Genomic DNA, 143,167 nt, shown 5'->3' with positions numbered 1-143,167 from the left:
AATACTTGATAGGCCCCATGGCTGTCTCTGGAGGCTTCCAGGAGAGCAAGAAACGGTTCTTCTCTTCACACCGAGGAGTGCAGGACACTCAGTAATAGCTTTTCACTCCAGTTATGACCACATAAATGGATCTGAACCCTAATACAACATCTTCCCAAGGCAGAAGTGTGGGAGAACATCTTATTATTGTCATAGGGCAGCCACAATTCCCTATTATGAATAAAAACATACAGAACTTGTCTGGCCAGCGGTGCTGAGCTGGCAGAGTGCTGACTAGAGCATGGCAAAATCAGCCGGAGGGCCTCCGGGGATGCTCATTCACTTGCCGGCCTCCATAAAATCTCAGGACTGAAGGAACCCTCCTGTGCTGTTGCCATCTCGTCCCTGCACTGCTCGAGGACTTGTGGCTGGACTGATGAGTCCTTAGTCATGTCCCCACAAAGAACACAGAACTTCCTTTATTTTATTTATGTTTTTGTTGTCATTGTCATAACTCTTCCCTTGAGTTCCCACCCCTCCTACTCCATATGGCATCTCACAAGGGAACAATAGAGAGCTCTTCAGGGGTTTGTACTATAACTCTTCAGAAGCAATGTAGTCTCTAAGGAGCTGGTTGAATTTTTCATCCCAATTATTTCAATATTTCTCCTGAATTTCAAAACTAAACACATTCACAGAGAATCGGCAGTGTCAGAGGGAATATTTTTCATTTTTGCTTTCGACCAACTGCGGAGCTAACCAGAACATTTTGAAATTTGACTCCCTCACCAATGCCTGCTTGAAAGAAGGGAAATTTGGGAAGGGCGGTGGCAGAAACGTTTGCCAATTTCCTTATTTCTTCTCTTTTCATTCCGGGGCCCAACCCCAAACCCAGTGAGCCACATCCTCAGGCCAGAGGAATAAAAGTGTTAATGAGAAAGCAAACGGAGTTTAAAGTTTCAATTCTTACAGTCATGGATAAAAGCAGGAACAGCCACAATTTTTTGAGGCCAGATTAGTACGTCTTTCTTTGCCAAGTTAATATTGTTTGCATGCCTCCTTGAAGGAGCGCTAGGTTCTTCCGTACTCCACTGGTGCCCCTTTAAACAAACACCTCGTAACACTACAGCTATAAATAGCACCGAGGTGGAAATGGCTGGATGTGTTTCTATGCCCTCCTTTGTATTCGCATTTTTCAAACGTACAAACCTTCTCCCCTTCTCTCCCCACCCGACTCCTCCACAATGTGTGGTTATATATAGAATATTTATAATAGTCCTATTTCTAAGCAATTTTCACCACCGCCACGCAGCAGGGAGAAATTGAGAAATTGCTGGTTGGTTGTTTATTTATTTATTTCTCCGTGAAAATATGCATTTAATCCTGCACAATATGGGAATACGTACTCTATATATGTGTGGTATGAATTGAAACACACACAGTGTATATATAGATAGAGAGATGCATGTTTGTGTGTGTGCTTTAAATGCAGACCATATTGATTGCAATGTGGAACTTATAAAGATGGGAGATATTCTTATCTCTGCAGGAAATAAAGTGTTTTGGGTGATATTTATGGGCAAGATGGTGACCAGCTTATACACCCCATCATTCACAAAGCTTCTTATTTAAGTTAGAGGAGGCACACTGGGGGCTAACAGTTTGCTTAGTACGAAAGGAAATTACATTCCCAGTGCAGAGATCCCACCCCTGTCCCAAAGTTTCTGCAGATCGCTTGAAACTGGAGGAGCACATTAGAGGAAGGGCACCATCCTCTCCTCTCCCACACTTCGCTGGGCATCTGCTGTTGGCGATTGTTAATGGGATATCAGGCTTAATGGCTAATTGCCGCATAGCCTTATTAGCAATGCTTCCTCCGTGTCAAAGGAGAGGGGAAGAGGTTTGAGGGGATCACGGCTCATGCCATGGCAAGGATTTTCATGGTCTGGGTTTGATGGGGAGCCAGACACCACTTGGATGGCATCAGGGCATAAGGCAGATAGGGATGATACTGCTCAGCGTACCTGGGCTCCTTGCAGTGTGTTTGAAAGATATGGCCCATGTGAAAGGGAAATGAAATTCCTGTCATTGAGCTTGGCTTATGTAGCGCAAAGGTGCGTTTACTTAAGGCTTGCTTCCCATTCAGAACCCACCCTGCACCCCCCACAAAAAAAGAGAGGATTCAGGGGGTTCCATTTTTGAGATCAAGTTCAGTGCCATAGAAAAAGGGGAGGAGAAAGGGGAAGAGCGAAGCTGCAGTCAGTGGTTAAGGCAATTCTGGGTGCTGGATTTGTTGCAGGCCTGGTGTCCTCTGAACCTTTGTGAGAGCTGTGTGAAAAACTTTATGTGTTTTAGCACAGCATAGTGCTTGTACAGAGTTTGCTGTAAAATCAGCTGTGTTGTGCTTGGTTCAAGGTCCTTCTCAGCCACCTTCCAGCTTCTGGCAGAGTCAGTAGCTGATGCTCAGAATTGAAGAATGCCAACAGCAATGCCTTCGCAGATTCCCAGAATGTGTTATTAACTTCTGGCGACCTATAGCTTTTGTGTTTGCTGGCTCACGTGGGCTTTTCTTCTGAGTGTACATGCACCTGAAATCCCTTTCTATCAATAGACTTCATAACATCTTGTGCCAATGAGCTCCCTGAATCATTGTGTGCTGTGTGAGAACCAGGTGTGGCTTTCATAAGATTTTTCTAGTTCAAAGTGGGAATTTCTTAGGACCACAACTTCCCTGCAAGAACATGAAATATGTAGTAGGATAGCAGCAGGTTTTTGAGCTATTTTTTCTTGATTGCATTTGACAAGTCCTGTCTATCAACTTAGGGGGAATGAAAAAGAGCAAGCATCTATCTCAGCCCTTTTTTCATCGGTATCAGGCAGCACTATTATTTGAAAGGATTAGACCCTGAAGAATGTGCATGGGACATGAGAAGTATTGAAGCACAGTGGGTGATACCAGGAGCATCTGTGATCTAAGAAGCCCTCAGAAAGGCGAGAAAGAATGTGTGGCTCTTGCAATGGGTTCCCTGGAATGTCAAATGAACATGTGGGTGCCACCGGGTGCTGCCGAGAATGCAAAACTGTCTAGGTGGGCGCCAAGATATGCACTAAACAATATGAAACACGCCACGCGAAGCTGCTGCGACAAAGGAGAGGGCTGGGGGTGGGGAGCAGGGTGCTGGAATTAAAACATAGATTAAGCTCCCAGTATGTTTTGCTCTCACTTCTGAAGTATCCGTCTCATGCTGTTCTCCTCTTAATCTGTCAGTTACAGTTAATAGCTGATCAGAGCAGTACTTTAATGAGTCAGCCAGATTGTTTGCATAAACAGTTGCTAGGCTGATGTAACCAACAGCAGTTTGATACTGAATCCTCCCGGTATGACTTACACCTGCACTCTCCCCTCTCTCCCACCCTCTGGGTTGTTTTCTGCCAGAAGGGCACCTGAACAGGCACGGATGAGCAGTAGGTTGGTTTTGAAAGTGTGTTTACATCCATGCAGCATCCTTTTCCTTATCTATTTCCTCCTTTCCCACCGCCAAGATGAGCTTTTGTGGCTAACCCACTCCAGGATTTGACTTCAGGTGTAATAATTCACAACTAGAGCTTTGCCTGAGTACTGCTTCTCACCTCAGAGTGCCTTTATCAAGATTATAATAATAAAAGCGGTACAAGAAGAGCTAAGTGCAGAGCACAACTCAGGAGATTAAATTCAAACGCTTTTCAGTGTGCTTTGACATATTTACAACTGAAATATTTCGCTTTGAAGTGATTTCAGGCATTTAGTAGCAAGGTAATAGTTCTGTCTGAAAAAACAAATCTTTGCAGTCTCATTCATTAATTACAATTATGAGAGATTCGAGTAACCCAACGCTTACAGTTATGCAGGTTCTGATCCAAGTCTGATTCCTTTGGCCTCATCTCAGCACTATTAAAAATGGCTTCCTGTTTACTCTGCGACACTCTGAAAGCACTTGATAAAAATTAATTAACCCATAACGCAAATCTGTCAAAACTGGAGAAAGAACCCCCGACTTTTAAAAATGCATTGCTTTGCATGAGTATCTGGGCAGAATGACTCTCAGGGTGAAGCTTCTGGTAATGCTACCATGCTTCAAAATGTACCGTTTAACACAATCTTGACGTAATGCTGTGTGGGCAAAATGAGCATTCAATATTATTCTCTTCCACAGATGGAGAAAACAGTCACCAAGTGACTAAATAATTTGCTGGTAGTCACAGAGGAGAAGAACACAGTGTTCCTCGTTTGAGCCACGTGCCCGACTTATTCCCTCCTGCACACTCAATATGGTATGGGGAATCTAAAGGTTTAGATCCCTGTATTTTGCAGAAGGTATAAGGTAAAGTTCTGGACCTCTTTTGAGAGCTCACGGTCTGTTTCACCACATCGTGCTTGTACTCTGGCCAGATTTGACAAGTTACTTTTGGTTTTCCTAAGATTATGCTTTTGTTGTGGCATTTCTTCCTGCTAGACTCAAGCTGACCTTAAATATTGTGCATTTTAAGAGGCTATAGCATTCCAACTTTGAACTTCTTGCTTTGCAAAAGTTAAGATTTCCCTTTTAAATCACAGGGGAGAGAGACTTTGAGATCCTCCAGAAGACATGGAGCCATGGAAATGCTATCAAGTTACCGGTACTAATGAAGAGAAAGGATTTCTTGCAGTTCCTTTTGGGACATTTGGACGTTGCTTAAGAACACCTGAAGTGTCAAGACCTGGTGAGGTCACTGTACGTGGCTGCCTGTCCGAGAACATTGGCACAAAGACATTGGCACCATTTTGATAGAAAGTAGACCAGGATTCACTTGACTTGAGCAGAGGCGATAATGTGATCAATACCATGCGTAATTTACTTTCAGAGAATGATGCATAAAGAATATAATATAATGAACCTATAGAAATGTATTATTTAAGTGTTGCTTTTAAATAGGAAATCCCTTACAGACCAGCTAGCAGTGTTTTAGCATGACGCTAATTCATGTTCCTTTTGTATTTTTGACTGTGTTATTCAGCACGATGACAGTTAGGCTTTTTGTGGTTGAAATGTCAGGCACATGTGGACATGTGCTTGTCTTCAAAAGTTCTCTCAGCAATGCCGCTTCTGTTTGCAGTTTGGGATCTCCCCAGACCTGTCTCTTAGAGATGCTGTGGCTTTAAAGCGGCATTGAAAGGACTCAAGCTGTTTCAACTACTGCAATCCACAGCTGATGGGTATGTTTGGGTGTGGTGATGTTTCAAGGTTGTAAAACCAAAAGGAAATTTCAATAAACAAAAACAAGTCCTGAGCATCTACTGTAGTTCTCCTGGTCTTTTTCTTTCAGCCAGTATAGAGGTACTGGAAAATCCTAGAAGTTAACTCTTTGATTAGAATTATCTTTCCAAGCGAGAACAAGTTCGCAGTGTTTATTGGATGATAATGAGTGCTCGCCTTGAAGAGCTCCTTCAGGTCAGCTGGAGCTTGGGAGGTGGGTGTGGTGCTGCAGGGGGCAGACCATGGGGAGACTTAAGCCGAGGAGACAGCCAGGTTGGTTTGGCTCCTGCTAGAGGACACCTTCAGCCCCTCTGCCCTGAGACGGCATCCTCCGTGCACCAGGGTAAGACATTCGGGCTTCTTCTAAGGGGATTTTGGTGGCTTTAAGTGTCAAGTGTGTTTAAATCAATGTCCTGGTACTTGATTCGCAAAGTGGACCTGTGGACTTGTGTGGTTTTGTGTTTTCAGAGGCCTAATTAAAGCTCCTTGATTTTCAGAGGTCAGACTTGATTACCCCAAAACAGCTTCAGGGAGAGGTGGGGGCACTTGGAAGCAGTACCAATCAAGCCAGTGGTTATTTGTTTCAACTCTGTAAGTCTGGATTGCAGCAGAACCTCTTTGTTAAGGTTTATGACAGTAGTCCCTAGGGAGATGGTTGGAATGGGCTTCCCATGCTTTTGTTGCTTCCAATTTCTTCTCTTTCTTGGATGCAGTGAAGTCTTTCCACTTTCCGGGCCCCTCCTTAGTTCACAGGTGGCCAACCAGCCTATATTGCCACAGTGCTTTTACTACTTGTTGGAACAGTGGTGGGTCTGGTCCAGCAGAATTGCAGGGCTCTGAGTTCCAGCACTGCCTCTGTGTGGATTTACTGATGTTAAAATTAAGAATGAGCTGAGTCTTTCTCTTGGTGGTGGCACCCATAGCGGTGCTTGCCTTTATCTTGTCCCTATATTATTGAATTTTGTATGGAATTCAGGAACTTTCAGGCCTTCACTGTGTGTTCTTGGTTTGTTTGAAATTAGAAAGTTTAAACTTGGGTGGTGGTAGGAGAATGCAGACTGCAAGAAACCAGCATGTATCGTCTTGTTGAGAAACCGAGCTGAAAAAAAAGCTGCTTTTTCACTATTTGTGCTATGATTGCTTTAGAGATGGGATCTGTAAAGAGCGTTTTGCTTTTGGTTTTAATCGTTGTTATGAAAAAGGTGTAAAATGATAAATAACTGAAATACACTCTCTGTCTTGGCCATGTCAATGTTGTTATTGTTGGTACTGATAATGTATCTTTACCAGCTGCATGTGCAAGAGCATATTCAAAACTTATGGTTCCTTCCAGAGAGTCTTTTTTTTTTTCCCCTAATTGAAGTCACAGTAAAACACCAGTTACTTGCATAAATATAAGCTGAAATAGCATTTTGCTGGATTATTTTTGGTGTAGGAATTACTAGCCCAAAGGCATCAGCTAAGACCGTGCTCTTCTACCTCTCCAGCTATATTCTTGATAAATACATGAGGGGAGGAAAGGGGAGATGGTCCCTGCTGGAGTTTTTATAGCCTGAATAAACAAAGTACAGGAGGGGAAACAAAGCAAGGTGACACAAGCAGAATTAGTGCCTGAGCTCAAAGGTCAATAGGAATCTTATGATGCTTTAGGCAGTGCTGCAACCTCTGGTCCAGGCTGCCTTTCCTCTAGGTGCCCTACAGGTATTTCCTCCCCTTCATCTGCCCACAGTCACCCCTCGCTCGTCTTGTCTCCTTCACACACTCCTTTCTAATAAAATATTCACTGGGAGTGTGAAAGCAGCTGCTCTTGTAAATAAACAACCTTGCATGTTATTAAGAAAGCATTCCCAGCATGACGTTGTGAGGAGCCACTGATTTTTTACAGTCAAAATCACCCAAAGGAACTCTGTATCCGGGCATGTTCATAGCCCTGTTGTGGGATGGAGGCAGTGTGTGAAGGGTTAAAGATTAATGGGGCTGGATATGACAGGCTGATGTGCTTTCCAGGTAATCAGGATAAACTGAGGCTCATTATAAAAGGATGAGCTTGAGCCCTCTGTAAAATGCAAGTACCTTAGAGGAGGGTGGGGCTGCTTTCTTGGAGCAGAGGCAGGAGGAAAGCAGGAGGGTTTATTCCTCCCAGTCGATAAGTCTGAGGATGGCTGCTTGCTCACTTATTAATTCTTCAGCGAGGCTATCCTGGATAATCGATATGCTGCAGAGGCGGGTTTGCTGGTGTTCATACATCCTGGGTGTGGTACATGGGCTAATCTGAAAGCGCTGCTCCGACACTGCGGTGATTTTCTTGCTAAGCTGCCAAGACAGACAGATCGCTATAAGTGGCTGGGGGTTTATTTTTCTTCCTTCTCTTTTATTCCCGAGGCAGAGAATGGGAAATGGCTGCCTTGCCGAAAGAGCTTCGGTGAAGCTTTGTGCTTGGCATCTCTCATGATGATTATCTGCATCCAGCCCATTCAGAAGGGCCGGATTCTAGACATAGGCATCGTATGTGAAGCAGAGAGGCTGAGCCTCTCTCCCCCATATAGGAAGGCTCTGGACTTCTGCTCTATGTCTAAGCATATCTGCCCTGCAAAGCACTGGGCTCCCCAGCCCTTCCTCGCTATGTCAAGTTTAAACCTTTGAAACACATTATTTTCATGCTTTGCAGGGACTTCTACAAGAGGATTAAGATACTTCTCTAGTGTATTATAGGGAAAGAAACATAATTCCCTTTAAAATAAAAGTATTGGAGAAAAAAATGCTTACAAGTGCACTACGGCTAAGTACCATGTTTCCTAGCATAGTATAAGTGCTCTTGCAGGCAGGCTCCTGCTCTTTATGGTGCTCTTGAACCTGTGCTAAGCCCTGCTGAATTCGATTGGAATTGGATATTCAGCAGAAGATAGGGTCCAGCTGATGAGACATCTTCCAGTTTGGCGGATTTACTGCAAAACTGCTGCAAAAAGGGTGAACTTTGGTCTCCTTTCTACATTCCCTGAAAGGGTTCTCAGGCACTGGACCAGCCTCTCAGGGATGCAGTTGAGTCCCCATCCCCTGAGGTATTTAAAAGAAGAGTAGCTGGGGTGCTCAGCGATGTGGTTTAGCAGTGGACAAGTACAATTGGACTTGATGGCCTCAAAGGTCTTTTCCAACCAAATGAGGCTATGATTCTCATCTTCTGAAAATCCACGTGGGGAATATAGAAGTATAGCAGAGGTCACTACACTTTTGATGTGCTGGGTGCACCCCTGGGATCACAGCTCTAATGGTCCTTCCGTATCTTTCTAAACTCTTTTCTACAGTAAGGTCTTCCGAAATTAAGTCATGATTGCCCAGACCTATGGAGATATCTCTGGTCTTGCTCATCACTGAGGTGACCTTGTCCTGTGCCTCAGTGTTCCAGGCAGGGTATGGCAGAAAGAAGGTTGCTAGTGCTCTCCAAGGGGCTCAGAGACCGGGTGAATACAGAGCAAGGTTTATTATTACAGTATATTTGGTCTTTACAAACCTGTAAAGCAGGGTGGGGAGTTCAGCTTGATAGAAAACTTCCCATAGTCGAAATAGAATTAGCAATGACTTAGATTTTTCTTTCTAAAAAAGAAAATTCCCTATGAAATAGGATCTCTAAATGATTTCCAGTGCCTAGAATCCATTCGCTCCAGTAGGTGCCTGACTGTAGGCTGTACAGTGTAAGTGTGTCCAAAATATCTCTGCTGTTAGAACTATAGATCACTTAGCTAATGTTGGCTTTCTTTTGCCTTTTCCATTACTTCCAGATACTTGCATGAAGAAAATGCTGCTTTCTGTTTTAGAAACTCAAATATTAGGAATGTCACACACTTGAGAAAAATAAAGCAAAATCCCTTCAACATTTCCTCTTAGGGTTTCCAACCTTTTGGCCACCTATCCTCTTTCTCCTTGCTTGACTTTGTCCTAGTTAATATTCCAACAGGTGTTTCCTTTTTCAGTGGAATTTTTTAGGCCGATGTCTCAAGAGGCCTTCTGCATAATAATGCTGTATTCATTATGTGGCAGTTACTGGGAGAGGACTGTATTTTCTTAACCCCACCATTTCCCCTTCATTCACAGAGTTGGGGGAGGTGTGGAGTGGAGGAGGGAGCCAGTGGTGGCTTTCAGCATCTTCTGCTACTCCGTCTTTTGAGACCACTGCTCGCTACCATTTCAGATAAGCCCTGCCAGGAGAGTGATGAGATTTAGAGAAGGGAGAATCGAGGTGGAAAGAGTCTTTTCTTCCACAGTTTGTAAAGCATCTCTGCTTCGGATATCTGTTCTGCTTTCTCGTTGAGAGACTATTGGAAGTGACAGAGTTAAAAATAATGAAATTACAGCTTGTAGGCAGAAGGGATTTATCCTTTGGTGCTCTCTGGTCCGTTCTGATATTGCTAGAAATTTACTGCAGTGACGTTTTGGTTTGAGGGTTAACAGGAGCTGCTTGTTAATCCCTACAGCAATTGGAAAGATGCGTTGAGGTGACTTCTCTGCCTCTTGTGAAGTTCACCCCTTTCTACCTTTGGATGATGCTGAGCCGTCATTGCCGGGGTGTGATGATGTTATACGTGAAGATAAAGCTAAAAAGCAACTATTTTGTTTCAAGGTCTCACTAAGTTTGATAGCTTTCTAAAAGAAGGATGGAGGGATTTATGATGTGCGTGCCGAAGCTTCCCCTTGCTCAGGTTTCACTGTGTGCAAAACGCTGGCCTGGACTCTTTGCACACTCTGTGCTGGTAACTACGAGTTTAGTTCATTTCCAACAGAAAACCCAGCAGGGAAGAACAGTAACAATGCAACCGTGTACGATCCTCACATTATTCAAGGACTAGCAGATTATGATTTGTCCCACACTGACCCAAGTAATTAGTATTCCCCCCAAGCTAAATCAGTGACTTCAATTGCAATGCGCCATCACCAAAGCTGAAGGTTTAGATGGTTTCAAGAGCAAGTATGGCATTTGGAGGAATATACTGAGATGCAACAGTAAATGAGCTTCTATGCACACATTTGGAGGCTGATGCATATCTTCACACTACAGGATGTGAATTTGACTTCGGAGGTTGCCAAGTGGTTTATTTCATAATTGTATTGGGAACGGATGGGTCAGCCTGTAGAGCTTCATGTCCAGAATAAGCAGGATGAGTAATGAATTCTCTCAGCCCTGTAGATTTTGGTTTTACATGTGTATATCAAATAAATACTTGTGGTACAATAGTAGCATGCTGTGCCTATTGAGAACATTAGAAAAGGGAGAAGTCTTGTTAATTAAAGTTTCAGCTTTTTTGTTTAGGTTCAAACCACCTCACTTGCCCCGGGTTTGATTCTATCACCCACTCCATTTTGAGATCCCTGAAGGCACGTCACTTGCCTTGCTTTGTTGTCTCTGCTATCTATCCGTAAGACAGAGTGAACAGCCTTCATTTTTCTCTTCCTTCATTGACACTCTGGTAGTAAGTTCTCTGGGACTGATGCTGAATATCCACCAGAAGAGAACACTACTCTTCTACCTATGTCTGTGGTACCAAAGATATGATGCTCCACTATCATCAGCTGCTCTGCAAGCTGCTGATGGATGGGTTGCACAAAGGCAGGGTGAGTTTCTTCTCCTTTTGTAGCATTGATTCCCCCTCTTTTGTGAAACTAGAGGATGTCCTCATTAGTTAAGTGCCCTCAATTCACGACAATTGTCTTGCTAGAGATGTGAGGATGTTCTTTTGTTGTTCTAGATATTCTAGGTGTTGGGCATTGATTAGTGGAAAAAGAAGCTTGGATACATCTTCCAACGCCAGTCCCTAAATCAGGACCATACGTGACAATACTTCCTTTTATACCATAGATGCACAGTATCACTTAATTGTATCTTATGTATGGCAGAGAGGGTAAGAAAAGAGGGATGCGAGCACTGAAGCAATGTAGATTATGAATAGTTTAGGTTCTTCTGTTATAATTCCATTAAAAATTGAGTGCACTGTAGTGTTGTGCTATTCTTAGTACAGTTAACTTTTAAAAAGGTTAAGACTAATAAGTTTGCTTGCCGTTTCAAAGCTCCTCGTTCTAGCGTGGAATGGAGTAGGTGACCTCAATAAGATGCTACAAATTATTGGAAATAAGACAATTGCAGTTTTTGGAACCTTTGATATTGATTGCATAAGTAAATCATCTGTTAAATGGCGCTCTAATTTGGAAGGTATACATTGAACTGAATTCATAAGTGAACTGATCAGATTCAGATGTTTAAAAAAACCACAGCACTGCTCAGTTGCATTGATTGGGTGCTTATAAACAACTGTGGAAGTGGAAGATGAGATTACCATGTGTGTTTAGGGCCTTTTCCTCCTATACTGTGCTATCCAGGCATTAAAGACAGGGTCTTCTGAGAGACTATAGGAATTATTCGATATTGGGGAAAAAAATATTTTCCAGTAAGGGTGGGGAGGCCCTGGCCCAGGGTGCCCAGAGTCGTCGTGGCTGCCTCATCCCTGGAGGAGTTCCAGGCCAGGTTGGATGGGGCTTGGAGCCCCTGATCCAGTGGGAGGTGTCCCTGCCCATGGCAGGGGGTGGGACTGGATGGGCTTTGAGGTCCCTTCCAACCCAAACCATTCTATGATTATATGATTCTGCTGTGATATAAAAGACCAAGAAACAGAGGGGAAGACTGTCACCCTTATAGGCTCTCCAAACCTTAGAAGTTAGTGCCTTACTTGTTTACTTGAACAATGGAAGATATCATTTATGTTCTTGTCAAGCTCATCAAGAATTCGTAGCATAATGATACATTATTTTGGTCTTTGGATCTCTGGCTCTTTGGAAAGATGCTTGTTGCTTGGTCATCCTTGTAAATATGCCTATGAAAATCTTGATAGATGTGAATAGGCCTTTTGAATTCAAAGGGTCCACTGAAGTACATATCAGAGCTAAACTGTAGACTGTGGGATACTCAAAATCCAGACTGACGCTTATTGTATTTGATATTTATAAGTACTTCATGTGTTTGCACGGCTCATACATCCAGTACCATTAAAGAAATCTATTGCAAGTATCGATGTTTTAATGGTTAAAATTATTGATGATGTAAAATGTCCCTGTATCATGAAATCTTCATTTAGAGAGTAATAAGTTCATATTTCTTTAAGGTGGGCTTTGAGTTATGCAGGTATTACAAATGTTTTGCAGTATTTTGAATTATGGATAAATATCATTACTTGCTGATGCCAGCATTTGTTTATATTGCATAATTACTAGCAGCTCTTGATGCTTCATAATAATTGACTTCATATTGATAAATAGATTAGCTAATACAGTAAATTATTTTTTCCCCAGTAAATGAATCACTATGCTTTTGACTTCAAGTGCCATTAACAATAAAGGCAGTTTTTTGGGATTGCTTATGCATTTTACTCTCAGCAACCCCTGAATAAACACCCAGAAAGCAGAGACCAGTGCCCAAGGCTGTTCCTCCTTCCCTGTTGCATGCGTGAACCACTTGTTCTGCTCCACCTGAACTTGCTCTTGTGTTCCTTGCTTCCTATACTGCTGCTGTATCCGCAGCATGGATGGGCTTGCCTTGAAGACTCTGAAGTTGTTTATCCTTTTTTAATGCTCTGTACAGAGCAGAATTAACTTCTCTATCCACTGCATCACTGTGTAAAATGCAGGTGTCGCTGCCCCCCTCTCCAACAGCATCTTTTTTCCCCCTAAACAGAGCAGTTATAACTACTTTTCTTTTGAACAGCCCAGGTGATTACTGTAGGATTAATATAGTTCAAGCACATCCAGGGACATTAGTGTTGATTCATCTGTTTCTGGATCCTCCAACAGACCTTGAGCTTATGGGACCTATTCTGGATCCTGGCTCACTGCAGAATTCAGTTGCAGGAACTTTTGGATAGAAAAAGGGGATTACCCTTTCCTGGTAAGAGCTGGCTACTGATAAAGGCAATTTTGGACCCTTGTTAGAGGCTTTGGTACCTGAAGACCCCTTAAGTCTTTTCTGGGTCTGACCCAATCTGCTGAAGGAGTTGACAGCCAAAATGATTTATGGGAGTTAAGTCTAGACCATATGTTGAGTGAAATCTTGGCTCCATTGAAGTGAATTGTGGGGGAGGTGGGGACACCGGCCTGGATTTCGTGACATCAGTTTTACAGCTGCTGTCTGCATGTGGGAAGGGCAATGGGATACAGAACAAATAACTTCTCTTGCTGGCAGGGAGAATGGAGTGATCTCTGTGCCTTAATTCCACCTCTCATTAAGTCAATAGTAAAATCATAGTTTTAAAGGAATTGAGGACTGAACCTATTAATGACAATATGATTTCTTGTGTCTGTCACATGATCTAGGTTTATTTTAGTCATTTCAAGTTCCGACGCTCTCCTTTCTTTCCTCTTTTGCAGTCACTTTATTAACCGTAATGCTGTCTGGATGATATATGGAACCTCAAATATCAACGTGCATTATATCATACACAAACATGCGAGCTCGGCCTCATTACAGCACCAGTATTAGAAAACAAAAAAGAAAAAAAAAGGTAAATTAATGCAGCAAAATTGGAACCAGCCCTTAAGTGGATAGGAATTGCAACCTGATGTTACAGTTCTATAGCATCGCATCCAATTTGCTGGGTGCCTGCAGTTGCTTTATATAAGGGTCCCAAATCCTGGAAAGGTTTATTGTGTGCTTAACTTTAAGTAATATAAATCATTCCCATGGCTACTCTTCCTGGCCTGTGACTCTCCTAGGGTGAATCTGTAGCTGAACTTAGAATTCCCTAATCTTGTGCTGCTTTGTGATGTGTTTCAACTCTTCCAGCTCCTAAAATTATCATTTTACGCATACACCCAATATTAAAGATCCTTACTGGTACTGTGGGGAGAGAGTCCTCTGCTCAGCTTCAGAGGACAGAAAGCCTTGTCATGATTCTTCAAAGGATGAGTTATTTCATGGATCAAGTACAGAGCTACAGTACTGAATCTCGAGGTTTCTGACCTCAGTGTTGGACATTTTTCCCTTGGTAGAAATGTGGTACCTGTGAGTCAAGTAACTTATAAAGGCATTATAGGACTTTACATGCCAAGAATGAATTTCACTTGATGCTGACATTTGAAAATTCTCATTAAAAAATATTTTTGCTAGCTAGTAATTTTTTTTTTTAATTTAAGCAGGCTGATAATCACTTTCTCTAAAGCAAATCATAGAATAGTTTGGGTTGGAAGGGACCTTGAAGATCATCCAGTTCCACCCCCTGCCATGGGCAGGGACACCTCCCACTGGATTAGGGGCTCCAAGCCCCATCCAACCTGGCCTTGAAGACCTCCAGGGATGGGGCAGCCACCACTGCTCTGGGAACCCTGGGCCAGGGCCTCCCCACGCTCATAGTGGAAATTCCTCCTTATGTCTAGTCCAAATCTGCCCCTCTCCAGTTTATACCCATTGCCCCAAATCTTATCACTACAAGCCTTTGTAAACAGGTGTTAAGTTGTATTTTTAGTTGTATTTTTTCTTAAAACACTGATTTTACCCCCTTTTTTCTCCATTTTTTTTTTTTTCTCTTGGTGGTTTAATTTTCTTCATGCTTTGGATCAGCCACCTCTTCCAATATTCGGTATTGATAAGTCAAAGAAAAATGAGGTCTTGGTATGATATCACAATATTCTAATTCAGCTCTTGTCCTTTGTGTTTTTTCTCTGCATGCTTAAGCAAAAATGCAATAAAAGGTGATTTTGAGTATGAAAGATGAATGCAAATTTGAATGGCAGTGAAGCAGACAGATGTTGACGGTAGAGCAGCCTGGAAGGAGCACAGCAGACTGTCACCCGCTTTGCAGCACAACACTGGCTATCACTGAGAATATTGAGCCTCTGTGTCTGTGGCAGCCTATTAAGTTCACCTTGGTGATTAGATTTGAGATACTTGGGAGTACATTGGACCACAGGAACCTGGTTATGGCCAGGTGAAGGATAGTAGAAAGTAGGATGGCTGCAGAAAGTTTTGGATATTGGAATAGAGAACTGGCCTGCACGGACAGACCTTGGAACCAGTCTGTCCTCCAAAGGTGAATTTACTGCATATGCTAATTTACCCCAGCTTTGTGAGGGATCATTTTTTGAAGCACAGCGTGAGAGTGTGAAGCAATCCAGGATGGGCAGATGGTATGGAGGAAATAGTTGCCTACAGCTGCTGGGAGCAGCAAATAACAAAGCAATAGCAGCCAAAACATAGGCCCATCCAACTATGGGGCAGGGAAAGCAGAGACATGGAGTTTGGGTGAAAGAGAGAGGTGGGAACTAGTTCAATTTTCAACATTTGGTCAATGATGGGTCTGTGTGGGAGCTTGAACAGCACCTTGTTGATTTTTTTTTTTTTACGATCTCTCTGCACTGCATCTCTTAGAAAATGAGTAATGAATTAGCAACCATGAGCTGTGATGTTCTGAATTTTGACAGAACAAGTTGACTTAGAACTTATTTCTCTAACCAGCTAAACAAGATTGATTCCTAAGAAGTGTTTCTGTGACTCCAGGATTTAGTATGAGCTGTTGACTCTTCTCCAGAGGAGAACAACTCCATTCTTCTCTATCAACAGAGCTGTTGTCAAGAAAGATTTAGGAACAAATGAGCTTGAACCTTAATCTCTTCACAGAGGTACAGTAGAAAGCATGCGTGCTCACATTTCTCCAGAGCCCACCTATTGTGGAGTCCTCGATCAAATTAACCTTTGAGAAAACAAGGCCTGTGGTTATGATATTATCAATGTTTTCTGTGTGCAGAGACACATGAAATGGAGACCCCTATGGAACAATCCCATGAAACTTAACAATAATAAAGCCAGTAATGGAAGAAATCTTTGGTGAACCTAGAGTAGTTACTGGATGATAAGGTTATTTTCTTGGCTTTTTTTTAGCTATCTTCCAGAAATCTATAGCAAGACTTCACATTAAATTACATGGAGCATGTAGATTTGTAGACAGGTGGTCATTCCTAGTGAAGACAGGAACTTGTCTAAAATTTGGAGGAAAAGGGAAGAGCGATAGAATTCCCATTTATAAATGATGTTCAAAAGGTTTCTTATTTGTGTTTGTAAAGATGAAAAGCTCACCATGTGGGAAAACTCGCTTAATTAACACACAGGTCAGATACATTTTTCATTACAATACTGCGCTGAACCCTGACTTGGTGGTAATTTAGAATTCATAATACTTTGGTCTACCAAGCAGGCGTAGTTAAACTTAGTCATTGGTAATAAAAACTCGTATATGATGTCTTTCTAAGGAAGCAGTGTCTAGTTTGCAAACTGAAACAAAATCTGTTAGGGTTTGGTTTGGGGGCGGGGGGGTGGGGGTGTTACACAATGAACTGCAAGTTATGAGCCAAAGCCTTGTGAAATCCAGCTTCAGAACTCCTTCCAAGGGCTGGATCCCCTTCTCACCTGTAAAAAGTGATGGACATTTGAATATCCTTGTCTTGCTGTAATCTTTATCTGAGGAAGAAGTTATTTGTTTTTCCTCAAAAGTATTGAGTGCTTTTGGAAAAGTGGTGGCCTTGTACAGCTATCGTCAGCTCCAGCAGATGTGAAACACCTCCATTCTAAATTCACGTGGGTTCTGTTTTCTCATTTATCCTGGGGTTGGTGTCCTGTTTTTCTCAGTTTGGATTTGGAGGTGGGCATTTGTTGTCTTATTTAGGTATACTTATTTTTTATGAGAGTATCCTTTGTGGTGGGATTGTGAAAATGCCTTACCTTACGTGGATGACTTTGAATCTGTCAGAGCTTAAGAACTGAAATCATATAAGCGGGTTACTTCTTTCTTTACAGCTGATAGAGAGGAACTGATGGGAGTTAGATGCCTATAACAATCAGAAAATCCCATGCTTTCCCCATTACATTGTGTTTTTCTCTTCATCAGTTGTTCCAGATAACGCCATGGTCCCACATGTGGTCTCAAGACAGTTCATGTCATACAAGAAGTTTAGGGCTCGGCTTGAAGAGAGATTTGATGCTCTTAGATCAAAGAGCAGGATTTTCAATACAGAACTATCCCTTCTTTGAGTCCTTAAAAAATCATGTTTTGCAATCAGTAAGAAGTGGATTTATGATGTGAGAGACTAAACAATCTGTACCTCTCCTTTATCACTGGAATCACACCCCTGCATTCCTCCTGTGCTCCTCTCACTGTGATGGTTCTGGCTGCTCCTGGCCGGAGCACACATGCTGTACCATGGGGGCAATGTGACCCGTCGGGCAGTACACCTGGCAACTGTGCTGGCTTTGCTTCCACTGCAACTCCACAGACCATTAAGAGGCAAAACGATTAATCAAAAGAATAATTTGTTGCTTTGATAAGATTCATTTGACTTGTGGCTAAATTCAGGAAGGATTCTGAAACCCAGTCTTTGAGATAATGAACATCCTGCAAAACATTCCTTCTTTGCTTTACAAGGTTTTGGGCGGGGAGAACTCTCTCCTATAAGAAACAGTAGAACGATATATTTTATTGGTCAAGTCTCTGCATATATTAATTCTGTGGTATGGGATTTTGGTAGTTTCAGGATTATAGAATCCTAGAATGGTTTGGGTTGGAAAGGACCTTAAAGCCCATCCAGTTCCAACCCCCCTGCCATGGACAGGGACACCTCCCACTGGATCTCCTAACTAATCTGAAGCAATTACAGGCTTTTGGTGGCCTCTGTAGCATTGATGGGTAGTAGTTGGGCTACCAAATGATACAAAAGACCTATTCTCTTAAAACAGAATTAATACTATCAGAGAATGGAATTTGGGGATCATCCTTGCTGCTGTTATTCCTTTTCTCTTCTCATAAGCCACCTATTGAAAGCCGCCTTTTATGAGACCATTTTTTGGACAATATAGCAACATTATCAACACCTGGGTTTTGAGTTTCTAGGATACATTGGTGCCAGGTGAGGATAGAGTGGGAGATTGAGTCCTTGCAACAACCTTTGCAACTGATCTCTACGGCAAGCAAGGGAGACAGCAAAAAGAGTCAACATTATTTCAGCACAGTGGGGAAGAAGGGATGAAAGCTCTGCAAATGAATTCATTGTGACAACCTTTGTGAGGAATCTGAGTGTTTGATCTTTTAAAAGATTTAATAATTCTTTTGATAGATTAAAGAATAAACTGGGTGGGAGGAGGAGAGGAAGTTAACTTTCTTTCCCTGATTCTGTCAAAACAGTAAATAAAAAGAGCAAATCTCTAAATTTAGTAAGCTGCTCCCCACACTGCCTCTTGTTTGGGTGTTGGGTGCATGTCATGTTATAGTCAGTGTTAGATGAACACTTGGAAATATGATCCTTTAGATAAGGATTGTGGACAATGATCTAATGAGCTTATAGCCAATGGAAATCGATCTAAAAAGCAAAGTAGTTGAATGCACGGGAAGTATTTCCACTGTGTAACAATTGATGAAGTTGTAGGCATCTCCAAAACACCAGACACAGCATATTTGTTGTGTGTGGGTTTGTTTTTCTCCTTGCTTTACTCATGTAGTCTATCACTTGCTGAGGCCTTTGGGTACCTCAGTGACGCAAGATTTTCCCTGGCAGTTATCTTCAAATGGCCTCTACCTGGTGAAGCCAAGCTCTGAAGGTCTTTGCAGTGATGATAAACTATATCTTGGAATAATTTTTGGTTTCTTAGCTTGAAAAACTTTCCGTATCAGACTCTTCTTAACGCGAACTCGGATTCACAATGCTGGGATGCGAAAAGTAAACTTGAGTTAAATATTTTTGCTGTATTGCTTAAAAACCCCTGACAACAAAACACAACCCCCCAGGCATTAAAATGGGTAGATTATTCTGTTGGAGGACCTGTTACTATTCCTTTCAAAATAAGGAAATTATCTTTGCTACAGAAAAAGATGTTTTGAGGGAATCAAACATCTCATTTGAAGAAATACTTAGTCCTAAAAATGAACAGAGGATTTTTGGTTTAGTCTGGCCATTAGGCTACCTTTAGCTAACAAACAAATGAGATAGTTGTGACTGGTAACAGCTGTCATGTCTGAGTAGAAAAGAATGAGAAGACTGTATAATCATTTCCTCATCAAACACTGAACAGCCTTCCGTATGACAAGACCCCAGGGTCCTACTGAGTGAGCCAGAAACTCATCTGGACCAGAGCTAAACAGGAAGGGCACTCAATATAGGCATCTATTTCAAAAGACTCCACATAATGAAGATTAATTAGACCTTCCTTACCTATCAGAAGTTAAATACACATATCCAAGGCCTCAGGCTTCTTCACATTACCAAAGAGTTTCCATGGAAAGGCAAGGAAATTAAAAAGTGGTAGGCAGGAGAAAGAGGATCAATTCCTGTGTGAAGTTAATTTAATAATATACCAAGACTGGCTTTGCATGTTCACACACAGGTATAAAATGTAGTTTCAGCACAAACCAATGTAGGACTAAGATTACACCTTTATTTGCACTAATGCAGCTGGCTTCTCCAACCACATTTATGGATATTCTTCTTTTCAGTGGCTGAGGGCACCCCTTCTCCTTTATTTCAAGTACACCATCTTCTGATACATGCAATATTATTTTCTTTCCTAGCAAAAGGGAGATTCCTATGCCTGTATCTTAGTTTTTTCAACACGAGCCTATGCTGTAGGCCAGGCTTCCATTTGACTTCAGAGTTTTGCAACAGTAGCTTTTCTTTCTGATCTGTTTTCCTCGAAGGCATCACTTGGTCTACAGCTCAAATGCAGTCTGGAACAATCTTGTTGTTTGGTCCTGTAGTTTCAAGCCTAGGATCTGAACTAATCTCCTTTCAAATGGCACCAAACTGAGGATGGTGGAAGTGGATGGGAATGGCTTGCTTGTATTTTTCCAGATGAATGATGTGTTTGAATAGTTTGCAGAATTAAGGGCTACGTCCAATACAGTTGGAAGCACAGGCAGAGTAGGGGTTTGACCTTATAAAATCTATATTAGGTACTGGCTGTCCTCATTTGCTACTTTAGAAACAATGGGCAGTTGTTAATCACACAGAGAAAACTTTGGCTATGAGTGGAAAGGGAGCTGAGCCCTGGCTCCTCAGAGATTGTCCCCCGCACCTTTGGGCACGCAAAATCCTTGTAGTGTCTTACTGTCAAGGCTGCTGACTGCTCTCATTAACTTCAAGTGGGATCGAGTGCTCAGCACAATAGAAAAACAAGCCCTTCACTTCTTTAAAGTGATCTTTTGGGTTTCATATTTATTTGCAAAACAGGGTAATGTATCCTGAGGAAAACGTTTTTCTCCTGGCAGAAAGTTTTAGGTAGAGCCATCTAGGAAACGCGTGTTCTGCCAGCACAATAGCAACTTATGAATAAGATCATACTTGTATTTGCATTAACACGGCTGGCTTCTCCAACCAGTTTTACATAATCTCCTTTTCAATGGGTAAGGGTGTCATTTCCCCTTCATTTCATACAACCGTGCTTTGAAAATGTAGGGAGGAAGTATTTAAAGAAAGTCCGCATTTTATGAAAGGGAAAATTGTCGGCGTTCCTTTGTGTGTCTCAGTAGGATTTGGGTAGATTACTCATACTTAAAAAGGAAGGGAGCTTTTGCTTTCTCTTCTCCTTCTTTAAAAACTTGCATTTACATGATGTATTGACATATTACAAAATCCAAAGAACGCTGGAGAGCAAATCAACCCCGACTTTGTGCACAAGTTGCAACAAATTCTTAAAATGTCACCTTTTGAAATAAAATTGTCATATTTTGCCTACTTTTACAAGGTCTGAAGCTTCACCTTTTAGGAACAACAGTGCTCTTACTTTCTCTTTCTTTCTCCTTAAAAACTTATTATCTGTTTTCCTTTCTTCCTTTTGATCCAAAAAGCTTGGTATAAATGCAGCACATTTTAACAATTTTCATAAATCAAGCAACTGGAATAGATTTTAATACCGAATTGTATTACTGCAAGAATGCAAGGCATGCAGGCTCTAAGCACTAACATTTCTATTAGTTGAATGGAAGCCAATGTTTGAGCTGTAAGCATGTTAAAGGAAAATAATTCTCTGCTACGTTTTTTGGGGTCTCTGCTGTCAAAAATCCTCCCTGTAAGTAAGTTGCAACTTTTTTGAAGTTGTCCTTGTGTCCTGGGTGTTATCCTGGGTCAATCACAGTTTGGAGAGTATGTTTTATTCTTCACTGTTGGATGAGAGAGTCTGAGCCTATTGTTCTCTCTCTGAAATTCTTTTATTAAAAAGGTCTTGTAGCAGTAGAATATCGAGCTCCGTTGCTGTAAGGAGCTGTGAGTTTAGTGATACCTTTCCATAAAGGTTTTCTATACTTTATAGGATGTTTATATTTGCTGATCACTGTTTGTTAATTTGGCACTTGCTAATCAATCACTGATGATAATTATCTTGCAAAGGACACCTCATCCTATGAGGTCATAAAGGCATTTTATACACCTAAATGCACTGTGTGCATGTATGTATGAAACTCTGGACATATGTTTATATTTACAAAACATCTTTATGCTAACACTACTTTTGCTATAGTCTCCGTTTCTCTTATTTGTTGGGATCTTTTTGCATCCATCCAATGCTGCTCATTGGTACATCATTAACAATTTCAGAGGTAGAGGTGATTTTGCTGCTTAAAACTGAGGTGGGGAGAAATGCATGAGAATTTTAAAGGTGAAAAAATGTTGACAAACAGTTGCCCATCTTTCTCATGTTGTTTCTTGAAGTGCTTTATGTGAAATTGGCTGATGGCATTTTAATCTAAATCCCTTTATTATCTTGCATTTAAAAGGCACTTTCAGCTCAACAGGGCTCTCTACCTTCACCAAGATTTCCAGGTGTCATTAAATCAAGCCTCCTAACTTAAGAATGGACGAAAGTTAATACTACTTGCTACTTTTCCCCTGAGAAAAGAAGGCAAGTAAGATAAGGCACTGGATACTGAAGCAGTTGGCCACAAAGCAAATTCGAAGTTGTTTTAGTTCAAACTTTGGCACTGACTTTTATTTCTTGATATTCCACAGGTTTTTGATGTCTTAGACCAGCCATAGTCTACATTTCTGAACATTAATGAGACTTTAAATAGCCTTTCGGGGCACCACTGTGGACACTACTTGACCATCTGAATACCTGAATTTGTAATTTTGGTTCCCAGCATTAGACTTTCTATTTCAGAAACCAAAGGACTTGAAAAATGTAATTTCTATTTGCATGTAGCATTCTTTGGAGAAGAGAGTCCTCTTCTAAATATAGCAACCCGTATCTGTTGTCACAGGGCAAAAAGATAGCTTGGGTGTCGCAGATTGCTTTTCTGCTGGAGGGGAATACTGGTACAATCTCAGTTGAATTGCCCTATTTAGACTGGTGTACCGGTCTTGGAGCAAGAGTGGTCAAATAATATGCAGGATAATCCCTTCTTATAGGAATCTCGACCTAACCTCAGTGACTGGTACCTAGAGACTGATTCTGGCTCAAGAACTGACCTCAATCAGAGAGCGGGGCAAACGAAGAAAGCAAATTATCTCCCTGCTTCCACAGTTTGTTCCCGAAGGACCACAGAACCTTGCATAAACAAAACTAATTATAATACAAATTTTTTTTCTTCTTAAAACCAAACCTTTGCTTGCAGGCTACCAAAAAAGAACCTGGAAGAGTGTGTGTCACAGTGCCATCTACTGACGCCAGGCACAACAGTGAACCAAGAACAGCCAATTACAGCAATGAAATAAATAAATAAGGCTGGGAGACTTGGAAGGATTGTAGCCTCGTGTTTAAAGGAAGGCGATGACTGCTAATTAATCTGACAAAAGCGAAAATCTCACCTACTGACAGGTTAGTCATCCCACAAATGTGAGGGTTCTATTCAGTGCAATGCATCAGTTCGGGTAGTTCTTGGAAAGAGATTGTTGTACTAGAGGAACGGCTGACCATAACTTATAGTGCCAGGTCCCATCCTTCTGTTTTGTCATGAGGAACACTTTATATTATAGGAGAATTACAGCCTACTATGGGGAGCAATTTGAAAACACAAAGGTATTCCATAAAGGAATGCAATTGCTGAATAAAATATCTCCAGTCTACTGTGCGATAACTCTATCTGACATAGAAAATGAGCAGTAACTTGGTGGCAGGTAGGAGCAACGTGTAATCCAGTTGACATAAATGAGAAGATGATACCAGCATAAAATTGGGTTGCATATGAATATAAAGGCTGTTGAGTAACAGAGAACGGAAAATGACAAGCTTAGCAGTGGTGAAGTAAAGATGAAAGAGGTTCAGAAAACATTTGTACGGGGAAAAGCCAAGTGCAAATCAATATAAAGATTCAAGTTCATTGCTCCTAGAAGCAGAATTGAATGCTGAAGCCTTGCAGTGTTAAGGGTTGCCAAATGGTAAAGTGTCAAAACAATTAGAGTTTATTATTTGGTTGCTAACGTGCAAACTAAAGTGGTGGCTGAGAAGCTTAGCAAAAACATTACTAAGCAAGATGATGTATCATCTTCTGTATCACTTTCAGTAATTCCGAGGTCAGAATAACATAGAGAACAAGAAGAGAGTGATTGGGAAGTGAGAGGCAGACAGGAAAAAAAAAAAGTCGAGGTGAGAAGACTGCAGAATACTGATGGAAAAAAAAAAATGTATGTATTCTTAAGTCTTATGTCAAGTAGGAGACTTCAGAAGGAGGGTAAAAGTGAGCACCTGAACTATACTGGCTAAGATTCATTCTGATGTGATGTGGCAGATGGGGCTGACATCCCAAGAGAGGCTAAGAGGTAGGAGTAATAATGAACCATCTTCACAAAATAAAAGCACAAGAAATATTAGAGCTGTTACAAGAGAGCAAGCAGGAGTTGTTTAGATTTATGAATTCTTTTGGATAGCAGCCATGATTTGTCTTTATTCCCTAGTAACTGGCTCTCGGTTTGAGCTTCACCAGGTCATCAGGTTAGTGCCATCTGCTCCAGAAGGTTTTTAGTCCTTTCTTTGGATCATCTAGCAGGCAAGGAACTAACATGTAGAGTGCAAACAAGATATGCTTTTAGGAGAGCTGCCTTGGTATGGGAAAGCAGTGGAAAGAAGCAAGAATAGAGAGGGGATTTTATTATGGCACCATCTGTCTCCTTGCTGTTAATATTTTTCTAAACTCTTTGCAATGATTTTGGAACTTGGGTTTAAGGATGGGGCATTAGAGTTCAGAACATTGCTGCTGCTATCAAGGAATGGTTTCACAAAGGAGACCTAAGCCCTGATAATTGCTGTCCATTCACTACAGCGGAAAGCAGATGTTTCGATGAAGCCAACTGGATGACATTGATCTTCAAAGTAACACAACTGAGTCTTTGCCTGGATCAGGGCCAATAAGCGAATTCCAATTTATTGCTCTTCCTGGGTCTTGGCATGAGCCTCATACAAGACATTTCTCCTGATACTGTTATTCTTCATTCTCTTCTTCCTTGAATTACTTCATTTGAAGTCAGTTAATGACAGTACAGACTTGAACAATCTACAGTTACACAACACCTAGCCCCATGGAGCGGTCAGTCGGGACAAACACCTGCTGACTCCTGGCAATGGCTTCGCTATCACATTACGGGGTGTATGGGGTGCTTTTCTGCTGACCCAGAAATTTCAAATAGCAGTTTCATTTTTTCCTTCTTAATTTAGTTGAAGAAAGTAAAGGAAGCTTCTGATTTTTACTGGTGCATCCTGATGAGGACTGAAACAGTTTAAACTCAGCCGACCTTAATCATGCAGGTCACCCTTCTAGAACTTTTGTTTACCTCCTGTTGAGCTGCTGAAGGGGGGTGGGGGTGGGGGGGCTGGAAAGCAGCTTTCAGTTACTAAACCGCCTCGTGGTATTGAATTCTAACCAAGTACATCCAGCCCTGCCAGCCAGAAATGCCAAAAGCTGCTGAATCAAAAGAAAATCGGGATTGGGAGGGTGGTAGGGAATATGAAAGTAGCACTAGGTGAATTTATTTGATGGACTTATTGCTGTTTAGTATTTGCAGATCATTTGGGAGTAGACCTTTTTTGGGGTAGTTTATTATTGCTGATTTTTGTTCCTAAATAATTTAGCAAATGTTTTATGAGAGCACCTTCCAGCATATAGATTAGTTATCACCAGCTATTTGCTGTTCTTGAATAAGTTTTTGCTGTTTTGAGCTGGACTCGTAAGATGCCAGAAGCTTTTGAGATGCCTGAGCTGTGGTCTGAGTAAATGGGAGTTCATGGTGCACTGCGCCTCTTGGGTTCAAATCCTGTTCGCATGGTGTGGAGTGGCCACTTAAATCACGTGGTTTTCTTTCTGTTACCTGACTGAGTGACTCTCAAGGGCCTTTTAAATCGCTCACATGAACGCTCCCAGCCACAAGCACTCGGGCAGATAGAGTAGGCCTGGCGCTTTCTCCATGTCTGCAATCCCAGTTGTGCAGCCTCATGGTCCGGCAGCATGTGGTGTGGCAGTGGGAGATATGATGGACAAGGTGTAGCCGATAACCAGGCTCCTGCAGCAGAAGGCCACAACCTCTGGTCTCTCTCCCCTGAACTGTGGCGCGTCCTCCCTGTGGGTCTGCAATGCAGATCCTCTGTGCTTTCCTCACACAGGCGCTGGCACTGAACATGGGAACAATTGGGAAAGGAAGTGCTGCCTTTAATACCAGTGTTCTGCTTCCCTGCCCAGGTAGAGTGGTCCTGGATAGACAGGATGGACAGGATGATAGTGGTCCTGATAGACAGGATGGCTCTACTTTTGGAGTCATTGTATGCTATGATGAAGCATCTCCTCACTGTGTGGTGATGGCAGCATCATATGATGCATTTCACATGCAGTCATTTCTCTAATTTTTCAAGCAGAGATGATCTCTGACCCAAGTGTAAGCATCTTCTGGTGTGTGGTGTTGGTGGTAACTCCAAGTGGGTGCTCATTTTGTTAGGAATGTTGATATCATGTTAATGGTTGAACTGGATGATCTTACAGGTCTTTTGCAACCTTAACACTATGATTCCAAGAGTTCACTGTAGACTTTATTGTTATCCTTTGGAGTACCAACCCAAACCTAGTTTAGCTGCATCTTTGACTTTGAGATAATGAACAGCCCCTGTGATGTTCTCGGCTTCTTTCTAATGCTGTCAGTCTGCTCCCTGTGAGAAGTCAGGTGGCATTATTAGGAAATCTAGGAGATCTGCCACACTGGCCCCGTGCAGGGATATGTCTTTGAGTGTGGTTTGCTACAGTCTGCTGTGTGGTCATCAGCTAATTAATGCTGATTTGTTTAGAAATACAGTCTAGCCATGACTGTCTGCTCTTCCAAAAGATCCTGTGGATGTGCTTTCTCTACCACATTCGATGGAGAATGTTTGCTGAAGTTGCTGTTGTGTACACTTAAGCAATGAAATATTTACATCTGTTTCTGAAGTTGTTGCAGTAGGCAACTTCCCCCCCTAATTTCACCATTGTAGATGGGATTTCATGAGGTATGAAGGCATGCAGTCATACCTTGTACTATCCCTGATCCTGCTTTTAACAACTGTTTAAGGAAAAACGCATTTGGAATGAGAAAGGGATATTTCAGGGAAGATGGCCAGGAAGCTGGATGTAACGCTTGTGCTGCTCCACATCCAGCCATGCGATGACTTCTGCTCTTGCTCTGCATTGTTATATTGATTGTACCTACCAATTCCTGAAGTTTAATCTGCCAGTCCGCTTGAAACCATTTTAAAGAGCATGTTATCCTTAAAATATGCTGCACTGCGGAATGAAGAGTCGTGATTTCTTAGGTGATACAACTGCACTGACACAAACAGTGGAAGGGCCATTCTTCCGGTGAAAGGTGCAAACAAGCTCTTATCTACCAATGCCTCTCAGAGTAAACAGAATTCTGTGTACTTGTCACCTAACGGTTTGGAGATTGTTTCCCCAAATTTCACTTTTCCCATTATATGGGTATTTCTCCTTTGCTATGCCCTTCAAACCCATCATTTAGGTGTGTATCTAGGACCATGTACCGTTACGGAGTTGCTGGCTTGCACCCAAGAGGAGTATGATATGCTAGGGTGCTTTTTGCTCCCTCCTACCGAAGGATACAGAGACTTTAAGATACCTGTGGGACCCTACAGGAAGAATCTGGCTATAAAAATATAACAATAATGATTTCTTTCTAGCATCTTCACCTACAGAATCTGTAAGCACGTTTCAAATATCAAGGAGCCAGAAACCTGTTGCTTATAGGTGGCAAAGAGGGGCCCTAAGAGGTAGAAAGAATTGCACAAGGCTAAAGCTGAAATGAGTAGTAGATCTGGAGATGAACTCAAATCTGTCCCATGGGTCTGAACCTGGCTGCAGGAGTTGTCCTCATCTTGCCTTCTTTGTATTATTTTTTAATTATACAACAAACACAATGTCTGGTAAATACTTTGATGCGTCTTTATCGCAGAAAGAAGGCTTCTTTTCCATTTAGAAAAGCTGAAACGATGCCTACACACCTATAAACCACAATATAACAAACTACCAGACTATAAGAAATTACAGAATGCTCTGCTCCATCCTATCAGTCACAGGGCTGTATCTCTACTTGACTCTCCTGTAAATATTAAGACGTGATGGGTCAAAGCAGAGAAGGTCTGGAATTATTATTTTTGTATTCCAAAAGAACGAGCCTTTGTTATTTCTCACAGTTCTGTATTTGCCCGAGTTTATGGGGTAGATAAGGCTTGAATTTTGAAGAACGACGTCATGAATTGCTTTTCTTATTGATCTAGCTTTTAATGTGCCAACAATGAAACCAATAAAACTTGCATTTAAAACCAAACATCTCTAGCACAGGAGCTACATTAAAATGACACAAATTGCTTTTGTGGGCTGAATTTAACAGAACACCCATGAGGTTCCACTTAAAAACAACAAGCCAACAAAAATCAAATTGCATTGTTTTACTAGCAAACAAAATGGTGAACATGCCTTGGGCTACGTTTTCAGCATGTTTTCTTGGAAGATCAAAGCTTAAATCCCATTAACTCTTCAAATGTCAGCCTACTGAATTCATTTCTTTACCTTTGGGCTTCTCATACTCCCTTTAACACAAACCAAACTCTTTGCCTACATCTGATCCTTTTCCTCCTCCTCCTCCCAATGCAGTCAGTGCTTTGCTTGTCTCCCCCACCGGCATCTCTACGGAAGCGCCATCTTGTAAGTGGGTAGAGTTCAAACAGACGGTTATCCATCCCACATTGGTTTCCCATTTTACTACCTTGGAGACCTGGATAGAAGCCAGAACTAAAATAATTCTTGTTTTTACCGTTCACTGTGGCATTGCGTACCCCGCTGGCAAATAGCTGAGTAAGACTCCTTTTGTTGGCCAGCAGACTGATTTTTTTAGAGCAAGTTGAGGTCTCTGTTTGACCCTTGCCTGGTGATAATCTCCTCCTGGACATCTGACAGTTGGTTGGTCATAATGGAGGAAAGCTGAATTGTGTTGTTTGTCACAGTTTGAACAACCACTGGGCATCTTGTGTGCCTGCTGTTCACATGAGTAAGCACACACAAGATCATAGAATCATAGAATGATTAAGGTTGGAAAAGATCTCTAAGATCACCAAGTCCGATTATCAGCCCACCACCACTGTGCTGACTAAACCATGTCCCGAAGTGCCACGTCCACGTGCTTTTTGAACCCCTCCAGTGATGGAGACTCCACCACTGCCCTGGGCAGCCTCTGCCAGGGCTTCACCACTCTATCAGTAAAGAAATCTTTTCTAATATTAAATCTAAACCTCCCCTGGGGCAATTTGAGATGCCTCCTCCTGAGGGTTAGCTGCTTGCTGCGGGACAATAAACAAATACCTTTGCACAAGCACATCTTTTTGGATGTGGCGGGCCAGACCCTAATCTGACTTTACCCCTATTTCACTGCTCTGCTGGGACCCTGTTTCATGTGTAGATACAGAGTTCTCGAAATAGTTATTAATTGCAAATATCTGTGTGTCTGTGTACGTTGTGTAATGTTAGGAAGATGAGGAAGATGGAACAGATGTGCCCTTCTGGTATTGGTTTGTGTGGAAAGATTTAGATGCTCTGAAGAGCAGCAACGTTCTCCCCCTGAGTGTTTGGGAAGTTGTAAGCTTAGGCACCCCAGCAAGGGACGAGGCCAATAGTCCATTCGGATCCTCAGCGCATTTGCAAACTTGCCAGAAAGCAGAGGTCAAAAGGAGGAATTCTTTTTTGTCTGTCTAGAATAAAATTTCTTAAAAATCAAACCGACAAACAAAAGAAGAGGGGGGTGGGGGTTTGGGGAAGGAGAGGCAGCCTGCATGAATTTAATGCACAGCTCTGCATTCGTTAACTGGAGCTGTGCGGGAAGGTGAATGTGTCCCGGCTCATACAGAAGCAAACTGTACTTTCCGGCTGTGCTACCCTTCCTGGGCCTCCCGTTGACATGCCAGAGTTCACTCTTAAAATGCTTCAGTTACAGTACCAGCCCCACAGCTGTCTACAGCTGTGTGCCTCCCAGCTCTGCACAACCGGCTTTTCACACAGAAATGGCCCCTTTTAAAAGGGTTCACTCCAACAGATTGCTGTAGTCTAACAACGTGTAAAACATGGTACTTCAGACAGGCTTTCCTTTTTTATTGTGTGGTCTTTTTTTGTAGTCTTTTATACCCCCAGATGAGAAGAGCTATTGCCAAATAACTCGGCAGCGTGGGTTGTTTTTTTTTTTCACCTGAGTGCTTCTGTCTCCCTCGCTGCCCCCTTCCCCTTTAGAAATGCACCGTCCAAGCGTCCATTCTGTCAGAGAAAAAAATGAAAACTCACCCCAGCATCCTTTCTTTTTTTGACCAGTTGCGATGTAAAGCCCTGAAAGGCCAAATATCCAAACCATATTATAGCCCCAAAGGCTGTCTCCTCCTAAGCACCTGCAGGGAAACTCTCCTGTGGGATGTTGAAGCGCTTGTTTGTCACAGTACGACATGGGGAGCAGTCATGACCAAGTACTGAGGATAATAATTGACGGCAGTTATTGTTTTATTTTAAGGAACACCTGAAGTCTGCCTGATGCTGCACAGTCTGTGGTTAAGGGAGAGAGTTTCTTGCTTGGGAGCACTCATAGTCAGAACAAAAGGTGCAGAAGTTTGTTGTCTTCCATCTTAATTTTGCTCAACTATCAATCTGCGAGGGGGAAAACTGTGTTTGGGAAAATACATTTTTCTGTGTCTTTATTTCTATTGGTTTGGGGATATCTAGGGATGATAGGGGTTGTTATTTGACAGAGGAAGGCTGTTATTTCTTCCCCTTCAGTACAAACTAGGCTGTGTGTCTCCTTGATTTCCCACTTTTCTACCAGATTGAGGAAATGAAGAGAAAGGGGGGGGGGGGAACCCAACCCATCCCAAAAGCAGCACTTTGTTTTCCTTTGTCTGCCACTGAAAACTTGTACGTGTATTTTGGGGAAGAGAGAAGGGGAAATTAAAAATTATCTCTAGATGGTTGATTACCCCTTATGAGACATCGCTTGAGAGGAGCCATGAAACGAATTGCCTTCGCCACCCTCTGCCAATAGTCTTCCCTCTCTAGTTCTGCAGGTCTTGCTGAGACTCGTTTCGAGCCTTGCGCATACCATGGCAATAGCTACCAGGAGGCTGCGCTTTCTGTTGTGCTGCAATCTTTCTGGGGATTTCATGGACATGGGGAGTTACGAGTAATGCTGTGTTGGAAACCCAGATTCCAGGGAGAATTTCCCTACGCAATAGCTTGCATTTAAAGAGCCTGGTGCCAAACAGAGTGCGGTGGTCGAGTCCAGTTTCCAGTGTGAAGCGAGGTGTGATTTTTAATTTAGTTTTTATGAATTCTTCCCCCCCCAATCCCATAGTCATTATTCTATTCTAGGGCCTTTGCTAAATACTGGTGTTTGGTATGGATTGGAAGTACTGCTCGCTCTCATATTTCATGCCAGCTTGCATGAAATAAAGACTGACCTGGCTACTGGGTAACTATGGCCAGAGCTGGTGGTACAATGAAAAGGCTTTCACTGGTTGCTAGACAGTTGAAATCCTCTCTCTCCTGAATCCGACCACTTTTTGATTGGATGGAAATCCACCCATTTTATGCTAGCTGTAGAGATGATGGATGGAGTTTCCACAGTGGAACATTTAGATGACTTTAGTTTCCACCTGAGGGTAATGGGGTTGCTGGTGTGATGTAGCTCAGCAGTCTCCTCTCTTTATCAGGTGTTGGCAGAGTCATCAGAAAGGGGATGTGGGCTTTCCACCCCACCCCTCGGGTGCTCTCATGAGGTCAGGGCTGAAGCACGCTGGACTCTCCTCCCTGCCATATGGCAACTGGAGACGCTGAGGTTGGTCAAGCTGAAACTTTTCACCAGCCGTTTTTGTAAAAGAAAGCTAATATCTTGGCTCTTTCCTTTGGGAAGTGTTGGGGGATACCCAGGAAGCAACGGCATCAAATGAGCAGGACCTTCTGGGATCAGAAGGCATCCTGGAGGCATTAGATATGGATGGTATTTGATACAAGAACTGAGGTTTTTATGTTTTATTGATTTAACCTACTTGTGGTTGTGCACGCACAATGGGCTGCATTGTAAGTGCCATGTGGATCTGTGCTCCTGCCAATAAACCCAGAACCCCCCTATGAGTGAGCTGGAGGGCAAATGTTTCCCACTCAAGCGCTCGTTCCTGTAAGGGTGTGTGAGAGGGAGATACTGCTCCCCAGAACCTCTGCAGCAGAAAGTACAGGGGGGCACATTTCTGCCTATTGGTTTGTGTTTGGTCTGACGGTAGCAGCAGCAGCAAAGTCCCTTCCTGTACAGTTTGCTCACATTCCCAGCAGAAATAGTGCTTGCAGGCTGCAGGGGAGCCATAGGAGAACGGCTGCTGTCAGCTGGACTGTGAACCATGGAGAGGGGCCTGTAGCATGAACACATCTGTGCTTTAGGAACCTTTTTTTTGCAGCATATCAGAATAGTTTACTGGTTGTTCTTGTGTTGATGCATCTTTGATAAAACCTCTTTTTGGCCAAGTTTTTAAAAAGGGATGTTTGGCTTTAGACTAGCACCCAGAAAGGGCACACGCTGAAGGGAAGCCGGTGGGTAGAGGATCTGAAAGACAAGCTCTCGGTGTCTCAAGTTGAGCCCCACAGAGGCGAAGCTCAAGGATCAAGAGAGATTTTACTCAAAATCGGCAAGGGCTGCTGTAAGTTATAGTTGTCTTCCCTAGGGCTCAGTGGTGGGACCAGTTCTGCTTAATATCTTTATGAATGATCTGAGTGAGAGGATCAAATGCACCCCCAATGAGTTGTGCATGTATGTTGATCTGCTTGATGGAAGGAAGGCTCCACAGAAGGATCTGGACAGGCTGGTTGATGGACCAAGGCCCATTGTATCAGGTTCAACAAGGCTGAGTGTCAAGTCATACACTGAGGCTGCAACCACCCCATGCAGTGCTCCAGGCTTGGGGAAGAACGTCGGGGAAGAACGTCTAGAAAGCTGCCTGGCAGAAAAAGCCTGAGGGTGCTGGTCAACAGTGGCTGAACAAGAGCCAGCAGAAGAGACCTTGTCACTCTCTGTAGCTCCCATAAAGGAGATTGTGGTGAGTTGAGTATTGGTGTCTTCTCCCATATAACAGGCAGTAGGATGGGAGCAAATGGCCTCAAGTTGTACCAGGGGAGTTTTAGATGGGGTATTAGAAAAAATTTTCTTTACTGAAGGAGTGGTAAAGCACTGGTAAGAGACTACCTAGAGAAGTGGTGGGGTCGTTACCCTTGGGGGTATTTAGAAAACATGGAGATGTGGCGCTTAGGGCCATGGTTCAGTGGTGGACTTGGCAGTGTCAGGTTTATGGTTGGACTCAGTGTTCTTAAATATCTTTTCCAGCCTGGACAATTCTGTGGTTCTGTTATGCAGCTTCTTTCCATGCGTAGCTCTCTTCTGCGCAAATCTTGACTTGCCCAGGCATAATCCAGTTGAAGACACATTTCAGGAAAACAAGAGAACTGTAAAAAATCCAGGCACTACATGTGTTGGTCATTCTCTACCTAAATGACGGACAACCTGGGGATGCCAGGGTGATAACAGGCATTTGACTTGGGAAAGCACCACAGTGGCTACATGAATAGTTGTTTCCTTGGGTGCTAGAGGGAGACGTCTTGGACAAGAGGCGAAGCTTAGGATGTGCTCTGCTCGAATGGAGGCTCGTGTTCTGCTCAGACAGCAACGTAGTGTCAGAAATGGGATTGTGTTCTCCTTCACCCTGTGCGGAAGTAGAAAAGTGAACACATGGTGTCTCAATGTTAAGTGGCTTAAATGTCTATGACAGGACATTTTCCATTTAAGATGTTACCTTCCTGACAAAAGCCTTTGTTTTGAAAAAAATAGTTATTTGTTCTGTTTCAAATCAAGATGAAGCATTCCAGTGAGGCCGACGTGCTTCCCATCCTCTTCACAATTAAACACTTCAGTTTTCCATTTGGAAATGACTTTTTATTTCCTTTTTTTTGTATAATACAAATGCTTCTTAAAAAGTCAAAATTGAAATGAGGCACTTTGGGTTTCACTTAAGTGAAACCAATTTGAGCCGTGGAGGGAATATTTAGTGCTAGGAGCAGAGGATCTTTAGGCATTTGCAATATTAGGGTCGTCCATCTGATTTTTAAAGAACACTAACATCCAAAACTGTGGAAAAATCAGAATTGCCCACAGAAGAGTTTCCAGGTTACAAGCAGCCCTATAAGCGGTTCAGTGTAAGGACGAGCTGGATATGCTCTCGCACAGCACGTACCAGAATATTTTACGGTTGGGACTGAAAGTCTGTATTTAAGTAGCAATAACTCACAAAGAATTGACAGATTGGAATGCACCTGGTTCAAGCTGTTTGTTACTTGCATTATTCCAAGTTTTCTCTGGTGAAAGCCAGCTAGGGCGCTTTACGGGTACATAAAGTCATACCTAGAGCTCCTGAACTTGAATATGCCCTCAAATTAGGCTCGCGCTGTGGGCTCCCAGGGCTAAAATCTCAGACGAGACAGATGAATTTGAGAGGCTGCTGATAGGAAGGGAGCTGTGTGAGGCAAAGGGCTCCATATCTCACATCCGGGCGTATGAAAGTGTGCACCAAACTGGTCCCTTTAAGGAGACTTCAAGTAGGATCCAGAAAATCGGAACCACCCTGACTCACTAGTTGCTTTTTGAAAATTGAGGCCAAGCTACTTAGCTGCACTGCTGGCAATATTGTTTAAAAACAATGGGGCTCAATTAGATGAGAATTATTTTAACACTTCGGAAGGCTGCCAAGTCATTTCCTTCGCCTTTATTGATTTTTTCCGTTGCCAGTAAATATATATGCGGCAGAGGAATGAAAGGAGTAGCATTAGAGAGGGGGTAAAAGTTAAGTGTTAAAAAGGAGACTGTAACAAGATCTGTCCCTTGAACCTCTGGGAAGGAGGACATTTTAAGACAGAAGGAAGCAAGGGATTCATGGAGGTATTTCTCAGGGTTAGATGTGGTAGCAGACACCCCCAATATTATTTTCCTTCCAGTGCTTGCCTGATCCTTTACTTAGATTGGTTCCTGTTTCTTCACCTTATTGTGTAGTCCCTGCGTGAGTTGGTCTCTATGTAAAGATATTCCACCTACATTCCTTTGCCACCGGGTGAGAGAAGGGGGGAGCGCAATTATGTGGGCTAGTGAGGCACAAAAGGCTCTGCTCCAGAGCTAAAGCTAATAAACTTGGGTTAACTTTTTTCCCTAAGAAAATTAAAATAAATTGTAAAAAATAAGAAAAAAAAAAACCAAAAAAACCAAAAAAAAAATTAAGTAGTACGGTTGATGAGAAGGGTCCAATTTCCTCCTGCCCTTGCTTACCAGCCTGAGTGAAGGCTTTTGAGCTCTAACTCACCTACAAATATTGTACTGCCCAGCACTCTGTCGATGGCCACAGAATAAATGCTTTTTCATTTTTTGGCAATGTCGGTGTTTCTCTCCGTCTTTTTTCTTCTCCATACTTACGGAGAAGATGGGAACAAATCTAAACAGCCCTTGGATAAAAGCGGTCATAGCTGATTAATTCTTCAGGGATACTCATGTCGTACGTCTGTTGGGGTCTAATGGGGCCATTACAGCATCTCTCCTGGTTTCCAGGCTTCAGGTGTGACCAATGCTTAAAGTGCCCTGTAGGGAAAGATGGGGGAAAACTTTTTAGTAAGACCTTTAATGACAGGACAAGGAGGAATAGTTTTAAACTAAGGGAGGGAAGATTTAGACTGGATATGAGGAAGAAATTCTTTACAATGGGGGTGGTGAAACGCTGGCACAGGTGTCTAAGGGAGGTGGTAGAGGTTCCATCCCTGGAAGCATTTAATGTCAGCTTGGATGGGGCTCCGAGCAACCTGATCCAGTGGGAGGTGTCCCCCCTCCTGCAGAGGGAGTAGAACTGGATGATCTGTAAAGGTCCCTTCCAACCCAAAGCATTCTACAATTCTGTTCTATGACCCTGCCTTTCCACATCTTCACCAGCATCCTCAAGAGTCACATCACTCTGCTGGTTTTAAATGCTAGTCATATTCCACTATACACAGCACTGGAAGGAGACTGGCTCTATTAGAGATGGCAGAAGTTGGCTATAAAAGCACTGTGAGATGCAAAAAGTCAGAGTTGATCAAATCCTTCAGCTGCATAAGCTGGACCATGGAATAAATTGTTTAGAAGTTCCCATAAAATGGACCTTTTCCAGGTGAACGTCTTCAAGGATGTTATCAGGGTTATTACACTTCTCAGCAGTGAACTTCATTAGCTATGCTTTTTTCCATGTGCAGTGCTTTCTAAATGTTACTGTCCTGCTTACCATATTGATTTCTGTGCCCCTGCACTCTTTCTTTCCATTTTGTCTAATAAGCAAATTTCATTACCCGACTTCACAATTTTTCCTCTGGGCCATTAGAATTGCTTGACTGTATTCCTGGCAGAGCCCTTAATTAGAGATGCATCAGAACTGATGCCATTAAAGTGATCCATTAACCACACTCTTCCTGTGACTCCAAAGGCCGGTGGTTCAGATAAAACGCAACCTGGATCCAAATCACCACTGAATTTCATTGTACAAAGCCCCAAACCTCCTTAGGTTGCCAAAGATGAAGAGTAAAAGTTAAATGAAGTCAGTCACCCCCATGGACCTTTCACAGATTCTGCCTAAGTGGTCCTGACACAGGAAACATCTCTGGTTTTATTCTGCAACCAAAGCATTTCTGATACATAAAATGATTTCATTTCTTCTTATTGCACCTTTTGGCAGGCTAGGTCCTTACTTCGGCAAAATGAAAATGTTATAGTTTTCCTCTAGTCGCATGAAAATCTTCTGAGACACCAACTTTCTTCTTTTAGCACAGACACTAAGAGGGAACATGCATCCCCTGAGCTGTGGATTCTTCCCACATCTCCAGCTGTCTCTGAGTAAGGGTCAGGCGCTGTGCATGCTCTGGCACAATGCTTAGAAGAAAATAGGCAAGCTGAGCCTGGCAGGACTGAGCAGTCCCGCTGTGTTACAGTTCCAACCCAGCATCCCAGCCTTTCTGAGCCCCCAGTTGCCTGGACATGTTAACCTCTAATTCCTTCTGACTCCAGGGACTGTGGTTTCTGAGGTAGTAGAGCATGAAACCAGGGAGCCAGGTTCGGTACATGGAATTTCCTAACTATATTCGCTCTGCTTTTAATAAAGTACCCGCAAGAGCTCTCTGAAAGATAGCCCAATTTTTAAATCTCCCTATAAAACCCAACTAGATTGGAATTTGTAGGCGAAAATAGATCTTTTGGCTCTCTGTAGCCTCATCAGGTGCTGCTTCCTCCAGCAACCTGTAGCACTTGCTTAAAGAAATTGTTTCCTTCAAGATGTGCTTTCCTCTGTTTCTCTGTGTGTTTCCTTTGGGTTTCAAACACCTCCATGGCTGAGACAGTCAGTGTCTTGTAGAAGCCTCTTGTGTTGATGGCTGGTGGTCTCTTTTAAGAGGTAGTCACGGCTAGAAGCAGACACAGAGAAGCCAAATGTGATGATCTCAAGAGAGATGCTCCGAGTTAAGCAGGAGGTTGCTGTGCTGCGAGAGTGCTGTGCTCTCCAACGAAAGATACAGCATTGAGCCCTGATACAGACTGGGGTTTTCCCAGCAAAAGAGCTTACAAAGACATATTCCTCACTGGCTATGGTTGTAAAAACAACTTGAAGTCACCTAGGATTTCATCTCTTGCAGCATCGACATTTACCTCCCCACGAGCAAACCAAGCAAACCCCAAACCCATACCTTCCCCAAAACACTTCTGCATGCAGATTTGAACTCTGTTTTGTTCTGGTTCTACTTATTGATGAACAATAAAAATAATATTTGATTCTCTCCTTCCTTCCCTGGAATGGCTGTCCCAGGGTTCCTCCAAGGATGGCTCAGCACATATCTCACATTATCCATCTTCCCGGAAAGTTACTCCCACCTCTTCTCCAGCCGCAGAGGGTTAACTTGGCCTTTCCCTGCTGCTCGCAGGGGCAGCACCTGCTAGCAGGGCGGGCTGTTTCCTCACACAGCTGGTCAGAGGCAGATTATTATTATTATTATTTTGTAAAATAACATGTTTCTTTGTCTGAGTCCTACCCCACAAACCGCAATAGTGTGTCGCTTGTCTCGCACCCCTCGCTACCAATTATGCCGCTTTCCCCGTCTGCAGAAACCTTAACGTTCTGTTTGCACTGACCTGCAGCATAAACTATTTGAGAAGGGCGAGAGGGTGCACAAAAATGGGAGGCTTCCCCCAGTCCTCCCTCTCATCCCCCCAAAAAAGAAGTGTAATTCGCCTTTAAAGGCTCTTAAACAGCAAACATATTCTGTCTGATCCTCCTTAATAAAGTATCCCAGCAGTGCTACAGTGCCTTATTTGAGGTCTGTGCAGTCTCATTAAATCTGATGTGTCACAGAGGGCTTGGACATGTGAAAAGGGAGGCTGCAGGAACCGGGATTGAAGTTTGCCAGATTTGCGAAGGAAAAATGATTCATTACGGCTTCTCAAAATGGACGCCCTTCAGGCTTCCTGCTCCATTGATTGTGTGTGCGCGGATGAGGGAGAGACGGGCACAGGGGCCATCGCAGCCTGCAGATTTAACCCTTATTAATAGCTGGTTAAATTAAGGATTCGGTTTGATCTCTTAAGATGTGTGATTGTACTTCTGGGCTCTGAGTAAAGAAAAGAAAGGTTATTAAAGATTTAAGGGCTGGAGGTTTCAGCTGAAAACTTGAGGCTTGCTTTTCCTGCCACCATGCTGCTGTAGGGCAGGGAGGAGAGCAGCAGCTCCAGTATCTGCAAAGTCCTCCATGACCCTCACCTGCAGCCAGAGCAGCCTCCGAGCTGTTCCAGCCTGTGTCCTGCTTCCCCAGTGACTTGGGATGGGGAGAGTAGGTGTCTAGAAGCATGTTTGGGTCATCGCTTTGATGTAGCCTCAATGCCGTAGTTTGAGACCTAAACATGACAGCACTGCAGAGCTGTAAGGGCTGTTGCCCAAGGAGCATTTTGGTGCAACTGCTCTGGGTGTTGAGGAGATGTATGAAAGCAAATGAAGCCATTTGCTCTGTTCACTCTGGAGAAGAGAAGATGGAGGGAAGACCACATTGTGGTCTGCAGCTTCCTCGCAAGGGGAGGAAAACGAGGAGGAGAAGATCTTGATATTTTTTCTCTCTGGTGACCAACAGCAGGGTTTGAAGGAATGGCAGGAAGATGTGCCAGGGGAAGGTCAGGTTGGACATCAGGTGAAGGCTCTTCCCCCAGAAGGGTGGTGGAGCACTGGAACAGCTCGCAGGGAAGCAGTCATGGTTCCAAGCCTGACAATATTCCAGAAGCATTTGGCCAACGTCCTCAGCCCCACGGTGTGAACGTTGGGGTTGTCCTGCACAGGAACAGGAGTTGGACTGGATGATCCTTGTGGGTCCCTTCCAACTCAGGACATTCTACGATTCTATGAAGATTGTGTGGGGATCTAGTTTCACGGACTGCTGCCTTGTTAGGGGGAGTTAGATGGTAAATAACTGCCACGTTTGCTGTGCTCTGGGGCAAAAGACACTGTTGATGCGTTAGTTTCTGTGTGTTGGAGCTTAAATCCTGGTTGGTTCTTGAACCGGTGCAGTTGAGTGGCTTGGTCCTGAAAAAAACAAACCTTGGACATTTGCCCCTTGCCTTGCTGGAAGCAGAGCCAGTAGAGCCTCACTGGGTGTGTGCGGGGGTTTCTTTCTGCGATTGTTTACGCTGTGCTAGTGGTGGGTGATGAGGAAGAAGGTGGCTTGGAAAGGTGTCGTAGGAATGGTACTGGAGCAGAGCAGTGCTCTTCCCGTGCTAGACTGCAGCTCCTCAGAGATATAAGCAGAGGCAGGTTAAGCTGGACACCAAAAAGTGATGAGTCCAGAGCAAGTGGGTGGATCTGGAGACAGTGTCCTGAGTTAACGTCTCCAGGCAGCAGCAGGACTCAGTGAAGTAAGAGATGTCCCGCACTGTTAGCCTGTGCTGCCACCGTATGTGATACACCGAGACACAGCCAGGTTTATGGGTATGAAAAGGTGTTAATCCTGGGCAAGAGGCTGCAGTCAGTACCGTGCTGATGGGCAGTGGGCTCGCACATTGCCCTTCTTTTCACCCCTTTCTCTCTCTCTCTGTCTGTGAGCCGACAGCGTAAGGTTCACAATACAGCTAAATTTCAACCCAAGACACCAGGGGGAAAAACATCAAGAAAACTGATCCAGGGGATCTCTGCCCATTTCCTTGGATAGCAACAAAGATGGGAGAAAACCAGCCAAGGGGATTTCCTGATGCTGCAAAGATTTCCTCCTGATTTGTGGCATCTGAGGTAGGGGGCCGAAAAGAAAAACATTTATGCTTTTAAAAAGGTTGTAAATCATGCTCTGAATGCTCACCATTTACATTTTAAGTGAAATAGGATGTCAAACCATTTTGCTTTATGCTTAGTTCCAAATACTGTCCGCTTTCCCTAGTGCCTGTGCCATTTAAATCATATTGTATACGGTCAAGGATGCAGGGAATATAAATCTCCCATGGTGTATGTATACACCAATTATTCTTGGGAAACACTGCCAGCCAACTAGAATTTGCAGTACCTGAGGAACATGCATATGGTGGGCGATGCTGTTTCTGCAAAGCTCCGGGTGTGATTCCTGCCCAGTATAGACTTAAAAGTAAATCCACTGAGTTCAGTGGCACGGCACAGGTATAAAATGTGTGTAAATGCAATCTTTTTTAATCTTAGAGATCAAATCCTAGCTGTAGACACATACAGATGCTGGGTGATAAATATGGTCTCTCAACTGCGTATTTAAACAAAGCATTAAAGCGTTCACGCTTCCTGTTGGAGAAGTATTTTATTTCTTTCTCTTTATTTATACAGAATGGTAGAAAGTGCAGAAATAAATTTAATCGGCTTCTTACTGCCTCATCACCAGCAGCGAGAGACAGGAACAAGATGAAACATTGTTCAAATAACATGTAAATTTAACTTGCGTGCCTTGTCCAGTAAAACGCTGTGAGACTTGGCGAGGAATAACCCAGGGCAATATGGAGAGCTAGACGGGGCCACGGGAGGGATGGCCCTGGTTGTGGTCCAGAAGTAAATGAACTGAAGTAGCGGGGGTATCAGTATCCAGGCTTTGGGCTCAGCTCCATCCCTAACGCCCATGCTGGAAGCATGTGTATCCAGTCCCTGAGTCCTGGTGCTAATGAGGTTTGGTTTCTGTTGGAGTTGTGCCTTGTTTTTGCTTCACTCGGTCTTTAAGAAGGTGAGTTCCCACTGAAGATTTTGCAGTGGTGGTGCTGTTTGTCTCTGCTGTAGGTTCTCTGGCTTTTCACAGTGTGTAGCTTTTCAGCTCTCTCAAACCAGCAGCTTTGCCTCTGCTCTGACCTGCCTACAGCGATGACTCTCATGGGGATGTAATTCCTGTTGAGACAGCTCTGCCTTGGGAGAAATCGTCTAGCAGGTGACAAAGGAGTTGGGGACGGAGACGTGGTCAGCGTGACTGCCTGAGCCTCTGTGCTGCAGGAACCTTTGCCAAACCCAGCAACGCTGATGATGCTGATAGGGCAGGATCTGTGCCAACTTTGTGCTTTCTGGACAGAGGAACTCGGTGTGTTCTCAGGAAAAATATTTCTTTACGAAGCAGCGTAATGAGAGGTTTGGATTGCCTGGCCTTGAAAATAAAGGCGGTTTTCCTCTGCCTTGAACCAGTGCTGCTTCCCTGGCCTCACTGAAACCTCACACATTTCCATCATGTGAGCGTCGGGTGGTAGAGAGAGCAGAGCAAGGTGCCCTCGTTCCAGGGCACCCCAAGAGAAAGTGGGCCAGGATGAGGGGCAGTGCCCACACCTGCAAAGCTACACCTGTGCTGGAGCCATCCCAGCTACTGTACGAGCCCAGTTAAATCCCAGGAGAGGAATCCGAGCCATCAGGAATTTGATTCGCAATTACTGCTCTAGCTTAATTTGTATACATTTTTCTCACAATGAGACTGGTAACTCAGCTAAGAGACAGTGCTAGATCTTCCCTGAGCTGCCCTCCTGGTTAATTAAAAGATATTCTCCCCTATAGCTTCTAGCACAAATTCCATTTATCAGGCTTTCTCATGGGCAAAGAAAGGCTGAAATTCAAGCTATAAGGCTAAATAGATCCACATTGTGCTGTGAGAATAAAAAAAAACCAACCCACATCACAATTCAGTTAGCTGCTTAAAAAGCTGCCTCTCTTATTGCCATTGTTATAAAACCTAATAAATCATGAGATTACTTTCTCAGGGTCCTAGAAGCTATCCTGCTGGTGGAGAGATTTAGATAGCAGATGAAATGTGAATGTTGGCTCAGCACACGTCTGAATCGGTGGGCGCGCGTGAGCCATCCCACCCCAAGCCTCGAGTGGTGTGGTTTGCACACAGGGGGTGTGCAAGGCTGGGGTTGCTGGTGGCAAGGCAGGCGTGCAAAGTCTCTGAAGCATTTAGGGATCTTGCAGGGCTCTGCCGCTTTGTATCTTTTAGCTTGCATCTCCTTTGCTTTGCAGTCACCCGGATCCCATAATACATTACATTTGGACACAGGCACCCTGTACTGCATTCTGCCTTGTATTTAGAGTTACAGAATAATAGAATTGAGGCTGTGCCTCAGCTTTTTAGTATCAATAGGCATGGAGCCCTCAGGACTGAAACTGGTGTAGAAAAGGTTGTTATCCTCTTTTTGTATTGGACTCTGTATGTCCATTGTACTTCCAAATTCTCTGTGACTGAGGAGCTACTACTTAACCAACGTACAGGTGCACACACCTAAAGAAGTTGGGGGTATAGTTCCATCCAAATTTGTACGTGTATTAGAAACAATGTTTTGGTAAACAGCTGACAGTCTGAAATGGAAAAGTATGTATGCATGCTAGGATAATTAATGAAGCCTCTATTAAAAAAATCTCATTCTTCATGTAAACAATTAGTTCTTGTTACAGTAATTGTAAGAATCCTCTTATCTGTTACGTTCTGCAGGCAATGAATTTGACCAAATGTCTATGTTTTCTCTACAGACAATAAACTAGTTTATTAACCACAGCTCAACCTGCCCTTACCTAGCAGTGAAATGCAGTTGTCAGTGCAGATTTCTACTGGAGAGAACACAGTGCAGTGGATGGGACATTGGCAGGAGAGTCTGAAAGTGCAGGAGTTCTCCCCAGCTCTGTCATTGACCTGTTGGGTGCTGGGGCGAGTCTTTTGATCTTTCTCTTTGCTTTCATCTATTTAGACGGCAAAGGCTTTGAGGATGAAACGGGCTGTGTGTGCATGTACATTCAGTGCTGAGCACAACAGGGTCCTGCTCCACGCTGGGACCAATGTACTCAGCCCCACTGTAATAGGAATGAACTCAGAATGAATTCACACCACTCTGTTTCTGTCTCCGCACCAGCTGACACCAGCCGAGCACCTGGTCCTAAATTTAACTTAAGACCTGACACACTCTTTGAGTCAAACTGGGACACTCCTGCTCCTGGGCGAGCAGATAGGAGCAATTCAGAGCGATAACATATTCCAAGTCTTTCTCATTACAATTCTCCTCATGCAAAATTATCTTTGATTTTTCCATAGCTCCTCCACACAGGCAGCCAGAGGCTTTGTTTAAAACACATCCATCATTATCACTGTAATGTATTATTATTATTATAACTTATTCATTCATATAGCATTTTTTCCCACAACAACCTTGGAATCAAAGTGGTTTATGCTTTTCAGCCTGAAAGCAATCTGAAAGAAGAGATCGGGAAAGGGGGAAGAGAGGTTAAAAATACATTAAAAAAACCAAACCCAAAACTGGGGAGGGGCTGTCTCACATCTGCATCACACCAGTCGAAGACACCCCGAAAGAGTCTGTAGTGAGATCTTGATTTTAGATCTATCCAGACTAGAGAACCCTGCAACCTTCGATAATTTGTTGCTTTCTCCTCTTAATTTCCTTCCCTGCTATGAACATGCACTGTGCTGTGTATTTCATGCTCAAGGTTTTGCTGAAGGTGATTCTGTTTGTGCAGCTTTTAGATGCAGCCTCTTTCCTTTTTCATTTTAATGCAGCGTTTTGAGGATGCCTCCTGAAAACCTTGATGTCTGCTTTGTGGAGCATCAGGAAGGCATGAAAAGATATGACTAAGGAAGATTATGATATCATTCTGGTTAAGTGCAAATGCACTTTATAAAGTGCTTTGGCTTCTTACCAAGAGGAAGTGACAGATCGCCTTTGGCAGTTTTATTAATGCATCTTTTCTGTATTGTTCTATATACCCCCATTATTGAACAGACGAGGGCCAGCATTATTTTCCTAAATGTTTCCTGTCTACTCTTAAAGAATCTTGTATGGATTTGGAAAATTAGATCCCAGATCCAAACACTGTTTTCCCTTTATGGATATATCTGAAATCCTTATTGGAATATCTGCCCACTGGTTATTTTATATTATAATTTGCATACTTCAACTTCAACCTGGTTCCTCTGTGAGATTAAAGTTTCACAGCCACTCTCTTGGTGTGCATTAACAGGATTATTGCCTGCCTAGGAGTTCACCTAGACATCTTCTGAGAGCTGCCACTAGAAAATAAGGAAGAGTCATGTTCATGGACACTTCCCTAACCAATGTTTGTGACAACTGAGAATGAGCTTCTCTGTCACCATCACCTCCTTGATGCATTCACCAGGAGGCAGTTTATCCCATGTAAGCCTGGTGTGGAGGGTACATCAATAAAACACGATGTCCACCAGTCCAGCAATGCCGAATGAACGAAAGTGTCCTTATGTTCTGAAGGCCATGTGGTGTTTCTGCCACAGGAATAGTCACAGGACTAATTACAGTATCAGGGAAGCGCTGAGAGACAAGTCAAATACAAAATACTCAATTCATTTAATATTCCTGATGAATAGGCAAATTACTCTAATCACATTAGTTATTCTATTCATTTATTAGCTAAGAGTGATTAGTAGTGAATAGCTGTAAGAGGATCTTCCAGGTGCAAAAATTAGGCATCTATAGTTTCATGATGTTTATTTTCAGCTGAAGATAATTGTCTCTTTAGTTCATCTCAGACATACATACACACTGCTGCACTCAGATACGCTCTCTTTTGTCCGCGAGTGGGAGGGAAAAAAGGTAGATGAAAATGGGGCTGGCACACAGGTGTGGAGAGATAAGGACAATTCACTGCCAAAATTAACAGGATTTATTTAAAAACAGTTGGGAAGAGATTTCTCAAAGATTATGCCAATTGAATGCAAAAGGATTTGGCTCTGTGGTTCCCACAGAGAGTGCTGATAATGCCGTTTTAAGCACTGGGCTCTACTGCATTCATGCTTGATTTGATCATGCGAGCGCGTTGTAGCTCGGCTTTATCCATAGCACAAATATGACACAGGTCCCTTGCGTGACAGTGGCACTGCCACGCTGCTCTGTTTTCACCCATCCTCACTTGTTGCCAGATATGCTCTTGAATTGTTCTTCCTGGGCTAAACCCTCATGTGCTGCCTGCGTGCAAAATTGTGGTGACTAATATATAAATAAGACACAAGTCTGAAACTTTTCCTTTATTAGCAACTATAATGGTGTGTGTAGATGAGGACAAGAAACTAAAATGGCTGGAAATCTGCCTGAAACAAATTTATACAAATCCAACAAATTAATAAGAAAACCCCACCCCTGTGCTCACCCAGCTCTTCCTGGGACGCACAAGTAAGCACTAACAGACACATCCAGTGGGAGACAGGTCATGGGATAGCTGAGAAAAGCAGTGGGATTGGCTGTAGGTGGTGTGAGAGGTGGGTAAAAGGGAATTTCTGCATAAAAATTTGCCTCTCATTCTGGCATCATTGCCTTGGGACTCATCTTTCAGCTCTTACCTTGTGGCTTGATGGATTTTACCAGGGCTCAGCACCAGTTTGTCTCCAGACATTAAACTGCAAGATCAGAGTCAGGATTGCAAGCAAGGCATTTCACTTATTTCACCAAGTAGAAAATCGATGGGCAATAGCATTTGGACAGTAAATTGACAATAGCGTTTGCTTCCATACTGCAGGCAGCACTACCAGGTTGTGTTAATTTCATGTTCTCATGCACTTTCAGGATGTTATGCTAAGCAAAGGCTGAGCTGTCATTACATTTTTATGAAGTCAATGCAGTTTCTAACAGCTTAGAAAAAAAGAATTTTAAAAAATTGATCAAATATCTCATTTTTCTAAGAGAATCTGTTCCTCTGGATTTCCCTGAGCTGTCAGCTTTCATTGATATGATCTGATTGATGCTGTTTGCCACATTAAGAGACGTCGGCAGCTAATCTGTTTTAATCCCATTCTCTGTTTTTAATATAATACTCTTGAAGGGAACTGAAGATTATTACTTACTTTAAATAGCTTAAATATTTGTGTCAAAACATTGTCCTGAAAGGTTCAAAAACAGCCTTTGCCATAAGGCTGGGGAGAAAAAAAAAAAGCAAACCCCTGAACCACCAATGTTGAGACCATTTGGAATGATCTAATCCATGCTTCAAATCCCTTTGTTCTCCTGTTCCTTTGCAGTGTTGGAGAGTTTGAGCTGAATGCTATTTATTAGATTGTTCGAGGGTGTGCTGGCTGCTGAGTCTCCTTGCAAAGATTTCCTTCCCTAGGTTGTTTTGGGAGGCTGCATTTTTCAAACTCATTATTTGCTCCCAGTTTGGATGAGCGCTGCCGTATCACAAGTCATTTTCTATGGAGAGGACTAAGAATCCATCACTGTGCTGCAGGGAAGGCTCCGTTATATTAAGTTGGTACCTTTATTTCTTGTCTCAGTTTTCTGGGGCTTTAAAACCAGTATTTGGGAGGACTGGAAATAAAAAGTCCTTGGGTAATAAGAGTTGTACATTATCTTAGAGGAATCATTTATCTCCGTGCCAGTTGTTTAGCCGGGTTTGCCAAGCCTGAAAATTTAGATTTATTGGTACGAGAAAAAGGAATGGAAACATTTAATGGGCTTATGCTCTGTGGAGGTGATGAGGAAAAGCAAAGGAAATTTAAGTGTGACTAGAATTGTGCATCAATGGCTTTTTAAAGAATAAATTCTGATTGCCAAAAGAAAAGGTGATTTTTAGGAACATGTAAGATGTAAGATGCTGGAAATGCTATAGGAAAAATGGGTCGGAGTTCAATCATTTTGTCAGAGAAATGTTGTCATGTCTCTAAATTCCTGACAAAAGATCACATTTTGACTTTAAAGTCATACCCTTCCCTATCTGACCTTTTGTGTAGCAGTTTGCTGTGGCCACTCAGCCTGAATCCAGTACTTAAAGTTGGCCTTCTTCCACTTAAAGGGGGTTCCAGGAAATCTGGGGAGGGGCTCTTGATCAGGGAGTGCAGGAAAAGGACGGGGGAAACGGTTTTCAGCTGAAAGAGAGGAGATTGAGATGAGATCTTGGGGAGAAAGGTTTTGCTGGGAAGAAAGCCCTGGCCCAGGTTGCCCAGAGCAGTGGTGGCTGCCCCATCCCTGGAGGGGTTCAAGGCCAGGTTGGATGGGGCTTGGAGCCCCTGATCCAGTGGGAGGTGTCCCTGCCAATGGCAGGGGTGGGACTGGATGGGCTTTGAGGTCCCTTCCAACCCAACCATTCTATGATTCTATTGATTGAGACAGTCCAAACCCTGCATATTATAAAGCACAGCTTTGATGTTCCTCTAGTCACCAGGGAACATGTCCTGCCTCCACCTCTGCTGCAGTGCACCCAGGGAATAACCAGCGCTGTTCTCCTGAGGAACTGGTCCTGCATGGGCACCAAAACGCTGTGTTTCCTCACTCAGGGAACAGGCAAGGGCTGGGGGCATCCACCATGGCACAGAAAACAGCCCTCCTGCCACGCACCAAGGTCAGGCAGGGAGACAACCTCTGCAGCAGGCTTGGCTAGCAGAGAAGGGACACAGCTCCAACCCACGTGTGAGTGAGGGCCAGGTGTTGTGTGCGAGCAGGGTCTCAACAACTAGTGCCTTTGTCAGGGCTGAGTTCATTTTGCCCGCCTCTGTAAACTTCACCTGCAGAACTGCTCCACAGCCTGGCACAGGAGGCGTTTTCTTTTCCCGGGCTGTTGCCAGACATGGTCCCTCTCTGTTTCCAAAGGCGCTGGGCTCAAGATGGGCCCCACAGCATATGCACGTCTGCTTGTGCTTGTGTTTCACTAGTGATGCTGTTGTTTACACTACATGCTAAAACAGGGCTTGCACTGGCTTCGCAGGAGCAGATGTGAAGAATAATCTTGGATGCTTTCCCAGCCCTTGCTCAGAGCGTCCAAGTGCTCAGTATTTCCTGCACGAAGCAAGTCTAGTCTGACACAATGCCAGCTGCACTAAATGTGCTCTCGGAGTGAATGCTCAGTGTCTGGGTGGCTGATGGCTCTTATACAAATGCAGCGTTTTCAGTCGGTCCCATTTCTAGCTCACTTGCTTCCCGCACAGTCCAACCTTAAGCATTGTGATGCTGCGTTTGCCACCTTGCCCAGTGTCGGTGTTGCTCCTGCATGGAGTATCTCCGAGCAGGATCATTATGTAGGAGGCAGTGGTGGTGAAAACACACCCCTTGTGCTTGATGCATCCCCTACACACCTGCAGCTGCTGCTGCACCCACTGAAGCTGCTGCCACTGCTTTCCCAGACCCATGGTTGTCCAGCATGAGCTATCAGGTTGTGCCTGACTCCAGACCCACCGTGGTCCAGCACGACCCATCATGTTGTGCCTGACTCTGGCTTTCTGGGGCGAGCTGTCCTCGTGGAGACACAAACTGTGATCCAAAGAAGGGGGTTTTCTCCCACCCCGCCACCTGCTTTTCATTGTCTTGAGATTTAGAGCTAACAAATACATGAGCATTTATGGTTTATGTAGATCAAGCAAAGCAGCGAACATTTAGTTCCTTCCTGCCAAGTTTTTCACTCGCTGTGGTACATAGTCCACTTAAGAGCTACAATCTGGTTGCTTCATTTGCTTTCAAATTCAGTTCCCATTTGTTCCTCTAAGACATTTGTGTAAGTGGCAGCATCTGTCTTGTGTTTGTGTTATTCACACTGAATTTCCAAATGGACATTTCAAATGGGTGCAAGATGCTACTCTGGCTTGAAAATCAGACTTCTCCAGGCTGTGCTTGACTTATTAGATGTTAAATAGGCTCAATTTTGAGGTGGGGCTAGATGGAAGCCCTCCAGAGGAGCACAGGAGCCGCTGCGGAGGGCTTCTCCTGCTGAATCTCTGTCAGCGCCGCGGCAGTGAGGGCGCAGCCAGGGCTGGAGCACAGCGGGGTCCCCCGCGATGGCACTGGGCTGGAAGGGCCGGGGCCGACCCCCGGGGCTCTGTGCTGGCTGGAAGGTCACCTGTCTGCATCTGCAAAGGAAAAAAAAACCCACTAAGGGCGTTTAACCCCGGCCCCTCGGCCCGGCCCGCGGCTGGTGTCGTTCCGCCGGCCCAGGGGCCCTCTAGTGGCTTTTCCCTCCTGGATGAGTTTCTTCTCGCCCAGTGCCGCGGGTGGGATGACGGCCAGGCACAAACCACCCCGCGGGTGGGATGCCCGACATCCCCCTGCATCCTCCCCGAGCAGCAGAACCCCGAGTGCAGTGTGAACAAGGCTGAAAACGCAGCAGGATTCTCCGGAGACCACTGGCTGTGGCTGATTTTGGGGGGTGGAGCAGCACCCCCCCCTGCGCCCCCCACAGCCCCTCTTTGCCAAAGGATTTACCCCTCTCTGTAGCTGAGGGAGCTGAACTGCTCGTGTCTCTGCTTTATGGCTTCATCCTGCGGCAGCATTCCTTATGGCAGTGTTTTCCTGGGAGGAGGTAGCCGTGGTCTTCACCCGTACTGCAGTGGGGTTTTTGCTCAGGGTGCAGGAGTTGAGCCCCGCAGGGAGCAGTGAGGGTGTCAGGAGGAGCTTTCTTTGTCTGCAAGGCGCTGGGACAGCCCCAGCCTCCCCAGGCCTTTGTGTGCCAGGTGAACCATCCACATTTGGCACTATCTTAGCCACCAGGATGCTATGGTACCGATTTTGCCGGCTCGATGGGACTGGAGAGAGATTTGAGGGACAGAGAGGTGGCTCTTTTCTATTTAATTTTTTCCTGTTGCTTCTAATATGACTTTCCTTGTCCTAACCTGCTGGTGGGAATGTATGTAAGCAAAGGAAATATCTCTGCAGTTTCATAATACTATAAACACCTGGGCTTCCCTGGGTAGGTTCTGTTCTTCACTTAATTAATTCTACAGTGTTCCCATGATTTCCCTTTTTTTTTTTCATTGTTCAGATTTTCTCCATCAGCACTTTCTCCAGCTTCTAGGGCCCCTTTTTCAGTCTGTCTGCAAATAAATTTGCTGCCGTCCATCTCCTTTTTCCTTAGACAATCAATTTTTTTTGAAGCCATTGGAGAAATCATTCAGATGTTCCCCCCAGCAAATAGACGCTTTAAGTTGTTGCTTGACATTTTTACTTCTTATCCCTTTCATTTGCAGTGGGGGGAAATAGAGATAATTGCAGATCCTGTACATCTCAAACTGTTTGTGGTGATAGTTACAATTATCTGAAATAATTGGCAGAAAGGTTTGTGGACTTAATGTGCTGGGCAAGTTAATACTTCACATGCTAGCATTTTAACAGCCTGTGTTTCTGACATTGCCTGTGCTGGATCTTCTAAAATGGGTTAAATTGGCTATACTGGACATAAGGAGGCGTAAAATGGTTTTTCATGTCATTTTAGATGGAGGTTCAGGAGACTTAGATTAGACACTAGGAAGAAATTTTTCACAATGAAGGTGAGGAGGCCCTGGCCCAGGTTGCCCAGAGCAGCGGTGGCTGCCCCATCCCTGGAGGGGCTCCAGGCCAGGTTGGATGGGGCTTGGAGCCCCTGATCCTGTGGGAGGTGTCCCTGCCCATGGCAGGGGTGGAACTGGATGGGCTTTAAGGTCCCTTCCAACTCAAACCTTTTTATGATTATATGAACAGCTACTAGGAAAAGAGGGAGGAACTTTTTTTGCATGTATAGGAATCTACTTTCTTCTCAAGGTAGCTGTGTCTCCCTCATCCATCAAAGACTTTAAATTGAGGCGAAATCTTCATCTGCAAAACTAGGCATGGGCTTTCCAGCCCGTGCTACGCAGAGTCAGTCTTCATCAGTGTTTCTTATCTGGTTTGTATGTAAAATCCTCTTCTGGGCTCTTCTGTCTCTGTGAGAGGCCACTGCACCACGTACCAAGCAGCAGAATCTAATTTCTGCAAATCAAAGGGAGAGGAAAACATCTGTGATTAGTGGGTACATGTTCACTTTCCCCAGAGGAGCAGAGCTGCCCAAAATGTTCCTCAAACCTGACCTCAGCAGACCAGAATGAGAATTTTTAGAACTACTGAGTTTGCGATCAGATTCAGCCAGGGCTAAGTACTTCAGAAAATCTTACACTTTTAAGGGTAGGCTTGGCCACTCTCTGGATGAAGCCAGTCAAAACCTCTAGGGAATGCCCTCAAGTAGTACTATGTGAGGTTTAGACTGGATATTGGGAAAAATTTTTTCACTGAAAGGGTTCTCAGGCACTGGAATGGCTGCCCAGGGCGGTGGTGGAGTCACCATCCCTGGAGACATTTAGAAGACTTATGGATGTGGTGCTTAGGGACATGGTTTAGTGGTGGACTTGGCAGCATTAGGTTTACAGTTGGACACAATGATCTTAAAGGTCTTTTCCAACTTTATTTATTCCATGATTCTATGAAAGGGATGGAGGGTGCGTACATTGCTTTGCGTACAGCCATGCAGACAGCTCTGCAAAGAGAACCAGAGCTCTGGCTTTTGCCAAGAGACCTCACTCCCCCACCAGCCAGACTGTGGGGAGAAAGACATTGGGAGTGAAGGGCTGACAGAGACTGACAGAAGCTTAGCACCCTGCTGGATCCAGCATTTTAAAATCTGAAATGAAAGATAAAATACTCTGCACTGAGATGGCAGCAAAGTCGTTGGTGCAGCCCTTTGTCTAAAAGATGCCAGCGAAGAACGTGCCAAGGTGCTTTTCCCTGACCATCTGCCTGATGAGCCCACATGCCAGGGTTGATGCAATCCAAAGCCTGATAGCACACAGGCCTGCTGGTTTATGAGAATCCATTTTGCAATTAAAACAAATATTTAGGATTTCTTCTAAATGAAATAGCCAAGTCCTTGGAAGGAAGGTCTGGCGGATCTGAAGAGGACAAAGAGGCTTCCTTTGCGCTCATGACAGACACAAATAGCACTAAGATTCAAGGACTGCAGAAGTCATATATGTCATTAAAAAAACCCACACTGGTCCTAAATTAAAATAAAAAGGGCTATAGAATCTCTAAAATAAACAAGAGAGGAAACACGTGATGAAAAACTCCATCCTGGCTTAGACTGGGTCATTTTTGTGCTTCCACCTGAGCTTTCAAGGGCAGCATCTCTTACAATGAGACTTGATGTTTCCTGAGCTTCCTTCTAGTGCTACCACCATGTTAAACAAATGCATATGCTTCCTGCAGTTCCTTGGCAGTCCTTTGATTATCTCCAACGTGGTAATGATGAGGTCTGGCATGCCACTGTGCAATCCAATGGTCTCACACCCCAACAGAGCTCAGCTGCAGGTCATATGTTCCCCTCTGAACCATATTTTCTGATGAAAACCTTTTTGGCTGCAGCCTCACAACCAGCTTGAGCTAAGTCAACAAGACAGGGGAAACGACTTGGCCAAGGTGAAACGGCAAGTTGGTAGTGGAGCTGGGGCTGGAATGGGATTTCTTGACTCAAGGATGGGTCTTTACCACTATGGTTGATGAGCACAGTATGAATACCAACCTGTCCTATTAATGTCATGCACACCTTCACCTGCTCATTTGTTTCCGACGAACAGAGAGAGGGAAGAGAACTAATTCCCCTATGAATATTGCAAGGTTGCACATTACAGAGATAACCCTTAGGCTCCCCCATGGAAACACCTCCAGGGTGTTGGACTTTCTGTGCAGTCAGGCATCCTTTCTGTATCTGAGGCACGTCAGCAACTGTAAACCTTATCTATTGTTTCACCTTGATCCATAGAGGAAGGACTGGCTTTAAGCGGTGAATGTTCTTGAGACCCCATTACACAATGGGATAAGGTTTTGGCTACAGTCACCTAGTGTTATGTGCTGGTGTTACCTACTGAATAGGGAACACGTGAATTGCTCCGTCTTCCTGTGCTACTCTCCCTTTGTAAGCTGTGCTGTAAAAAGGAGTGTGGGACCTCCTTTTTTTTCTGCTGGCAGGGTTCTGGCTATCATTCACTGAGGATGGTTTCTAGACACACATTCCTTTGTTTAGGAAGACCCTGTATTATGTTGACACAGCAGCATGTGGCACTGGAAAAGGAAATAGAAAAGGCTTTGAACACAAACTGCACTAGCGTTAGAAGAATGCAGGGGTTTGTGGACAGCCCTGCTCTCTTTCAGGAAGAAAGACGGTTGGACTTGATGATCTTAGAGGTCTTTTCCAACCTTAATGATTCTATAAGTCAAAAATTCAAATCTGCATCTCTGCTTTCTGAAGCATGTGGGGCAGGAAGCCCCAGTGATTTATTCCACTTGTAGGGCAGAGTTACCAAGGTGGGCTCTGTGTTAATGTGCTGAGGTTCCTCGAGTAGAGACCAGCAGGGTGCTCTGTGGATATTGTGAGTACGGAGACCAAGCAAACTCTGGGAGGTCTGTGGGTTCTTTGCCTTGTGCTTGCATCATGTCACTGTGGCTCTCTTAAGTCCCACTCCCTAAGCCTCACTTTCTCCTTGGAGAATATTAATCCTTATCAGTAAAATGCTTTCAGGGCTTGTCCATGAATTTTCAAAACACCATAGAATTGCCAAAAAACCCTCTGTGGTTTGGTTCCAAGTCAATAATTTCCCACCCCCTAAGGACCATGTCCTCAATCAAAACACATCTGTTGCAGTCAACGTAGCTCCATCAGTTTGTAGCGCCTATGTCAGAAGTTTATCTAAGCTGTTCCGCCGACCTTTGTTTCACAACTTGTTTCCTAATGGATATTGCATGAAATATGCCTCTCAAATGGTCTGTGCATTCAGAGGGCTTTTTACTGGGATTCCAAGCACAGATTTAATTCCTTATCTTGCTGCAAACTCCCCATAGGTCTGTGCACAAAAACAGTATTTATGCTTTTACTCAGGACTCGAACGCACCGTTTCCATTTTTACAGCTTAAGCGCTGCTGCAACTCGACTGAGGAGCATGGAATGACCATACAGGCTGGTGTGATAACAGGAAGGTTTGATTGTGTGTCTGAGCCATCAGTGAAAGCAGCACGAAGGGATGTTTTACACCATCTTAAAAGCCCTTTTAGGACACCAACATAGGGTAAAATATATGTTGAGCCTTATAGTGCACAACAATTATTTGTAATCGCTCTGTGGCTCAGCTCTGCAATGGTAAAATGGGCATAACTGGTATTTTTTGTGTGGTTCTGTTGGTTCAGGGTAGAAGAACTTTCAGGGTAGGCATCTCTCTCTTGATGCAGGGTGGCCCAGAGAAGATTGCGATACAGGGAAGAGGCACAGGGCTGGGCCAATGCTGTGAGCTGCCCTACAGCCCCCAGGTCTCACTCTCTGTGCTTAGCCTCCCAGTCCTGATTTGTTTATCTCTTGGGGGCCTCTCTGTTTTTAATTCCATTGTTCCTCACCTGGGAATTTCAGGCTATTATTTAATTTCCTTCCAGATTTCAGCCCTTCCCCCTTGCCTCCCAGGTCTCCTGCTCCATCGCCAGCATGGAGAAGGCGTTTTACTTTTCTGCCCCTCTGTGCAAGTCAGTTTTTGTTGGCTCTCGCAGCATCTCCTCTTGTCAAGGCATTATCCGGTGGGGAGCCTGATTATTTAGATTCCTCCAGTTTCCCCTTTTAATATATCTCCTCTGTGTCCTGTAGCCTGACCCCTGCCAAAGGACCTGCCACGAGGGTTGTTTCTCCCAGTCTGAAGCCCTCCCCCAGCTTCCCTTTCATCTGTGTTTTCTAAGAGGTCTGTGCTTCAGGCAGCAAAGTCAGGGAAGGGTTGGGGGCCTCTGAGTCCGATGCTGGATCCCTCCCCCATCACCTGAGAAAAGGCAAAGGCAAAAACCACTTCCAGGGCCAGGCATAGTTGGGGGGTGGGGAATAGTTGAGCTTGACAAGGGAAAGGAAACCATTTAATCCCCTTTCTTTTTTTCATTTGTGACATGGTTTCTAGCGGGCTTTAGGCACTCCGGGACAGATCCTGTGCTGTGCAACTTCCACTTCGGGCTGCAGACCGGTGAGAAGTGAGGAAGGAGTTCCTACACACCAGAAAGCAGATGGTGTTAAAGCTGTGCTGGTCTAGCCTGGGTGCGAGCTGCTGTGCTGGAGGGCGGCACCCAGGAGTGAGCTCTTGGTTGATCCTTGACAGGTCCAGTATGCCCAGTATCCAGAAGGACTAGAATAAAACCTGCTTTGGGGACCTCAGGAGGGCCCTCACTGGGTTCAACATAAGATGCTGTGAGGTGATTTGATTCGCCGCTCCTAGAGATAATATTTAGCACTTCTCAGCTACCGATGTGCAGGGGTGTTGCAAGCATGACATGGGTGGTACCAGTGTAGCACTAAAGTGGAGAGTGAGGTAGGCTATCGAGGGTTGCTGCTGAGGACACGAGCCTGGTGCTTGCAAGTCTCTGCAAACACAGCACCGCAGAGTGTGAATTCACTCCCATGACGTTGGTGTTTCAAGGAGCACAGTGAGGCATCTTTATCAAAGGGTGCACACCTTTCCTGTTCAAGGTGATACAGCTGTGATGGTATGGTGGAGAGTGTATGCACAGCCCAGGATCTAGAGGAAATCACCTCCTGTATGAAGAACATAAACACATTCCTAGCTTTCTGCCAGGGTTTTATTTGTAGAATTGCTAGAGAAAGAGGAGATCGTTGGAGCTGAGGAAGGGCTGTTTTTCAGAGAGTGCAGGGATAGGACAAAGGGGAACAGTTTTCAGCTGAAAGAGGGGAGATTTAGATTAGATGTTAGGAAGAATTTCTTCACAATGAGAGGGTGGGGAGGCTCTGGCCCAGGTTGCCCAGAGCAGTGGTGGCTGCCCCATCCCTGGAGGGGTTCCAGGCCAGGTTGGATGGGGCTTGGAGCCTCTGATCCAGTGGGAGGTGTCCCTGCCCATGGCAGGGGGTGGGACTGGGTGGGCTTTAAGGTCCTTTCCAATCCAAACCATTCTATGATTCTGTGAAAATATTGCCAGAAGATATTTAACAAATTAGTGCTGAACATGGAAAAACAGAAAGGGAACGATATATCTGAGGCTATTGAGGGTTTCCAGCAAGCAGCATAGAACATCTGAATGTTTTGACGGGCGGTTCCCTGTTCCTGGCTCGGGTAATGTGTAAGCCACACATGATCCACCTGTGCTAGTGATTGTACTGAAATCTAGCCCGAACTGTGTCCAAGCTGAAAGGCAGATAGAGGGAAAGGCCGTGTTGCCACACAGCATCACTTGTTGCTCTTGAGATGGGCACATATTCACAAATAAGTGCTCTCAGACTGATGCAACTGGCTCGGTGCCCCATGGTGGTGGTGGATTCTTCTTCAGCTACTTACCTCTGGTGCCCCTCTTTACTGTATCATTCATGAGATGAATAATTCAATCTTAGGAAGTTGTCTGTGGTCAATCAAGCTATAGGAGCCAGAGCAGCTGGGAAAATACATCCCTTCATGTCTGGGTATCATTCTATGATCAGAGCTGATTACAGTAACCTTGCATGGGGATGAAAGTTCAACCTGTGTCCTCCACCAAGACTTGCAGCTTGATGTTAGTGCTAAGAACTACTATAAACAACTCTGACTTGGTTTAGTTTTTCTTAATCCAGCCTTCCAACTACACATAGCAAAACTCTACTCTTGCAGAGAGCTACCTCCTTTGGAATCAGCCAGCATGGATTTAGTAATTGCCGTGACTTGTCATTCCCCATCCCATCTATCACGCAGCACAACATGACACCTCAGGCAGGGAAATTCAAGAAGAAGCAGTTTTCTGTCTGCTTCAATTTACCAATAAAGAGTAAGAAAGGGTTTGAAAATGGCTTTAAATGACTGTATTCTCAATGAAAACCTCTTTTATAAAACATAACGGGACATTTCCCTTGGAGGAGTACTGGGCCAAATACCTTAAAACTATTTCTCCTCTTTCTCTACAATCATCACCCTTCCTGTCCCAGGCCAACAGATTTTTGGCTCTACTGAGTGTCAAGAGAGTCCTGAAACAGCTCTTAATTGATCTTTGCAAGGAGAGGAGTGAGAAGCAGCAGAAGAACACCTTTATCCATAGCTAGGACTGTTGCAACTAAAATTTTATAAATCCAAGTCTTGCACGCCTGGATCTCCCTTTGAATTGCTGAAGTTAGTAACCCCCGGCCGAAGTGAAGGTTTGGGCTGATAATAAGTGTGTTGCAGCTTTATAAGTTCCATGCCTCTGTTAAAATGCATCTGTATTACCCCCAATATGTTACATTTTTAAGCATTTGGTTCCCGGAGTACCACAGCTCTGTCATATGGTTTCAAGTAAGCCCCATGCTTCTCCAGGCCAAAGACCGTAGGCAACCGATATTACAGGAAGTGGGGATTTGACATCTGAATCAAAACGGCAATGCAGTTAAGTTACCTTCAGGTTTAAAAACTCCCCTAACATTAACTTCACCCTTGACAGTTACCATCTTGCCTCTCTCCAACCTGCCTGAACACTACTGTAGAAATAACCTTCTGCATGATTTTTGGCTCCGGAGCCCCTCTATTTTCTTTAAACCTCCATGGTGAGCTCAGCGTGGGAATCCTTATCACCGGGCACACATGCTGGCCCGTCTAGCATCTACCAGCTTATGTCTTAGGAAAAAGGGAAAAATCATTTCTCTGTGTTGCTCTGCTGTGTGCAAGGTGTCTAAGTTCAGATTTGCTTTGTGAAATCTGTGAAGCTGTCTGCATCTTTTTTAATCTTATGTTTGTTTGGTATATAGTGAAGTAAGAGAGAGCCCTCAAGCAAGATGATTCAGCAAAGGGGGAGGGTGGGAGTGAGTGAGAAGACAGGCTGAAGCCTCTACTGCTGTAAAATGAACAAGGCATCCTTGGTTTGGGGAGAAATCTATCAAGTTGAGAATCTGGCTCAGTGGAGAGCACGGCACTGGTTATTTTCTAACATACAGAGCACATCTCTCAGAGTTTAAAATTGTTTATTTTCCTTGGCCTTGCGACAAATGAAACCTAATGTAGCAATCATATATAATACATGAAACCAGCAAAAAGACATAAAGCAAACAAAAATGAGATCAAATGCAGAGGATACATAGCACCCCACACCTCGCGTGCTGGTGCTAACAGCAATAACAGCAGCTCTCCTGCACCTTTCAATGCAGGACCCCCATGTTGTAGAAAACAAAAGTAAATCAATTAGCCTCCTAGTGCCCGTTTGAAGGAAGGAAAGGGGGAAACGTTTGCTCACCTCGGCAAGGAGGAAAGCCACCATCCATCCTAAACACAGCTGCTGCGTAACCACGCACAGCATGGCTGAAAGGGTGTTTAAGCCAGGCGCTGGAAGACTCTATCTATGTTGACTAATTCAGGCTCCTACGGTAGCTGTGAGGCACCTAAGTTGCTGCTATAATCAAGGAAGAGAGGAAAACTGCTCCAGAAGTCGGGTTTAAGCCTGGAGGTGTTCGAGGCCAGGTTGGATGGGGCTTGGAGCAACCTGATCCAGTGGCAGGGGCTTGGAACTGGATGGGCTTTAGGGTCCCTTCCAACGCAAATCATTCTGTGATTCCTTAACAATCCAGGTAAAAGAACCTGCCAAAACTTCAGCTGGCAGGGCTCCATTGACTCCAGTGAACTGGGTCTCTAGCAAATACTCTTGTCGCTCTTGGATTGTGTGTAAGCTGCGAGGGATGTGTTTGTTGGAAAACAAATTTGAGAAGAAATATAAGCTTGAAAGGGTGTTTAACAAAATGAGGGAAGTCAAAGTGTTTCTTGAGCTTTCTTTGCTTAATCACCACGTCGTGATTTTCCCCCAGCAGCATGTAGCACGCCCCCATCCCCCTGTGCACACGCGTGTGCGCACACGCACACTCCACACCAGGGCAACTGCTCTGCATTTTATTGGAAAAATATAAACTGGCTTTGCATTCTTACCTTTATTTCAAGACCTCCTACAAGAAACAGGAAGGGTAAACATGAAAGATCTGTTTCCTTTAAATTGTGAGCGTGGGGGAGTTTTCCTGTAGTGAAAGGACTGTTTTGAAAAGCCCTAAATGCTTTTGAATTGAATACATAGGAGTAATGTACACACGGTTTGAATTTACAGTTCTGGGTCTCCTGTCCCCCTCCATATGAATCCTATAAGTCAGACGTGTTGCTACAGTGATTCCCACCGGGAAAGTCTGGACCTAGACTAGGAACAGCTGTAGATCTACAATCCACCAAAGTCGGCTTCTGAAACAGATATGAATTATTGGTTCAGTCAGATAAATATGGCTTTGCCTTTCCCCCACAGGCAACCACATATGGCACTTGGAAAGAATTAAAACCTTTACCCTTGGCAAGGTCTGGTTAAATAATGGCTCTTTCTTATGCTTTTTCCCCCTCTCTCCCATTTCCTCTCATTCATTCTTCTTTTAATTTTCCTTTCATGATCTTTTTGGCACCAGTATCCGAAATGTCACCTCCTCAAAGTGACCCTGGATTTTACAGTGTCACCTACAGGGCTGCAGGAGCGCAGGCAGGCAGACACATGAGAAAAAAAGTAGTTGTTATTCAGCAGAGACAGAGCTCTGAAAAGAGAAACAAAACCACCTTTCTGTCTCTCAGCATGACCAGAAAAGGCTCCAAGGCTGCAGCTACGCTATCAGCTGAACGCAGGCCTGCTGCAGAGCCCGAATTTGCCCACCATCGCTGCTGCATACGTGCGGGAGGATGCCTCGACGCCCTTCTCGGGGGACAAAGCTTATGTCCTCTCCTATGCCAGCAGCATCAACGCAGATATATAGGCTTTTTCTGTGTTTTTGACTTGTGTTAAACTGCTCTAACAGTGAGTACCAGTAATCCTCAGGCTGAAGCATCTCAGGGACATGCAGGTTGCGAGGGTTCTGGCTGCTGGCTCTGCCATTAGAGCTGGGCACAGCTGGGCACCAAGCCATCTCTGCTCTTCTTGTCTCTTCTCTCTCCTCCCAGGTCTCTGTGCTGTTGGTGTTCGTGTGTCAGGGTCTGCTCCTCCAAACCCAGGGCATGCAGGTGCAGAATGGTGTCCCTTAGAGAAGAATTAAATGTCATAGCTGAGAAATGCCCTTACCTACAACTCTTGGGGTCCGTGATATCCCCTCCTCTCTGCCCCTCTTTTCTATCCTTGTTCATTCACTCATTCAGCCTCCCAAATTCAAGGAGGCTGCCCCCCAGCCAAGCCCTCCTCTAGGTTTAACCCAGTTCCCTTCTTCATGGGCTTTAAAAATCCGGAATTAAGAAACCTGTAACTTGCTGCTTTATCTCATTATCTCCTGTTTTGCATTTTAATGTGCCTGCTCTAAAAAAGACCTCATTGATATTCTGGTTCAGCATGTGTTTGTTTGTGTCTCTTGGGAAAATTGGCTACAGATATTACTAAGTCAAAAACACACACAGGAGAGTTTGCTGCATATTTTCCTTTCCTTTTTTTCTTCTTTGAAAGAAGATGTTATTTTCTTCGCTTTCTTGAATGGCAGGCAAATTGAAACGGCAGAATTTTGACACAGCTCGGGATGTAGGATATAATCTACTGATCTTGGAGATACATCTCTAGCTCTGTGGCCATAGCTCCCACATTCCTCCTCGCCCTCTCCAAAAGGACCCCAGGATGCTATTCTGAAATACAGGTCACTGTGCCTGGCAGCCTTCTATGGCTTCCTATTAATTCAGAACCTCTTCCTGAAGTCCTAAAAGTCATGGAGCTAACGGGGTTATTTAGCCTGGAGGAGTCTGAGGGGAGACTTCATTATGCTCTACAACAACCTAAAAGGAGGTTGTAGCAAGGTGGGTGTTGATCTCTTCTCCCAAATAACAAGCAATAGGATGAAAGGAAATTGCCTCAAGTTACACCAGAGGAGGTTTAGATTTGATATTAGAAAAAAATTCCTTACTGAAAGAGTGGTGAAGCCTTGGCAGAGGCTGCCCAGGGCAGGGGTGGAGTCTCCATCCCTGGAGGGGTTAAAAAAAAAAAAGTGTAGATGTGGTGCTTTGGGACATAGTTTAGGACATGTCGGCATTGTGTTGATGGTTGGACTTGGTGATCTGAGAGGTCTTTTCCAACCTTAAAAGTTCTAGAGATAATCCAGATGGTCTAAATCAGCCCTTGGGAAACTAAAGAGAGTGTTGAACCAAAGGTTGCCCCAGACGGCTGGTGTTCTTTGCAGTGAAACCAGCCTGGGGAGGGTGGCACCGTGCAGGAGTGCACCCACCAGAGCCTGTGTGCTCCCATAAGCCCTACGTGGACAAAATGGCCCCAGATTGTCCGTGGGCAGCCCGTGAAGTGGCAGCAAGGGCAGATGTCAGGCATGTTGCACAGCAGCGTTCCCTGAGTCCAACAGAGCTCCTCAGCAGCTGTGCCGAGCTCAGCGTGGTTGCTTTTGGAAAGGTACGGGTGACTTAATTTGGATGGCTTTCTTTCCACTAGTCACTGCTCCAGCAAGATGTGTTCAGAGCTTTTTTCCTCTCCCTTTTGAGGTGCAAAATTAGCTTTCTGCCCTTGTGAAATCGTTAAAGATCCCTCTGGTGTTCCTTTTGAATGGGCGTTTACCTATTGCGATCCTGACATGTTTCCACTACATCACTGTTTGCTGCTTCCTGTTATAATCCGATGGTTAGGGAGTAAGATGGATGGGTGGGAGAAAGAACGCTCTGGAGGTAGCGATCCCTCCCTGCTGGCTAGAGAGGGAGTTTAAACAGCTACTCAGACTAGACATAGAATTTTTTAGGTGAATAAAAATTAGATGAGGTGAAACCCTGCTTGGCTGCTTGGCAGTGTCGAGCAAATCTTCAAACTGATTTTTTATAAAAAGCTGTTGTTTTCAGTGTGTCCTCAAGAATTATAAATGTTAAAATGTCTACAGTCAGCCTAGAACTCAGCATACAAGATCTTCTTCATTGTATCTCCCTGTTTTTTGGCACTGCATTTTGTCGAGGTGGCATCTTTATGGTGGGAGGGGAGGGTATACATTAATAAACAAGGAGGCTCTGAGTAGGTATCAATCAGTCAGCTTTAGGTTTTACCTGGGCAGAGGATGATTTAGTAAGCCTTAAACTGCACAACCCAGTAAAGATGCCTTCCCACCCATAAGACGTTGTCTTTATCTACCCGCCTCCCTTCTGTATTGCACTGGTGTGAGCAGTGAATGCCAGTCCCACTGGGCAAGACCCCAGCTCCATCCTGCTGACTGCAGCGAGGCTCCAGGTGCCTCCTGCAGCCTCTTGCCACTTCTGCTGCTCTTTTCATAGCTGTGAGCAACGCCACAAACTCTTCTGGCAGCTTCCCCAGCTCCCCGGAGTTTTCTGTGTATCAGCAGCAAATAAGGGTATTTCTGAAGACTCTCTCAGTTGCTACAGCGCTTTGCCCTCTATAAATCGGAGCAGTGAGCAGCTCAGCAATGCTAATGGCAAAGACTGCAGTGAAGCATTTTTTATCTTCATTGCTCTTCAGGGGCCCTGTGTAGGAGAGTAAGCAGGGCCTTTTCACACGCAGTTTGAACTCTGGGACTGGATTGTGTGAACATGCTCTGAAGTACAGTTTTTCAGGTCCCTGTGTGGTGGAACAGAGTGCCATTGCCTGCACTTACCGTGCTGGCGGCACTACGGCCACCACCCTGAACCTCTCCGAGGAGATGATGGTATCTAACAGAAGCACGTCCCAGTGGTCAGGGTCCATGCATTTGTCACAGATCTCTGTGCCAGCAGGCATCGTCTCTGACCTTGTGCTGTGTCACTGAGGCCTGAAGGTTTTTCAAGGGTAGATCATAGCATCATAGAATAGTTTGGGTTGGAAGGGACCTTAAAGATCATCCAGTTCCATCCACCCTGCCATGGGCAGGGACACCTCCCACTGGATCAGGTTGCTCCAAGCCCCATCCAACATCTCCAGGGATGGGGCAGGCACAACTTCCCTGGGCAACCTGTTCCAGTGCCTTACCATTCTCATAGTGAAGAAATTCTTCCTTATGTCTAGTTTAAATCTGCCCTTCTCCAGTTTGTACCCACTGATGATTCATTTTGATATTCATTTTGCTGTCCTGCTCTCTAGAGTCCCAAAGCTGAGCACAAATAATACCTGGGTTTGGATGTATGCTCAACTTTACCTCAAAATTGGAGTCCTTTATGACATCTCAGCTATATAGCATATATATTCACATCTATGTATACTAATATGTATATGAAATATTTGGCTTCCTCTCCCCCAGGTAATATTTCCCTGTTGTAACAACCTTCTCTGTATCATCAACATGCAATGTCCGGATATATTTTGCATGGGGTAGGTGGGACATGGACCTGTGGAGGCAGCTGGTGAGCACATGTAAGACTCAACAGCATCTCACAGGCCCGTACGTGGGTGCACAGTTTGAGCCGGTCTCTGACAGCAGCCTGCCCACAGCTGCTGCAACCCACCTCAGCATGCTCTTCCCGGACACAGGGGTCTACAGTGACCTTCCAGTACTTAAAGGGGCTACAATAAAGCTGGGGAGGGACTGTTTACAAAGGCTTGTGGTGATAGGACGAGGGGCAATGGGTATAAACGGGAGAGGGGCAGATTTAGACTAGACATAAAGAGGAATTTCTTCACTATGAGAGTGGTGAGGCACTGGAACAGGTTGTCCAGAGCAGTGGTGGCTGCCCCATCCCTGGAGATGTTCAAGGCCAGGTTGGATGGGCCTTGGGCAGCCTGATCCAGTGGGAGGTGTCCCTGCCCATGGCAGGGGGTTGGAACTGGATGATCTTTAATGTCCCTTCCAACCCAAACTATTCTATGATTCTATGTGAGGCACCATTGTAATCTTAAGTTTCATTACTCATATTTCTACCTCATAGGCGTGCATTTATTTAAGCGTCATAGGTTCTTTTCACTTCTTTTTTCTTTTTTTAATGATCTCTTTATTTGCTTTACGTTTTCTAATATTTCCAGTGGGACCATTGAAGCCAGAGCCTCTCTTTTTCACCTTGCGCTGCTGACCACCCCGACACAGTAGCCCCTGTCAGAACCGCGGTGAGCAGGGGAACGGCTGTGCAAGGGAAGAAATGGCACCATTTCCAGATGCTCCAACCAGTTTGGGAGCGCTGTGATTTCCCTGTACTGCATAGCAGAGGCTGCTGCTGTACAGAGGGCTCCCGACAGCACCCCAGCCATGCACTTAACTGACTTTAAAAGAGACCGAGGTGAAGTAACCCTGCTTTCTTTATTTTTTTTAAATACCCTGTGGTGCCGAACTGAAATTGCAGCCAGCTTCTATTTTCAGAGGCCTCGGTAAGAGAATGTTTTTATCTGGAGATACAATGACTGTCGCCCTGTAGCCTGCAGTTCCCAGGCTGGTGCTGCCAGGCCCCATGAATGCGTGCTTTATGAGCTGCTCTCGCAGGTGTTCGGGGGGCATGTAATCACTAATGAATAGTAGGGAGACATAGAAACTCGAGGCAGGCTCTGGCACAGGGAGCTAGGCCAGGCTTTTTTCATTCTGTGTGAGAAAGAAGGGGGGAAAAAACAAAGTACAGTGCCTTCCCTCCACTACCTTTGCATACTCGACTGCGGAGAGCTCTCCCAGCCTCTGCTGGGCTAGCGAGGTACCAGTTCCATTTATACCAACACAAACAGAAATTTGGACTAGAATTCAATGTGGGGTCTTTTTTTTCAGCTCCCTCAGGGAGCTACTGCCTGTGGAAATCCTGAGCTGTTGGAGCGGGCAGTGCTCCCATCAACGTGGAGTTTGCAGAAGGTGGATTTGGCTCGAGAGCTTTGTGCTCCTTGCTCTCTTCATGCATAAAGTCAGGTGCAGTGGCTGCAGGACGAGGGCTGTCCTTGATATAATTTGGATTGTGTGTGTCATGGATGGGGCTTATTATGATAATGATGATTAATTTGCCATTAAGCCTGTCTGATACTTCCCCTTCTACAACCTGTGACGATGTTAAAAGCTTGCATGATAACGCAGAGGCACAAAGGGAGGTGGGCTGAGTTGCAGGGGCAGCTTGAATTTTGGCATGCTGGGCTTTCACACGTTTGACTTTGCAGCCAAATAGTGCACTCTTCACAAAGCTCTGTCTCATGTATGAAAAAAAGTAATTTAGTAAACCCCAAGCAGGGTATATTGAAAAGGGAAAATCTCTGTTATTTCCTAAATCTTCTACTTTTAGCTGTTCTAACACAACAGTGCAGCAAAAGAGGGGGAGTAGCCCAGTTTATTTTTTGACTCTCAAAGCCGGAGTCTTTGGATCAAGTGATTTAAGCCCTCTTGACTTCTGGGACTGTGCAGAAGTGACAGACGCCCAGCAGTCACGGATGGTGTTTGCTCAGGACTTAAGCCTCGACAGCCGATCTTTCGCACTGCCTCTTGCTCGGGCTTTGGTCTGGCACGGAGCAATGGCTCTCTGAGCTGGGAAACACTTAAGTGAGCCGACGCTTTTGACTTGGAGTCTTTCAGCTTGGAGAAAAGCCTAGAAGAAAGGAGGCTGAGTAGGGGAGACCTTATCACTATGTACAATTACCTAAAACGAGGTTGATGCTGGTCTCTTCTCCCAAGTAACAAATTATAGATCAAGGGGAAATGATCTCAGGTTGTGCCATGGGAGGTTTAGATGGGATATTAGGAAAAAATTCTTCATTTATTGGGTTCTCAGGCACTGGAACGGCTGCCCAAGGAAGTGGTGGAGTTCCCATTCCTGGAGGTGTTTAAAAGGTAGATGTGATACTTAGGAACATGGTTTAGCAGTGGACAGGTACGGTTGGACTTAATGATCTCAAGGGTCTTTTCCAACCAAACAATTCTATGAAGATCTAAGCTCTAACTTATCTATGGCATCTGTAGGGGCAGTGGATGTGGCCGCTGGATTCTGCCAGCAGAGATGCTGGGGCTCGGCGTGCCTGCAAAATTCAGGTGCGAAACCAGAATGTGAAGCCAGCTACTTGCCAAAGTGGTAGGATTCCACTTAGGAAAACTCCCAGTGATTTCTGTTTATTATTGATGTTATTATTTATTTAAACATTATCTGGAACAGAATAGCCCCCAAGTTATGATTACTTTTATCAGTCAGTGTCAGGTTAACAGTTATCTATAAAGCAATATCCTTAAGCTGAAAAGGAAGATGCTCTTTTGGAAAAAATATTAATATTCAGGGTGTGCAGCCTAAGCCAGTGGTTTTGTTTGCGCTTATGTTTTTTCATTGCCTTTCTTTTACACCTCAAGGACACATTTATGATCTCCTCGTGGTATTTCACTTCTGAGGTGATGGTGATGCCTTGAGAAAAAACAGATCTCACATTAATTTGGCCCCCAAAGCCATTAGACTGCTTGTGGAACAGGGAAACAGGAGTATAGTTCTGGGATACTTGGCAGTATTTATCAGGAATTTGCCATTTTGTGCTTTATATCTGCAGCACCAACTTATGCAAAGGACTAATATTGGGGTAGCACACGTTTTCTTTAGAAATAAAGAGAGAGTCAAGCATTCCCTACCTTCCTGGAAGCAGCATCCCTGAAGGATTTGTCCATGACATACAAAACTGTCTAGACACGCCAGAGAAAGTAAACTTCTATAGCTTTGTATATGTTTGCAAGTCAGGTTTTACCCTCCAGAGGAGGAAGCAGAAATGTTGAGGTGATCTGCCAGTAAACAATGAAAATTACTTATGAACGAGAACACTGTGATTGCAGGATGCGTTTCACTCTAGGCTCTTCTAGCACTGGAGGGGTTTAAAAGATGACTAGATGTACTTGGGGATGTGGTCTAGCGGCAGACTTAGCAGGGCTGGATCAATGGTCAGACTTGATGATCTTAAAGGTCTTTTCCAATCAGAACCATTCTATGATTATTGACTACCATCCAGCTTGTTATCTCCTCTGCCTGCTGGGTCCTTTACTGCAGCCTCATAATCAGCCTGGGGTTTACTGATGCTTTGGAATATTCCTGTTATGTCCAATATCTTGTCCCTATACCCCTATTCTATTTTATTCAGTTATTTCAGACGCTTTCTCAATTTATCCAGATCATTTTGAAGGCTAATTCTGCCCTTAAAACACTGTCGCTCTCTCCCAGCTATGTGTTATCCTCAAATTTAATAAACCTACTCTCTGTCAAGGTCATTATGGAAAACATTGAATAGAAACAAAGCACAGCAACTGCTTAAGTTTGACGCCCACCAGGCAAAAATTTACCCAAGTCATGCTGGTTTTAGCATCAGGGGAATGGAACTTCTGCCTGGTAAATCACAAGCTAGCGGCTCTCCTAAATACAACTGCTTTGTTGTCAGATCCCTGTTTCACCTTAAAAAAACAAGACCTCCCCGACGCGACTGAAGTATTTTGAGATCTTTAAATAGCACCTTTCCACTTACAAGTAATGGGACTGCATCTGTACTTTAGATCACATTTTCATTCATAAAGACGTTGGGGATCCACCACAACTCCCATGTTTTACTCCCTCCCGAGTGGGGTACGGCAGCCGATTTAATGATGCACCATTTAAATTTGCACATGATTCACTCAAGTCCCGAGTTTTTAATTCTGGGGAGTTACAAAGTTCTCGTTCTGTAATCAGTTGCTTCCTAACTTGAAGTCATCTCAAATTATAAATTGCTTCTCTAACCAATGCAAAATAGGGCAACATAATATCATGATTGAAGCTATAGAGGAAACTCTGGTACAGTTTGCATGCTATCAAATATAATCCTGGTGCAGGTGGGTGACTGAAGCTTGGGGTAAATGCAGTTGATTAGATATTTTGTCTCATTCAGGATCCTTTTCTGTGAGCACTATATGACTAAATGCATATTGCATGAGGGGCCTGTTCCGAAGTTCATTGAAATGAACTGAAAGCCTCTCGTTTCCCTCAGCACGCTTTGGATCAGGGCAAAACCACTGTCAGGCACACAACAGAGATGTTGCGTTTCGGCTTGCGGAGACTGTCTCCGCTAATGACAAAAACAAATGTTTCCTCCATGATGTATGGAGCTATTAATGACAGTAATTCCTTTGAGGGCCCCATGATTTGCAAATACTGAATATATTTCCATTTTACGGGGCAGTGGTAGAAACTGAAGCATGGAAAATTGAGCAAGATGGCCAGGTCTTCAGAGAAGAGCTGGAGCCTTGACCTCTGCTACAGCCTAAATATGCAGGGATACTTATCCTCATAGACATGGCTGGGATCGGTGCTGTGGTCCTCGCTTCTGGCTCTGTTCCTGCTAGGGAATCGTAGAATTGTAGAATGGTTTGGGTTGGAAGGGACCTCAAAGCCCATCCAGTTCCACGGGCAGGGACACCTCCCACTGGATCAGGGGCTCCGAGCCCCATCCAACCTGGCCTGGAACCCCTCCAGGGATGGGGCAGCCACCACTGCTCTGGGCACCCTGGGCCAGGGCCTCCCCACCCTCACAGCAAAACATTTCTCCCCGAGATCTCATCTCAATCTCCCCTCTTTCAGCTGAAAACCGTTCCCCCTCACCCCATCCCTGCACCCGCTGGTAAAGAGTCCTCCCTAACTGCCCTGTAGCCCATTTTAAGTACTGGAAGGCTGCTATGTTTCTCACACATCCCATGTGTGAGACCAGCCAGGGTGCTCTTAGTCCAGCAAAGGCCATGGTAGGGAACACCTCAAGGCCACATCAAATAGCAGCGCTATTTGTTTGTTGCCAGTGATGGGGAATGCAGTGTCGTCTGAATCGGGCTGCATGCTGCTGCTGCTCCAGCTCTGCAGATGCTAATCCAAGGCAGAAAGGCACAGGCAGCGGGCAGGAAGGGGAATTAGCCACATATTGCAGGTATCTCAAGCCCGCAGATGGGACAGACCTAGGGGCACTGTTGCTGACTTAGGAATAGAGCTATAGAATCATAGGAGAGTTTAGGTTGGAAGGGACCTTAAAGATCATCCAGTTCCAATTGCCCTGCCAAGGTCCTTACCCCCACAACCATCTCGTTGTGCTTCAGTAGCCCAAGGGAGCTCTGGCGCGGGGACTTAGGGGCCAGGGTGAGGGCAGAGCATCAGCCGTCCCCACCGCCTGTGACAAACTGGGTTTAGATGAGTTCCTGCCTCTGCTAGATGTTCATATTTATATGTGCAACACCTCTCCCTCTTGTGCCCCTTCTTCCTCCTCTAGCCTTATATAGGCATGTAAGGCATGGCTTCAAGAAGCAGGGGCAGCTTGCCAGAGCCTCCGACCAACTCTGCCAATGCCGATTGCTCTCAAGAGCTGAACATTCAGTCAGAGCTGCGGCCCTAATGTGACTATTTGCTGCATCGTGAGGCAGTGTTTGTGCAAACGCCCAGGAAAATAAATAAACTGCTGGACACCTAAAACATAACATGAATCTCTAGCTGGAGGTGCAGTCACCCCCTTGCAGCACTCACCGGTGAGCAATAAATGAAACTTTGTTCTCCCTTAAGGGAGAGGCTTAAGGGTTTTTTTTTTTGCCCCCTCCGCTGTTTGCTCGTCTCTAGTGGTGCTTGAGACCTCCAAGAGGTCTGGGCGCAGATTGCAGTGACTTCCAGCCTCAGCCCCAGCTCTTTGTGCCAGTCTGGCATTATCCGTGGCTTTTCTTCTCCTTCTTTTCCTGCTTTCTTTAAAAAGCCATAAAACAGCAAGTACTATTCAGTGATCGAGATTATTTGGGTTCACTTCAGTCCTGGCATGGTGCTAATAAAAAACCAAAATCTTAAAGGGTTTGTTCTCTCATTTGCAGAAGAAACCGTCTCGCTATGGGAATGAACAATTAACAACATTTAAATGAGCTGAACTTGGTCCTTCCATTGTCTTTGTGCCTTTTGAATCATCTGGAATTGGATTTTCTCTGCTGTATATTTTCCGGTGCACTAAAATGCTTTACATAAATCAGACACCAGTCTGGAGATGTAACCCCCTCATCCCCGTGTCCACAACCCTTCAAACAACTCTGAGATGTTGTGGTTAATCACCTGGATCTGTTGTTTGATTGCAGCCTTTGCTGATTCTGTTTTTTCCCTGCCATTCTTTTTTCCCTAAAGGAGATACAGCAGCAAGATGGGGAGGGCATCCTCTCCGATTCTGTATCTGCAGGCATTTCTGCCTTCATTAATTAAAAATGATAGCAAGGAAGGCAAGCAAAAGGGTTTGATCTTTGCATCGAAAAATCAGTATGCAGCCTCTGCTCAAACCTTTTAGTGACAGATTGAAGCGCTCCTTTCACACGCTGCAACCTTGTAGCTTAAAATATTGCCTCCCTTCCCCAGGAACAGGGTGGATGTGATGGATTTGATGGGATACAGGGAAAAACAGTAGTGAAAATACCTCATGGGGATTTTTGTATGTCTCGTAGGTGCTGCTGCAGGTATTCCCACCGGTTTATTTTACCTGAAGCAAAGTGAGAAGAGGTCCTTTAGCTCTTAAGCTGTTGCAGGGGACTGCAAAGGGGTATTTTGGCTGGGCGACGTTGGGTCTGTGTCTCAATCGCAGCGGGAAAGGCAATTCGGTGGCATCGTGCTTGGCTGGCGAGAGCTTGCTGGGGAAAGGAGGCAGGGAGAGGATTTAAACGCATTTTCTGCAAACTATTAACCTACATATGGGGCTGGGAAGCAGGGGAAAGCGGCGTGGTGTGGCTTTAAGAATCGAGACTGAAACACCTTAAATGAACTCTGCAGCAGACAGCTGAAAAAAGCACCCTGGCCCCGCTGCCGCCCCGCTCCTTCATGATGTCATTTTTCAGGTGTCAATTTGCTGGAGCAAGATTGGAACAGGCCTTGTTGCTAGGACATGAATGGAAAAGTGGCCGCTGGTTGGTTGATGAAGATTTCCCTGCCGGCCAATGGGCAGGGAGCAGTCGGCATAGAAATGAGAAGCAGAAAAAAAAAGCTGCTGGTTGGGACAATTAATGTGTTTGCAGTGTCAGAGCAAATTGTGGTGCAAAGTAGTGGCCGGGTACAATTAAACTGAAAATCTTCCCCTGTGTAGGCTGGTGATGCTGCCCTAATGGACCAGCCTTGGGTCTGAGGCAATTAGCAGCCATGCTGCCTTCTGTTTGAGTTGGCAGCTCGGAGCGGCTCGCGTAGAAGGGGGACGCTTTTCATTTGTACAGTGCAGAAGAGTATAGAGCATTTCTACTACCTTTAGCCTCACAAATGGGGCAGGAAGAATTAATTTCCCCTAATTTTTTTGTGGATATTGTCCTTTAAGTCCATCATGCGGAGAGAACAGCAGCTCCATGTAGGAGGAAGGAGAGAGGGGAAAGCAGCTGGTGGGAAATGTTGGTTTCCTACCCTGCGCAGTCCTGGAATAAACACTGCAGCAGCCACAGCAAAAAAAAAAAAGTCAGCAGAAGGCTGCTCTCTGTGAAGGTCTTTGAGTAGAAAGTAGCCCTTTATAAAGAGTAATTGAGTACGATTCTGTTATTTCAGACCCCGGCTAGCAAAATCGTTCCTATTTCGGTTGTCAGCAGCGCCTGCCTGACAAGAATAGCCAAGTAAGCAGATTTGCCTGCCTATCGTCCTTAACTGCTTGCGATCGCCACAGTCCTGCGATGCTGCCGGAACAGAGGCAGTTTTCTTACATAACTGCCCAGCTTCTCAGCAGGCATCCCCCTTCCCGCAGGAGCAAGTCACCTCCTGGGTCATCAAATCCAGTCCCTTGCTTGTCGGCAGCCACTGCGTGGTGTTCACCTTGGAGAGGGATGGAGCTCCTTCTCTATTCTCTGTGGGGCTGGTGCATCTTCTTGCCTCTCTCTCTCTTTTCCTTGCTTTTCCTGGAGAGTAGTCCCAGCCTCTTCCATCTCTGTCAGGAGCCCGTACCTGCTGCTGGAACATACCTGTGGTCTTCCGTGGCATGCAGTTGCCCTTTGTGGCCACCACTGAGATGGTTTTACAGAGCTGTGCGTGCCTCACGGTGGCCCGCGGGGAGGTCAGCAGTCCCAGTAGCAAACTTGAGTGTCATGTATGGGACAGAGTGGCTGCAATGCTGTTGGGGGCTGAAAGCCACAGGTTGGTTTTTTTGGGCTCTACAGGGATGCAGAGTCAGAGGCAACTGCTAACCCTGATGGTGCTGTAATTAGAGCAACAAAGCTGGTGAAGGCGCTGGAGAGAGGCATTTTATGAGGAGCGGCTGAGGGAACTGGGATTATTTAGTCTGGAGAAAAGGAGGCTGAGGCTGAGACCTTATCACTATCTACAGCCTGAAATGAGGTTGTAGTGAGGTGAATGCTGGTCTCTTCTCCCAGGTGATAAATGATAGGATGAGAGGAAACGGTCTTAAGTTGAGCCAGGGAAGGTTTAGATTGGACATTAGGAAGAATTTCTTCACCAAAAGGATTATCGGGTACTGGAACAGGCTGCCCGGAGAGGTGGTTGAGTCTACACCCCTAGAGGTATTTAAAAGATGGGTAGATGAAGTGCTTAGGGATATGATTTAGTAGTAGACAGGTATGGTTGGACTCAATGATCTCAAAGGTCTTTTCCAACCTAGTCATTCTATGATAAGGTGGGGAGCAGCGCTTCGCAGGGCTCCATGCCCTGGGTTCTCATGCCAGAAAGGCTTCAGGCACCATACTGGCAGGCTCTGTTTCCCATTATGAGCCCACGGTTGCTGAGAAGGCCTTGGGGCTGTAGGATGGAAGGAGTAAGTGCCATGACCTTCTCCTTTCCCCAGCGCAGCTTCTCGTGGGCTGGGAGGATGGCTTGCTCTGCAGCCCAGGCAAAAACCCCATGCGTCCTCTGACCACTGGTAAAACTGGCCGTTTTACTTACACCAGCCCAAAAGCACTGGGTCTGACCTACACCAATTCCAGTTTCAGAATGTTTACATTTGTGGCTCATGTCCAAAATGTAAAATACAAAAAAACCCAAAATTTCTCTGTGTAAGCAGAATTTATCCTTAAAGCAGCAAGTTAACCATTTCAGTTCTTAGCCAAAGCTATTTTAGATGGCTTTATATTGGTTTCCCTAGAGGACAAGGCACACGGAGATTGTCCCCTTGCTGTTGGTGTGGATGGATGCATACAGGCAGCTGCAGTCTCACTCTGCCCAGTTTACCATGTGCCAGCTGGGTTGCGCCCGTTGCGCCTGCAGCAATGCCCTCTCTTCACATTCCTGTCCGTCACCCATAGCTTGGCCACCTGCGAGCAGAGCCTGCAGAGCTGCCTGGCTTGGGGAAACTTTCGTTCGCAAGGTCACTATGTTGAAATAAATGAATTACCATCTAAGAGGCTGTGTGGGGGTGAGCAGAGGGAACGCAGACACACAAACCAGAGCCCTGCTGCAGAATTAGGGCAAAAGTCTGGCCTTGTTTATTCTCATGTAAATCAAGAGTAAACCCAGGCAATTTTCTCTTTCTCCGCTCTGACGCATTACTGTAAATCCTACTTTCGTAACTCTGTCATTATTTATGAGTATTACCACAGCACTGTACGAGATCAGGGCAGAGTTATGCCTGGTCACGTGCATGTATTAAAGACTACAGCTTGTACGTTGAAGCAGAGGAAACAAAGGCAGTCGATCATCTTCGTTTTACAAATAGGGGCGTAGGATTACACGATCTGCCAGAGAGCGTGCAGGAAGCCAATGTCTGGTCTGGACAGGAAACAGTTTTCCTGTCCTGAAAAACTTTTCATAGTAGGAAAAAAAAAAAAACAAAAAACCAACAAAACCTGTTTAACGTTTGGGTGAAGAGTTTTGAGGGCAGGAAAACACGCAATCAGGGTAACTGCCCGATGCGAGTTTCAGGTTTGAACCCATGGTCCACAGGGAACAAGTGAAGAATGGACCCTTGCAACTCCCTTCTCACTCGATGACTTTCACCTGGTTGGGGAAAGCTTATGGATCCTCCCGGCAGTCAGGGATTTCTGCTGTTTGTGATCAGTGATGATTGCCTGAGCAGGATCAATTCATCCTCAGTACTTGAGGTTTTGCCTACTACATCAAGTCCAGAGCATGGTGGAAAAGATCAAAAAATAACTTTGGTCATCACCTACTAGGACAAAGGCATTTAAAAGAAAAAGCAAGTCTCAAGATGAAGGGTGTGTAGTGATAGGAGAGAGGGAATGGCTTTGAATTGGAAGGGGGAAGATTTAGATTAGACATTAGGAAGAAATTCTTCACGATGAAGGTGGGGAGGCCCTGGCCCAGGGTGCCCAGAGCAGTGGTGGCTGCCCCATCCCTGGAGGGGTTCCAGGCCAGGTTGGATGGGGCTTTGAGTACCCTGATCCAGTGGGAGGTCTCCGTGCCCATGACAGAGGGTGGGACTGGATGGGCTTTAAGATCCCTTTCAACCCAAACCATTCTCTGATTCTCTATACTAAATGTCTACCATGTCTCCTATTTAATCATCTTCTGCGTAGGGAGAGGATGCAGTTGAATGTTCCTGTCTCCTCCCAGGCTTTGGCTGGCACTGCCCTTAGTGGTTGCTCGCAAGATGAGCTGCAGAGAAGGATTGCCTTTATGACCGTACCAGCTTTTCCATCTCTAAATTACCAGTCTGTGCTCCCTGCCCCTTAAACCACCTCTGTCGACTGTTGTGCACTGGGGTATCTGTTGCTGGTATTCAAGGACTCCCTTGTGTTTTTGTTTTGCCATATTATTTTCCTATATTTAGCTGGAGGACTTAAATCACAGAGGACAAATGTAAATACCATATAGTAGCCCGGTATGCATCACCAACAAGGTCATGCACGCAGCGTTCACACAATCACTGCATCTCAGTAATCTCATGTTTCTGCATAACTCCGCACCCCCCGTCTGACTTCTCCATCTCAAATGCCAGTATCTGCTAAAACCAGATCAGGTAAATGTAGCACCTTGGTATTGACTTGGGAGGAGAAAAAAAAAAGACTTTCTGATCTCTTGAAGATGGTGTTTTCTTCTCGAATCAGCCCGTCCCCTCCTCCTACCATCATGCAGCACAGTAGCCAGGAAAGATGAGGTCTCAGCCCAGGTACCGCAGAGGAGCGAGCAGCCTTTGTTAGGCACTCTGTGTGGATCCTGCAGAGTTCTTGGGAGAGCCAAGCAGGTATCTTTTGAAGGAAGAAAAAAGGCAATTAATTAGACTAAATAAACATATATTAGGGTTCAAAATATGCACAGCCAAAATGAAAGCCACATTCTGGTTCATTAAATCTGAAAAGACTTCACACGTTTTAAGCCTGTAATCATATTCACAGATGCAAACCCCCTTCCCAACCTTCCCCCCCTCAGATTTCACACCTTGGTAATGGCTATTGTAAAAATTGCTGCTGAGCTTAGGCAGGCGCAGGTTTGCAGGGGATGGGCTTGGGGGAGTGGATGCACATACAGCGGGAAAATGACTGTTTACTATGGCATCTATGTCAGGTCCTCGCCGCAGAGCCTGTCATTACCGGGAGGACGCGGGTGGTGGGGTTCAGGTGCTCGAGGAGCAGGCAAAAAACCTCATTCCCAACCCTGCTTCTCATCCTGCACAACCTGGGAGTGCTGGATGAAGCCCCGGCTTCAGCCTTCCCTCCCTCCCCTGGAGGGTGGTGCGTTACCAGGGAGCTGAGCTGAGGAACATATGGAAACGTCAGGCGTGTATATATAGAAGAGGAGCGAAAATGGATGCTCTTGGGGACAATAAACATTAGTGTATCTGCAGGAGGGGGAAAGAATTTCAGCTATTTGTGCTGCTTTGGTGGATTTTTTTCTTTTTATTCTTTTTTAATACTATTTGTAAAAAAAATAAATATATGTATGCGTGTGTATATATATATATAACATTTATTTGAATTAATAAGTCTGTGAAACCCAGGAGCCATTATTTATGTGAAACTTCTGTTTTTTCCTAACCAGCACAGTCAGAAAGAAGGATGTGAGGACTGCATGCCAGCAGATAGTTGTAAGGAGACATTTTGAAAATCTAAAGTGATCAGTGTGAACATTTTCAAGATGCTGGGGCTTGTTCTGCAATATCTCAGCTTTCTGCTGGTTTAGAGTAGAATGAGCTCAAAATTAAACTGTTTCTAACTGTTTCTAACATGCAAAAATCTTACAATCAGCTTTGTTCAACAGTTTCTCTTTTACTGTTTTCTTCTATTTTGAAGAAAATAACCTAGTGAAGATTTCCCTCTGCCTCCGAGTGCGTGTTATTCAGCAAGGAGCCGGCTCCCTACTCTGCAGCTCACTGTACTCTCTCTTTTCAAGAAAGCGACCCCGAGGAATGTGATGCAATTACTCAGGAAAGTAAGAAAGCTCAGCATAAGGTGTCTCACACAGAAACCTGGGTATTGCAGTTCCTGTGCCTGGGTATCTTGATCAGTTTAAGCTGATTAGAAAAGCTTCTCGCTTCATTCTTGGGCAAGCTGGAAAATGATCCCTGCTTTGTATAATGAAGTATGTTATCTCTCCTGCCCTATAATAAATCGAGAGCAGGGTTGGAGGGGGACTGTCATCTGGTCTAAATTAGCATTGCTCCACTGATGTTGATGGTGCCTTGACAGTGCTCACCAGGTGAGGATGTGGCCCATTTAGGGAGTTCCCTTGGGGTTACAAAAGCAGCATTGAGGACCACAATTTCAGAGGAGGAAAGAAGCCAAGAAAGGAACAGCACAGCTTGCAGGGAATCTTAAATGACATTAATTGAAATCTTATCACTTCCTTCATCTTAGGGTGAACCTGGGGCACAATAAAGAGCAATTATCTGCCATCTTCCTTCATCTGTCCCAAGCACAGCGAGGGGAAGAGTATATCCATCAACCTTTCTGCTCTCCCTTCTTTTTTTCAGGAGACAATATGATATATTTACAGACCTGTCACCCCTTCAAACCCCCTCCTTTCATGGCAGAGCTGAATAAAAACAGGTGAAAGCAATGGAACCGGGAAAAGAGAGGGGATCTGGAAGCTGGAACCAAGTAAAAATGGGGGCTTCAGCCCTCCAAGAAGCCGTTAAAGGGACTTGAGCTGCCACACATCAGGGGAGATGCCATAGAAGGTTTTACTGATGGCTGGAGGGGCACATGGTAGCAGTTGATAGAACCAAGTGGAGACCTAGTACTCTCAAACCTGGGACACATCGGGTGGGGGGCAACACGTGCTGGAGGCTGAGAGAGGCAAGGTCTTGTTAACAGGTTATGGAAATAGTCACAGCAGCCAGCGTGGGGATCAGTGGCAGTTTTTATACACAGCTGCCCCTGGTTGCATGGCTGAGATGTAAAATGGAGCCCATGGACTCAGGTAAAACATTAGCAGGATTGGCAGGGATCGCCCCTTTTTTAGGCAAGTGCATTGAGGAGGCCCAGAAGCTGGATCACATCCTGATAGACCAGGAGAGAGACGGGTTCAGAAGGGGAGCTTTGGCCTGTCCATATATTCCATAGAGTCATGGAGTGGTTTAGGTCAGGAGGGACCTGAAAGCCTATCCAGTTTCAACCCTCTTGCCATGGGCAGCGACACCTCCCACTGGATGAGGCTGCTCAAAGCCCCACCCAACCTGGCCTTGAACATCTCCATTCTGCGAATTCACAGAGGACTGCAGTCCCAGGGCTTCTAAATTGACTCCCTTCCCTATTGCTAAACCCCCCACAGAAAGTTTCGAAAGCCATATGGGTATGTAAGGTCATGCATGGATTCCATTTACGGAGGGGTTATGTGTCTGAAAGCAACTTCTTGGGTATCTGAAGCAATTGTGGACAAACCAGCTCAAGCGGTGGAACACAACCCATACTCTTGTTTAGGAATCTGGGAAGAAATTGTATCAAACCATAATAGGAGAATGTGACCCAAACCTTTGAGATCTCTCAGTTAATGGGAAGAGGAGCAGAAAGACATGGTGTGACTGTAAGAGTGTAGAGAAACAGATTTCCTTGTTGCTCACTTTCTCATGATTTGTTGTGACCTTGGCCAGCTTGTTTAATCTCCCTCTGCCTCAGTTTCTCTGATGGTGAGCAGAGTCCTGTCTGCTGGGACATCTTGGATGTGTTGGCTTTTACAAAGTGCTTCAAGGTCAGAGGCAGAAGGCTGCTATGCAGTTGCACAGATCACGTATGGTTGATGGTTTGGAAAGCTGGGCTTGCCCTGAGAAGAGCAGAGCCCTCCAACTCTCTCCTGTGTTGCAGAAGGTTTTGGAGTGTCAGTAACAAGCTCTAGCCGTGGGGAGAAGGGAGGAGGGGATGTGCTTTCCTGCAGGATGCACAGCTTTATGGAGGGGGTGGACGTGCCATGAGCTGTTGGGGCCCAATTCCAAGCGTCTGCTCAAGTATTGCTCCTCTGGAAGAAAGCTTGACATGACTTGGAGCCATGGGTTTGCACCCTCGCCTTCCCCAGCAGCTGAAAAGAGAAGCAGTGTTTCCCCTGCAGAGCTGCAGGAGTTTGAGGGGAGCAGAAAAGGGCACTGAAACAGAGTGTAGCCCATCACAGGGAGTTGGGTTGCACGAGGGGCAGGTTCTAGTTGGCTGGATTTTGTCTGTGTGTACAGAAACTCCAAAGCCATGTTACTTTCTGACAGCAAATCGATGCTGCTGTAAACACGAGAACAAAGGAGCTTGCAGAGGAGAGGGAAAAGGAATGAGGCGAAGGGAGAGATTTGCTGCACCACCTAAGCTAAAACAGTGTTTGGAAAATCTGAATTACTTCAGCACCTATTCATACCCTGGCCAAAACTGGTTCCTCAGCCATTCCCAAGGTGATCAGAGAAGTCATGGCCTCTAGGTGTTGAGGGAGCATAGGGTGGCCCAGCTTCTCCTGTGCTTGGTAGCCCCGGGCCACTCACTGGGAGCATGATCCACTCCCAGGGTTTAGCAACTCTTTAGTCGCTGAGCTGAGGGGCTGGAAGAGACAGACTCTGTACATGTGCAGCTGGTTAGGGCTGAGCGGCCCCTCCCCTGTAAAGAGTTGTGCCGCATGACGGATAGCACTGGCAGGGTGAATTCCCATTCATTTGTCCTGTGGCTTCAGCACTGCGAGTGGTTTCCATACAGATCCCACAGGAGCGAATACCGTGGAAAAATGGGGCTTTGGGAGCCAAGATGCTGGGACTTTCTTCTTCCCAGCTCTGCAGTGAATGAGCAGCGCTGGGGCCCAGCAGGCTTAAGTTTGGGATGGGGTTGGCTCCTGACCTGATATCAAGGTCACATCGATGCATGGATTTAGAGTTTAACCCGTTGCATATAGGCTGGTGAGAGGGTCATGTAAGCCCAGCTCCGATCACCATCCTGATGTGCATGCCAGAAGCACTGGTTTCCACCAGTGTTGATGGAGTGGGAACGCAGTCAGTTGTTTTGCAGGTACCACATCCTGCTGGAAGGCTCAGTCTTCGATGAAGGCAGGGTTTTCTTGTTTGGCCGGGCTTTTAGGCTCATGTATTTCCTCTGTCTGTCATTGGGAAGGCCACATGGAAGAGCTTTAAGGATCGATCCTGAATGGGGAGAGGGGAGTTTGGCACGCACAGCTTGGTCCCCGAGTCGACCCATCTGCAAAGAATCAGCATAACAACACTTAATATACTTCCCCAACATGGCAATTGTGGGGCTTAATTAAACTGTGCGGAGTGCTCAGAGATCCTTAGATTAAAGGCTGCATGTACAGTGAATTACAAAAGCAAACAACATGATTTTTCCGTGTGTTGTGTTATAGCTGTCTTCATTTACCAGAAACAAATCATTCACCGTACCTCTTATATGCAACTTGTTTATATAGGATGTGCTTATTATTCCAGTAGGAGGGAAATCTGGTAGGTTTGATTCTCATTTCTGCATATGTAATCCACGTAGGCATAAAATTTGACTAAGATGGTAAAACAGTACAAATAGGGTTTTTTTTTTAACTACGTGTGTGTATAATTAGCCATGGGAAACGTCATCGGATTTAATAGGCCTGAAAGATGGTGGGAGGTAAATTTAATATAGTATAAAAATAAAGGTAATCCCAGCAAAAGACAAGCATGGAGTGGTTACTGGAGTCACCACCGGCAGAGACAGTACATGTTTTGTGTCCAACAATAGTAGCGTACGTGACTTGAAATGCTCTTTCCTTATAAAACAAAATACCCACTGGTTTGGCTTATTAGCGCTAATCTTCAAAGGGAGAAGCAGTTCTGAGGTTCCTGCTTCAATTCATAAGTTCAGCTCTGCTCTGGCAGCGCTCGCTTGACAAAGTGCCATTGTTGCCCACGGCCGGAGCGGGGTGTGTGTGTGTGTGTGTGAGGTTTAACCTTCTGCATTTCCCCTTTTGGGCTGCACGAGGAATGCCCAGAGCCGCGCAGAAATATGTCTCTGATGTATAGTTTACATGTGAAAATGCCGCATTTGAACTTGCACTGACTCTGCTCAGAGTGGATCGGGTTAAATGGACTATTACAATGGCAGGAGCTCATCTGGAACTAATAATTTTTGAGGCCACCAAAAGTAAAAAGTGAAAAAAGAAAGAAGGGGGGGGGAGAGGGGGAAAGAATCCTGGTGAGTTCTGTGGTCACTGACTAAAGCTGCTGCTGCCATCTACTGCACGTGGGTGGCACTTAGGGCCAGCTGGGAATGGCTCGCTTTGCACCCAAGTCGCCGTAAAAAAGGTTAAAGAGTGAAAAATGGGTTTTGGTATGGATGGAGCGGGTTTGTGGGTCTGCACACCCCGCTCTGCCCTTTGCACGAGCGTAGCTGAGCTCTGGATTTTCGGTAACTGCTGCAGAGCATCTGGTGGGTCTGTTACAAAGGGAGCGGAATGTGGTGCTTTAATTGTCGCAGGTTTTGAGCTTCGCTCGTTTTGCATTGTTGCCACTCGCTTAGGATTCACCACCACGGAAGAAGTTTTTGGCCCCGGTTTGGGGGGCCGTTAACAAAGCCCTCATCAATCGCATGCAAGTGGCTGCATCACAAATCACATGGCAAACCCGACGCTCGGTGACCGACATCTGTTTTGTCTCAGAAAGCACAGCACGAAAGAACGATGCTGTCGGTAGCCCCACCCGCTGGAACCAGCTCAAGCATTACCGTGCTTGCCGGCCTGGCTAGACAATAAACGGAGTCTATTTATTTATGATGGCTGGACTCTAGCAGGTCATTGGCATGGTCTCCAAGGGCGATGCATTCGAATCCGTTTCTCAATTTTCTCTTTTCCATTTCTCCAGGCTGCTTTCTATTCTTTGTTCCTATTCTCCCAGGAGAGCTGGTCGCGAAACAAATAGCTCCACCATCCTTGTGGCTCTTGGTTGCGAGGTTAAATAAGTTTAGGAGGAAAAGTACATTTGAAATGGTGCTGAGCCAAATAAACGAGTTAAGCACACTATTGTCTTCACCAGCACTGAGTCCACCATGGTAATTTCCTGGGTACATGGACGTGTTCGCTGTGAGTTACATTGAGCTACTGCAAAGGGAAACTGGATTGAGAAATGAAGCTGGTCTTCTGACTAAACGCACAGCTGGGAATTGGCCTCCAAGTGTCTGTTTCTGGCTTTCCAAGGGGTCTCAAGAAAGCCGTGGGAGAGGGAAAGGAAAGCTGCGTAATTCCGAAAAGCCAGCCTAGCCCCGATGCTGGGCCAGCAGCCTTTAAAGGGGAGCGTGGAGGGTGTTCAGACAGGACCTGACACTGCTCTGCTGGCAGCATGAGCAGAACCTGCTGCTCGGGGAAGGAATGCTAAGGAGAGGGATGTTTGGCAGAGAGTGTCCCCGCAAGCCTGCAGCACTGGGTCGCCGGCTTCAAAGGCAGTGCATGTGCTTCAGGAGCAGAGAGGGGATCCATCCAGCCAGGCCCTGGGCAAAGAACTCATGGGTTTGGGAATTCTTTTCATGTAGGCTGTCGTTTCTTACAGTCACAAGCCTTGGTGCGAGGCAGTCTACCTTTAGTTCCTTTTATTGTGAAGAGTATGTAACCTATTTTAAGACAAGGGGAAGCACTCTCTGAACTGCTGTGCCTCATCCTTGGCTACAGAAGGCTCCTGGAGTGACCCTCTCAGCTTGGATCAATCCTGCCTAGCGTTACGTAGAGCCCCGGGCAGGAGGAACCTCCAACCTCTTCTCTATCTTCTTGCCATTTTACCCTTCAGGATCTCAGACTTGGCGAAATATAAAATGCATGGACAGCCATTGTTACAGTTTGGGAGGAATTAAAAAATCATAGAAGAAAATTTGAGGATGGCTCAGTCAGGTATCGAATTCCCCCTTGGAGGGCATCTGCGTCCCTACACTGGCTACAGACGGATCCAGGGTAAATAAGTGTTCTCAGTTGGCTGAACCACTCTGGAGATGTGAGGCTTTATGATGTGAATGCCACAAGTTGTCCATCTCTGCCTCAGATTCTCCATGCCTGAAATACGCCTCCCGTATAGCCAGTGTCAGGGTGTGACAAGCTTCAGGATGGATTCAGTTAACTCCTGCTCAGCTCACGCACCCATTCCCCGTTCACTGACTGTCTTCCTGGCTTTCCTTCCCAAATCACTGTCTAGTCCCTTTTACATCTCCCTCCACCATTCTCCAAAGAAAGGGGATTTTTTCCAGCCCAGCCCCGTGCAGGTGCTCTTGCTGAAGTCAGGTTCTCTCCTTGTTTCACTCTGCAGTGGCCAGGGAAAGCAAAGCTATGAGAATGTGGGGATGTGGGCTTCTGGATGCCTATAATTTACAGGGAAGAAATAAACCACACATCCTGGAAGAGCCCCGACTACCATTTTCCTTGCATCCCACAATCGGCGGGTTGAGAGGTTCATGGCAGGAGCCAAGAGGTTGATAGTTAGCAGCATGACTCTTTCTTTCCCACAGATCCTCTCTTCCCTCCTTAAATCAGGGGCTGAGCTATCTAGGAGCTCTTGGCTCCTCCATCCCAAATTCCAGCTTGAGTTCTGCTGTGAAATATCCTCAGTTATTTCATCTTTCCTGCCGAGAAAGGCTAAACACAAATGTTCAGGAGTCTGGCACAAGAAACTCTGGTTGCTTACTCAAAAGAGGAGCAGTGAGCCAGAACTTCAGCTGCTCTCTCTCAAGATCAGAGCACATCTATTTCGTGAAATGCTTAACCCATGCTGGGAAGTGATTTTGCAGTCTTGGCCTTGCTGTAACTCCACACAGCTTCCTTGTTCCTACAGGCAGCTCACTAAGTCCTAAATCAGTGGTTGCAGCCCATCCACTGGAAACAACCCCTGATGTTATTTGTGGGAAAGAAAGATGTGTTTTCAGGAGCAGGAGAGTGAAAGGAGCCTGGATCTGGGCCTCCCAGCTGGGTTTGCTCCAACCAAAGCTCCTCCAGTGGTTGGAATGTTCCTCCTTGATGGGTTCTCATGTGTATCACAGTGGGGAAAAATGTTTTGCAGCAGGAATGTTCACTTGGATCTCATTTCTTTGCGTAGCTGCCTGTCTTCAAGGAACACATGGGGTAGTGGTGTCTGCTGAGACCTCTCCCTGTTTGTCAGATGTTCTTGATGGTGCTGTAGGGAAGGGGAAGCTTGGAGAAACACACGTGAGCGATCCAATCATGCCTAGCTGTGTTTCTTCATGAAACTCTGACTCTCTAGCCTGAAAGCAGTGGGGAAAAGAGAGATGGATGATTCCTGTGGTTCAGATGCAAAACAAGAGACAATTGAGGTCTCAAAGAGAAAATGAAGTCATATAATAAGAAAAGCTTGGAGATTTATTTGGGAACTGCCAACATAGAATCACACCATGGAATGGTTTGGGTTGGAAGGGAACTCAAAGCCCATGCAGTTCCAACGCCCATCCAGTTCAGGTTGCTCAAAGCCCCATCCAACCTGGCCCAAACATGCCCAGCAATATTTAAGACACCGTTATTCGTTAAGAGTCACTGCCTGATACCATTACCTGAAGTGTTTGAGAGCAAGGCATAGTATTCATGTGGGCACTGTAGAGAGTCTATGAGAAACTCTCTTATCTTCAAGAGCTCGTTGCATTTAGAGGCTTGACAATAAGGAAAGGTCATAAAAGCAATAAAAAGGGAGAACACACAAAGGAAAGAGCCAGGAAAAAATTCTACTTGCAGGGTAGGTGGGTTCAGTCAGTGCCTGTGACTTTGTGGCTATTCTCCAGGCACTGAGTCCAAAGGTGAGGATCAAGTGAGATCCAGTGGGGTCTTGGTATGAAACATCCATGGGCCAACACAGCGAAAGGTTTGTGAGCGCGATGGGGAGCAAGCGAGGCTGGGTTTCTCAGAGCAATATTTATTCAGTTCATCACAAGGTAACTTGATAAACACAATCCTGGGCGAGGGAGTCAAGGTTTAGGGGCCAAAACTTTCCTATCCATAAAAATCTGCAAGTTGTATTTGGAGGGGAAGCATGAACACCTCTCTCTTCTGTCGAGCTTTTAGTCTGTCAAGATATTCTCAGTGACACTGAGTGCCAAAGCTTAAGAGTCACATTGCCTGTTTTAGAAGAAAGTGCGTGCATGGGAACGAAGAGCAACTTCTGGTACCTCCTGGGGGGAGCAATCTGTTTCAGCAAGGAGAGGGACAAATCAGCTTCATTCGTGAAGAAGGGGGCAATGGGAAGGAAGGAATGGTTGTTTGTTGCCTGAAGCTAAACATTAATGAAGTGCAACAGTTAAGATGCTTGCATACCTCAATTATGTCCACCAAGCTCACATGTTACCTTTCTAATTGAAGGCTGAAAAATGAGAGACGTGTGAAGAGACCGCTGCCTGCTCATTACCTCTCCCTGCGAGCAGTAATTCTGCTTGCTTTCAGCTGCTTGGCCGTCAGGTGTAGCCGCGCACACAGTGTTTTAAACAGCAACAGTGTAAAATGCACCACACATGGGTAGGGATTGTTCTGGAAATGGGGTTTAAGCAGGGAAATAATGTGTGATATGAGCCATGAGCTGGGCTTAGCGCTGGAGATGATGTTCTGCAGGTACAAGGGTAAGGCTTGGAGAGGGCTCAAAATGTTGTTTAGTGTTGGACGGTGCTGCTTATTGACTGATGCTGACCTTGAAGGGACAGAGAATGAGACAGTTATATGATAGAATTATGAAAGTTAGTGGTACCTTGTTAAGAGGACTCTGCTGCTCCTTCTGCAGAAAGCTCAGTTTTTCCATTTCTGATCATCCTCCTAGGGTACCCAACACATCCTTCTAACGTAAAGCAATCAAATATGGTTCAGAAAAAGGTCTCCTTTTATTGTATTAGATGCACAGAAGCTAAATAATAATTTTGGAAACCAAAAAAATATTTTGTTTACCCAATTTTTATTATTATCATCAAGTGGAAAAAATCGACAGACAAAAATTCCTTCAAAATTGTGCAATAATAACAGAGCAGAAATCAGTGACTGAAAAATAAAATGACACAGAGTAGCAATTCCAATGGTATCATATTAAACTTCACTTAAGGAACTGGATTAGATGTTGACACTACCTCTAAAAAAACTCATTATAGACTGGCTGCACATTTTGAAGGATTAATTATGAATGTTACAGCTAGTTCCAGTAATGAAGATGCTCTCTGGGTCCAAGAGTAACTCACTCCATTGCACCATTTCCCTCCTGAAGTCCATTTGAAGGAGACTCGAAAGTTGTTTCAGAAAATGTTATTTTGGTCTTTCCTGAACGTGTCTTACATTTCCACCAGTGAAGTTTGTCATTAAATATTTCTCAGTCCCTACTATGAGATTTCAAGGGTGCAGACCCTAAGACTGCCCTGATGGAAAGCTTGTGCTGGTCCAGGAGAGCCAATGTCCCGGGTGAGCTTTCCCTGGTGGCCAAGGTGATTTTGGGGCTCTAGGAACTGGATTAGTAAATAATCCTGCCCTGCTGGTTGTCTGGGTGGGGCAGATCCCTCTCCACTCAGACAAGAGCTTTCAGGTTCCATGTCTCAGGGTTTCTAGAAGCCAGCAAGAAGCCACACCATTGTGGGACCTCCAAGGTGTCTTGCACCCTGCAAACACAAAGGTTCTTTAGTCACAAGGCCGAAAGATGATGGTGTGGATGTTGGCAGCCGGTGTTATCACAGGCTCCCTCGCTCTCGTATGCTTTCTCCTCGCCTTTCTGGCCGAGTATACACTCCTATACATCTAGGAATATGTAACTTGAGCCCTGTCCAAGGAAAATAGTCCTTTTCCCAGCACTAAATCTGCAGTGCTTTCCTGCTAATGCTGTGTCAAGGCAGGAGCACATGGAACAAGTTATGGCAGGGTTAGCTGGGGTGGGGACTTAGAGCACGCCAGCTATTCTGCAGATGAAATATCCCTTTCCCCTGCATGCACAGCTTTCCCCTGAGGTCAACACGATGTGCTTCACCCCTCTCTGCAGCTCCTCTTGGCATTTCTCTGAGGTGCGGGCTGTTGGCCGAACTGTGAGCTCATGCCCTGGCTTGGCTCCTGCGTGCACCCAGAGAGGGTCCTGGGCTCCACAGGGGTGGCTGCATGTGCACGTGGGAGCTGGGGTTACCCGCTTGCCAAAGCCTTTTTACGGAGGAGGCAGCGATGGCCGAAAAGAGTGATGTGATTTATTTAGGCTGAAAGGATCGCTTTTTTTGACCTTGAACGGGTGTTCAAATCTCAAGCCTGGAAAATGTGGCCGCTCCTTGTCTTTTCTTGTAAAAACCTAAACCCCAAAAATGCACAAAACACCCCTCCAAATATCCCAAGTCAAAGCAAAATGAACCTCATGCTCCAAAACCCCACCAGATTTTAGCCTTTGACTTCAGTCTTTGGTTCAAATGGACTTCAGAGTACTGGCAGGTGACTGCAGTGAGATCTGAAAGGGGTGCAAACATAAATCAACTGGGAGAAGATCCTCCTATCCAGGATACTTCCCAAACCCTTTTTTTGCCTTATGGATCTGAACATTGCACTGGATTGCTATGAGGTAAACCCCAGTCACCTCCCCAAAGTAAGGGTAACGCTTCACATTGCATTAGGCTACTGAAACAAAACCAGAACAAAATACACATCCAGGTACCGTATTTACACCAGAACCCTCCCACCCCTTATACATCTCTGTGAACAAGATTCTGTGCTTCAAAAGTTCATAAAAAATATACACTTTACCCAGAATTGCATCTATCCTGCCCACTCCCCACCTGGGGCTTGGACTTCTATCTCTATACAAAATACACTAGCCCTGTGAAGCTGCTTTGCTGAGAGCACAGTGGTGATTTTTGCAATGAAGGGAGAGTCTCGGACGGTCGGGCGTGCCCGTGCATTACAGTACTGTCCATGGAAAGAGAAATCCAGCTTTGCGCTAAGCCTGCCTGCTGCAGTGCCCCCAAACCCCCCGTGCAACGCGGGGGTGACCACAAAGGACTCCGTTCCACGCAGGGTGTGTTAGGGAGGCCCAGGTAATTCGGAGTGGTGGCTTTAAGGATGCTAGTCTGACAGAATGCTTTGCTGGCAATAGGCTGAGCTCCAGCCGACTGTGGCTGAGCCACGCGTACAATGGAGCCTTTCAGAGTGGCCAGAAGTGACCTGTCCCCGACTGACGCTAGATAAGCATCCAGCCACGGGATTTCTGCAGAATATAAAGTGGTTACAAGGGTCCCCTTGGCATCTGTCTTCCAGATAAAGATGGGCTAAACTCTACTCGCTGTATTCAAGCAGGATTTACCCCTGGGGTGTAAAGCAGTAGTACACGACCAACAGCGATTCTCACCAGTGAAGTACCATCATCTGGGGCGCTATAACTTTTTTTTCCAATACTTGTGCCAGAAAAGCTTGCTTAATAAGGAAGGAGTTCACTACACTTTATCTCTGCTATTAGGCTTTCTTTCCTATATGAAATACTTGATTTATATCTTTAGAAAAAACAGTTCAGTCTCTGGTCAGATTCTGGTCTCTCTATGTAGCTGTATTTCCAGCTAAATCAAGCTATACGTGCTGGGTTGATTTACTCAAATTTTTCACTCCTGAACAGCACCTGACCTGCTAACAAGATAAAAATATGACAACTCTAAGATCGCTGCTACTTATAAAAATCTGAGTATAGTTTGGTCCCAGTTTGGGGGAAAAAAATCTGTCACCGGGAATGATAACACCAGTAATTGAAAATAGAGTCAGTATTTCTATAGAATATCAAACCACATAGAACTTCTATTTTTTTATATATGTGAAATTAAATGGATCGGTCATGTATCAAAACATAGTTGGCCTCTCTCGTTTCATCTCTAGGAAGACTGCAATTCGAACTGAATTTACACTGCAAAAATATTCTTGGTTTAAACAAAGGAAACAAGACAATGTGCTGTATTTCACCGGTGCGAAGCTTTGCATATAGAGCACGGCCAGACGTGACCCGTGAACATCCGCTCGTGTTGCCGCTCTTGGCTTGGCAAGGGGGTTGGATTCATGGGGAGATTCACATTTTGCTATCACAAAAAAAAAACCTCAACAGTGGTTACCAGACATTTCTACTGCTCAGCTCTGTTGCCTGCATTATGTCTACTGGGAATGTGAGATGGGTGGGAAAATAATATATATATGTGGATATATACGTTCCTTCTAAAGCTGAAGGTACAACTACAGCTACTTTTAGAAAACACTAATGAAGGAGGATTGAATCCCTGCTGTAAACCAAATGAATTTAGATTTACGGCTCTGTAGGACCATGGAAAAATCTGTATGCGAAGCTGTTTCCTCACAGTGGAGGCTCCCCCTTCCGTCCCACTGACATAGCAGCATCTTAAAGGAACTCCATGGAGGAATGGGGTCCTGATTAGCTGGGGAATGTGTTTGAAGGGGGTAAGGGCAAGCTTTTTCAGTGATGTAAACTACAGATTAATGGTCAGCAGCTCAGTGGCTGCAGGTGCCCTCCAAAGGGGTTTGGGCAGCAGTGGGAGGGTAGGGCATGGCATGGATTGTTGTCACTGCACACCTGAAAGGTCAAAACTATGAGGTCTGGGTGCTAGCATGGCACTGCAGAAGGATTCTGCAGTGCTGCTGCCGCTCTCGTGCAGGAACAGCCCCAGAAACCCTCCTGCTAACAGCCCTTAGCATCACCATTCAAGGGTTTGCACAACCCTCAGCACCGTGGTTTGGTGCAGCCTGGATGCTTTCTCTTAGAGTTACGGCAGCAAGAAGATAGACTCCTACATAAGGGATACGCTGCAGCATCTTGACTTAGGCTCCGAGATTGCTGAAAGATTCTTTTAATAAGAGAGCGGGTGGGAATATGTAAAAATAAGGATTTTTTACTATCGTGGGAAGAACAATGACAGGGATGCCAAGATCCTACTGCCTCGCAAGATAAAGTGGCACATGTTCTACACAATAATGTGTACAATGTCTGACGACTTTGGAAATCTGTTCTCAAGCAGATTTCCCAATAAATTAACACAACAAAAATACTTCTATATAAAAAAAAAAGTCTAAAGGATTTTTTGTATTTAAAGTAAAAGCAAAACCTTCAGGGACTATATTACTTCTCTCTCTCTACATATATAATCTCCTGAATTTCTTTTTAAATAAATTTATTCTTGTCTTAGAAAAATAAAATGGGTAGCCAATTTAGTTAACAGAAAATATCTCACAGACTTAAAAGCATGCCCAGCAAGCATAGCCCTGTAAGACTAAATTAATGTTAAATCAAAGCAATTTGTTACTAAAACAACCTAGACTGCAATTCACAGTTGATTACTACAAAGTGTATTTTTAAATTCTTTTTTGGCCCATATAAAAATAACATATTGCAACTCAAAGTGCATTTTTAAAATAAACAGTCAACTATTTTTATCAAATAAAATATTTACACCATTTGGTTTGTACAGTCAGAAATGCGCTTCATGCGATGACCATGGGAACATCATCTGAAAATCCAGTTATCATTGGGGCTTCATCATCCTCATCTCCTGAAAAACAAACCCAGAGCTCTGTTATGCCGCCCTCAGCATTGCACGGGGCATGAGTAAATGGGTTAGTGAAGCTGGCCACAAAACTGCCCTCAAAACCAGGGCATTGTGGCCTCACTCGTGCTCCTACCTGGTTGCTGACTCTGTTATATTCAAGTTTTAACTGCTTTGCATTAGGGGGAGTGGTTTACAGAATTGTTTAGGCTGGAAAAGACCTTCAAGATCATTGAGTTCTTAACCTCACATTGCAAACTCACTCTCCATTTCCATAAATGCCACATCCACACGTCTTTTAAACCCTTCCAGGAATGGAGACTCCACCACTGCCCTGGGCAGCCTCTGCCAATGCTTCATAACCATTTCCATGAAGTAATGTTTCCTAATATCCACGCTAAACCTCCCCGGGCACAACTTGAGGCCATTTCTTCTCATCCTATCACTTGTTCCAGCATCCACGTCACCACAACGTCCTTTCCAGGAACTGCAGAGGGTGATGAGGGCTCCCCTCTGCCTCCTCTTCCCCAGACTAAACAGCCCCAGGTCCCTCAGCCGCTCCCAGAACTCCTGGGCTGCAGCCCCTTCCCCAGCTCTGCTCCCTTCTCTGGACACACTTCAGCCCCTCAATGTCCTTCTTGGGGTGAGGAGCCCTGAACTGAACCCAGGATTCGAGGTGCGGCCTCACCAGCACTGACTGCAGGGGGGGCAATCCCTGCCCTGCTCCTGCTGGCCACACCATGGCTGATACAAGCCAGGATACCATTGGCCTCCTTGGCCACCTGGGCCACTGCTGGCTCATGTTCAGCCACTGTCACTCAGCACCACCAGGTCCTTTTCCACCCGGCAGCTTTCCAGTAGCTCTTCCCCAAGCCTGAAGCCATGGGGTTGTTGTGACTGAAGTGCAGGACCCGGCACTTGGCCTTGTAGAACCCTCTCGCTGGCCTCAGCCCACTGATCCAGCCTGTCCAGATCCATCTGTGGTTACTAAAAACATTTATCCTGGACTCGCTCTGTACGCTTGGGATTTTTTTTGTACTCTTAGAGATTTTTATGCCAAAAGTGGCCCAAAGCACAATGGAGAAGTGAGGTCTTGCACTGATTTTAGTCCTCGAGGCTGTGCATGAAACCAGGGGCTACGTACCTAAATCATCTCCTGAGGAGAATATGGCTGAGCCCAGGCGGGAGCTGTAGTGGCTGTTTGCAAATGCAGTGAAGCTGTTCTGCAGCCGTCTGTGCCTCATGTAGAGCACCACGAACCCGATCCCGAGGGTCACCAGCAGCAGGAACAGCACCGGTACCACGACGGCAGCGATATCTGTGGATCTACCAGTTTTTGATGCAGAGGAGTCTTCGCCTAAGATGAGGGAGGGAAAGAAGCACCGTTAGCAACTGATAGCACAGTTCTCTAGTGAGTTGGTGAGGTTTGTATCAGTCTTTGTTGAGGAAGATGGGGAAAATGCCGGGGACCTACCAGTTCCTAGCTCATCATAGAGAAGCGTGGCCGGCTCACCGCACATCTGCCCGCTGTACAGGCACCTGGCCTGAACGCTGAATGAATAGTTGTGCCCTATCTTCAGGTTGGAAACTTTGAAGAAGTTTTCTGTGGTGTTGCCCAGATAAGCCGTGATGTTCATCAAGCTGTCAAACATGTGAATCTCATAACCCTGAGAGTTGTGAAAACAAAGGCACAAAAAAAGACATCACTTGGCTGCAAAGGTCAGGTTTGCTCCTTCAGACAGAGCTTTGAAACTTGTTTCTCCACCTGAATCTAGCTTTGATGAAATGCCTTGGGCAACATGGAGCCTCCTCCAGGCATCCCTGTCAGTGTGCATCGACCTTGTCCAGTCCAGGAAGGAAAGAAGATTTAGATCTGTTTGGTTCACTCTGTTCTTAGCATCCACCCAAGATCACCCAAAACACAGAGTCCAGTAAAAGCTATGGCTTTTTTGTTAATTTGCTGCCTGCCCAAACCCTGCCAAAGACCATCACGTTTGCTATCAAAGTCTAAATAATCCATTTTTACAAGGGCACGGAGTGACAGGATGAGAGAGAATGACTTTAAATTGGAAGGGGGAAGATTTAGATTAGACGTTAGCAAGAAATTCTTCACAATGAGGGTGGGGAGGCCCTGGCCCAGGGTGCCCAGAGCAGTGGGGGCTGCCCCATCCCTGGAGGGGTTCCAGGCCAGGTTGGATGGGGCTTGGAGCCCCTGATCCAGTGGGAGGTGTCCCTGCCCATGGCAGAGGGTGGGACTGGATGGGCTTTAAGACCCCTTCCAACCCAAACCATTCCATGATTCTATGACAGTTCTCAGACTCTACTGATGTGCTTCCTGGCCTGGTGGGGCAGTGTTCTATTCCCAGTCCTTTCACACGTGTCAGTTCACCTTTTCCAAGCAGATAATTATGTTCCTAAAAGGGGACCGATGGGATCTATCAGCTTTAGTGCCTCAGTTGCAATATGAATTGAAGCGAGCTCTGTGCAGAAGGCTCATCAAGGATGCTTTGGGGAGCAGAAAGTACAAAGAGTCCATGAAAGGAGCCTTGCAGTGGCTCTGCTCTGGGCTTTTCTGGCCTGTAGGATGGGAGAGACAGCACAACTTACCCGACTTTCATTGAAATTACTTTCCTTTAATGCCAAGCTCTTCCAAAAAAGCAGAATGTGGTCATTTTCTGTTATGATTTTTAAGGCATCTGGTGCAGACAGTGGAACTGCAAGTTAGAAAAAAAGGCAGGCGGGTTAGATTTTAGCCCCGATGGCACTTTTTCTTTTGGCTGAGAAACAGCATTGGGGGCACTTCTGAAAGTCAGTATTTTTCAGGGATCAGCACAATACTCAACTTAGGAAAGGGCTGCATTGGAGGACAGGAGTGGCATGTGATCTGGCAGGATATTGTCCATGGGTTTGTATGGTCGGACTTTAATTTAATAGGTATTTCATTGTGTCTCCACAGACAAAGAGGTGTCTTTCCCATCTCCATCTATAGAGGAGAAAAGCTCTGTGGCTGTGACCTGAGAGGCTTCCTCTCTGCTGCTGTTGGTGAGGGGTTTAATCGCCCTTGCCAGGAGCTGCAGGGAGCTCTCAGAACTGGGCTTTGGCTGTGGGAGAGGACCACGCGATGCAGAAACACTGCTGGAGTCTCCAGCCAGCACAGGGGTGAGATGGATGGGGTGGGATGGGCACTGCATTCCCTCTAGAGGACAATGCTGCAAGGACTTGCCCTGGCACCCACCCTCCAGCGCTCTTTCCTCTACCTGTGTTGATCTTCACGCTGGATTCTTTACTCATATTTCCCAGTTGAACAATCACATGGTATTTGCCTCCCGGTTCAAGTTTCTTAATGGTGTACTCCACAGTGCTGTTCCGGGTTTTCACTTTGTAGATTTTATCTGCTTTTCTTACTAAATCTTTAACTGCGACAGCATACAACTGGAGGGGAAGGAAAAGCACACATGGTGAAAGGTCCTACCTTCCTGCAGACTTGCTAGCAACCTCACAGACATTGGCTCAGGGTGCCCAGAGCAGTGGTGGCTGCCCCATCCCTGGAGGGGTTCCAGGCCAGGCTGGATGGGGCTCGGAGCCCCTGATCCAGTGGGAGGTGTCAGGAGGGGGATGGAACTGGATGGGCTTTAAGGCCCCTTCCAAGCCAAACTATTCCATGATTCTATGATGTCAGACTAGGGGGATAAAGTTTGAACTAAACCATTCCTGCACTCTACACAAAGCCTGGGAAGTTAAGACTCTAAGCCTCTTGCTGGACTAGCTGGATCCTCACCTGAGATCAGTATATACCGATACAGAAAATGCAGTTAATGGGACAGATAAGGGTGAGAGGAAGACCTCAGGTTGCATTTCTTAACAAATCACAAGGATGCAATGCACACCCCTGCCCTGTCAGAGTTTCCAGTTTTACCAGGATTTATAGATTTAAACTTTTCCCATTGAAGGCTCTGGACCAGAATAGGAGTGGAAAGCTTGCTGAGCAAATGACTCGCCTGCAATGGAGCGAAACCTGCCTGTACGCCAGTGTGCCAGAAAACAGACCCGGCCTTTGTTGGGGCTGCGCTGGCACGGCTGGAGCGGGAAGCAGAGCCCGCAGCACGGCGGGACGGGCGCCTGTCCTGGGGGTTGTGCTCAGGCACTGACCAGCCCCATCTCCAGGGCAAAGTTGAAACCCAAAACGGTGTTTTAGCACATGTCCAACTTTGCTTTGAGGCACAGATATTCCAGGCTGACTTTGGAGGGCCATGGAGATGATCCGAGGGCTGGAGCACCTCTCATACAAGGAAGGCCTGAGAGAGTTGGGGTTGTTTAGTCTGGAGAAGAGAAGGCTCTGGGGAGACCTTAGAGCAGCTTCCAGTGCTGAAAGGGGCTGCAGAAAAGCTGAGGAGGGGCTCTGGATCAGGGAGGGCAGGGATAGGATGAGGGGGAATGGTTTCTAGTTGCAAGAAGGGAGAATGAGATGAGATCTTACGCAGAAATATTTTGCTGTGAGGGTGGGGAGGCCCTGGCCCAGGGTGCCCAGAGCAGTGGTGGCTGCCCCATCCCTGGAGGGGTTCCAGGCCAGGTTGGACGGGGCTTGGAGCCCCTGATCCAGTGGGAGGTGTCCCTGCCCATGGCAGAGGGTGGAACTGGATGGGCTTTGAGGTCTCTTCCACCCCAAACCATTCCATGATCCTACGACTCTTTTTAAACACAGTGTGAACGAACTAATGGCCTATGTGAAAAGAGGCAATGCATGTCCCAGCGGTGTCAGCATTGTGACAATGATTATTTAGATGGAGCATAGACCTGATCTCAGTTCCCCAGCAGCAGCAGGGCAGGGAACTGTCTTTGAGCCAGGGTTTGTGCACAAGAGGACAGGAAAAGGCACTGTGAGATATTACCATGTCCTGGTCAGGCGAGTCGTAGGGTGATTCCCACTTAATGACTGCGAACGTCTTTCCAGTGTGCACTGAGTGGAGATGCCGAGGGGGAAGCCGGTTGTCAGGAATCATCTTCACCACAACGTAGTCAGATGGAGGCCCTTGGTAGGGAGACATCACACGGACCTTGAAGGGATGACCCAATGGTTAATACTGTGCCTGCACCCTTCAGTGCTAAACTACAGCCCACAGTGCAGGTAGGAGGGGGAACAGAACAGGCTCCTACCAGAAACAGGTACTGCTCATCCCGCTGCACGATCACAGTGATGTTGTGAGAGGTGGTGGTGGTGTTGTGAGGGCTCCTGTACAGCTCCAGGAAGGACGTGGCATAGAAGATGCCATAGACCTGCAGAGGAAGAGCACAGATTTTGTAAAGGGCTGGAGCTCCCACCCAAGCTTTCACTGGCTGTCACTTTTTAGAGACATGAAGCAAAGGCCCCCTTTCCTCTTGGCACTCTTTCTGCCCAAGTTCAGGTTCAGTCTGACCTCCCATTACTGCACTCCCCGCCCTGAAATCCTAGGCTCAGGTCTGATAACACAGTATTCAACTGAAAGACTATTGGAGCATCGTGCTATCTATTTTAGCCTCTTCTTCACTAGACAACGAGGCAGCTTTCCTTGCTTCTGTTTAAGGGCAGGTTCTTCCCCTTGGTTTTTAAGCATAAAATTTTCAGGGCCTTGCAATTCAATCCTTACAAATAGTCCTGTTTTAAGATTTTGCTTGTGTTTTGAAGCTCTGAGCTAGACCCTATCGTGGCTGGTGAGAAAAGAGAGATCGATGCCTTACGACATTCCTTGGTCCGGTCCAGCTGCACTCCACTGCAGTCTGGTTGATGGCCTTGGCTTTGAGACTTGGTGATGCAGGTCTTGTCCCACTGGTCACCACGTGTACAAAAGACAGAGGGCTGTCACCCAGCTCCGTCTTAGCCCATGCAGAAATTTCGTAAGGGGTACGTGCTGTCAAATTGGCCACTGAGCAAGAAGAGAAATGGGCACTGTTAGGTGAGGCAAAGTACTGCAGCAGCAGGGTGAGAGCACTAGGAAATGGCCAGCAGTGTCAAACAATCTTAGACAGGAGCCTGACTTGGTTTGTGTTTTAATTTGTTTTGAGTAATGAGTCATAGAATCATAGAATGGTTTGGGTTGGAAAGGTTCTTAAAGCCTATCCAGTCCCACCCCTGCCATGGGCAGGGACACCTCCCACTGGATCAGGGGCTCCAAGCCCCATCCAACCTGGCCTGGAACCCCTCCAGGGATGGGGCAGCCACCACTGCTCTGGGCACCCTGGGCCAGGGCCTCCCCACCCTCATAGCAAAACATTTCTCCTTAAGACCTCATCTCAGTCTCCCCTCTTTCAGCTAAAAAAACATTCCCCCTCATCCTATCCCTGCCCTCCTCGATCCAGGCCTTAAATCATCTTTGTGGCCTCTTCTGGACACGTTTTATAAATTTCCTTTACACAGAAGCACCTGGGACTCTGGTATCTGACCCAGCCTGTGCTTTTCTGCACCAGAATGCTTTCCTGTATCTAGACTGTGCACACCAGTGATTTTTCCAAACCAGAAAATAATCCGATTAACAGAGACATTTACTGTATACAGGCCCAAGAAATTCTTGACCTTTTGCAGAGTATATAAGGAACCATAAACAAAATCCCATGTGATGAGAAAAGGCCAGTACAGCTCTGGGGGATAAATCCCAAATCCGTTTGAAATCTCCAAGTCCTAAGAAGAGAGGCCAAGGCTTTGCTGGTTTGTCCTCTTGAGATTTATTCTTTCCTAAACAGAAACTACTAAGTTGCAAAGAAAGAAAGAAAAGGCTCTCTGCAAAACCTCCCGTTTGGTGTTGACTAAGGCAGAATTTTATACTTTGCACAGAATTTACCTTTTTGGATGGACTTTTCTCCTTCTATGATCAGAGTCCTTTTTTCCTGTCTGTGCGTATCAAATGTCCAGTAGATGTTCACAACGTAACCGCTGACCTGTCAAGCAGCAAGGGCAAACAATGTGAATTATCAGTTCAGCTCATTTTGCATGCAGTGAAAGTCACTGTTGAAAGTCTTTGCATTGTATTCTCCATCCTAATTAAGAGAGCTTGTGGTGGTTGATGAGTACTAAGAAATGATTTGGCATGAAGTAACAAGCTTCAAAAAGTAATTGCACTACATAAATAGGTGACAGTTTAACACAGAATCATAGAATGGTTTGGGCTGGAAGGCATGTTAAAGCCCATCCAGTCCCACCCCCTGCCATGGGCAGGGACACCTCCCACTGGATCAGGGGCTCCAAGCCCCATCCAACCTGGCCTGGAACCCCTCCAGGGATGGGGCAGCCACCACTGCTCTGGGCACCCTGGGCCAGGGCCTCCCCACCCTCACAGCAAAACATTTCTTCCTAAGATCTCATCTCAATCTCCCCTCTTTCAGCATAAAACTGTTCCCCCTCATCCTCTCCCTGCACTCCCTGATGAAGAGCCCCTCCCCAGCTTTCCTGCATCTCCTTTCAGCACTGGAAGCTGCTCTGAGGTCTCCCTGGAGCCTTCTCTTCTCTATCCCATCTAGTATTTAGCAATTCCCCAAAACAAGTCCTTTCCCCTGTATTTTAGGGTGAAAAGTAAAGGTAAAAATGTTACCTTGATATTAGTAGTCATTTTTAGGCTGAAACTTATGGAGTCCTCACTGTAGCTCTCGATGTGTATGACTGGTGGAGGAATGACTGGAGGGAAAGGGAGAAACAGCTGTAACCACAGCACAAAGAAATGAAGTACTTATTGAGAGAAAACAGGTAAAATACAGGCTTTCATTACAACAGTGGTCTCTCACACCAGGAATCCCCCACCTTTCCAGCCCCAACCTTGCCTGTCTCTGACGCGCCCCGCAGAGAAGACACTGACATGCTGAACCTCCATAATTTTTTCAGTCAGTCATCTAAAAGCTGCCTTATCTGCGCCTGGTTTGGCATCAGCTGGAAGCAGAGAGGTCTCTGCACCGGTATTTTACGTCTGAGCTGAGTGGGACAAACTCATATCACAGTTAATGGCTTCTGACCTTCCAAGGAACTGGGGAATCATGGAATCATAGAACAGTTTGGGTTGGAAGGGACCTTAAAGATCATCCAGTTCCAACCACACCGCCATGGGCAGGGACACCTCTCACTGGATCAGGGTGCTCAAAGCCTCATCCAACCTGGCCTTGAACACCTCCAGGGATGGGGTGTCCTTTGTCCACGGAGTGACGATGGAATTTTATCTAACAAATTAACGAACAATTTTGACATTGGAATATAGGTTTGGAAGAAAAACTTGGCATGAATACAACTGATTTCTAAAGGTTGTTTTAAAACGGTTTGGAGGGAAATGATTTACTGTGTTATTTGGATTTATTTCCTGTAATGTTGTGACAGTTCCTGGAAGCCTTTTAGTGGTCTCACCTATATGAGATACAGAAGCCATCGTTATCATAACCCAAGAACAATGAGCAAGCATCCTTTCAGCCAGAGACAGCAGAGGAGAAAGTGGTAATGTGTCTCGCCCATCCAAATGTAGGATCTAACCTACACAAGTCAGAAGGAATCATCTGCAGCCCAGAAGTGGGGGGTGCCTTCTAGACAGGCTTCCTGCCCTTTTCCTTTTGGAGCAGGACCTCCATCCTACGTGCCACAGAGGTCAGAGGAAGAGTCAGCACCATGTTCAGACTTTGAGGCAGGTGAAGTAAGTGAAATGGTACAGCAAAGTTGCTAAATAGTGTAAAACACTCAAGAGGGAATCATAAAAGACGAGGACGGAGGTTAAGCACGCTGATGCTGACACTTCAGGCTTATATTCAGCCTTTTTGCTGTGTTGTCTCAGTTGACTGAAACAACAACATTTACCTTTGCCTTTTACGGTGGTTATGGATTTGGAATCACTCCAATTTCCCACTCCTCGACTAGTTACTGCAGCAACCTTTTCAAATATAAGAGGGTTAGTTAATATGAATAGATGTACCCCGCCAACATTGTATAACACAGAGAACAAGGTTACAGCAGGGTTACGGACATGGCAGAACTCATGGGAAAAGGACTTTGAAGCAAACAATAGCTCAATTACTTAGCAATAAAATGCTTATTACAGAGATAAAGTGGACTACTTTAAGTCAATTAAAGGAATCTAAGAGGAGGGAGGTACATCCTCTTTGCAGATAACCGCTCTCTTATGAGATCTTTTTGAGGAGTCCATCAAGATAAGGAGCTTTGGACTCTGTCGGCTGTAGTGTAGGTAAGAACAAATGAAGTCCGTGTGAGCGCTGAATCCAGTGTCAAAGATTTATTTGGGAACAGATAAGTACAGGAAGGAACACCACGGAAGGAAAGGCTCGTGCCAAATGACTGTGAGAATAACACTGATTCATGAGGAGCGGGGAGGTGTTTATTCCTCTTCCCAGTGGACTCTCCCAAGAACCCTTCCTCATTCAGCACAGGGAGGATGGACAACGGCAGAGCAAACATTTCCCAGAGCTCACTGTGCAGGCTTTCATTTCCTATTCTTATTAGTTCTGTCTATAATTACCCAGCTGCTCCCATGTGTATACATTCCCCACAGGAGGATCTGCTTCTTTTCCTGGTGATGCAGTAAGGACCAAATTTATCCCTGGCCCAGATCTGGTGCAATTGCAGTGACACAGGAATGGGCAACGATTAGTGCAGATTGCATAAAACAGCCTGGCCTTCTGGGAAAAGGAGCAAATCAAGAGCCTTAATTCAGGCCTTGAAACTATATACATTAGCAGCACAAATGCCAAGCTCCCATTGAGGGCTGACATTAAAGGGCAGGATTTTAACATCCTATTTTAGCAAGTACTTGGCCGTGCAGGACTTGGACCATCTAGCGGAAAGTAATGAGAGCTTTACAAATACTCACTCTAACTGTGTATAACGTGTTGACCTGTAAGTTCCTGATCTCTGTGTAGTTCCTGGTGGTTCTAAGGGATGACCACTCCTTGGATCCACTCCTGCTGTATTCCACCTAGGAGCACCAAAACGAGAGATGAGGGTCCCACAGTCAACAATACCGTGGGGTGACAGGACTCTCTGTGTCAAAATCTCAGTAGAAAGAAGTATGAAAGCATAGGAAGAGAATGAGAAATGAAATGATGGACTTGAGGGCCGTGTTGCTGCCTACAGCCCTGCAGTATTTCTTCTCCCAGCTTGCCTGATGCTGCCGTGAGATTTCCTCTATGAAATCAGAGTCACAGTCACTAAAGCTGGAGAAGACCTCTAGGGTCATCCAGTCCAACTATCAGCCTGATGCCACTGTGCCTACTAAACCATGTCATGAAGTGCCACATCTACATGTATTTTGAACCCCTCCAGGGATGGAGACTCCACCAGTTCCCTGGGCAGCCTCTGCCAGGGCTGCACCACTCTTTTGGTAAAGAAATGTTTCCTAACATCCAATCTAAACCTCCCCTGATGCAACTTGTGGCCATTTCCTCTCATGCTATCACTTGTTCCTTGGAAGAAGAGCCCAGCACCCACCTCACCACAACCACCTTTCAGGGAGTCGCAGGGAGTGATGAGATCTCCTCTCAGCCTCCTCTTCTCCAGGCTAAATGCCCTATCCCTGGCCCACGCCCCTCTGCAGAGACAGCTGTATTCAGCCAGGCCAGCCTGTGCTGCTGTGAGCCTCCAGCAGCCTTCCCCATCCCACTGCTGATCTAGACTCGGCCTCCCAGGCAAGCAGGACTCACGATGAATTCCCGTATGAGGCCGTGGGCGTTCACGGGGGGACTCCAGCAGCCCATCACCACAACCTCAGCTTCTTTTTTCAGTGACAGCTGAAGGTTAAAGGGAGCATCCGGTACTGGGGAGAGAAAGGGAGGTATTAGTGATGGTCCAGACCACGTGGGAAAAAACAAAGTCTCTCTGAAAGGTTGGGACAGAGGGGGAATGGCCAAGCAGGCCTGGCTCATGGGAGATCTTATTCCTGCAGTCCTGTCCTGAGTCCCTTTCATCCCAAATCTGGAGCAATGAAGCCTTTTTCATAGCTAGATATTGCTAGGCTCTTTGCTTTATCTTGCATCCTTTCCTGATCCTGACCTCCACTCTGCAGGCAGGAAGATCCCGCTCCTTGTGTGCAGTCCTGGACAGTCCCACAGCACCACACACTGCACTGGGTGAAAAGATGAACCTCCTGGGGATACCAAACCACCAAGTCAGGGGCAAGAAAGAGGCCAGGTTGGTGGCTTGGTGCAGGACCACCTCTAGGCAGGGAACCCACAGCCCTTTTCCCCAGTCTAGCACAGTTCCCTAGGCCTATGGAAAGGCTCCTTTTGTTCATAATTGGGATACCTCAGCGGCATCTACTTTCTAAGGTGACGCGGAATGTATCAGGTCACCGATAAGACCATGCAGGGCTGCTTACATCCTTCGGGTGTCCGGAGGGTGATGAAGTCATTGGTGTTGTAGACTCGGCTGAGACACTGCACTTGGACTTTGACCTGATAGGTGCAGTCAGGCTTGAGGACTTTCAAAACGCTGTTAGTTTTGTTGCTGTGGGTTTCCAAAATCTTCCAAATGCTTTCACCGACCATCCTGCACAAGAGAGTTCTTTCCAGTCAGGACAGCACTAACAAAGGGTGAAACCATCTCTGTATGTTAGAGCTTCCTGCTCAGTGTCCTTTCCAGTAAAGCCACACCAACAGCTTGAAAAGACGCTCTCTTAAAGCTGGAACTAAACATAGCTTAGTGACTTATAAGCACCATCCTCTGAGGTTTTCTATAACTGCTGAGCTCTAATTTCTTGACTTTGTTCTCATTGTTAACGGTCCCACAAAGACAAGACCCAAGTAGAAAACAACCCCAAATATAGCTACATCCCTGTCTGAATAAATAATCTGGTAGAAACAAATACAGCTCTCCATAATACACCCTACTTACAGCGATTTTGGGTTGTCTTTGCAACAAAGGATTAGAGGATGTTTACCCAGCAGAACTCAACTGTGTAGCTCTCAGCATTTTAGGTCTGATTCTGTATGGTACGTTGCTGTAAACATGAGTAAACTGGTACCTGTGCTCATGTGTGCAGTTTTTGGCACCACAGTATAAAAAGGATCTAAAGCTACCAGATTGTGTCCAGATGAGGGCACGGAGTTGGTGAGGGGTGTAGAGGGGAAGCTGTGTGAGGAGCACCTGAAGTCACTTGGTCTGTTTAGCCTGGAGAAGAGAAGACTGAGGGGAGACCTCATTGCAGTTTACAGCTTCCTCACAAGGGGAGGAGGAGGTGCGGGCGCTGAGCTCTTCTCTGGCGACCAGTGACAGAACCCAAGGAATGGCTGGAAGATGCCAGGGGAGGGTTAGGTTGGACATTAGAAGTTCTTCCCCCAGAAAGTGGTGGAGCACTGGAACAGCTCCCAGGGAAGCAGTCACGACACTAAGCCTGACAATATTCCAGAAGCCTTTGGCCAACACCTTCAGATACATGGTGTGAATGTCAGGGTTGTCCCGTGCAGGGACAGGAGCTGGACTGGATGACCCCTTCCAACTCAGGACATTTTATGATGCTGTGCTTCTCCCAGTTTTTACTGGGCATGGATAGCAGTGGGTCAGGTAGTGTGTGCTGTACCTGTAATAGACGTTGTAGACACAGGAGGTCGAGGACATTCGTTTTGGCCGAGCCCATGTCAGAGTGACATCGCCGGAAAAATCTGCCGTCCACTGGAGGTTCTGGACTTTGTACACGATGGTGTCATCTAAGCAGGCAATGGGAAAAGATAGTCTGTCAGAGGGCAACCAGCCCTTTACCCAGAAGAGAAATAGGAGTTATGGACATAGCACAAACCACACAGGGAGGCAGAAACAGTAACAGGACTGAAGGGAGTATTTTCACCATTTCAATTAGATGTGTAATTTAGGTGGGCTTTATCAGTGGAGAAGAGTGGAAGGGATTTTCCCCCTGGACTCGAATCCTGGGTTCAGTTCTGGGCCCCTCACTCCAAGAAAGACATTGAGGGGCTGGAGTGTGTCCAGAGAATTGGAACGGAGCTGGGGAAGGGGCTGCAGCCCAGGGGCTCTGGGAGCAGCTGAGGGACCTGGGGCTGCTTAGTCTGGAGAAGGCTGAGAGGAGAGCTCATCATTCTCACTTGGGTGCTCAGCTTCATTCCCAGTGCTGTACAGAAACCAAGCAAAGCGAAGCCAAACTGCTGCCGCTTCACTTTCCTTGACCAACTGGAAATGAAATCCAGCAGGCGTGTGGCTCCATGGACAAGGCACAACAAGACAAGCTACCTGAGCAAAAAGAGATGGTTTCCCCTTGGCGTAGCAGCCGAGCAGCTCCTTCCCCCTCCCCTGAACCTGCTCACCTCTCCCAATCAATATTTAATTAAAGAACTAAAATGTGATTGATGCTCAGCCCCACAAGCAGTTCAGCAGGAAAGCAGCTGAACCTCATGGCTGCCCAGAGACAGCGATTGATCGCTGTTATCTGCCCAGGGCATATCCCGCCGGCCTCTGCGGGGCCACCGAAGGCCAGTGTGGGAGGACCAGTGATGGTGGCGGGGCACGTGCCACAGATCCCAGGGTCACCTTGCAAAGGAGGACAGAGCAAGACACTATTGCTTTACCCATGGGCCACGTAAAACATGTAGGTAGCTTGGCTCCTACCCGTCCTAAAGCTGTTTGACTGCAGGAAAGCTGGGGTGCGGAGGGGAGGCTCTTTGTCAGGGAGTTCAGTGACAGAACGTCAGGTTGGACCAGGCTCTGAGCAACCTGATCTGGTTAAAGATGTCCCTGCCTATGCAGGAGTTTGCACTGGATGACCTGTAAAGGTCCCTTCCAAGCCAAAGCATTCTGCGATTATATTTTTTTTGTATCTGAGGCTGCTGGAAGACAAATTGTCAGTGTAGAACCCGGCCAGAAAGTTGTCCTAGCTGGTTATAAATGGGAGAGGAGGTAAGTCGAACCACTGAACAGAAGCAGCTACATCTAGGATGTTGTGATTGAAAGGTCACATATCCAGGACAGCACCTCTGCATGCTAACACAGAGCAGGGCATGAGAAATGGGAGAAGGCTGCTGCTTACCAGTACAGTTCCTCTCATCGCTGCTATCTGAGCAGTCCAGATATCCATCACACCGCTCTGTCACCATTATGCAGGCCTCTCCGTCCTCACATTTATAACCACTGGGGCACGACAGGGTGCTGTGAGTAGCTGAAAGAAGCAAAACGGTTTCAGGACTCAAGGCAGGGAAGTTTCCTCACCAGCACTTGGCTGTTGGCAATGCTGGCAGTGGCACTGCAGCTTAAAAAAAAGGCACAGTGCTGGGGTTGTTGCATGTCAGGGATGGAGCCCCAGCAGAATCTGTCAGTCCTAGGGCTATCATGTTCTGGCTGCACCTTCTGGCATCATCACACATGCTGGCATCAGAAGAACATGGGGCTTATCCCACTGAAAACAACCACCAGACTTCTAATGGGAATGGTTGTCTGGGCTTTTTATTCCTTTTTTTGCTGCATTTACTGCAAGGATTTCACCAGCAATCAAACTCCTTGGTGGCTCCCTTGTCCTCACAAAATGCTTCACCAGGGCAAGAGCCAGGTGAGATGCTCTCTCTTCCCCACACTTACGGCAGTTCCGCTCATCCGTGCCGTCCTGGCAGTCCCGCAAGCCATCACATCGCTTCCAATTGGGGATGCACTTGTGCAGCTGCTGGCACTCGAACTCGAACCTGCTGCAGCGGCCAGGGAGCACCGGTGAGGTGGTCGTCACGTTGGGTCCTGCACAGAGCAGTGAGTGAGGAAACCACCCAAGACAGGACCACGCTGCCACCAGCAAGGACTGAAACCTGTCCCCAGGTCCCGACTCCACTAGATGGCAACCTCTTCCCATCCAGCAGGTAGATGGCTTCTGCTGGGATGATGCCTAAGCCATCCTCTCTCCTGACTGCAGAGGGCTGGAAAAGCAACTGGTTTGCAGTGGATGTCCTGCAAGGGCTCAGAGTTCAGCAGGCTCTTAGCAAGGACGGCAGAGAGAAAGAACCATCTTTTACGTCCAGCAGAGGTCTGAGGTGGAAACCCACCCTGCATCCCTGCTCCCCATACCCCCAGACAGTTCGAGACAAGACATTTGAGCAGGGACCTGCTGCAGCAATAATCCATCCCACATGTGGAGCTGGAGCAGTGTCCTAGCTGGTGGCAAGGAGGTCTCATCCCAGGGAGAGAGAAGATGGTGGGCTTTTACACCACGGTGTAATTTAACCCTGTATTCTGGCAAGGCTCTGAGAGGTCAAGAGTCCTTGCAGATGTGATTCTATGGACAAAGGGATGAGGAAGAGAGAAAAGCTTACGTGACGTAGGGCAGGCTTCCTCATCGGAGCCATCATTGCAGTCCTTGTAGCCGTCGCAGACCCAGCTGTTCATGATGCAGGCGCCACTGTTGCAACGGAAGTGATTCGGTAAACATGTCGGTGGGATCGATGTAGTAACGGGATGAACAGGAGAACCTAAAAATACAGTGTTGAGAGCTGACCTGGGAGGCTGCTCCTGTGTATGGGCTGTGAGCTATGCCTGTTCCCAGCTATCAGCAGAGGAAAGTAGGGAGCAGAGAAGACATTACAAGCCCAATATCTTAATTTGTGTTGTGTCTGCACAGCTCCTAATCAAGATTTTACAAAACACAGAATAAAAAGATGCATGAGAGTGCGCACACAGCCCATGGGGAATTTTTGGAGCCGGGTGGCTGGTGCAGGGTGTTCCAAGCAGCCCTGCAGGCAGGCAGGTGATGCTAAGGGTGGTCGTTCAGCGTGCTCCAGCCCAGCCTCAGCCAGGGCTCATGCGAGCAGAGCGCTGTGTGCCCTTACCCTCGCACTCCTTCTCATCAGACCAGTCCCCGCAGTCATTTTCCCCATCACACTTCCACCGATTGGGGATGCAGTGCCCATTCCCACACTGGAACTGGTAGTACCGGGAGCAGTTTGGAGCCTCCGTTGGATTTTCTAAGAAGGAGAGAAGAGTCTCATGAGCCCCAGCACTATCTCACCAGTCTTCAGCACGGCTGAGGTGTGGAAGCATCTCAGGCCACACTACAGGTGGCCCAGAGAGTATCACCCTCTCTGTTCCCCTGAGGAGCACAAACAGGGATCCTTTCTCTCCTTCTCCAGCACGCCCATTCCTCACAGCCCTTGCTAGCCTCCTGCCACCACTATTCTGTCTCCATGCTTCATGGCCAGATACCACCTACAATCTCAGAACCAGAGTTGACAGCAAAATTCAGGCTGAGCATGGCAGAAGCAGAGAAGCAAACCCTGCAAATGAAGATGCAGCCGCTTTGTCTGGCTGGGTACGGCTCCTCCAGCTACCCAGGGAGCAGTGGTAAATATTGAATTTGGCTGAAAAACGCCTGTCTTCTTTGGGCTGGGAGTCTGTGGAGTAAATATGGTCACATACGACTTAGTCAAGCACAAGACGTGCCAGCCATATCGGATTTTCAGTGAGCTTCAGTTTACCTCCGTGCAATATGAGGAAAATGAGACTGATCTCACTGTAAGATGTTCTTCTTCTGTGACACAAAGTCAGTACGCTCCTGGAATTCAAAGGAGGATGGAACTATGGTGATGAGAGACCCTGAGGTACTGCTCACCACAGTTTGCTTCATCGGAGTAATCGCCACAGTCATCCATCCCATCGCACTTCCACACCAGGCTGATGCACACGCCGTTCTGGCACTGAAAGCTGAACTGGTCACAGGTCCGGTGGAACTCAGGGTCCTGGGCTGCAGGGATGGACATCAGAGGTTTGGTGTAAAGACAAAGGCCTGAGAGAAGCTCATCATTGAGGAGGAAGGAAGGAACACACTCAGAGGCAGTCATGGACTTCTAAGCCCAGAGCCACCTCTTAGGAGACCTGGCAGCTTTGAGGTACCCCAGGGAAGGCACTCCCCATGCCTCTGGTTTCACTCTGTACCCATCCTTCCTTTTGCAAAGACGGATAATATCACACTTACAGCAGCCAGCATAGTTAGCATCTTCATCTGATCCATCTCGACACTGGATGATGCCATCGCACACCATGGAGTGGAACAAGCACTGCTGTCGGTTCTTGCACACAAAATCCATGTAGCGGGTGCACAGGGGTTCTGGAGAAACAGGAGGTCAGGAGGGGAGATGATGGCATCTCTGCCGTCTTTGGCAGCAGTAATGCCACCCACTGTGATCTGCACAGACCTGAGCTCAGTGGCTGGATTTCAGGAAGCTACAAAAAGTTTCCAAGACAAATTGCTTGAGCTCTGTCCCTGCACAGGCTGCCCTCACCCAATAACGCATCAGGGTGTGAGCGGGTTGGCACAGGTGTCAGGAAGGATTTGGTCACCTCCCTGAATGCAGCTCCTGACAGCGCACCCTCTCTATCGGTCACAGCCCTTTTGCTGACAGGCGCAGACCGGCTGATTTCCCAGGGGGGTTGTGAATGCTAACGAAGCCTTTCCTATTATCTCACCAGGGCTTTTCTCCCAGTGCAACAGCCTTTGGCAGACCATGCAGGCTGTCAGCACTCACTGCCAGGGCCCCACCAGCTGCTGCAGCCCCAGTACTCACCGCAGTGCTGCTCATCTGAGGCATCAGAGCAGTCGTTGATGCCGTCGCAGTGTTTGCTGGTTGGGATGCAAGTGCCATTCGGGCACTGGAAGCCATTGCACTTTTTTTCTGAAATTCATAGAATGGTTTAGGCCAGAAGGGTCCTCAAAACCCCTCCAGTTCCCCCCGCCCCTGCCATGGGCAGGGACACCTCCCACTGGATCAGGGGCTCCAAGCCCCATCCAACCTGGCCTGGAATCCCTCCAGGGATGGGGCAGCCAGCACTGCTCTGGGCACCCTGGGCCAGGGCCTCCCCACCCTCACAGCAAAACATTTCTTCCTAAGATCTCATCTCAATCTCCCCTCTTTCAGCTTAAAACCATCCCCCCTTGTCCTATCCCTGCCCTCCCTGATGAATAGCCCCTCTCCAGCTTTCCTGGAGCCCCTTTCAGCACTGGAAGCTGCTCTAAGGTCTCCCTGCAGCCTTCTCTCCTCCAGGCTGAACATCCCCAACTCTCTCAGCCTTTTGTTTTTTTAATTGGGATTTTTAAAGCGGCTTTATTTAGCCACAAAGAACCATGGCACGGCGTCATCGCCTTCTCCCTGTGTCTGTCTGCTTTTGGAGGGATGGGAATCGTCCCCCTGGCTTTACTCAGGCTTATCTCAGCAAGTTTGTAGAGTCCCTCCCGCCCCGTGGCCGAGCCCGCGTGCACACATCCCATGTTACCACAGTTGGCTGGGTCCTCATCGGAACCGTCCTGGCAATCGGCATCTCCGTCGCAGGCCCAGCGCTGCGGGATGCAGTGGCCGTTCTGGCACTGGAAGCTGGAGGCCTCACAGGTGTGAAATACTGCTGAAACCAGAGCCAGGGGGGACCGCCTGAGTGCGGGGGGCATTGCGTTGGGCCCCGCTGCCATGCGCCCATGCTCCCCTCCACCTGCACCAGGACTTCACACCGTGGTGGGTCCCAGCACTGGGCACAGGTGGACACCAAGCAAGAGACTCTCCCTGGGTCACACCATCGTCTTTTCCTCTCCGTGCTGTGCTTGCTTACAAATCTACTGTGCTGCAGAGATGGCTTTAGGAGGCTAGCGAGCTCTCCCCAAGCTCTCCCAAAGTCAGGAGTCTCTTTCACTTTGACCTCAGTCCTTGGTTTGTGTGGACAAAGGTGACAGTAGTGGCATCTTGCTGGAGATGGCAAGAAACACCACAGTGAGCAAGCAAGCCTTGGTAGAGCAGCAAGATCGTGGAATCATAGAAATGGTTGGTTGGAAAAGACCTTTGAGATCACCAAGTCCAACCATACCTCAGGTTAGGGCAGAACTGACTCAGACAGCATTTAATTAAGGCAGGCAAGGCTCTTCAACGTTGCCAAAGCAAATTAGAAATACAACTCTTCTTCAGTCTCCCAAGAGTCAAGCCCTGGCTTTCCTTAGGCTTCTGTCACAAAAATATCTACTTGTGGGCTCTCCTGGTTGAAGCCTGGTCTGTGTTGTCACTTTAGAAACAAATACTGCTCTTCAACCAGGAAAGCACTCACAGTTATTAGGAACAAAAGCAATGTTCAACTTAATTAAATTGCATGCTACTGAGTTCTAGGTTAGCGAGTGACAGGCACTCACAGATATTTTGAAATACAACAATCTTGCAGCAGTAATATTCTATTAGGCATTCACTGTGAAATGTAATTATTTTAGATAAGAGCAATAAATGCAGCCAGCAAAGTCAGATTAAATGTTTCTCAAATAATTGGGATCCTCTTAGATAATTTCAACTTTGGGCTTTACAAACTCAATACGCTTTGTGAAGTAGGTTCCTCTCCTGTAGTAATTCTCTCTGGAGAGACTCGTGTGAGAGATAAGTGATACCAATACAAATTAAACCTTCTTGGATAGCCACGTACTCGGAATACTAACAACCAAGATCCCCAGTGCCACACTATAAACCCCTTATCCTCAGGGTGTGGCAAATCATAGCATCATTAAGGTTGGAAAGATCTCTAAGTTCATCCAGTCCAACCATCAGCCCAACCCCACTGTGTCTACTAAGCCATGTCCAGAAGTGCCACAGCTACACATTTCTTGAACTCCTCCAGGGATGGAGACTTTATTGTGCAGAAGTCTCCTTTGGCTACCCAGAAGCAACAGACCTGCTGCCCTATATGGTGGTGCTTCAAGGGCATGGCCATGACCAGCTGGCACACAGAAGGTGGATGGCCAATCAAGCTGGATCATTGTGACAGCGAACCGTAATGCCTGTTGAAGGCACTGGAGGAAAGAAACTATTTGCTTTTGGAGTGTTACACCCCTTGGAGCTGAGCAACAGGGAAACTGAGGCACAAGACGCTGGCTGCTGTCTTGCAATGCCTGAGGCTGTGAGCAATAAGTGTTTGCAACAGAAGGTTACTGATCGCAATATAAGCGCTTACCGGTGCAGTTTGCTTCATCAGACCAGTCCCTGCAATCGTTATCTCCATCACACATCCAGGAAAGACGAATGCACATCCCTGAACTGCAGCTGAATTCATCATTTCGACACTGGTGAGCCTCTGCAAACAAGCACACACTGTTCACATGCTGTCAGGGCAGCAGAGAGGAGGAGGAAAACTTCACACGCGTTATTGACCATGGGCAGGAGGCCGGTATCTCAGAAGGGGCAGCCTATGCAGCCTGCAAAGCAGACTTGACTTGAAAACATGTGTCCCTGCCTTGTCCCTAGCCCTGAACGACCCAGAGCCTTAGCATTTAGCTAACTTCAACCCGCCACCTCTCCGAATCAGCTAAGCTGGAGCTGGATGGCTGCAAACCTGGCAACACTGAGAAACCCACGCTTGCTGGGCAGCTGCCCAAGGTCAGCTCCTAATCTCTATCAAATGTTTGGCTTTGGGTCCCAGGAGCATCTAATGATAACGGCACAGAAGTCCCCCTGCCAGACCACGGTGAGGGGGAGAACCAGCACACGGGCTCGCTCTTCTCTTATCCCTCGTCTCTCAGTACTTTTTAAATGATAGGAGGTGGCTGGTAGCCAGGATAAACCTGGCAAAGCACTGTCTTGCTCTACTGGGTCTACAAGCAGCACCCTGCTCTGCAATACTGCTGGGTTTCCATCCTTGCAAAGGGACAGGGAAGGAGGTTCAAGGGAGGGCACTCACCACAGTGACTTTCATCGCTATTATCTCCGCAGTCATCCTCCAGGTCACATTTGTAGGACAGCGGGATGCAGGTCCCTGAGCCCTGGCAGCGGAACTGGTTCTCAGTGTCGCACACGGTGGTGGCTAATGCGGTGGAGAGGAGGAGGAGAAGGAGATTGAGGTTAAGGTTACACAACAGTTCCTGCTGCACTTTGTGCAGGAAACTGAGGGGAAAGAGACAGCATCCTGTGAGCTTTGCTCATTGCAGCCTGAGTTACTGTTATTGTATTTTAATGTCATTATTGGGAATTCTGCATAAATCAGAGCAGAGAGGGGTTAGCTGTTGGTCTGGGGACCAAGACTGAGGCCACTCGCAAGCCAGGGGCAGTGCCTCCCAGCAAGGGTACACCTTCCCTGAGGTGTACAGCTGCCTGCTCTTCACAAACAGAACTTGAAAGTGAGGTGATGAGTGAAGGCAGGGCAGCCAAAGGAGGGGAAAAGCAGGGCGTGAGCATTACTAACTAGTCCTGTGCTGAACTGGTGACCCCCCTGGTGAAGCCATGCAGAGGAACGGGGACCCACAGAGGCTTTCCCGCACCCAGAGCCAGGCAACAAACTCAAACTGGGGACTCTGCTTACTGGTATCTCAATGTTGGTAGAAAAATGGACTCTTTATCAGTATAAAACAGGCATAAATGGCATCTCTCCAGGGACATTTAGTCCTCCACCAATTCCTAACTTTAAACCTGACTCTTTTTCCATATCACATGATTCCAAACCCTTCAGGCTCTGCAAAGCCTTGTAACATAACATCTGCCCCTCCTGCATGCATTGGCATCCCCTAATTTTACTCAAAGAGATGACTTCCATCTTTAATGTGTGAATTTGATTTATTAGTTCAACAAGAAGCCCACGTCTGCACGATGAAGACAGAAAGTCACCTTCTGTCTGCCCTCTTCTCCTCAGCATAGCTGTGCCCTCAATTAGCCTCAGAAGACAATTACTGCAAGAGCTAAATACGCACCCTCACAGGAGAATTGGCGTCACCAAATTTTAGACACCTAACCTGGTCAAAAGGGAAGTATTGGCCCTTGTAGGACACAACTCATCTGACCATCTTTGACTGTCTACCTGAGGAGGACACGAGTTCCACCCCAAGAGCTCTCCCTGGCTCTGAAGGAAGCTCAGAGCATCAGCTCAGGTGCAATGCCGATGCAGCTGACATCTAAATTTGGAGAGGCAAATGCCACCACAGGACACTTACGGCAGTTCTTCTCATCGCTCATGTCCCCGCAGTCGTTATCGTTGTCACACTGCCAAATGCTGTTTATGCAGTTTCCATTGAAGCATCTGTACTGGTTTGGCAGACACGTGTTTTCTGATGCAAAAGGCAAAACAAAATCAAGGTGGCATGAGGCTGCACTTTCAGAAGACAAGACCATATTCCTCCTCGCCCAAAGGGCGGTGGCAAGGTTGAGCTGACCTCTTGCAAGGGTAGAAGCTGCCTCTCAACATAAATCAGCAGCAAGAACTGAGCTGATTTAAAGGATTTACCTTCCTTTATGCAAGTGGTGTTCTTCATGATGTAGCCATGAGGACAGTCACATTTCAACTCCCCTGTGGGCAACATGGTGCTGGACACCCCCTCGGGGCACTTGCAGCTCCTGCCGTTGTTCGACTTGGGCAGACAGAGCAGGCTGCAGGGCTTGGTGATGCAGGCGTTCTGCCCTAGCGTGAGAGGAGGGAGGAAAGGGACATCGTCAGGACGGAGGGCTGGAGATGGGCACAAAGCCCAGTTTCACCTGCCAACCCAGGCTTTGAGGTCAGACCCCCTATTAGGAGCCAGCTCTGCAGCGCTGAGAGCCTTAGAAGTACACAGAGCTATCTGCTCCAGGGAGATCAGGGGCCATAAAGGTCCTCCTAGTCTCTTGCAGGCTGCTGACCAGTGAAATCCTCTGATGGGCAATCACCCATCTGAAACTGAAGCCAATCCCTTCAGCGTACACATCACCCAGGAGCCACTGCTACCTTACTGTAGCCCATATGGGTGCATAAGTGGAAGACAAAGTTGGTGCAGCTCTGAGACCCTATATTGGTTTTGGTTCATACAGCGCTTTGCATGGAAAGGCTGTGCCCTGTGACGTCAACTACAAGATGCCAACAGAGCTGAGTGCCCTGCGGGCTCCCTCCCTGATGGGGAGCATCCCTCCTGGCAGCCGAGAAGTCAGGCACACCAGGAACAAAAACACATTCCTTGCAACAGTGCCCGAGTGCTTCAAAACCTGTAGGAACGGGGACGTATTCAGGCTTATGAAGTGTGATGGCCCGGTGGCCTGGGGACTCAAGGAAAAGAGGGCGAACACATCTCTAAATTGCAGGAAAGAGCATCTGCAGAGTCACGTGATTACCTGTTGTTTTTCCTCTGTAAAAGATTTTCATGTCCATGATCCCATTTAATCGGCCAACTAAGACCTCCATTCTTGAGCCGCTGGTTTTGGATGCTCTGAAAATACTCAGCTGTGACCAGTCGTTCCAGTAGATTTCATTCTAAATCGTAGAATGATTTGGGTTGGAAAGGAACTTAAAACCCATCCAGTTCCCACCCTCCTGCCATGGGCAGGGACACCTCCCACTGGATCAGGTTGCTCAAAGCCTCATCCAACCCAGTCTTAACCACCTCCAGGGATGGGGTTTCTTTGCACAAGGAGCACTGTGCTCATCAGCGGTTCCCTACACTAAGTCACTCAAACCACCTGAATGCACGGGGCAATCGAGAGAGAAAAGTCTCCCCAACTCAAGGGGAGGAAGATGAGAAAGATCTGAGTTGGGATTTGAGCAGGAATGGAAGCAGCAGCCACACCTGCTGGGCAACAGATGATCTGGGGAAGACAGTGCAGTGCAGCTGCTTGCGAAAGCTGCACGCACATCTCTCGGATGTCGATCCTGGTTTCAACTGTACCTTCCTGCTCAATTCAGGGATGCGTGGGAACGTGCCAGGAGCAGAGACAGAGTCTATTCCTAACCTCTGAATCCAGCATGCTCAATGCTCTTCCACTGACCACCCAATACGTGCAAGAAGCTCTGAGTGTGTCGCTTTGGAAATGCATATGACGGGAAACGAGATGCCACATACACACCTTAAATACAGCAATAGCGTAGGGGTGAGGGAGGCTGTCCAGGATCACAGATCTCCGCAGCCCGTTGAAATCAACCCTCTCAATCCTGTCCATGTAAGCTTCGGTCCAGTAGATCCAGTGCTCATCCACAGAAATGCCATTCGGCCACCGCACACCCTCTGAAACAATGCACCTGGCTGATGACCCGTCCATGTCGCTTCTGTAAATGCCAGCTCTGGAGTCCCCCCAGTCTGTCCAGAACATCAACCTGACAACAAGCAGAGAGGAGACAAAATCATAACAAAACAGTTCATGAAAAGGAAACTGCTGAGGAAGCAGAGGTTTGAATGCTTTACATCCCATGTTTCTTGCAAGACAAGGAAAGGGAGCTCTTTGCAATTCTAATGAATGTCACCAGCACATCTACAAGCAGCAGAGAGGCTTTATGGAGCTGCAGGTTCGGTGGTGCAAGTGCAGCTGTAAGTTACCTTGTGCTGAACCGCTTTGCTTTAGCGTGTACGGCTAAAGATGGCTGAAGTTTGTCAGTACTACATTTGGAGCACAGCAGCTGCGGCAAAACCGTACTCAGAGAGACGTAACCTGCATTTGGCTCTTGAATTTGGGCGCAGCTCTGTTTCTCACGCATCACTGCAGCTTCCCCCACTGACCAGACCAGTTTTACTGGCAGGAAAAGTTATTTACAAGTGGATATGTACAGGCACAAAAAGAGCAGTTCAATGGAATGGAAAAAAACCACTTTGTGATCTCTGCTCTGAGGTGGCTGGTGGGCACACTACAGCAGGAATGGGCTCCACGGAACAGGACTGTGAGCTCTACCCCGTGGCACTGCCCGCTGTCACTCCCGTCCCCCCATCCTGCCCTTCAGGGGCTGAGCCTCACAAAGCTTCTCATGCAGCACTCTCCCTCACACTCCCTCTTATGAATGCGATGCAGGAGGGACGATAGCAGCACGGCTTCCCTGGGGAATATGAAACACCCAACTGTTTGTGATGCTTTCTTTCTTACCCGTCTCGGGGAACGAGGGCGAGGGCTCTGGGTCGTTCAAGTATTGAGGAATTGAGGACGGTGAGTCGCAGGTCTCCATCTGGATTGGCAACCTAGAGTCACAACCAAAACCAGGAGGGAGGTGTTGAACTGCAGGTAACACGGAGGGTGATCACTTAGTTACATGAAATCCGTGATGGGCAATTACTGTTCCCTAATCAAATAGCTGCCGTGGGCACAGGGAAAGGTTACTGTGAGGCAGGTGACAAAAGAGGAGATCAGAGTATTTATTTATTGACATTTCTGTGTACCGGAGCGAGCAGCCGGCTGCCGCAGCGCTCTGTCCATACCCCGTGCTGGCTGTGTGTACGGTGCAAGGATATTGCCTTTTTCCCCCAATTTCTATTGTGCAATTCAGCCTTGCAAACTGGTTTAACCTTGGTTTAAGTCCACAGGGGTGACTGTTATCACACCATCACTGAGGGCAACTGTTGAAGGGCTGGAGCCCAGGGGTTCTGTGAGCAGCTGAGGGAACTGGGTTTATTTTAGAGAAAAGGAGGCTGAGGAGAGACCTCATCATTCGGTATAGCTCCCTGAAAGGAGGTTGTGGTGAGGTGGGTGCTGGGCTCTTCTCCCAAGGAACAAGTGACAGGGTGAGAGGAGATGGCCTCAAGTTGCACCAGGGGAGGTTTAGACTAGATATTAGGAAAGATTTCTTCACTGAAAGCGTTCTCAGGCACTGGAATGGCTGCCCAGGGCAGTGCTTGAGTCACTACTCCTGGAGGGTATAGATGGGCAGATGAGGTGCTCGGGGATCTGGTTTAGCAGTGGACAGGTACGGTTTGACTTGATGATCTCAAGGTCTTTTCCAACCAAACGAGTCTACGATTCTATACGCTATTTGCATTCATACCCAATAAAATGGCACTGGGACAAGGGTCAGTGTTCAGTAATACCCCACCAGCAACAAGACTTCAGGGCAGCAGCCAACGTGGGGCTCAGTGGACAAAAACCTTGTAGCTCAGGTGGGCATAGCTGTACCTCAATTTTGGGAATCCCGGCGTTAACCCAGTACAGCAACTGACTGAGAGGTTCAAAGGCCAAAGCTTCCACTGTTTCCAGCCCGGTGCTTATGATTATTTCTTGCCCAGAGCTGCCGTTGAGACAAAGCCGCTGAAAAGACAAACAGATCCTACTAAAAGATGAGGAACTTCCACAGGCTCAAGGTGAGCACGGTCAGGCGTGTAAGGCAAGCCGGAACAGACAGCTCGGAGAGGAGAAGAACCCAGGATAAACATTTGTATTTCAGGGTGTGTATGCAATGCCTGCCTCGGGGACAAGGCAGCGATGAGAGGGGCAGCAGGGACGGCGGTGGCCTCTCCGCTCCCCGGCTCACCTGTATAATGTCAAGAGTGACATCAGCCCAGTACAAGCAGTTGTGGTCGTAGTCGAAGTCTAGAGCAACAGCCCCTCGCAGCCCGGCCAGGGGCAGCTCCTCGCTGACGCCGGAGGCGAGGTCGTAGCGGTGGATCGAGTAGCGGGTGGCATAGAGAATGAACTCGTTCTCCTCTGTAAGAACAGGGAGCGCCTTGTTTAGACTCCTCTGAGCGTTTTAGGCTACTCAAGGGGCAAAAAGAAAACACCGGGTATTTTTTCTCCTTACCCCTGACTGGATGTTTTAGCACCTCAGCGTAAGGGAGGCAAAGGCCCTTTGTCTCAGTAGAATTTAACTAATGAGAACATGCTAATAGCCTTAAACAAGTCCCGTGTGCACTCATACCCAGTAACATACTGCAGCCATTGTTTGTTCCAGGGGCTGAAGGGGGAGGTAAGGATGGCAAAATCCATCGTGGCCCCTTCCTTCCCACGTTAGCAACAATATTCTCATCTCCTGTTCCTCAAAACTCTCATAAAAAAGGTGGGAGTGATGTAAATCTGTAATCCCCAGGGGATGCCAGCACCGCAGTAAACATCACGGAGTGGGTTTTGTTTCTAATTTGTGCAGAATTGAGCGTAATGGGATACAGGGCCAGAACAAAGTCTTCCAGGCATAAGCACACCACTGGTGAAGTCCAATAATGCTATTAATGAGTAAAGCTAATGTCAGTAAGTAACTCTGGCTGTGCATCCCTAACGAGATTATACAGAGATAGGAAACAGATACTGTACATGGAAGTGTTACCATGGTGCAAGCCAACACGTATCTGAAGATGATCAGCAAACACTCTGGGAACACGGCACTTCAAACCCAGCGTGGTAGGGGCGGCAGGTTTATTTTTCAATCAGCGGGGCCCTTCTCAGCATGACTAACACAGCTCTCCAAATAGCTTGAGAGGCTCCGAGGGGTGAATAACGTGTCAGTGTCAGGCTCTGAACGAGGAGGGAAACCAAGCACGGCTTTGGCTCGAATCCCAGCAGTAGGAACGTTTACCTAGGCACCTGCAGGCCCATTTTGCACCTTGAGTGTCTTTGCACCCTGAAAAGCCTTAGGTCGGTGCGGGGAAACCTCACACTGGTGGGGTTGGCTGCTTTGCATCCCTGTGGCACTGCTCAGGTACAGCTCCGGCTTGCTCCACTCACAGCTCAGATGCTCCACCCAGGCAGGATTTTCAGGTTGCCCAGAAAAGCAGTGGCTGCCCCATCCCTGGAAGTGTTCAAGGCCAGGCTGGATTGGACTTGGAGGAACCCGACACAGGGAAAGGTGTCCCAGTTGGAACTGGGCGATCTTTAAGGTGCCTTCTAACCCAAACCATTCTAGGATTCTATGATTCCTTAGAGGAGCCTCTTCCCTGGTTCAGGCTTGCTCTCAAGCTGCTGCGCAGCAGAATGCTAATCGTGCAGCTCAAGACGGAAGGTTAAATTAAAGCTGTAATGAGCAGAATGCAAATAACTTTAGCAGCACAGGAGCACGAGACCATTTCTGTGCCTTGTACTTTTGAGAGGAGAAAATAAGGCTGGAAGCAAAGTCTAGTGGGGACAAGGGTGAGGACTGAAGGGCAGTGTCTGCCCTGGTCCACCCCAAAAAGCCATTTTTCAAGTGAGCGTGGGTGGCCTGTCTCAGGGTGGCACCTTCCCAAGGGTTTCTTTGATCTAATTCGTCTCTTTGGTTGGGTTCAAGCGCTATAGCAAGGAAGCGATCAGGACAAGAGGGTTCCTGCCTGCAGGCTGCTCTGAGGGCTTCGGCTTCCTTCAGCTTCCACTGAAGCTGCACCTGAGAGGTCCCTCAGAAGTTCTCCAGGCCCTGGATTTGTAACAGACTGAGGCATTTCAGCTCCTGTGCCACAGGCTTTGTCTGAGAGCCCTCTGGGAATCTGTGCGTGGCCCCCTGGGGACCAGCCAAAGGTTTTATGAACAAAGCCCTTGTGCCCACAGTAATCCTGTACATACTCACCAGCCAGTGGGCATGGTACCAGCTCCCCTTCGAGCCGTGACTCAATGTCTCCACCTGTACAAGTGTCCCCAGAGATCTTCCGGTAGCTGCAACACATACAACCAGGCAGTTTAGTTCATGGAAACTCTCGACACACCGTTGTGAGCAGCTCGAATGAGCAGTGGTGCTTAGTTGCAACATATGTCCAAACATGCAATCTGTTTGCTGCCACTCATGGGGTGTTTGTGGGTGGGGGTTTGGGGCTGTCTGGGATGTTTTTAATTAGGTTCTCCTCCCAAATACAACACATACCCTCGAGTCCTCTTGTACGTTGAGCCAACGGGGCAGGGGACTGGTGGGTCATATGGTTTCCCAGCAAATTCAGGGTCAGGGACGCAAATTTCTAATGATAAGTCATCGCTCAGTTTAAAGCCAAAATCACTGCAAGGAAAAGAAAGAGGTAAGGAAGGCCAGGGGAGACGGAAAAACGCAGCCACGCTGTACGATTACTCTGCTCTGTTCTTGCACAGAGGTTTTAAGAGCCCAAAGTATCTCAGAAGGCCACTTGTTTATTATCAGTATTTAGCTCCATAATAACACCTTCTGTCTCCAGGATGTTTCAAGAACATTTTGCAAATGAGCTTGCCCATGGCCGAGCAGACTACCAGAGCAGGTGAGGAAGCAAGACACAGCTGAGCCAGCATGCCCTGGAAGCTGGTGGCAAGCCCCTGTTCCGCTGGCTTAGGTCACTGCTCTGTCTCTTGGCTTTTCCTCCTGGCAACATGGGAGTTACAGCGCATCTGTTCTTTGGAAAATGCCATGCAAGAGGTGATGTCAATTTGACTTTGCAAGGAGTCCAGGGCTGCTGTTCTGAGGCAGGAATCAGATCCCACCAGCCCTATTACCAGTCTGCTCATGATGTGCCAGACTCAGTCTCCGTCTCAGCACCAGACACATAGGTCTGGACCCCTGTCCTCAACTATGTGCACCAGGCACTCGAGCAGTCTGGCTGTGAGCTCTGCAGAAAGCCCAGTTCCCGAAAAGCAGTTCACTTGCTAATCCCAAACCTTTGCATCATATCACCGGAGTGTGTTTCCTAATCTCAAGAGCCGCGCAGTGTCAGTGATGTGTGAGCTGCAGATAAAATAATACAGCAGGGCTGGTGCATCCCTGTGGCTAAAGGGTCACAAGGGTTTTTAGAGGAGGATCCCTAATGTACTGGGAAGTTGTCTGCCATCATTTGAAAGAAAGTGATGGATTAACAATACTTTACTCTTCTACAGAACCTTTCAGAGGCTCCTGAAAGGCTCTAAAGACGTTAATTAAGTCTCATGCCCTGTTATTAGTGAAAGGATGTTTGCAGTCTATTTAGTTTCCTCTCTGCTATAAAATCAAGCGGCGATACAAAGAGCTAAGTAAATTGGGTGTTTGTTCACTGTGAGCGATTGGTCACAGATATCTATCTCAGACTTACAATGCAAACTAAAAGAAATTAATTGGTATTTACCATTCAAAGTCTTCCCTTGTGCAAGAGCAGTTGGAGACCATGATAGGCCTGTCAAAATCTTCCCCATTGAAGCAGGTCGCATGAGGGGTCCTCCTTTTGAAAATGGTTTTATGCCCCAGTAAGCATTCATTGCCTCGCTCGTCGGAGGGCGACCACAGTTTGTAGTCGTTCTCTGTGCAAGGGACCCCTAAGAGAAGTGACAAGGTTGGGGTAAGGAAATCATAGAATCGGAGGACGTCTTGAGGTGGAAGGGACCCACAAGGATCATCCAGTCCAACTCCTGTCCCTGCACAGGACAACCCCAACATTCATACTTCTGAAATATTGTCAGGCTTGGTGCTGTGACTGTTTTCCCGGGAGCCATTCCAGTGCTCCACCACCCTCTGGGGGAAGAATCTTTTCCTAATGTCCAACCTAACCCTTCCTTCACACATCTTCCTGTCATTCTCTTGCATGCTAAAAGTGCAGACCTTGCTGCAATCCAGACCAGGGATTTAAAAGCAAGTGATTTACTGATGCCTCTCAGTCACGGCTGCCAATCTGTGATGGATCAGGATGGGACAGCACTGTGCTCGGGAGACCTTGGTTTCCCACCCAAGCACCACGATAGTGCCTGCTGCCCCTTCCTTCCAGCATGAAATGAGGGGTTTCCCCCAACTGCAGGGCTGAAGCCCTGAAAGAAAAGGCAGAGCAGAAAGCACCTCAGCTCAGAGCGTGCAGCGGCACTCAGTGACAGGAGGCAAGAAGCAGCTCTGTCACGGTGACAGTGAATTCACAGTGCCTCATTTAAATGAAGTTGTTCTGGTTACCAAACAGATCCATTTCTAACAAAACGTCAAGGGAATCAGTTATAAATTTTAGTCAAGCAAATTCCTCTGCTGGGTTTAACTGCTCTTTGATTAAAATGCTGCCTTGCAATCAAAGCTGAAATGGGTTATAAAACATTCATAGGCACAAGCCTTCAGAAGGTTTTTTTTTTCCCCCTTTTCCTTTTCAACAAATCCCTCAGCAAGGCGCGAGGAGTACAGGGAGAGCGCAAGGGATGCGAGTGCCTTCAGCAGCCACATCCACGTGGACATGAGAGGCAAGGGATAGGGCACCCTGCTGCTGATGGGATTTGAGGGCATCTCCAGGGGTCTCTGGTGGAAAACAGGGTGGAGGGCAGGAGCAACAAAGGTTTTCTCTGTGCTTGATTTGTATGTAGGCACCCAACTTCCCCTCCAAGAGTCTTAGATAGTTTGGTTCCTAGCCTAAGTCTCTAGGTCACTTTGGGCTTCCAAAGGCTTCTCCCAGCCCCCCTCCTAGCTCTCAATCTGGCAGAGATGGTACAGCAAGACCTGACTTGAACCCACAGGGGTGCTTGGGTTAGGTTGGTTTGAGGCAAGGGCTTATTAGTGTGTGTAACCTGCAAAGCTGTGGGGTGGAGACAAGGCAGCCCTCCCACCAGCATAAGCAGTGTCAGCGATGGCTCTGCCACCCGTCCCCTTACCCAGCACGTCAGTGGTGTTGATCTGCAGGATCAGCCAGCTGTGGCCATTCTCTTTGTACGAGCCGAAGATAGTGAAGATGGTGCTTTTCTCCCCCGGCTCAGTAAGCAGGCCATACACAAACATCGGCTTCTCAGAGAAAGTGAATGTTTTCCAGGTTTCCCCTTCATTTGTGCTGTACCTGTGGGAGGAGGATTAGGAGAGCTGCCAGGAGCAGGTCCAGCCCTAGCCCGAGAACCAGAGGCAATGCCCCTGCCCTGACACTTACTTGAGCTGGTCGGTCTCGGTGCCTTGTGCGATGGCCACGAGAATGCCACCATGGTCACCCCACGTGTAATAGTGGGGTCCAGACAGCGCCTGGAAGAGAAACAGTGCTGAGTGGTGCTCGAGAGCTGTGCTGAATTAAGGGAGAAGCTTGGCGGCAAAGTGTGCTTCATCAGAGAGGCTGCCTGACCCAAGCTAACATTTCAGGTCACCTTGGCCAAGCCGAGTACCTGGAGGCACCAGTGTTTATGGGCCAACAGTGGCTGTAAAGAGCAGCCAGACTGATTTCCCTCAATGCAGAGCTGTGTTTAAGAGCCACACCGTGCCCTGGACTCCACTCCTTCTGTGCCATGCACAGGGAAAGGATTAATGAAGTGCCATTACACAGAGTCCATCACTTGCCCTCTGAAGTCTGCAGCACTTTGTCATCTCTGCAAGGCTCCCCTTGTGCTCAGCAAGGACTCCCCACCTTCCTAGGGGTACAAATAAGTTTTGGGTTCCAGGCCTTAAGGTTTTTTGAATGCTGAGAGAGAAGTGTTGCCATGGAGTGCAAAAACAAGACCTGGTGACAGTTCATACCTTCATCCCACAGAAATAAACTTGTATTTCACGCTCATCTCCAGCTCTGCCCAATGACCACCAGCACAAAATCACCTTTGCTTTGTTATCTGAGGAGCTCAGGGTGAAAACATAGAGCGTGTCTCTGCCTCACTCTGCGCACAGTACTCACTAACACACTCAGAGATGTTCTTGCACAGGGCACTGCACGCACAGTCTCTTTCCTTTCTGTGCTGTGAGATGTTACCAGTGCTCAGGAGAGCAATGAGCCTCCCTGCCTGCTGCTTGCCAAAGCCAAGGAGAAGGAGCTGTGCTACTGCTCCTCAACAAGAAACTACAGTGCTGGGTCATTCTACACCTCTGCTCATGAAACAAAGGGCCCAAACTAGTCAGGAACTCGGTGTTAACCATGGATCAACAATTCCTCACAGGTTTTAATAGCTCTTATCACAAACCTGCCGTGGGCCTCCTAAAAGGAGGTCGTTGCGAGGTGTGGGTTGATCTCTTATCCCTGGTAGCCAGTGACAAGGCGAAATGGCCTCAAGATGCACCAGGGCAGATTTAGGTTGGGTATTAGGAGAGATTTCTTTATTGAAAGCGCTGTCAAGCATTGGGGGAGGCTGCCCAGGGAGGTGATGGTTGAATCACCATCCCTGGAGGTGTTTAAAAGACGAGTACATGTCATACTTGGGGACATGGTCTGGTGGCAGGCTTAGGAGGGCTGGACCGATGGTTGGACTCGATCTTAAAGGTCTTCTCCAACTGAAACCATTCTATGATTCTAGGGGATGTTGACACCTGAAAGTCTTTGATACCTTTCCCCATCTTTGAGCACTCCTGTCTTCCTGCAAGGCTACCGCAGGGAGAAGCTGCCAGTGCCCACAGCTGCTCCCCAGCCAAAGGCCGGAGGCACTGGGGCTGAACCACGGCCGGCTTTGGCAGCAGCCAGGCCTGTGGTGTGTTCCCACCGCTGCGGCAGCTGCCCAGACATCAACCCAGACCGCGCAGCACTCACAGGAGGAAAAGGGAGGCCGTTTAGTTCCCAGGATTAAATAGCTTGCAGATGTTGAAATAGTGTATTACAGTCACAGCAGAACAGGCAAGCGGACCACAAATACTGCCGCAGACCAGAACACCCACTCAGGAAACAGCATCAAACTCCCCATAAACCAAGGGCAACAGCCCGTTTTGCTGGAAGATGCCAGAGCCTCTCCAGACACCCTCACATGCAAAGTCCTGGCTGTCAGTCCCATCTAAATGGGGCCAAATGACCCACGCTGGGGACAGGCCCTGCCAGTTGAAAAAAAATAGAATCATAGAATGGTTTGGGTTGGAAAGGACCTCAAAGCCCATCAAATTCCAAGCCCTGCCATGGGCAGGGACACATCCCACTGGATCAGGGGCTCCAAGCCCCATCCAACCTGGCCTGGAACCCCTCCAGGGATGGGGCAGCCACCACTGCTCTGGGCAACCTGGGCCAGGGCCTCCCCACCCTCACAGCATTGCTTCCTAACATCTAGTTTAAATCTCCCTTCCCCCTTAGTTTAAAACCATTATTCCTTCCTTTGTCACAGAAGGCCTTGCTAAAAAGTCCCTCCCCAGCATTCCTGGAGCCCCTTTCAGTACTGGAAGCTGCTCTAAGTTCTCCCCAGAGTCTTCTCTTCTCCAGGCTGAACAACCCCAGCTCTCAGTCTGTCAAACAGAGGGAGCCCTTTTGTGTTTGAACCCTTCATCAAGAAGTCCATCTCCATGCCAACCCATTTCTGCTCCTTTATCTAAAGTCCTTTTTGCCTTGATCTCAAGGGACATTCAGCACCTTCCAGCTACAGCTCTTGGACATCTACTTGGAGGTCACCTTTAAAACCCAAGAGCTGCACAATGCTCACCTACACTGCTGCCACATCCTCCCTGCTGCTCCATGGCTTGGTTGAGTCAGCAAGCAGAAGAGCAGCCTTACCTCTCTCCACCTTGCTCCAGCGCTGCTCGACACATACACATTGGTTTTCCTTGCCATGTTCTTGCCAACAGAGCCTAGGGGAAGGCGGAAAATCATTCCTTTTGCAGAATGAAAAGCAATTGGAAAGCCAGACACCTCAGAACTATTTTTATCTGTGAGCAAAATGATAATGACTGAAGAGCTGATTTTTCACACCATAAACTGATCCCTTCAAAAGCAAATGTTTTAAGGACTATTAAAGGTTTTAAAAGCAGCTGAGGAAAAACTATGGCTGTAAATATGATCAAACAAAATACATGTATTTTCTTCAGTAAAAAAATGAGACAAATATACAGGAATTTCTGTATATTCAAGAAACCCTTCACATGGATAGCAGCAGGAAAGAGGATCAGAATAAAGCAGGCAAGGTTTCTCATGTCACCATGCTGCAGTAAAACGTACATGTTGTAATGGCTGAATGGGGACTGTAATGTCCCTCTAATGTAATTGCTGCAGCTGAGAGAGGAACAGCAAAATGCACGATTCCTCTGTATTTCTGTAACCTGCATACACAAACTAGATGCTGCCAGGTTCTTCACAACCTGACAACACACAGGACAGGATGCAGTACCAGTGGCGATGATCAGTCCAGGCGCCGACTCCTTGGAGAGAATGGGCATCCTACGCAGCTGGAAATTAAGAAGCTGGCTCAGGCGCTGGGCCAGGTGGAGAGAGCAGCCCTGAGAAAGCTGGAAAAGCAAAATACAGCGTGATTAAACCTTTACCCCAAGCTCACCCATGCCCTCATCCCACCTAGTCCAGCCTTCTCCGCTTGGAAAGGCAATGAGGGACTCCCTTGCGGTGGGATTGCTGTTACGGCCTCTTTCATGGGAGGCTTCTCCCACACTTGCCCCCTGCCCCACGCTACCTCGCAGTCAATCTGCTCGCCGTAGCGCGTCTGTGCTGGTGGCTGCAGCAGCTCCCAGGTGCCCCCCTTGTCAAAGGTGATGACGGAGCGCATGTTCTCCTCGCTGAAGGAGCCATTGATCAGGGTGGCAATGTAGACGCCACGCACGCCTTCAACGCGATGGAAGTCCGCAAAGGGCTCGTTGGCAAAGTACCTGCGAGGAAATGCACAGGTGGGCCCTGGGAATCACAGCCTCCCAGGGTTCAGGGAGTGGGGGACTTTCAAGCCTGGGGGTCAGGGCAATGTTTTGATCAAATGCAGCAAAAAACTACTAATACTGAGACCAATGTTCTCATTTATTGCTGCCGATAGGTGCATCCCATGTTACCTGACCAAGGTGTCACTTCCAGCCCCTCCCGGGCTGTAGTACAGAACATTCTCTAAAGACAGAGAGAACTTCAGGCCTTCTGCCTCCGAGATGTAGAGGTTGGTACGGTTGTCATCATGGCTGACGCACACAAACACCTGGTCCTCTGAGGCATCAGCAACATAATATTCCTTTGGGATGTAAAAAATGACAGGCAAGCAGGCTTCATACATGTAGGCATACCAGCAGGGTTTACATACAGGCCAGTTCAGCATTTTTTGGCCCTCTGAAAGTTATTCTTCCTTCAACTCATTTGTATTTTTTCTACTTGGCAAGTAAGGATCTTCCCTTTGCATCTCCTTTTGTGTTTCTCCTCCAGTGATCACTGTCCACCCTATGCCCCGTACAACCCTCTGGAGTGCCCAGGAGCAGCACTGGGTGCCAGACCCATCGGTGCCAGACCTCCCTCTGCCCAGACCCTGTCGAGGCTGGAAGCATCTCACAGCCAGGAGCGCGCCCCGCTGCTCTGCCAAACACCCAAGGGACTTGTGCTCTCCTTCACCCCTGCCAGCCTGGGGATGCCACAGCACATCTGGTTCATGGATCACAGACTCTTTACAAACCCTGGTTGTCTCCCTGGGCTTCCTCTGCCTGTGGAGCAGATGGATGCTCCGAGCGATACTGGCAGAGCCTGTGCATGCTCAGTTACCTACTGTCCCCAGGCCATGGGAAGCATTGAGGTCCCCAGAAGCAGAGCCAAAGCACAGAGCTCATCAACCCCTCTCTCGGTATTGGGGTTTGCCATCCATCACGAGCGTGGGAGGAAGCCAGTGGCTCTTTCTGGAGAGTCTCACACTAAGTACAGTATTTATTCCTGTATTTCTCAGCAGACACAGATCACTAGAATAAAGTACCACTGTGTAAACTGCAAGATCATCCTTATGTGAGTGCTTGCTCAGTGAACCCCCCCAGCAGGGTCATACAAGGCCCCGTCCCAGCTGCAGCTCCCGCAGTGCCTGGTGAAATGCAGAAACCTGCTGTTGACGTCCGAGGGAGCCCTTGGCAAAGGAGGCAGCAAGGAGAGCTTCTCAGAACTCACCACTTACCTTAATTGGATGCTTGGTTACGAACTGTGCCACGCGCATTGGCTTGCGGTTGAAGGAAACCCAGAGCTGGACTGAAGGTGGCTGCGAGCTGCCTTGCAAATGCTGCAGCAGAGCAGAGGGACACGTTAGGAGTTGCTCTCACCCCAAAATACACCCTCATCTCCAGTGGTAGCTGAAAGGCAGACTGGGGCAAACACAATCTGAGTGGCTGGCACCTCACTCTCCCCGGGGAGCAGTGCTCCCTCCTCCTGAGAAGCAGAGAAACCGCCCTTTCTGTTTGGTCAAGTGGAGGTAAGGATGCTGGTGTTAATTCCTCCTCTTTCTGCAGAGCAGTCTGTCGTTCTTCCTATTTTTAAGAGTTTGCACCAAACCAAAGGTACCAGCGCAAAGCCAAAAAAAGTAAAAAGCTGGGGGCAACCTATTTCATACAGAACACCAATGCTAAGAACCTAAACCCAGCTTTAGGCTCCAAAAATAAGCGGCCTCATTCTCCCAGGCTCTGTATCACTAAGCAACCGTGCCTCCCACAGGGAAGAGCAGAAGTCGGGGTCCTCGGTGCCTCCACCACGCAGCCTGTCTGCTACCCAGCTCTGCTTCAGCTGCAGCCAAGGTTTGATGCAAGCACGTGACTCTAGACGGGGCGATATAATTTCCAGATCAGGGGTTTAGAGACAGACAAGCCTCCCTCCTGGTCTATGTGTATCCCATCAGTTTTTGCCTTGGCTTGGAATACAGCTGATTTAATGTTGTTTAGTGTAACAACAGTCCTTAGAGCTGCAGGAGAAAGTGTTACAGGTGGCCACCAAGCCCTCCAGAAACATAAGGGTCTGAAGACCCCCAAACCGCACTCATGCTTGGACTCAAAGCCACCCCATGCTTTCATGATGGTGTTGCCAAGCCTGGTGGCTTCACCACAGAGACAGGGACCAACCCCCACGTTTCACCCAACAGCACGCCTAGATAAAATCTCCAGAGAACCACAGCAGGCTCCAGATCAGGCACAGTGCCAAGGGGATGGGCTCCAAGAGCTGCAGGCTGTCCTACCTGCAAGAGAGACTTCTGAGAAACTGAAAGTGCTCTGCAAACACATCTCCTGCCAGCATCGCTGTGGCCGGAGGTGACACGCTTACCACTTACTGCCTAGGAAACTCTACACGGTTTTGCAAGGAGGCAACCCTAAATGGCAAAGGTTGTTTGTTAAAACAAACTTGATGGCAGCAACACTAGCATCCTCTAAAATGAGAACAGCTCCTTAAATTCTATAAGGAATAGGACTCTACACCTCTAGTGTCATGTCTCTGATCATCTAAAAAGGACTTGCCCTCAGAGAAAGCACTTTCTGGCTTGCTTACAGGTTTGTCTGAAACTGGCCAACAGCTGCAAAAGGTGTAGGGGTCCCTGGCTTCAAGGGGACCAAAGGACCACATCTGCCCATCCACATCTTCTTTCTTTAGGAAAGCAAACTGAAAATCCAGCTCTCTTACCAGGCTGGAGCACACTAGGCTACTTGGACCTAGTCCATGTTTGATGGTAATTGTCTCTGACAAGCAGCCTCCTAACCACTGAGCTGCTGAGCCACATCCCCCACTCCTCTGCCACCGTCCCCTGCCTTGCCTGCCTTCCCAGCATTTTCCTGGGTCCCAGCACTTTGCAGGCTGACCTATTTCTGCCCAGCCTGCTGAAGGCAGGCGTATGGAAACACTGCTGCTCCGAGCCCTGCCAGGAGAGCAGCATCGGTAGGTGTTGCTCCATTCACGGTGGGGTGAGGTCAAGCAGGGAATGCAGCTGCAGGGAGCACGTCAGTGACAAGCTAAACGCGAGGGCTGAGTGCTGTGAGGTTGAGGAGCGGCATCCCCAGCAAATCCCCTCGCTGCGCTTTAGACACGGGTCCCAGCTGAACATAGAGCTGTGGCCATGGTGGTGCTGTACCGAAGTGTCCACTGCCACCTCAGCGACATCACTCGCATAATACTTACCACTGACTTTGTTGCAAACATGTATTTGTCCCTGAGCTGGAAATCTTCAACATCTTCCAGGATTATTTCTTTATTTTCTCGGCTTTGAAAGAAATCGGTGCTGCGAATGACAGTCGAAGCCCCAGAAGGCTCATGCCGCTCAATGTACACCGTGTTTGGCTTATCGTAGGGCTCAACTCCCCTGGAAGGGACAAAAAAAAAGGTGGTAGTGTTATTTCTGCACTCACAGAGCACGTATAAAGGAGCAGGAGTTCTTGCAAGAGATAGGTGGGTGTGCAAGAACCAGGGGGAACATGGAGCACCCATGGGTGCCACATCCCAATGGCACAGGGTCTCTGCCGGTGAGTGGGGCTGAGGCCAGAGGATGGTTTGGTAGCCGGGTCCTCGGTTTGCATAGGGCAGCAAACATGGCAAGAAGTGAGGAGTGAGAGAAGACAGGAGCTGGGGGTAACACACAGGGGCGATACATACCAAGAAAAAGTCTTCACATGTTCCTGAATCATTATCCAGGTCCAGCCAAAATCATCTGATTTCCAGAGCTGCAATGACAGAGGTGAGACTGGGTAACCAAACAGACCCTGTCCTTCAAGAGACCAAACCTGTGTCAATCACGAAACTGTGAAGGGCTTCAATGCTTTCTCTTATGCAGCAGCTGCCTGGAGCAACAGCAGTCTTTCAAGCTGCAGGAGAAAAACTCAAACAGGAACAAAACAGCCATTAGTCTCCTACCAGAAGGATTTTACACTAACTGGTGTTATAAGAGATGTTACCACCTGGTTTTACACTAACTCACATTAAAATTAAGTTATTATAATGCACATGTGGAGTGCGACAGCGAGGGTTAATCTCCAGGCAGAGCTGTCTCTGTTAGAACCCAAGCACAGCTCACGCTGCTGCTGCAGATCTGCAGGTATTAGTATGGCAAAGGCCAAGAGGAGAGAGATAACATCTTTCATTGCGCCAACAAAAGCGGCAGTGATAAACACGCCAGCCCGCAGGCACATCAGCCCCTCTGCAGATCCCATCCCTCACAGGGCACGTATCCCCAGAACCTGTCTTTTTCCCCACGTGTGATGGTGGCACCCGAGCTACAATTTTGGCCTCTTTCTCAGCAGGTACATGGAGATGGCCGGCCACCCTCCAGCCTTGATGGTCAGTCCAGCAGCCCGACCGGGGAAGGTCCCACTCGCAGCCAACTCCATCCACCCAGGAAGGCACCAGCAGCATGCACCCTGCTAGGGCCAGACTCAAAACAGCAGAGACTCTGCATGTACTCTGCTCAACTGTCCCCATTCACGTGTTGGGGACAGTTTTTTCATCTCCAAGTTTTGCTAATGCTGCCAATGTAGATCTGAAGGTGCTGTAACTATTTACAAACTCTAGCTGGTAGCTCCAGGGGAAAAAGAAATGTTTGTTTTCAAGAAGCAATTTGTTATGCAAGACCCAAAGCCAAACCACACGCCTGCCTGTAATACTGCGGAAGCCAGACCTGCCTCAGCTGCCAGCGCTCCGCGGAGAGATATGACCGCAGAACTGGGGGAGATCGATACGGGCAGGAGCCAAGTGGATATAGAACCCGTGTAAATGAAGGAAAGGGGAAAGAGAAAGGAAGTGTTTAAGGTGGCCATCCTGCAAGTACTGTACCACAGAATCACAGAATGGTTTGGGTTGGAAGGGACCTCAAAGCCCATCCAGTCCCACCCCCTGCCATGGGCAGGGACACCTCCCACTGGATCAGGGGCTCCAAGCCCCATCCAACCTGGCCTGGAACCCCTCCAGGGATGGGGCAGCCACCACTGCTCTGGGCACCCTGGGCCAGGGCCTCCCCACCCTCACAGGAAAGCATTTCTTCCTAAGATCTCAACTCAATCTTCCCTCTTTCAGCTGAAAAACGTTCGCCCTTGGTCCCATCTCTGCACTTTCTGATCCAGAGCCCCTCCCCAGCTCTCCTGCAGCCCCTTTCAGGACTGGAAGCTGCTCTAAGGTCTTGGAAGAACCTTCCCTTCTCCAGGCTGAACAACCCCAACCCCAACTCTCTCAGCCTGTCCTCGTACAGGAGGTGCTCAAGCCCTTGGGATCATCTCCTTGGCCTCCTCTGGACCCACTCTAACTCATGCATGTCCTTCCCATGTTGAGGACTCCTGAACTGAACACAGGGTTCCAAATGAGGTCTCACGAGAGCAGAGCAGAAGGGGAGAATCCCTTCCCTTGCCCTGCTGGCCCCACTGCTTTTGATGCAGCCACTCCAGAGATCAGGAACCAGCCTGACCTGTAGGGAAGGGTGTGTCCTGGCCGATTTGGGACAGCTCTGCATGCAGCAATCTCAGAGCACATACCCTGGTTGCTCAAAGCACAATCCCATGTGGTGCTGGCATGAGGCCAGCCGACTCTCGGCACGCTGTCAGAGCTGTGGGCACAGAACAGACCAGGGGGATGTGATAGCAGGGGAGAGGCAGGATGCTGACCCCATCATCTAAGTGCTCACCTGTTTTTTAGGATGAGCCCTGTCAAAGCCCAGGAGGAGGTTGGGGTTTCTGCTGTGCAGGAGGAGGTCTGCTGCTCTGAAGGGAATCGAGAAGCCCTGAATGGTGTTGCAGAAGTCAGTGGTGATCCAGAGGTACGGGACAAAGGCATCCACGAAGATATACTGCGAAGAGAAGTACCGACAAGAAAGAAAGGAAGCAGACAGTCAGCCTCCAGGAGGTCAGAGTAGAGCTCATGCAAGCAGCAGTTCTCCTCACCCTCTTGTTGTCGGCTGGGCTGTGGTAGAACTGGGCGATGGCCACCTCGCTGCTGTTCCCCCCATCAAAGCTGAACTTCTCTGAAATCCTCTTAAAACCCTTCCCATAGTCGTACGAAACATAAACCTGCAAGTAAGAAGCCCCAGTGTGAGAAGCACAAAGCTTTGGGTTCTCTCCTGAGGGATTTGGTAAAACCTATAGGGAGGGAAAGGCTTAGAGAAAGCCTAAGCCAGTTTTTCAGGGCTCAAATCCTTGGGGCAACACAGAGGAGAGCAACTTTTATTTTTGTGCTTCTCAACTCAAATGCACAGGCCTTACTTTACGAGGACAGGCTGAGAGAGTTGGGGTTGTTCAGCCTGGAGAAGAGAAGGCTTTGGAGAGACCTTAGAGCAGCTTCCAGTGCTGAAAGGGGCTCCAGGAGAGGTGGAGAGGGGCTGTTGATTAGGGAGGGCAGGGACAGGACCAAGGGCGAACGGTGTTTTCAGTTGAAAGAAGGGAGAATGAGATGAGATCTTAGGCAGAACTGTTTTGCTGTGAGGCTGGGGAGGTCCTGGCCCAGGGTGCCCAGAGCAGTGGTGGCTGCCCCATCCCTGGAGGGGTTCCAGGCCAGGTTGGATGGGGCTTGGAGCCCCTGATCCAGTGGGAGGTGTCCCTGCCTATGGCAGGGGGTGGGACTGGATGGGCTTAGAGGTCCCTGCCAACCCCAAACCATTCTGTGATTCTGTGATTCTTTCACCTCCCAGCACACGAAAGGCTCCACACCTCGCCCAGCACAGGAGGCACCCTGGAGCAAGGCCAGGCTGCATTACTTACATCGCTGTTTTTGGGACCCAGCAAAGACAGGCTGTCTCTGGCCAAGGCCACGATCACGTTGCTCTTCTCTCCTGCCCAGTGAACGACCATCTGATTGTGGGAATCATTGAGGCTGACCTGCAACACCAGAGAAGACAAAACCCTGAGCCACATCCTCACCTGCAGGGAGAGCCGGAGAACAAATGCCCACTCGTAACACTCCTCCTTGGAAACACACAGATTTTGGGGAAACTCATTCAAACCAGGGGCTGAAGTTAAACAGTCCAGAATGCAAACAGCAGAACGGCATTGAGTGTCTGACTTTTCAGACCTTGTAGGGCCAAATGTGGGCATGCTTGAGGCAAGCTCACGTGCAGCCTGCAGTGCTAAAATGCAATGGGATGGCCCTGAGCTCTCGGGTCTCCACTGAGGGCTTTATCCTTCCACCATCACTTTCTGAGGTTGCTGTGCCTTCATCTCACTCCCACCTCCTCCTGCAGTCACATTTAAAGCACTCAAAGCACAGCCAAGCAAACCAGCAGCTGCTCAGCACAATGGGGGGTTGGAAACCTCTGCCGATGTGATGGGGATTACGCCGGCAGTGCCACCAAGCCAAGGCTGCTGTCACTTATACAGAGACCAGCACTGCAAGGTATTCAAGCACTTGCTGCAAGCCACCAAACAGTTAAAGAGGGGGTGATCAGCCTGGAGTGGTGATGTTCCAGCACAGCCCTCATGAAGCAAATTGCATGTGCCTGAAAGGGTTCCTTTTCCCTTTATTCTTCCTCAGAGAAGCAGGTTTCGGAGGACAATTAAAACTAAAACCAAGGATCAAGAAGTAATTTCAACTTCAGGTTGATTAGGCAAAGTGCCAGAAGGAAAGAGTCACCTTTTACAGCGACTTCTTCCGTACCTGAAAGGATGTGCTGGTTTCCAAAACAAACGCAATCCCACACAATCCCATCATTCCCCCTGTGTGTGTTGTATGTGGCAACGCTGTCACAGCACCGGTCACGAAGGGCTGGTTTCTATGGGGAAGCTATCGCAGCATCACGGGAGGTGCAGGAGCCTCCAGGAAAGCCCGGTGCCAGCAGCGGGCAGGGACAATCAGCCTGTCCAGGGAAGATGGTGAAGTAGCTCAGCCATAGATGGGCACCCCGATAGCTGCAGCAGCGGATGTGCATGCCGGAGCCCTGCACAGCACCGCTGCTCAGCCTCGGTAACCCCTATGCTCACAGCCTTGGGAAGCTGTAAAAATACAGGGCTAAGCCCTTCTTAGGCTTGATACCCTGCAGCGCCCGCTGACCCTGGGATCCGCAAGGAGCACTGCCCGGGATAAGGGGCCTATTTAAACTCTGCAAGTGACTGGCAAGTAAAATACTTGGAAAAACAAGATCTTTATTCTGGAAGAGGGGAAACAAGCGAGGCAGAAGCCCTTAGAAGTCTCTTCTGCAAGGGGAATTAAAACCTGTGAGCAGCCCCTAGGGCTGGTGCCCTCAGCTGAACCCCTACCAGCTCAGCCAGAGACCCCCACCACCTGGAAAAGCACGCCAGAGCACCCAGATAGCAAACGCAGCAGGGATTTAGGTCAGACAGCAGCAGCAGCTACAAAGCAAACCAGCAGTAGCCTTGCAAAAAGAAAAAAGCAGCGATGCTGTTCGAGGATGCAGGGAAGCGGGGCAGAGAAGAAGGAATTGCTGATACCCACTGAGACAGCAGACATACAGCCTCGGGTCTGAAACCCAGAGCAGCTCTGTGTTCCCGGCCTCCTTTAAAAGCAGGATAACCCAATCTGAATACGCTACATCTCTGTTAGTCATTTGGGTGCAGTTTTTTTTAGATTTCCAGCTGGGCTGGGCTGAGGTCTCTGGCTTCAGGCAAGTGATTTATTGATCTGTCCAGGGTTTTGCTGTTATTTAGAGGGGAGGAGAGTGAGGGGGAGCCTGTAGTTGTGCATTCACAGTCAGAAACAACCCTGCCCAGCCTCCCTTCCCCAGAAAAGCCCCTCAAGAGGGAGGTTTGTCTGCTCAAGGAAAGCTGAAGTCTGGATACGCAAGACCTGCCCTGCTCCCCTCAGCCCTGGCTTCTTACTCCCTCCACAGAGATTTCAGTAGCGCTTTGCATGTTTTTTTTCTCCAAGAAATCTGACACTGAGAGAGTTTCAAAACAGGAAAACCACAGGAGGCACCTACCTGCACCTCGCTTTAACCTCAGCAATAAACCTCCACAGCGTTGTTTCCCCACTGTCAGCTAAAAGAGGCAGTGAGCCCCAAAGAGACCCCTCCTCAGAGCCGGGAAGCACAGCGAAACCCAAAGATCAGGAGCATCATGTTTGGGCTTGGAGAAGCCAGAACCCCCAAGGACCAGGAGCATTGTGCTCAGGCTTGAAGGAGCCAGCTGATTACTATTTAAGAGCCATGACAGCCTAATTAGGGCAGAGGCCCTAGATAAAGGGCAAACTGGGTATGAGCGAGGTTTGGTTTCCTGATAGGAAGGAGGAAGAGCAGCAGCAAGTGCTCAGCAGAATGTTTAGGAGCAGCTAAAGACTGCTAGAGCGTGTCTTACTAAGGGGTGGAAAGACAAAGAAGCCACCAGAATGTCTTATGCTGTAAGTCTCTTGGGATGGGCTTGTGAAGCAGTGCCTCAGGTTTAGAAGCCTCATGTATCTGTCTCTGCTGGTCCCCAGCGTGGGAGACTACAGCCTGGGAGACCACAGCCAGCGGCTGAGCAGCCCTGCTATGGCCCTTTGGAGCTTTGTGGGGATGTGGATGGGTCAGGGGAGCAGTAAATAGGACCCTGAGTCTTTGCTGTCCCTACATTGTGCCCTGGATAAAAAGCACCTGGTGTCCCATCAACCTGTGAAACAGCTTTGCAATAGGGGTGTTGTTATCCCAACACCAGTAACCCTGCCCTGCTCACTGGGACAAGGCTCCTTTGGCAGGATCCCACCATCACAGAGACCCCACCTCCCCTAAAGGGGGAAATCTTCCCCTAGAACTGGTTTAATCTATGAACGAGCAATGCCTGCTGCGTGATGGACACAGCGTTTAGTACAAATTCCACTTAATGGGGAAGGGTTTTGGTCTTTGCCAAGTGATTAAGCATATATGAAATATGCATGAAATTCTAATTTGTCCTCCTAATATGCAAGGTGCCAAATGAAGCCCAGGAGGGCACAACCACAGCCAAGACATAGTGGAAGCTCCTTGTAGCTTTAGTTAATTTGGTTAACGCTGCTAGCTTTCCTCAAGCTATATATTTATTTTTTATTAACAGCTTCTTCCAATAAACGAATCCCCTATAGAAATGGGGTGAGAAGACAGCCTCCAGAGCTGCTGTCCTGTGGGAACATGTCCCAGAGCAGGTAGGAGCTCCCTCATGGCTTGAGCATTCCCAGCATGGGTTGGGAGGGGGAACATTGCCTAGATGTGTGGTGCTGTGCTGAGACAGTAGCATTTAGGATGAGAGGGAATGGCCTCAAGTTGCACCAGGGGAGGTTCAGGAAAAATTTCTTCACCTAAAGGGTTCTCGGGCACTGGCAGAGGCTGTCCAGGGAAGTGGGTGAGTCACCATCCCTGGAGAGGTTTAAAACAAGTAGATGAGGTGCTTAGAGATATGGCTTAGTAGCAGATGGGTACAGTTGGACTTGATGATCTCAAAGGTCTTTTCCAACCTAGCGACTCTACGATTGCCTTGCTGAGCCTACTGGGGTGATGATGGTTGGTAGGTGAGCAGTCCCAGGTGTGTACCAAGCAGCACCAAGCTCCTTGACCACCCAGGGACAAGGGGAAGCACCCCAGCCCCACGTTCCTCGGCACCTGCAATGCTAAAGTGCCAGCTCCACTTCCCATCACATCCCTCTCTGTTGCTTATGCTCAGAACTGAGAGGGTGGGGTGCTCGGCAGAGGTGGCTCACCCCTTGCACATGACAAACTGCAGCATTAGTGAAAGCCCTGGGCTCCCAAATATGCAGGGTGGCCAGGAGATGAGTGACTCTGGCTTGGACACCTCACTGTAGCTACTTGTACGGCTCCTGGAAGGCTAGAAAGTGGCATCTCAGGCCCCTCCATCACCAGAGGACTCTAAATCCCAGCCTTCGGGCCACCAGCAAGGCTGAGCTGCTCTGAGTGGGAAGCATAACTTCCCCATGCAGAAATCACACCATGGTTTAGCTGCAATGAACTGTAAGCTGAAACACTGCACACTTGCTGACTTGTAATAGTTCCTAGCACCTGCATGCAGTGACAAGCGTCAGGACAGCACTGGGGGCCGATCTTGGTGCTGAGCAGGCTTGGGAGCCAACTGTGCCCCCATGCATTTGCTCTGTCGAGAATTAACACTGTAGTTACAGGATGTGGACTGCAGGTTGGCCCAGGCACTTGCTATTAATCAGGAGGTGGTGTGGCTGCTCAGGGGCTGAGGCTCAGCGCTACAAAACTGGGGCTGTGCAGAAAAAAAGGATCCTAGAGACCATTTCTGTGTTTACCCATCCTGGTTGTGTAACTGCAAATGGGGTGCCTACAACCTATTGCAGTTCCTAGAACATCTCTGAATAGTTAACGAGTTATTCCTACAGCTCCCTAAGTTATTCCTATGGATCCATAAGGGTATTGAAGAGCAATGGGTCTCTGTGGCTGCAGACAGCTACTGAAATGGTCTAAGTGATGCCAGCAGCTCAGATCTCAGCTCGGGGGCTGTCAGAAGACGCTGGCAGAAGAGGAACTGGCAAAACACTTTGTACCTGTTATCCAGGGGAATGAGAATGGGGCTACAGAAAGCAATAGCTAAAAGGGGTCAGAAGCAAAGCCACCGCTCAGCTGCCACAAGGCTTTAAAGGAAAGGTGCTCTCGCTCCTCATCATTCCGGCTCGCAGGAAGCCACAGCAGACAAGTGCTGGGCTTCTGTTCCCAATTCCTCCCCCCGCAAGGCTTATGCAATAGCCGGGCATCGCAGATGAGGGTCATGGGTGGCTCCTGCACTCCCAGCACGCTGCGTTCCCCGTGCGCTCCCACTAAAGCTTCATTACTGTACCTTCTGCTCTGCTCCCGAGCATCTGCTTCTAGCCCTGCCACGGTATTTTAAAACACAGCCTGTGCCTGCCGTAGCGCTGCTTGTGGCTTGGACTGAAAATGCCAGGGTCTGAAATCATTGATATGAAACACGGGTGACTCATTTCAGAGAGTGCCAGGCCCATGTTAATTTTGTTAATGCTGAAATCATCTGCTTGCAGAGCTGTTTTCTCGCTGCTAACACCAACACAGCTCTCTGTTAGCTGTTGTTTCTAGGTGGAAGGGAGGGGGGAAGGTTGTGATCGATGCGGGAGCTCTGTTTACCCCAGAAATTAGCAGATCCCTTGGTGAGAAGGTCTCAGAGATGGGTTAGCCTTCCAAACTGTTGACAGGAAATTGAGGCTGCCCTGGCAAATTTGGAGAAGCACTGATGAAAGTCACCCCCTCATTAACCAAGGCACAGAGGGAAGATGCAGAAAAGGACTAAAGCGCTGCCTGTGAAACACGCCACCAGCCAGTCAGTAACGCTACCAAAAGATTAAGCGATGCCCCTGGGACACTGCAATGCTTGCTTAGTCCAAGAGCAGGATCCGTGAGGAACCTGCCAAGAGGGAAACAATGAATAAAACCATAAATATCTCTTCTGGCTGCCACAGTGCCAGGAGCAGGAACTCTGTGGCTTCCAGAGACCTGTCCCTCCTGGCAAGCTCAGGCACAAAAGCAAGTGCTGGGAACCTTCCCAGGCTGACTGGGAAAAGGGGCAGGCATGCCCCTACACAGGGCAGATGCAGCGATGGGGAGGAGAAGGAAGAAAAGGATGGGGGGTCCAGAAGCCCACAGCCAGCCCTCTGCCAGGATGTGCTGTCACCACCCAAGGCACCTCCAGAAGGTTAAAGTCTGATCTGGGAAGGACTCTGCCAGGCTGGCAAACTAGGTCAAAATTAAGCAGGGATTGATTCTGATGCAGTGAGGGAAGCGGGCTCGTCTCCTGGGGAGTGCTTTGCTTCCTTGGCACTCTGCAAGTGCACTGTGCCACAGACAGAGATGTGAACATCTCCGGCACAAAGTCAATGCGGTGGCGTTACGTTAATGGGAGATGAATTCCTGTCAGCTGTCTTTAAAAACTTCTGTCTTACGCACCATTAAGTGGCATCACCGTGCGGGTTGGGTTTAATCTAATGCAGGCTGTGGTAGCATTTGGTACTCCAAGCACTAGCAGCTCAGGGGGTCATCTCAGGCTTTCACCGGTGTGGAGGGGCAGGCAGTGTCAAGGTCAAGCAGATGGGCTGATAAAAGGTCCTTTTATACTAACTGGTCCTTTTTACTGGTCCTTTTTCTCAAAGGCAGGGTTGGTTATCACCAAGAAACCTGAGAGCAATGAAGCTATGTCCCCCCACCCCAGGAAGGAGACGGGTGAGCTGATGTCAGGTGAAATAACAACACCAGCTAAAAGGACATGGAGGGACAGAGGTGATGGCCACGCACCAGTTTAGGAGCACAGGGAGAGGCTTGAGGCCTCACAGCAGCAGGAGACATCAGCAGTTGGATAAGATGTCCTTTATGCCAGCATAGTTTAAGGTGAGGGTTCCCTGTGCACTTCTGGAGGCGATAAAGTCTTTCCAAAGAAGGGGAAAGGATGTTTGCGGGTAAAGGTTAGACCTGTGTGTCTGTATTAGCAGTCCAGAAGTGTAAATACTGTCCATAACTGATCTCCTCTTGCTCCTCAGGACCAGCAGAGGCTGGCCTCCTGCCCCAGTGCTTCTCACCATCTACCACAGCTACAACACAACACAACACTCGCGACACAGCCAGCTGACGGCACACGGCACAGTTTGACCCGGCATGCAGGTAGGCAGCCCAAGAGGCTACTTCTCTTTTCCTTGTTTGCTGCCCTAAGCCCTTGCAGGTGATGTGGTTCATAGATGGCTTTTCTCCAGGAGGGGATGGGATTTAAGTGGGATAGTGAGGGATACTCTGGAAATGTAAAATCCTGAAGCCGAGTACCTGCATCCAGGTCTCAGTAGGGATGTACAGACAAGAGCACGGAGGCTGTTAAGGAACCTCAGGAGGATGGGCTGCAGGTGAGCCACTGTCTCAGTAGCCAAGGGCTTGTGCTAGAAAGAGGATGGCAGGGTGCTGAGAGGGATTCAGGGAGTGCTGCTGGCCTGAGGGATGTAGGCAGACATTGTCTTGCCCTGGGGATGCTTCTCTGCCATCAGTGGTGTCCTAGAAAAGACTGTCACATGTTGGTGCCTGCTTTGTAACCATCTGTCCATTGTAATGCTCATTGCAGAGGTGAGGGCCGTGCAAGGGAACAAAACCTGCTCTGTCTCAAAGCTGACTGTCTCTGGAGCCACGCATTCAGTCTTTTGGTTGCTGGTGGTTTGGAGTCACAGGAGCTGGGAAAAAGCCATGCAGGCACAGAGATTTAGTCTACTGGTCTTCTTTGTTGATTTTTTCCAAAAAAGTTTTGCTTTGCACAAGCCTGCCCAGCAAGGATGTGATCGGTGGTGAGGATCTGGATGAGGAATCCAAGTAACGCTTTGTGCTTGTCTTTGGTGTCTAGGGCAAGAGGGCTCTGAGCCTGTTACTGATGGTGCCAAGTTAGGCTCCCAAGGAGACACAAAGGGTTTGGACTTTCTTCCCCTCCTCGCTTCTGGCCAGGGCAACGCGTCCCTCCCTCTCGCTCGGGTCCCTTGGCAACGTTGGTAGTGAAAGGCAGCACCGCCCTCCCGCACCAGGCTTTCCTTCACCTCTGAGCTGAGCCTGGGCTCTGTGTCATCCCACAAGGCTGTGTCAGGGCTGCAGCTGAGAGCCAGGGAAGGGCAGGGAGTTTTGAGGTGCAAGCCAGCACTCAGCATATGGCTGAGCGACCTGCCAAATGCACGGGAGCAGAATGCGACCCAGATAAGGGACTGCAGCCATGTGGCTCTAGGATGCTCGGTCCAGCCACTGACCCTCATGATGATGTCCCTGAAAGAGGACTGTGTTTTGACTCCCTTGTTTTCTGCTGATATTAGAGGAGCACCAGAGCCGTGGGGGGGAAGGGGGACATAAGGTGTTTATGGCAAAATGTGCAACCCCTGAGAACTGTTTACACAGTAATTCTGTGCAGTCAGATCTGTAACAGAGGCTAGGACAAACGGGCTCCCTCTTGTCCCTTCTGACGAGAACTCAGAACTGTTGTTTAGCACAAATAAACTCTTCCTGTTGACATGCAGTACCTTGTGAATCCCGCCCCAAAGCAGCAGAAAGGCCAGGTTTTGCATGCTACCCTGAAACCATATGCCGTGCCACCGCAAAAGCGACTCCCTTCTCCAGGCAAATCCTCTCTGAAAGCTTAAGGCAATGAGGAAACACCAAACAGTAGCAAACATTGTTCAACTCCTACTGTTTCCTATTAGTCCCATTCCAGACAGCACCGGGATTACCGCACCCTCCTAGATCTGCTGCTGCGTGTCCAGGCAATAGAGGCTGTTCCTGCCAAAGCATCCCTCTATCCGACCTGGGCAGGTGGGTTGGATGAAAGCCACAGGGAGACAGAAGGGAAAATGCTACCGGTGTCTTTCTGTAGATGAGAGACGTGGTGTGGTGGTTTTTTTCCCTAAAATGGGCTAGCTGTGCGATGCTAAAAACAGCCAAATGTTGAGGTGGTAGAGGGGGCGAAGCAGATTTTCAAGGGGAGGAGGAACAGTTATTCCTATCCTCTAAACAGGCAAATAGGGCTTTAGGAGCAGCAGCCAGCATGGCATGTGCCCCTCCAGTGGCTCTAAAGCTAGCCCTGCCCTTGTGGCTGGCTCTTTGTCACCCTACAAGTAGCAAAAAAAAATGGGAAATTATAGGGCATTCCAGAAGGGAAAGCACTAGCTAAGGCAGGAAACACAGCTGTCACTGAAGGCTCAAAGCCTTGCCGCGAGCGTGCAGCCCCCCCTTCCTGTCCCAGCAGCCTTTCGGGCACATGATGGGACACGGGCAGCGTAAACAGGGAGGGTCAAATCGGGCAACTTAGTGTAGTTCGAAAATAAAGTAAGCTACAGCTTTCCATAGCAGGCAGGCAGGCAACCTGCGTGAAATTCCTTTTCTGACACCCCTAAAGTGATGGTTGCCTGGAAAAGGAGGGATAAGAGGAAGCTTTTATGGTTCTGGCAGCAAAACTTGCCAGTGAATCAAACTCGAGCAGAGCTTCATTCAGAAATAGCAATTTCTATGTTTTTCTGTGATGAGCAACTCCTCTCCTCCTCTTTACAAGGAGCAGAGGAGGATGGATCAGAAATGCAGAGAGGAGCCCTTCTCATGGAGAAGCGCACGGTGCCTCACACACAGCAATGCCTTCCCCCAGGAGTCACCTCCCTCTGCCCAGCTTCTGACCTAGATGCCTTCCACGCGACTATCCTAGAGGTGAAGAGCTGCTGCCCACTGCCTGCCCGCTCCCAGCCACAGGGATTCACTTTCCCATCTGGCAAACCAAAGGGGACAACCTGGCCCATCTCGCTACCGTGTGCCCTCGACCACCCAGCAGCTACCGCTGCTCGTCTAGCTGGGAATGAACCTTTGCAAGCCTGAAATGCAAATCCAACAGTGCCACTAGTTTGAGATGGGAGAAAGAGGAGGAGAGGTGGGAATAGATAAGCAGTACCTCGGGCACTTCGAATTGGGGCAAGGCGCAGTGCGAACGAACTCTGAGATGGAGCCAGGGCTGCTTTGCCAGCAACCCCTGCATCACCACGACACGACCTTTCCCAGGGGATGCCACCCATCCCCAAGTGGGACCCCTCTGTTCCCCGAGCAGACAGCATGCCAGACCCCTTACCCTGGGGCAGAGCTCCTGCTCCACAGCAGCCCCCCTACCCTGCAGCAGCCCCCACTAGAGCTTCGCCCCCCCCCGCATCAGATCCGCTCCTGGCACCCCCCTATCCAGCAGCAGCCCCCCTCCCTTGCCCCACAGTAACCCCACTGACCCCCAACAGGCTCCCTTCTCACATCAGACCCCCACAGCAGCTCCCTCTGTTCTGCAACAGACACCCCCACATGCAGCAGACCCCCAACCTGCAGCAGCCCATGTCCCGCAGCAGCTCCCCACTGCCCCTCCAGCTGCCCCATAGCCCCCCATACCTCCCAGTCCCCCCCAAAGCGCTCACTGCAACCGCACGGAGATGCAACGCGGTGTTTTGGGGGAAGAGGGGTGTATTTGGGGAGACTGGGGATGTGTTGGAGGGAGAGAGGAGGTATTTGGGGGAAAGAGATGATGTATTGGAGGGAGAAGGTGGTTTTGGGAGAGACAGTGTATTTTGGGGAGAAAAGGAGTGTTTTGGAGAGACAGGGGGTGTATTGGGGAGAGAAAGGGGTGCTTGGGGGAGAAAAGGGGGTGCCTGAGGTGAGAGAGTGTGTACTGGGGAGAGAAGGGGCATTTTGGGAAGAGACACGGTGCTTGGGAGAGAGAGGGTGTATTGGGCAAAGAGGGAATGTTTTGGGAAGACAAGGGGGTGTTTGGGGCAGAGAGGGGATGTATTGGGGAGAGAGGGCGTATTTTGGGGAAAGAGAAGATGTATTCGAGAGGGAAGGTGCCTTGGGGAGAGAGGGGGTATTTTGGGGAAAAGATGTATTAGAGGAGGTGTTTTGGAGAGAAGAGGATGCTTGGGGGAGAGAGAGGGGTTATTGGGGGGAGAGGGTGCATTTTGGGGAGAGAAGGGGGTGCATTAGAGAGAGGGAGTGCATTTGGGGGAGAGAAGGGGATGCATTAGAGAGAGGGGGTGCATTCTGGGGAGAGAAGGGGATGCATTAGAGAGAGGGGGTGCATTTGGGGGAGAGAAGGGGATGCATTAGGGAGAGGGGGTGCATTTGGGGGAGAGAAGGGGATGCATTAGGGAGAGGGGGTGCGTTTGGGGGAGAGAAGGGGATGCATTAGGGAGAGGGGGTGCATTCTGGGGAGAGACGGGGATGCATTAGGGAGAGGGGGTGCATTTGGGGGAGAGAAGGGGATGCATTAGGGAGAGGGGGTGCATTTAGCGCAGGGAGGGGTGCTGGGGTGCCGGCTCACCTGCCCGTAGAGGCGGAGGGGCCCGGTCGGGGCGCGGTGCCCGCCCGCCAGCAGCAGCAGCGGCAGCAGGAGGGCGGCCGGCAGCACCGGGGGCAGCGGGGCAGCCCGGCTGCGCCGCGTCGCCATCTTCGAGCCGGCGGGGCCGAGCGGAGGCGGCGCCGCCGCCCGGAGAGAATGTGCAATGGGAAAGCGGCGTCCTCGGGATGGGGAGGGGGCTGCGGGCACCCCTGCGGCTGCCAAACACCTCCGAGCCGTCCCGGGCGGCCCCCGGAGCAGCCCCGCGCCTGCTCCACCGTGTGCATCCCGCAGCCTTTGCCCCCGCAGGGGTGGAGACCCCCCGCTGCCCCCCAGCTCTGCCAGGCGTCACCGCTCTGGCAGTAAAGGCTTCCTAGTATCCAATTTAACCACCCCGGACACAACTTAGAATCATGGAATGGTTTGGGTTGGAAGGGACCTCCAAGCCCTTCCAGTTCCCCCCCCCCCCCGCCACAGGCAGGGACACCTCCCGCTGGATCAGGGGCTCCAAGCCCCATCCAACCTGAGCCCTCCAGGGATGGGGCAGCCACCCCTGCTGTGGGCAGCCTGGGCCAGGGCCTCCCCACCCTCATCAGGCAGAAATTCAATTTAAAGCCCGTTCCCCCTCGTCCTGTCACTCCATGCCCC

At 47.3% G+C, this 143,167-nt stretch overlaps 1 protein-coding gene across 2 annotated transcripts; it reads right to left on the bottom strand.

The window, feature by feature from the left end:
• Positions 1-85,078: 85,078 nt before the first annotated feature.
• SORL1 (sortilin related receptor 1) lies at positions 85,079-142,749 on the bottom strand. Of its 2 annotated transcripts, none has more exons than XM_054086933.1 (48): positions 142,505-142,749; positions 131,480-131,596; positions 130,667-130,792; positions 130,411-130,572; positions 128,397-128,464; positions 127,926-128,106; positions 125,950-126,051; positions 124,865-125,034; positions 124,498-124,690; positions 124,201-124,318; positions 123,591-123,664; positions 121,080-121,168; positions 120,814-120,992; positions 119,325-119,511; positions 118,130-118,258; positions 117,839-117,924; positions 115,844-116,016; positions 115,489-115,620; positions 114,469-114,560; positions 113,464-113,710; positions 112,735-112,873; positions 111,881-112,054; positions 111,591-111,704; positions 110,348-110,470; positions 109,625-109,744; positions 107,924-108,049; positions 107,218-107,325; positions 106,629-106,760; positions 106,266-106,397; positions 105,487-105,621; positions 104,974-105,129; positions 104,255-104,404; positions 103,710-103,838; positions 102,255-102,381; positions 101,055-101,224; positions 100,381-100,493; positions 99,552-99,656; positions 98,525-98,597; positions 97,287-97,369; positions 96,540-96,636; positions 95,443-95,627; positions 94,882-95,001; positions 94,617-94,781; positions 92,985-93,159; positions 92,335-92,441; positions 91,202-91,394; positions 90,872-91,084; positions 85,079-89,733 (listed from the first exon to the last, which is right to left on the bottom strand). In XM_054086933.1, exons 1-48 carry the CDS (start codon positions 142,628-142,630, stop codon positions 89,666-89,668), a joined length of 6,483 nt encoding a protein of 2,160 aa, XP_053942908.1. In that variant the 5' UTR covers positions 142,631-142,749; the 3' UTR covers positions 85,079-89,665. The 2 variants fall into 2 exon arrangements, with proteins under 2 accessions (XP_053942908.1, XP_053942909.1); XM_054086934.1 differs by having other exon boundaries at positions 107,924-108,046; positions 142,505-142,748.
• Between the last annotated feature and the right edge of the window lie 418 nt (positions 142,750-143,167).

The sequence above is a fragment of the Cuculus canorus genome, chromosome 23, assembly GCF_017976375.1.
Source record: "Cuculus canorus isolate bCucCan1 chromosome 23, bCucCan1.pri, whole genome shotgun sequence".
Taxonomy (NCBI): domain Eukaryota; kingdom Metazoa; phylum Chordata; class Aves; order Cuculiformes; family Cuculidae; genus Cuculus; species Cuculus canorus.
The sequence above is the reverse complement of the archived record's forward strand: the minus strand, read 5'-3'. Positions and strand labels throughout refer to the sequence as shown.

Bases quoted from the DNA above. Each gene is read 5' to 3' on its own strand.
- SORL1 (XM_054086933.1), bottom strand. From the start codon at position 142,630: ATGGCGACGCGGCGCAGCCGGGCTGCCCCGCTGCCCCCGGTGCTGCCG. The intron at 119,512-120,813 runs GTAAGGGGACGG...CACTTCTCTTAG, and splicing joins CAACACCACTGACGTGCTGG to GGGTCCCTTGCACAGAGAAC. The intron at 106,761-107,217 runs GTGAGTACTGGG...CTGTTTCTCCAG, and splicing joins CTCAGATGAGCAGCACTGCG to AACCCCTGTGCACCCGCTAC.